The sequence below is a fragment of the Salvia splendens genome, chromosome 3, assembly GCF_004379255.2.
Source record: "Salvia splendens isolate huo1 chromosome 3, SspV2, whole genome shotgun sequence".
Taxonomy (NCBI): Eukaryota; Viridiplantae; Streptophyta; class Magnoliopsida; order Lamiales; family Lamiaceae; genus Salvia; species Salvia splendens.
In genome coordinates this window covers 36,162,767-36,287,885 of record NC_056034.1, presented here as the reverse complement: position 1 = coordinate 36,287,885, position 125,119 = coordinate 36,162,767, and the positions used below count along the sequence as shown (strand labels likewise).

The 125,119-nt window shown below is 38.1% G+C and overlaps 11 protein-coding genes, 2 long non-coding RNA genes and 5 pseudogenes across 18 annotated transcripts; 11 read left to right on the top strand and 7 right to left on the bottom strand.

Annotated features, from left to right (window-relative positions):
- Window positions 1-13,895: 13,895 nt before the first annotated feature.
- LOC121796939 lies at window positions 13,896-14,776 on the bottom strand. The gene is made up of 2 exons (XM_042195697.1): window positions 14,339-14,776; window positions 13,896-14,270 (listed from the first exon to the last, which is right to left on the bottom strand). The coding sequence occupies exons 1-2, from the start codon at window positions 14,774-14,776 to the stop codon at window positions 13,896-13,898; spliced, it is 813 nt and encodes a 270-aa protein (XP_042051631.1).
- A 7,293-nt stretch (window positions 14,777-22,069) lies between these two features.
- On the bottom strand, window positions 22,070-23,878 carry LOC121793785. Of its 2 annotated transcripts, none has more exons than XR_006049164.1 (3): window positions 23,575-23,878; window positions 22,592-22,675; window positions 22,070-22,267 (listed from the first exon to the last, which is right to left on the bottom strand). It is a non-coding gene; the product is annotated as an uncharacterized LOC121793785 (long non-coding RNA). The 2 variants fall into 2 exon arrangements; XR_006049165.1 differs by having other exon boundaries at window positions 23,580-23,878.
- A 14,579-nt stretch (window positions 23,879-38,457) lies between these two features.
- On the top strand, window positions 38,458-41,539 carry LOC121795842 (methionine aminopeptidase 1A-like). 3 transcript variants are annotated; one of them, XM_042194475.1, is made up of 13 exons: window positions 38,458-38,562; window positions 38,682-38,732; window positions 38,844-38,888; window positions 38,989-39,088; window positions 39,199-39,250; window positions 39,339-39,413; window positions 39,934-39,974; window positions 40,059-40,157; window positions 40,421-40,494; window positions 40,570-40,639; window positions 40,882-40,947; window positions 41,037-41,125; window positions 41,210-41,539. In XM_042194475.1, exons 1-13 carry the CDS (start codon window positions 38,539-38,541, stop codon window positions 41,294-41,296), a joined length of 873 nt encoding a protein of 290 aa, XP_042050409.1. In that variant the 5' UTR covers window positions 38,458-38,538; the 3' UTR covers window positions 41,297-41,539. The 3 variants fall into 3 exon arrangements, 1 of the variants encoding a protein (XP_042050409.1); XR_006049645.1 differs by lacking the exons at window positions 38,458-38,562; window positions 41,210-41,539 and having other exon boundaries at window positions 38,582-38,732; window positions 39,344-40,157; window positions 40,444-40,494; window positions 40,865-40,947; window positions 41,037-41,118; XR_006049646.1 differs by lacking the exons at window positions 38,458-38,562; window positions 41,037-41,125; window positions 41,210-41,539 and having other exon boundaries at window positions 38,582-38,732; window positions 39,344-40,157; window positions 40,444-40,494; window positions 40,882-40,902.
- A 488-nt stretch (window positions 41,540-42,027) lies between these two features.
- On the bottom strand, window positions 42,028-43,075 carry LOC121793879. Its single transcript, XR_006049186.1, has 2 exons — window positions 42,641-43,075; window positions 42,028-42,303 (listed from the first exon to the last, which is right to left on the bottom strand). It is a non-coding gene; the product is annotated as an uncharacterized LOC121793879 (long non-coding RNA).
- Window positions 43,076-45,430: 2,355 nt separating this feature from the next.
- On the bottom strand, window positions 45,431-49,280 carry LOC121793777 (histidine kinase CKI1-like). The gene is made up of 7 exons (XM_042191809.1): window positions 49,188-49,280; window positions 48,764-49,000; window positions 48,014-48,688; window positions 47,549-47,936; window positions 46,925-47,463; window positions 46,019-46,858; window positions 45,431-45,883 (listed from the first exon to the last, which is right to left on the bottom strand). The coding sequence occupies exons 1-7, from the start codon at window positions 49,239-49,241 to the stop codon at window positions 45,653-45,655; spliced, it is 2,964 nt and encodes a 987-aa protein (XP_042047743.1). The 5' UTR covers window positions 49,242-49,280; the 3' UTR covers window positions 45,431-45,652.
- Window positions 49,281-59,887: 10,607 nt separating this feature from the next.
- LOC121795841 (methionine aminopeptidase 1A-like) lies at window positions 59,888-64,620 on the top strand. Its single transcript, XM_042194474.1, has 17 exons — window positions 59,888-60,025; window positions 60,122-60,206; window positions 60,478-60,528; window positions 60,974-61,156; window positions 61,264-61,339; window positions 61,542-61,589; window positions 61,697-61,741; window positions 62,031-62,130; window positions 62,246-62,297; window positions 62,387-62,428; window positions 62,975-63,036; window positions 63,133-63,231; window positions 63,472-63,545; window positions 63,643-63,712; window positions 63,947-64,012; window positions 64,086-64,174; window positions 64,332-64,620. The coding sequence occupies exons 2-17, from the start codon at window positions 60,133-60,135 to the stop codon at window positions 64,407-64,409; spliced, it is 1,209 nt and encodes a 402-aa protein (XP_042050408.1). The 5' UTR covers window positions 59,888-60,025; window positions 60,122-60,132; the 3' UTR covers window positions 64,410-64,620.
- A 270-nt stretch (window positions 64,621-64,890) lies between these two features.
- Window positions 64,891-65,517, bottom strand: LOC121796938 (annotated as a pseudogene).
- A 2,716-nt stretch (window positions 65,518-68,233) lies between these two features.
- On the top strand, window positions 68,234-68,968 carry LOC121796937 (agamous-like MADS-box protein AGL80). Its single transcript, XM_042195695.1, has one exon. It carries the CDS (start codon window positions 68,234-68,236, stop codon window positions 68,966-68,968), a length of 735 nt encoding a protein of 244 aa, XP_042051629.1.
- A 1,896-nt stretch (window positions 68,969-70,864) lies between these two features.
- Window positions 70,865-71,548, top strand: LOC121796936 (agamous-like MADS-box protein AGL80). Its single transcript, XM_042195694.1, has one exon. The coding sequence runs from the start codon at window positions 70,865-70,867 to the stop codon at window positions 71,546-71,548; it is 684 nt and encodes a 227-aa protein (XP_042051628.1).
- Window positions 71,549-80,101: 8,553 nt separating this feature from the next.
- Window positions 80,102-81,504, top strand: LOC121793856 (arginase 1, mitochondrial-like). The gene is made up of 4 exons (XM_042191885.1): window positions 80,102-80,404; window positions 80,496-80,629; window positions 80,702-81,022; window positions 81,111-81,504. The coding sequence occupies exons 1-4, from the start codon at window positions 80,104-80,106 to the stop codon at window positions 81,369-81,371; spliced, it is 1,017 nt and encodes a 338-aa protein (XP_042047819.1). The 5' UTR covers window positions 80,102-80,103; the 3' UTR covers window positions 81,372-81,504.
- A 1,766-nt stretch (window positions 81,505-83,270) lies between these two features.
- LOC121796935 lies at window positions 83,271-83,789 on the top strand. The gene has a single exon (XM_042195693.1). It carries the CDS (start codon window positions 83,271-83,273, stop codon window positions 83,787-83,789), a length of 519 nt encoding a protein of 172 aa, XP_042051627.1.
- Window positions 83,790-88,400: 4,611 nt separating this feature from the next.
- LOC121795840 lies at window positions 88,401-93,560 on the top strand (annotated as a pseudogene).
- A 2,975-nt stretch (window positions 93,561-96,535) lies between these two features.
- LOC121796933 lies at window positions 96,536-98,722 on the top strand (annotated as a pseudogene).
- Window positions 98,723-100,040: 1,318 nt separating this feature from the next.
- On the top strand, window positions 100,041-104,297 carry LOC121797395 (annotated as a pseudogene).
- On the top strand, window positions 104,288-105,135 carry LOC121796932 (annotated as a pseudogene).
- Window positions 105,136-106,953: 1,818 nt separating this feature from the next.
- LOC121795838 lies at window positions 106,954-111,701 on the bottom strand. 3 transcript variants are annotated; one of them, XM_042194470.1, is made up of 8 exons: window positions 111,547-111,701; window positions 111,040-111,155; window positions 110,840-110,962; window positions 109,895-110,100; window positions 108,744-108,887; window positions 108,030-108,247; window positions 107,620-107,878; window positions 106,954-107,511 (listed from the first exon to the last, which is right to left on the bottom strand). In XM_042194470.1, the coding sequence occupies exons 2-8, from the start codon at window positions 111,125-111,127 to the stop codon at window positions 107,383-107,385; spliced, it is 1,167 nt and encodes a 388-aa protein (XP_042050404.1). In that variant the 5' UTR covers window positions 111,128-111,155; window positions 111,547-111,701; the 3' UTR covers window positions 106,954-107,382. The 3 variants fall into 3 exon arrangements, with proteins under 3 accessions (XP_042050404.1, XP_042050405.1, XP_042050406.1); XM_042194471.1 differs by having other exon boundaries at window positions 111,040-111,193; window positions 111,547-111,652; XM_042194472.1 differs by lacking the exon at window positions 111,040-111,155 and having other exon boundaries at window positions 111,547-111,652.
- A 122-nt stretch (window positions 111,702-111,823) lies between these two features.
- On the top strand, window positions 111,824-113,686 carry LOC121795839 (40S ribosomal protein S13). Its single transcript, XM_042194473.1, has 5 exons — window positions 111,824-111,982; window positions 112,070-112,142; window positions 112,908-113,046; window positions 113,127-113,313; window positions 113,470-113,686. The coding sequence occupies exons 1-5, from the start codon at window positions 111,960-111,962 to the stop codon at window positions 113,501-113,503; spliced, it is 456 nt and encodes a 151-aa protein (XP_042050407.1). The 5' UTR covers window positions 111,824-111,959; the 3' UTR covers window positions 113,504-113,686.
- Window positions 113,687-116,559: 2,873 nt separating this feature from the next.
- Window positions 116,560-119,884, bottom strand: LOC121797394 (probable protein S-acyltransferase 14). Its single transcript, XM_042196148.1, has 7 exons — window positions 119,455-119,884; window positions 118,492-118,702; window positions 118,304-118,395; window positions 117,869-117,992; window positions 117,710-117,795; window positions 117,298-117,363; window positions 116,560-117,067 (listed from the first exon to the last, which is right to left on the bottom strand). Exons 1-7 carry the CDS (start codon window positions 119,662-119,664, stop codon window positions 116,942-116,944), a joined length of 915 nt encoding a protein of 304 aa, XP_042052082.1. The 5' UTR covers window positions 119,665-119,884; the 3' UTR covers window positions 116,560-116,941.
- Window positions 119,885-125,119: the final 5,235 nt, after the last annotated feature.

The following is a 125,119-nucleotide window of genomic DNA, read 5'->3' as shown; positions in this document are numbered from 1 at the left end:
TTCTTCCAAGAGTTCTTCAGAGAGAGAGAGTGTGTGTTTAGCGGTTGGTATGGAATGCCAAGAATTGACCTAAAAATCGCGTTTGCATTTCAGAAAAACGCCAGAGCGACGCACCCGGCCGGGTGGAATTAATCCACGGTAAAATCACCCGGCCAGGTAAAACTTCTTGGATTTCGCCAAGCATTAGCAGACCAGCCGGCCGGGTATGAGTTCTTCGATCCTTTCTGACTTCTCCAAGGCTTCTGAATTCCACCCGGCCGGGTGGAATTATACACAGAATATCACCCGGTCGGGTGAGCTCTTTTTACCCCAATTTCGCCTATTTTGGCCTAAAACACTCACCAAACAAGTGAACTCCAAAACATATAGTAATTGGCTGGAAATAACCACTTTGAGCACAAAAACTAAACAATTAAGCACATCAATATACCAATCACAACACTAAAATACGAGTTTGTCATGTAGATGAGCACAACATCCCCTGTGCTGTGCATTTTGCCGGGGATCCTTGCCCCCAAATTTATACATAACAGCATAACTGTTATGAATCACTATTTTATCATGTTTTTTATTTTGTCATACCGAAAGGGTTCATTTCATCATATAATAAAAAAAGTCAAACTATTTTCCGATCTCCATTAAATAACTCATGGCGTATTTTCCTATTTGAATGGGTTTCAATAAATAATAAATGTCTCATATGATTTTTCATTATGAATCAAACAATTTTTGGTAATACAAATATGAGACATTTAATAAGGATTAATAATATATAGTGACTCGGGGAGACTTGAGAGCATCCACTACGCGTCCCTTGACCGTCTCGCGTTCCGTTCCGGAGGGACGGAACCGTCGCGGGACGCGTTGCAATAGGGCGTTCCGACCCCAGCCCGTCTCCGTGCCGTCCCTTAGCCCGTCACCATGCGACGCGGGATGCGACGTCTCGCCACTCGCCGAGGCGACGTGGCGAGCTCGCAGGGTATGCGTGACGCCCACTCGCTGGCCCGCGAGTGGGTTTCGTCACGCTGACGCAATAATTCATTTTTTTTTTAAAAAAAATTGAATTTAAATATAAAAAAATTCAAACGGTAATGTTACCGTTTTTTTAGCCGTTTTCAATTTTTTTTTGTTTTTTTTATTTCTTTACTCTATAAATACTCCTATTTTATACTCATTTCACACACGAACACACATCTATTCATCTCAAATCCTTTCTATATCCACTCCAATTTTCATCTCAAATCAACTCAAACTAATAGATCCTTTTGAGCAAATGCGTCAAATAATGGAACAATCACTTGAAGAAGATCGACGCCGGGAGGCGGAGGAAGCCGCGCCGCCCCAACGAATTTAGAGCATCAAATTATACAGAGTTGAATGATCTGACGTGAATTTAGAGCATCAAATTATACAAAGTTAAATTATGTCTTTTTTTATTTATTTTGCCACGAATTTAATTATGTATTTTTTTTAGGATTTTAAGTTGTAATTTTGTTTTAATTAATGAAGTGTGTGTTTTTATTAATTGAATTTGATGGAAATAAAAAAATGAAATTGAATGAATAGTAATTTAAGGGACGGAGCGTTGCAGGTTCCGTCCCTTATTTAAGGGATGAAGTAAAAAAGTACAGTGGGGCCCTCAAATAGTAGTTTAAGGTACGATTAAGGGTCGATATAGAGACATCGTAGTGGATGGCATTAGAGCATCTCCAATGGAGGCGTCGGCACCGGCACGCCGATTTTTTGCGGACGCCGGTGCTGACGCCTAACCACTGCGAGCGGCGTCGTCGAAATCGGCGTCAAAATCGGCGTGCCGACGCCGTTTCTTGGGCTGACACCGATTCTCACGCCGATCCTCACGGAGCCATTGTAGGCCCCAGATCGGCGTCAGACCGGCGTCAGATTTTTAATTTTTTTTTTAAAAAAATTTCGAAACACTATTTATACGCGCTTTGGACGTCATTTTCATTCGTACCGCTTGTTTTAACGATTACTCTCTCTATCTTAATTTCTGTACAAGATCAACAACGATAAATGAGTAATGCCGGTGGTTGTGGTGGTGGTAGTGGTGGGGATGCTGATGAGTATGAGCGTATGATGAACGAAGAGCTAGATGCATATACGAGCCGTGAGGTTGATCGATGGCTGCAGAGTTATATGCAGCCGGCGGTACCTCGCCCACGACCAGTTGTCCACCGTCGAGAAGTGGTTGATCGTGATCATGTAGCTGCACATCAGCGCCTGTTCACAGATTACTTCGCAGAGGAGCCACATTTTAACGCCAACCATTTCAGGCGTCGTTTTAGGATGAGGCATGACTTGTTTATGCGTATTGTTAACGCTTTGGAGCATCGATATCTGTATTTCCGCTGCAGGCACGATGCGGCTGGCAGACCCGGCCACACCCCTATTCAAAAGTGCACTGCGGCAATCAGGCAGTTGGCCTACGGGACTTCGGCAGACATGTGGGACGAATACCTCCACATCGGTGAGACGACTGCCATTGAATGTATGAAGTATTTCTGTCAGGGCGTGATTGAAGTATTCGGTGATCAGTATCTCCGAAAGCCTACCCCGAAGATTGCCGGGATCTGCTGCGGATGCACGGGGATCAGCATGGGTTCCCAGAAATGTTAGGCAGCATAGATTGTATGCATTGGGAGTGGAAGAACTGTCCCGCTGCCTGGAAGGGGTTCTACACGACCGGCTACAAGGGAAAGAATCCCACGATGATCCTCGAGGCCGTAGCTGATTACCGGTTGTGGATTTGGCATGCGTATTTTGGGATAGCCGGTTCGAACAACGACCTAAACGTCCTCAACTCGTCGCCCCTTTTCAACGAGCAGTGCCAGGGTGTCGGTCCGGCCATCAGTTTTGTCGCCAACGACAACCAGCATGATATGGGCTACTACTTGGCAGATGGGATATACCCTAGGTGGCCCGTCTTTGTGAAGACGATCCGGTGCGCATCAGATGCGAAGAAGGCCTACTTTGCGACGCGGCAGGAGTCGGCGCGAAAGGACGTGGAGCGCGCATTTGGTGTGCTTCAGGCTCGATGGGCTGCAGTTAAGGGACCAACGCGTTTGTGGCATGTCGACTGCATTGCTGATATAATGTACGCCTGTATTATCATGCACAACATGATTGTCGAAGATAAAGGTGTACAATTGACTGATTGGGCCAACGACGATAATGAAGCCGGTCCAAGCCACGGCGTCACCGCCGCCAACGTACGAGGTGGGGTACCTCACGATGAAGAAGCCCTCCTCCAAGCAAATGCCGACATGCGTCAGACGGATGCTCATATTCGACTCCAAAAGGATTTAATTGAAGAGTTGTGGGCGCGGAGGATTGCAAGGGGTTAGTTTTTAATTTAATTGCATGTAATTTTCTTAAATGTACATTTTTTAAAATTATTGTACTTTTTTAAACTTTAATAGTATTATTCAATTTTCTTGTATTTGTCTCGTAAATTAAATTCCGTATGTTGCTACAATTGTAAATTAAATTATATAATTGTTAGTGATGTGGAAGGCTATGTGAGAGTTATTGGATGTCCTATGCCATTGGAGATGCTGCGAGGGAGAGTCTCCTCATTTTTTGGTGGTGGGAACAGAAATATGCTGGTGTCACTTTCACAGCAGCCAGTGGCCACAAAACAGGTCCATAGTTGAATTGGTAAAATGATAGCCTCCCCTCCGCCTTTGAATAATATTCTAAACGAGAAATAATAAAAATCAAGCCCAAAATATGAAAATCTCCCATCACCCAATCACACCTCCACAAACACTCCATAATTCCCTTTTCTGTCTCTATTATATAACACGCACGCTCGAATCATTCCGGAATTCGTGGTGTTTTTCTCTTTTTCCTTACCTCGCCTGAGTAGATGAAAAATTACTATGTCGAACATTCCAACCTCTCTCTCTGAAGTCTGTCTCACCCTTTTCCGCCTAGCCATGTCCGTCGCCGATCCTTGGCCCTTCTCCTAGAACTAGAATTCCCCTTTCCCCCAAAAAAAATCTCACCTTTTTTTTTCAATTTCCGTAAATTTCTCAATTCTACTATATGATGGGCAGAATACGAGGTTTCTCGCTCAAACACCGCGTCGCCACAATTTTCCGGCGAGGTTTCCGGCGTGGATACCGCCGCATCGGGGGCAATCCGGGCCGGGTCGAACCGCTCTCGAGGCTGTTCAGGTGGATCAACGCGAAAGCGAAGGCGATATTATGCAAGAATATGGATGGATATAGGCGGGTCGGGCAAGACGAGATACCGAAAGGGCATGTGGCGGTTTACGTTGGCCAAAAAGAGGGCGATTTTGAGAGGATTTTGGTGCCACTTGTGTTTATAAACCATCCGTTGTTTGGGGATTTGCTCAAGGAGGCAGAAAACGAATTCGGGTATAGCCATCCGGGTGGGCTGACTATACCCTGTCGGATCTCGGAGTTTGAGAGTGTCCAGACCCGGATCAAGGCGGGTCAGTGTACCCGGAAGTTGCTGTCGTGGAAAAAATCGCATGCCAGTTTAATGGAGTCTAGACTTTTATAATTACGATTACGAAAATACTTATTGCTAGTTGTTATTATTATTATTTTTACTTTTAGGATCGTTTACCATTCCTGCTGTATAGATGAAATTTGGTAATTAAGTTTTGTTTTGTGACTAGGCAGTTCGTTATATATAAATTATAGATATTCCTTGATGATTTGTGTGACATAATAATCATGAGATTTCAATAATTCTCGACTTCGACTCCGACTGGAGGATATGATTCACAATTAAAAGACGTATACTTTTTTGGTCCACACAATCTATTTTTGGTGTAATTTCCATATTAATTTTACATTTAAATACTATACTAAACTCTATTTCTTAGTCTATACATATGACCATTTTACAATTTTACGCCGATATACCATAATATTTTGTCCTATTAAAAATAAAATGTTTTCTAAAATGAAAACAACATCATCTCCACTTTTTAATCTCTTACTTACTCCTTCTTTATTAAATCATAAAACAATACTGTATAAAATTGAAAATCAAATATTTCATATTTATTATGACATAGCGAGTATTATATTTCCTAGCTTCTGGCTCCATATTGCAAAGAACATACTGATCATCGTCAATTCTACTCCCATCAATTCTTGGAAGTCTGTCCTTATTATTGAGTTTAATATTTGTGTTTTTTTTATTTAAGAATATATTAACTTGTAATTAGAATGATATTTAACTCATTAGTGTGGTCAAAATATTGTTGACAGTGAATTTTTTGATGAAATTGTTGACTATGAACACAAACATAATATAGTTGTTTCAAATAATTGTAGAGGATTAATTTTGAACTTTAGCCATTATTTATAAAAATAATATAGTTGCATATTACCAATTTTAAGACTGTTAATTCTAAATCAAACAATTAAATAGGCTGAAAGTAATAGATTAACTAATGCCATTATTTTAATAGCTGGGCATTCAAATTAAGAACTTGATCATAATCCTAATCAAATTTTCAAACTTCGTTGAGGAATAATTAATTAGTTAACAGATCAACAACTACTTTTCTGACGACATAAATTATTAGCGATCATCACTAGTGGTACACCCGCAACACCCACTCTCCTCCTACTTTCTCTACAATGTGAAATTAATTACATGTGTCTATATTCCTTGCACCTTCAATACTTTATTTATCTGTTACTATTGTTAGAGTGTGTTTCATTATAATCTTAAAATAAAATTTAACTTATTGATATGAAATTAACTCTACATACTTAACAATTAACGCAGATCTATAAAGTTTATTTATTTTAAGCCAATTCAACTCAAATTGCAGGCAAATTAATTAGATAGAAATTTTTAATCAACTCTCTTAAGTTAGCAAGTTATATGAGTCCCTCCACAAATTTGAAGCTGCATTAAGATTTATCATCTTAAATTGGCTCCAGCCAATATATCACCACAGATGTCTCAATCATGAAAATATTGCTTAAATGGTGGAGAATCTACGTTGAGGATAATCAATACCACATCTCATCATACAACAACACACTCGAATATTTGTGGATTCTCTGTTTAGCATTTACTGATAGTATTTCGTACGGTCACAAATTAAAATTGGTTCTAACTTCTACATAATTGGGATACTTTCTCTTCCACTAAATATATTTATAAGGAAAATATTTATCTCAGCCTTCATTAATTCGTCTCCACAACTCCGTCAAACAAGAAAAGCGAGAAACGTGTTTGTTCGGCAAGTTGCTGATCCAATTATGTTCTAAAAATCGTTATTTGTAACACGATTTATTAAATTTATAACAATAAACTATTTTAACTAATTGTCTAAGTGAAATCCATTTAAGCAACAAATTTTGTCTAAAGAGTCGCAGAGTTTTGTTCCATCACATATGTTGATATATTCTGATGGCATGTGTGATTTTACGTGCCACAAAAAACAATACGATAGAAGTTTTATCAAAATTATAAAGTACTAATTTTGATTTTTCTTGTGTATAGAAATATCTTGGTTGGCACGACTTTGATATTGTCATATTTGTGATATTTCCAAGTTAAAGGTCACTATATATGTAAGGCAATACGGAAATATTTCTTGTAAACACAAGAATCTAAAAATCCTATACACCGATTGGAAAAGTATTTTCAAACATTTTGAAAATGTACACTTAATGTGATAATGAAAAAAATTGAAAAGTATATGCAATAAGCTGGCAAGTACTAACTAGTTAACGTCAACCCAACCTTAACTCCACGACAACTAAGTAAAATCGTGGATTATTATTATTATTATTATTAATAACTAGGTTCATATGAAAATATATTTTTATTGTGAGAGTGAAGAATTGATTTAAACCATCGACCATGAGTATATATATCTGTGGTTGGAGAAGATTTCATTTAATCTCATATTTTTCAACTGTAACTAATTTCAATGCGGATGAAGTAGGGGATGTGTTATATTGCTAACTTTTTCTTAAATTGCTAACTATAACTAAATGATAGATAATAATCACTAAATCAAGGTACAAGATTAGGGATGTCAGTATAGCCCGCTAGGGATGTCAATCGGGTCGGCCCGTCGGGTTTCGGGCCAACCCTATTTGGGTTGCGGGTCAATCGGTTGCGGGCTAATCGAGTTGTGATTTCTTTCGGGTTATAAAAGCTCAGCCCTAACCCTAAAAGCTCGGGTTTCGGGCTAGCCCAGCGGGTTAATCGGGTTGCTACCGATAATATTAACATGCGATCAATCCAACAGATAATGATTAAAATTACTAATATTCAAACAATGTAAAACATTTAATTATGATATATTTGAGATATATGCTTACACTCAATCATAAACATGATCAAATACTAATATTTGAGATATTTCGTAGAATTTTAATGCATGTTTTAGAAATTTAAATATTTTTTTGTGAATTTGAAGTTTTTAATTTATTTATCAATTATTATATTAATAAAAATTTAATATATAATTTATATATTTAATATAAAATTAAAAGTTATTTTTTTAGTTAATATTAATCAATGAAATGTCGAATTAGGAGTAAAAAAAAAATAGAATAATAGAAATTTTATCGGGTTTTCGGGTCTGGCCCTAATGGGTTGCGGGTTAATCGGGTGCGGGCTAATCGGGTTGTGATTTTATCGGGCTAGAAATTTCCAGCCCTAACCCTATAAATTTGGCGGGCTATTCGGGTCAGCCCACGGGTTAGGGGCTACATTGACATCTCTATAGCCCGCATAGCCAGCCAAATTTATAGGGTTAGAGCTAGAAATTTCTAGCCCGATAAAATTAAAACCTGATTAGCCCGTACCGATTAACTCGCAACCCGTTAGGGCCAGACCTGAAAACCCGATGGGTTGGCCCGAAAATCCGATAAAATTTCTATTATTCTATTTTTTTACTTATAATTCGACATTTCATTGATTAATTTTATAATATAAGTAGATAACTAAAAAATAACTTTCAATTTTATATTAAATACACAAATTATATATTGAATTTTTACTAATATAATAATTGATAAATAAATTAAAAACTTCAATTTCACTTCAAAATATTTAAATTTCTAAAATATACATTAAAATTTCACGAAATAACTCAAATATCAGTATTTGATCATGTTTATGATTGAGTTTAAGCATATATCTCAAATTATCATAACTAAATATTTTACATTTTATGAATATAACTAATTTTCGTCAATATTTATTGGATTGATCGCTTGTTAATCTTATCGGCTGCAACCCGATGGGCTGGCCCGAAATCCGAGCTTTCAGGGTTAGGGTTGAACTTTCCTAACCCGAAAGAAATCACAACCCGATTAGCTCGCACCCGATTGACCCGTAACCCGAATAGGGCCGGCCCGATTGACATCACTATATAAGATCATTCATCCACGAATATCAATACGACGCAAAAAAATGTCAATTAGGGGTATTAATGTAAATTAACAAAAAGTTAGTTATAACCAACTTTTAAAAAATATCCTAAAACTTTAAATGATTATAACTATCTCAATTTTTATTATTTTTTTACACAAAATATATCAAATTAAAGATAATTTTATAAGAATTCTAACGAGATCTCACTTGCATATCATCTGATGTCAAAATTTAATTTTTTTTTTAAATTTTCATATTTTTACGTATCAGATAAATGTAAATGTAGGTATCAAAATATGTCAATATAATATATATACGATGTCAATGCAAAATTGTGTTGACATATTCAAGGAATCGGATTAATATTTTTATATACTATATTGACTTTTTATCTAGAACCCTAAATTTGGTCATTCTTCTAATCTATTTAAATTTAAATAATAATAAAAGGAAATTACACATAGCAATTTATAGACCACTAAATCTCTAAAAATCATATGGACTTAAATTAATTGTAGTTAGCAATTAAGAGATGAGTTAACAATTAATCACCTCCGGATGAAGTAATTATATACATTTGATGCGGTGTAAAATATTAAATTGGAAGTGAAATTTTTGTGGGGCTTAAAAAAGATGTGGTGCCTTCTGTATAAAGTTATGATTGGAACTACAACTAAAATTAAATATGAAGAATCGTGCAATTAGATCAGTCCCGAAGTCAGAAATTTTATAATGGGGCTCAAATTAATAGTAACAATCATGGGTATTTTAGATGTCGTTGTTGCTAGAAGTAGCTCCGAGTAGGTATTTCCGGTGTCATCATTGTCAGAAATAGCTCCGGCTCAAGAGACAAATGGATTGATACAACCCTTTGTCGTATCCCTTTCTCCAGCGTCCTAGCGTAGGATCGGCGGCGGCGAAGATCTGGCTGTGCGCGGAAGTCCTCTCCGTCGGGCAGTGCAGAATCTAAGTTACAGATAATTCTCCGGCGTCCTGCGACAGGATCGGCGGTAGTTCTAGTTCTGGCTGTGCGCGGAACTCCTCCGTCGGGTAGCGATGGAACTAGGGTTTGATTAATTCACGTTGGTGTGGGCAAATAATATATTTTCATTCATGATCATTCAAATGATTACATTTTGCCCTATTTATAATACTAAGTCCTAACTTACCGAACAAGAAAAACTATGAATCAAAAGATAACTAAATAGAAGATATGGAATATATGGGAAGATATGGGAAGATATCGTATCAACTCCCCCACGGTTGAAATCCGCCTTGTCCTTAAGGTGAAAATTACGAAGCAACGATGATAGTTGGAAGCAAAAGCTTTGGTGAGGTGTCTCCTCCTGGATCGAACACACGCCAAATAGGCAAACGTCTCCTGACATAGTAATCCCCATCAAATTCCTGAACATTCGTGAAGACAACAGGTTTTGCCGGCATGTTTAGCCCGATGCTAAATGTCTTTGTGGCTAGCAAGCCCTTCATCCATCCTCCATGTGGCAGCTCCTTATCATCATCCGATTTCCCCTCCACCAGAGATTTCACAATCTGCTTCCTCAGCTCCTCCTGCTCTTGCGAATAACTCTTCAACTTATTATTCTCTCCATCATTCCCACTTCCATCCTCTCCATCACTTAGCTCTGGACCCGCCTCAATCAATTGCTTCGAAACGACGTCTTTCAAATACATTGGCTTCCCCTTCTTCATACTTGCAGTATCCTCCTCTTCATCACTATCCTCGTCATCGGATTCGAACAATTTCGCATCTCGCTCCCTCAAAATCGGGTCTTGATTTTTCACCTTAATCAACGCCTCAAAAAAATTGGCCTCAGCCTTCTTACTCGGTTTCTTCAACTCCTCATCCCCAGACGACGATTCCTCTGAATCCGAGTCCGACGAGTAGACTCTGCCCTGCTTCTTGAGCGCTTCGTACCTATGCAGTTCCACTCTCTTCTTGTTGTGCTCGTAGTGTTTGGCAAATTCCTGGTTGATTTCAATTTTGGACAGGCCTTCGTCAGAAGAAACGCCGTCGCTGTCGAAAAGCTTCAAACGATCTATTTCTGGGGGATTTCGTGGTGGTACGTCTGACGAATAGGTGGGTTGCCTAATAGTCGAGGTCTTGTATTGCCTCGGCGGTACATATGAGGAATCCATGTTGGTGAAGCGCGGCTGCCACGGCGGTACATATGAGGAGTCCGAATATTCTCGCGATGCACGGCGAGGCGGTGGTTCCCAACAAGGGGGCCTCCGTGACTGTGGTGGGTCGTACAACTGGCAACTCGGCAGTGGTCGATCACCGGGAGGATACCAACAGGTGGGGCGATGGGTTTGGACCGATCCCATGTGGTGATTACTATTCCAATTACGTTTACGACGATAATCCTCATACTCCCATTCATCGTTGTCATCGTAGTCAAGCGGATGGCTGAACACGCGCGGGATTGCAAGTTCCAAATCCTCAAACCGCCGGTCCGTCTCCTTTCTCCAAGCATCTAATTTATCGATCCTATCCATCAAGCGATCCAATTTGTTGCCAATTGAGTCGGCATTGCGTCCATCGTCGGAAGGGCGGCCAATCGGGTCCTCCTCCATGGGAGGGCGCTGAAAGTCTGACCTGCAGCGACGGCCTCCCACATGAGTGCAGCGGGAAGCACCCTCTGGAAAAGTGTCGGGGCAGTGACCCCCCCACAATGATTTCCCGTTGCTATGGAAGCGGAACATGAGTAAACCGATGAAAGCACCAGTTGATACAACCCTTTGTCGTATCCCTTTCTCCGGCGTCCTAGCGTAGGATCGGCGGCGGCGAAGATCTGGCTGTGCGCGGAAGTCCTCTCCGTCGGGCAGCGCAGAATCTAAGTTACAGATAATTCTCCGGCGTCCTGCGACAGGATCGGCGGTAGTTCTAGTTCTGGCTGTGCGCGGAACTCCTCCGTCGGGCAGCGATGGAACTAGGGTTTGATTAATTCACGTTGGGTGTGGGCAAATAATATATTTTCATTCATGATCATTCAAATGATTACATTCTGCCCTATTTATAATACTAAGTCCTAACTTACCGAACGAGAAAATAATATATGAAAAGATACTATGAATCAAAAGATAACTAAATAGAAGATATGGAATATATGGGAAGATATGGGAAGATATCGTATCATGGATAATGAAGGGAAAATATTTATTTCTTTTTTCCACCTATTAAATCATGTACTATAATATTAGTATTTGCTTAGATTTTCAAGTAATCTTTCATCATAGAACTCGGTGATAAAATCCAATATAGATGATAAACAAAAGAATGAAAATATAGTTAGAAATATAAAGAATAGAGTTATTATTATATTTAATGATAGTATAGGATACATTTAAAAGGAGCGACTAGAATGTTGCAAGAAACATTTCGGTTCCATCTGAGCTAATGGAAGCATTAATCAAATTCCTGAATATGTATATTACTATAATAATGGCTGAAATTGATGGGGGGCCTGGCCCACACGTACCTTCGCCACTGAATTAGATGTTTCATAATTGCTAGTTTCGGGCCTTATTAATTGCTTAATTAGGCTTAGGTTGGTCTAGAATTGTACTCCCTCCGTCCCGCACTACTCGCACTTATTTCCTTTTTGGGCGTCCCAAGTTACTTGCACTCTTTCCATTTTTAGTAAAAAATTTCACCTACAGCCGTCATTTTTGACTTTCCTATACACTCATTCCTTAATCTCCGAGCCGAAAAGGAAATGAGGGAGTAGCCCGGGATGGAGGGAGTAATTTGTTAACTTTGAACCAAACTTTCACCAAAACTAAACGTTGATTATAAAGCAACATCAAAATATGGTAGCATGTTAACAGATTCAATATTTGTTCGGTACAGGGATCATAACTGTTTTCCGAATAAAAACATTGATCGCAATCTATTTATTTTTTTAAATTAAATGATTTTTTTTGTGAATTTATGATGGAAAAAATAAAATTACTCTTTTTATTTTCTCTTTGTCTGTAGAAGAATTAATATTTTTCGTATTTCTTTTTTTTCTCACTCCAATTATTTCTTTTTTTTCTCACTCCAATTATGTTGGCTTGAACGAGAAATTGAGGAAGCTTTGAACAAGACTCAAAATAAATGGAAAGTAAAATGATATTATTTTAGAGGAATTTACAGATACACACACTACATATCTTGAATGGAATCTGAGATGGAAAGATTAGAAAAGTGAAGAAGAAAGGGATTTTTACAAAGGTATTTAAACAGCCGTGTAACAAACCAATGACTAGTCTTTACAATGGACGACCACGATTAAAAGATCTTAACTAAAAGATCCAACGGCTGCTGAATCTCTGCAGCTCAAAACAATGAGTTGCTTCCTCTTGAATGCAATCAGAGCTGGCCTTACCATGAGCTGCTTCCTCCGCTTGTTTCTTCTTCCAAGCATAACAGTCACGCTTCAAATGCCCGGGTTTCTTGAACCAATGACAAGATCGGGTCTCCTTTTGATCCTTAGAAACTGCCTTGGGTGTATCACGATCCTTCTTGTAGTTCTTCTTGCCCTTAAACTTCTTTATGTCCAGGCTCTCTGATACCTGTTCTTGACCACGACCACCTCCCTTCTGCAACTCTTTCGCCCTCAAAGCCGATTACACTTCCATCAATGTGATGGTTCCTTCCCTTCCATACATAATCGCATCACGTAGTTGGTCGTATGATCTCGGCAGAGCATTGAGCAATAATATCGCATTATCTTCATCACCAATCGTCACATAGATGTTTTCAAGGTCATCAACGGCCTTATTAAAATCTTCCAACTGCTCAAGGTCAGGGCTGATCCCGACCAAGTCCGACAAAGTCCATCCAATGGCCTTCTGGTTTCTCCTTAGTACTTCCAATAACTCTTCCTCTTGCTTCTCTGTCAACTGGTTGTTGATGATGACTGGAAATGTTTCCTCATCCCCGAGGTAGACATACTTTAATCCTGGGGGTAATAATGTCTTCAACTCTTTCTTAGGCGTGACCGCCTCTTGGGGCAATGGGTTTTTCTCCATATTCTTCGCTGCTAGCTCCCCAAAATCGGGCACCTTTTCCAAACTGCTCAGTTGAACAAAACCAGTTGATCCAGTCGAAGTCAGCTTCTTTCAGAATCCCATGATTGCATCATTGATCTCTTCATTGGTCATATTCTGTGTCAAAAGTGTCTAACACCATCCGGAGACCTCTTCTTCAATCGAGTCGTTCAATTCTGCAGCTGCAAGCTGCTCCTGCAAGAGTTCAGTCTCAAGGAATTCTTGGACTAATGGGTAAATCACATCTAACGAATGTAGGTTTTCAGTATCCAAAGGTTTTTTCATTGCTTCATCAATATTGAAAGTGAATTTCTCCCCATGATAATCCAAGCAAATTGTACCGTCACTCACATCAATTATAGTTTTGGCCGTTCGCAAGAATGGCCTCCCCAACAATACTCCACTGGGCTCACCAGCTTCATAATCATTCATACGGCTTCATAATCATTCATACGGATCACGTGAAAATCTGCAGAGTATAGGAAGTCATGCACCCTCACAATCACATTTTCCAGTACTCCTTCAGGACTAATGCATGATCTGTGCGCAAGCTGGATAACCACCTTTGTATGTACCAAACTGACTCCAGTCAATCTCTTATAAACCGAGAAAGGCATCACATTAATAGACGCTCCTAGGTCACACATAGCATGCTCAATTTTAACATCACCTATAATGATGGGTAGAGTAAACATCCCAGGATCAGTCCTTTTTGGAGGAAGTCTCTTCTTCTGGATTACAACAGACACACTTTCCCCGATCACTATCTTCCCATCGGCCTTAGATTTTCCAGCTATGAAGTCCTTAATAAACATGCTGAATGGGGGTAGTTTCAATGCTTGTAGAAATGGCAGGTTGATCTCAAGCTTACCAAAAATCTCCATGAAATCGGGTAAGGTTTCAGGCACTTGACTGCATTACTCATTCCCTCATCCGGGTCATCCCTCTCATGTTTCTTAACTTCCTCGATCAACTCCTCTGTTTCTGGGTCAAGAGGTTGTGGTTCGGCAAACTGAGGAAATGGCTCTCTTGCCTCCTTGAAGGGTGTATCCTCACTGTCCTCTTTTTCATCTTCCTCCTCTGTTCTGCCCAAAGGCTCGTCATAATCTTTACCCGACCTCAGAGTGATTTTGCTAATGTTAGCCTTGTCCGGCATCTTGACAGTCGCAGGGATCTTACCATCATATCCACGTATTTCATTCAACGTCATGGCCATCTGGGTTAGTTGTTTAGTCAGCATATCCATAGCCGCTTTCTGCTCTTGCTGGGCATCATGTATCTTATGTACCAAGTCATTATTGGCTTGCATGTTTCCTTGAATGTGCTGCTAAGAATTCAGCAAATCCCCTACTACATCATCAATGTGCCTAGGCATTTTGGAATTCGGCTGGCTTGAGACGAAGACCCCTGTCCATGATGGAAATTCCCATGTGATCCTTGATTACCATGCTGCTGCGATTGTGTGTTCTGGTTGTTGTTCTAATATCCTCTCTGATGTGGTGGAACATAGGAAACCATTCTGGTTCCTTTGTCCTCTGTTGTTTTTCCAATTGTTCTGACCATCTTGGTTTTGTTTCTGCCAATGAGGTTGCCCCTCCGATAGTGGTGGATAGCTGATAGCTGGCGGCTGCTGATAACTTACTGTAGGAGTTTGTTGATAGGTAATCGCCAGTGGTGGTTGTTGAGATGTGTTCGGATCTGGCCACCTAAAATAGTGGTGATCCCTCCATGGGGCATCCTTGATCTTTCACGGGTTCCCATTAGGGTTTTGATTCCAACTCCAAGTTGCATTCGCATGCGCTTGGAAATCTTGTTCTCCTGAATGCCCATAACTAGGATACACCTCCTCTTGACTCGACGCAAACTTCACTTTCTCCACAGGAGCAGGTTGTGTATTTTTCTCCATGACAGACAGTATAGCTTTTTCCAACCGATCCATTCGTGCCTCCATCCTATCTTCTGTTGTATCCACATTGGTGTTTGCTGCCACACGTCTCTTTATCAAGGCTCTGGGAGAGTCATACGCTTTCATAGCATTTACCAGCCTCTCCAGCACCCTCTAGGCTTAACTTACCCTTAGTTTCGAGAAATCACCTCCACTGGAAGAATTCATCAGATCCTTGCTCTCGGGTGCCATCCATTCATAGAAATTGTTGAAGATTTTCACCTCCATCATATGGTTGGGTGGTAGCCTCATGAACCAAGTATCAGCTTCTGCTTTTAAAGCGAAATGGATCACCCCAGGCCTGTAGTCGTCCTCGGTCTATCCAGCTCGACGTTTTTGAATCCCACAAATCTTGCAGAAGTCATGTAAGAATTCATATGGGCTCTCCAGGCAAGTGAACGTTGAGAGACCCGATCTCGGGATCGTTATCTACCAGTGCGGCTATCCTGTCTGGTCCTTCTTCTATAACGATCTCATCTTTCAACTCAGCAAACGGGTTCTGATCTTCTTCCCCTTCTGAGCTTGTATTAGATGGCCCTCCCGTGTTCAATCCAGATCTTGTTACGAATAGGTTGGCTGCTTCTCTGATCCTCTAGTTGGATTTCGTATCTTTCCAATTGGTCGTATTATTCCAGTGCCTAATGTTCAGGCCTCGATTCATAAACTAAAAAAGAAAATAAAAGGATTAAAAATATGTACACCAAGTATCTCAAAGACAAGCACATATAACGCCATTCATCCCCGGCAACAGCGCCATTTGAAAAGTCATTTTCGAAACTAAGTACTCAGAGTTCACATGCAAATTAAAACATGCAGAGTTGCTCAACTTGATCAAATCAGACAATAGATGGTTCAAGCTGGCTGACAACTACTGGTCGCTGGGAATGCAAACGGAGAGACTTAGGACCTTCAAGACCTTAACTCACAATACTATTAAACTAGTAAAGGGAAGTAAATGTCAAATCCCTCAGGGACAGATGCGAGTGGAGTTGGGATTGAGACATTTGGAAGGTGGGCTGCGGCCACACTTTTTAGTGGGTTAAGTTTAAACTAAGGAAAAGGGAACTGATCAACTAATTGAACTAAACTGATCAAGCTAGACTAGGGACATCATAACTAGAGAACAAGTAACTTGATCAACTAAGCTGAGAACGGAAAGGTAAAAGCAACTTGGGACCACTAACACAAAATAAGCGCACTATCTAAAAGCTGTAAATATAAAAAAGGTGACAGAGACTGCAGTCCTTACAAACTACTACCTTCTTCTTCGCTAAGCAGCTAAATAAACAACAAAAGCAGAACTAGACATAGCAACAAACATAAAAAATAAAAATCAGATAAAACGAACCCAGATCCATATTAAATCGACATAACGAAAAGCAGATCTAAAGCATCTAACCTATTCTCATGCAAGTTGACAAACTAAAATGTAAATCTACCTACGAGAAAACATAAACAAGGCGGAACTAAAGCAAACGAAAGCAATCAAAACAGAGAACATCAGATCCAACACAACTTGAACTGAAAACTCTATTTCATAAATGATCTTCGATAAACATAGCTAAAACAGAATTCCAAACAAGGATTTAAAGAGCGATCAACGATGGAAAGGTAACTCGAGTAGCAACTAGAAGAAAAATATTAAAAACAACTGAGCTACGGAAATGATGAACTAAAACAGAATAGAAATTGTTTTAACCCCTCGGGGTGTAAGAAAAACTCCAACTATGAAGATTTCTATGCAGATTCAGGTCCCTCCTTCCTTGACGAGGAAGAAGAGATGAAAACAGAGGTGAAAACGGCGATTCCTGCTGCTAACTGCTTACTCCATGCTATGAAATTGAGGGAAAATGAGGTGACTGAAGGTGATGATGGTGTCGAACTCCTTCTTGTGTGCACTCTCTCCATATTTATAGGATGATGTTGGGCCCAAATCCCTATGGTAAGCTCATCATGTCTTGACATTTATGCCCTTGAGATGACATCTTTCCATCTCTCTCCTCTGACTCATCACTTCATGTGGTAAACTCCACTTGATCAACTTGTCGGCTGGGCAAGCTTCACTATTTGTACGCAACTGAGGCTTCTTTTCTGGTTGTTTTTCACTCCTTTCCCGAGTTGATCAAGTTGATCCTGCACTTGCCGCTTTTACACTTTATAGCCCCCTGTACACTCAAATTCACCATTCTTTTTGCACATTATCAGCCATGTTAGTGTAATAAACCCTACAAAACCTTGCTTGTAACGAGCTCTATCATATAGCAACTTTATATTCTCCTTAATAGACCTGAAAATTAAATTAGTTTAGGCAATTCAAGAAAATTCTTAACATTTGTTTCGCATTCGCACGGCACCTTAGGCTTCGTACATTTCTCATTTGTTGACCTTAATGGACATTAATCTAGAAAAGCATGACGCCAATCCTATCCTCTATTCCTACCTTATACATTCAGGCCCGGTTTGGTAGCTATGTTACGATTAGATAAGAGGATTAATCCGGGTTTATTTGTGAATTTGGTAGCTATGTTAATAAACTTAATAGCCCGTGTTCTGTATCCGGCCCGCACAAAGCCCATTAAAAAATCTATGTTTCAGTCACATATGTAACCACTCATTTTGGCATGTTACATATCAAGGATACCTAGTTAATTTTGCAAAATACATTTTTACCCATAATTTAAAAATTTCAAGCCCTAATCCAAAACTAACGCCTCTTCCTCACTTCACAAAAAATACGCCTCACTTCATAAAAATTGCAACAAGAAGTTCTTCCACAATTCTCTCATTCTGCCCCCCTCCCTCCATTCTTTCCGGCGACTCCATTTCTTCCGGCGACTCCATTTATCCCGCGGCTCTATTTCTGATTCAAGGTTAGGTTTTTTGCAACGAACGCAATACAGAAGCAGAACGCCACGAACAATGTAGACGCCATCGGACCCCTCCAGCTCAACAGAGACTGAAATCTCTCCCCCTGCATCGCCAAGTCCCCCACCACACTCTGTATCCTCCCCCTATACTCCTCAGCCTATCATACTTCACCCTTAATCAATGCTTTTGGAAAAATTGATAAAATATGCACATACAAAAAATTGTTCAAAATAATCAAAGCTTAATCAATGCTTATGCTCTGATTATTGTTCAAAATAAATCAAGATTCTGGATTCCTCAACTAATTCAAGAGCGTGCATTTGGTAAAGAGTTTTTTCTTGAGATGATGCTAATTCTAATCCTAATCCTAATCCTAATCCTAAATCAAAAAATTTTAATTTTTTGAGCCAAATGCCTTCAATTCAGAATGAATATCACAAATTTAAAAAATGAATTGGCATGTGTCAATACAAATTGACAATATATGGAGTCAAATTACTATCCAAAGATCAGCAAAATTTTCAAAGGGGCAGGTAAATGCATATGGAGTAGTAGAAGGATAATTAAGTAATTAAATAAAACTAATGAGGATAATTTTGACAATTACAATTTTAATTCTTATTTGTGACTTGTTGAACCAAACACTTAAATAAGATAACTCACAATTATCTTAATCTACCAAACACCCAATATATATTTCTTAACTAATTGAAACTATGATAAGTATCATGAATTGTATCATGCCTAGTCGAAACATGACATAGCTACCAAACGTGCCCTCAGTATCTGTTGCATTATAATAAGTTAGTAATTTTATTTCTTTCTCTGAGAATTCAATACTCTTTTCAATAAAAAAACCGTCTTATTTTTTTTATTTTAATCCATCCATTAAAATTGATCTCATTTTGTATGGAAATTTTGTTACAATTTTTCCTTTTTTTTCTCCTAATTATCCATTTTTTTTCCTCATACGTTACCAGTTACACATTGAATGAAACTATTTTTTTAGGATTGGAAATTTAAGCCTTAGTATAATGTAACAGATTTTAGTATTGTTTGTATCGGTTGTTAAAACAACAGATGTGAAGTTTACCACCAATAGAGCTATCTCTATTGTTAGGCAAGTCGAAATAAATTCTCTCGTTTTGCTTGTAATATTATACTTTCATTGAGAGCAATCGAGTGGTGGGCTACTAAATACGCTCTATCTATCGACGAAATAATGTCTATATTTGTCATTTCGGTTTATCCACGAAATAATGTCAATAATTTTGGTAAGTGAATTTCATTTTTCTACTAACTTATTGCATTCAAATTTTCTTATAAAACTAATACTAGTATATGGAGTATACAAGTAAGGCTCACATTACACTAACTTTTTTCACCCTTTCATTTTGACATTTCTTAAATTCCGCAACAAATTGAAGTGTAATTTTAAATTGTGAATTGATGATATAGCTTGTAAAATGCGCCAAGCATGACCAATTATGAGGTCTAGGAACCAATTCATAGTGGTGATCTAGGAGGAAAACTAATTTCGACAAATATGATCGTGGCTAACCACATTGGTTTGAGAGCCAAGTTAGAATGACAGGTCAGAGAGTACGGAGTAGGAGATCCTTTCCGGGAGTATTGGTATAGGAAATGTAACGACCACACTAACTACATCGATTGTGTAATAGATATTGAATTTAGGGCAAAAGGTCATGAACTTTTTAAAAAGTTTGATTTTTTCCGTAAACTTTAAATGTTACATGAAAAGTCATGAATTTTATCAAACTGTGTAAATTTTCTATCGACCCGACCCGATAGATTTCCGGCACAAACTTATCCTATGTGGCACGCCAGATGTTTGACTTGGAAAATCGTCGTCAGTACATAAAACGACGTCGTTTTATGCGCTTTGAATTAAATTAAAATTAGGATTTTCGATTTCACTCTTATGTGCTGAATACAACTTTCATTCTTATGTGTTGAATATGGATTTCACATCCTTTTCCGTGGCGAAGTTTCTCAAGTGGTAATCCAGAATTTTAAAAAAAATTCCATGTAATCACACACTCAGCATCCACATTATCTTTCATGTCTGCTTAAATACACACGTCAAAATACTACTTAGCCGAAAAACCCTACTAGGGAAATCAGAGCATGGGAGTAAAGTTCATGACTTTTAATGCAACATTTAAAGTTCATGGAGAAAACCAATATTTTTTTTAAAGTTTATAACTTTACAGACAATTTACCCTTGAATTTATAGATCAAATTGACTCTCTTTATTAATAGATTAATATTCTAGAATGAGTTCTGTTATTTAATTTATTATACTATATTTCTAGTGTTTGATGAGTTTTTTTTCTGTTATAAATTGATATAGTTTCTGTTATTTCGCATATATTACTTCAAGATAATGGAGTGAATTTCAAATACATTGCTTTCGCCACTAATATATTAGCATATACTATCTGACTTACCGCATGCCTTCGTTAAAGATGGACAATTCTGACAATAATGAAATCCTTAGTCATAGTGAACATTGAATGCAATATTTAAGTGTGTTAATTAGTCGGTGATATTGATATCTTGGAATTCTTTTACTTCTATATTATCTTCCCAAGTTTGATAATTTCTATCTTGTTCTTATTTCAATTTGGTTTTAGCTGACATCATAGTTATTTAGGATTGAATGAATTAATGTAGTTGGATATAATGTTCTTGCTTGTATTATATACTGTACAATTTCACTTGTAGAGTTACGGTATAGTCTCTAATCAAATAAAAAATCGATCATTGCTCCATTAGCCCTGAGCTCATACATTTATATCACTTTATCTACATATATCAATTTATTAACAATCAAATCTGAATAAATTAATAATCTAACCTTAATGTTTTTCTATTGGTGAATAAATTTAAATCTAAATGTCATGCCACAAAGGACTTCAGTCCGAAACCTTTGGTCTCAGACATTATCTATCTACCGTTTAGCCACCTCATGCACAATAATCTAAGTATCTAACCTTAATTAGTTAAAGCTTAATAGATCCACATATCTTTTACACCCTTAAATAAAAGGGATTTTAGCGTCTAATATTCATGTTGATTTTTTTCATCAGCGACAAAATCCAGCTACATTAAAATGAGATTGATAACCATATCTGGCTTCTAGGACTTTGTAATCACATCACTATCATTTTCAGTAGTAACCATATCTTATGTGATATAATAACAAATGAAATGTAGTAGGATTTTGTTGTTGGTGTGAATATTCAACGACTATAAGTTCTTGATATTATATGTCAAATTTAAAGTTTGTGGCTAACACTACTAAAAAATTGGCGTGATATGACACTAAAAAATGTCAGCACAAAAATGATGTCATGGCACTTTATCTATGATGGCATCCTATGCAAGTGCAACTCAGAGTCACTGTAATGATAGGTGAAATGTAATCATATAACTATCATAACTACACCTAAAATTGCCATAAAACAATATATTTGCTGACATTTGAAAGTGCCAACAAATGTAATATGTGATTACATTGATTAATACAAATGAAAATTACAAACGACCACCTATATATTTTTGCAATTACATTTTGCCTCTTCAAATTTCATAATTCACATTTTTCATCTATAAATAGCATAATTTACAGGTTGCTCCTTCAAATATATAAAAATTATTTTATTACTATTATTTAATTTTTCTGAATTTGAATATTAAACAAGTACATTTCCATTTCCCAACGTACTATCAGTTCCACTTTACAATCACTTTAAATACAAAACATACATTCATATAAAAAACTTATATAATAATTTCCATAAAATCAAAGTATACAATATTAAAATGAAAATACAAAAAAGTTCTACATGACTACACAATTATCTAACGCTTAAGGTTTTTTCTTAGAAGCTCCTTATCACACATTCTCATCCGCATTAGAATACTTAGCTAACTTCATCTTCGCAACAACATCATGTGTTCCTGTTAAGATATTAAAAACGCAAAATATTAATCAACATAAACAAACTCCAACAAAATAATAAAAATTGATGATAAAGAGAAATATTAAGCTAGCAACACTTAACTTTGTTATTGATGCCTATTTTGTGCTAATAAAAAGTTGCCACATTCCATAATTTGACAATATAAGATCAAGAAAATAACTAAGGTAATAAGGTATTACCTGTTCCTCGGGACAAAGAGAACGTATCACACAAAACTCAAATTATTAACGAATTTACCAACACTCTTTTACTTGTCTGTTCCCTATCAAATTTTCAATCATCAATGCAAGAAGAAACAAACCTTCAAATTATTTATCCATATGCACATATAGAACTTGCATATTGGCTTCAATACCCTTCTTATTCTCTCCCACTCCATAAAGTACTGCACAATAAACAAAAAAGATCAAGCTAATAAACATTAGCACCAGCTGTATTTCTCACATAAAGGTTATGTTTTTACTACCTTTTATTATTTGAACATCAGATACATAACATATACTATATCAATATGCATGACAATATGCAATCTCACTAACTCTTAGAAGAAAATGTAAGAAACTATTATAAGCACGTGAAATTCAGATTAGGTACATAGCTACTGATCGTTACCAAGGCAATGCATTATCAACTTACTAGCTTAGATGACTGAAGCAATACAATGTTGAGTCTCTAAATTTGTGAATGGGATAACATTTTTATAGCCATAGACACACATATATCAAGTCTCTTATTATTATTATTATTATTATTAATATAGCTCCAAATATTACTTAACTTATTATTCACATTCACCCATTATCAAGTAAACTTATTATTCACAAATTCACCCATTATCAAGTCTACAAATCAATGAAGTTATAAAACGTAAACGATAATGTGTTATATAATTCCATAGTATGACCAAGCAAAAGAATTACTCTAATAAATGAGTGAAACTTATAAAGTCAAGTGTAAATGACAATAAGGTGCAATGGTGATTCTCCATATGGTTAATTATGTTAATCAACTAATGAATCGACAACCATTAGCATTCAAAACTCTAATTTTCCCAACTTATCCATGTTAACTCCACTTCACAAGAGGAACAAACCATATGCTTCATTTTAGACAGAAGAGTCAAAAAATGAAATTCTTATATATCTACTTCATCCACTATTTTACCCAAATCGTTAACCAAATCATAAGCTAGACAATTATCACAAACTATTTCCCACATAAAAACCTAGAATTGAAAAAATTAGGATTCACAAACAAACAACATTTTAAACTATGTAAATAAACCTCACGTGGAGCAACAAGGGCAGCGACTAGTAGCGTGGGCAACGTCGCCGCCGGGGAAGGGCTTTCGGAGGTGAGCAGTGGCGCCGGTGACTAGTCGCATGGGCAGAGACATGTTTGGGCAGTGGCGCGCCTATGGTACGGAATTAAAAGCTTTGTACGGGGAAAGTTAAGCGGTGACTCTCGCCGGCGATAACGTACGAGGGTGCGGTGACTTTTTATGGAGGGGGGAAGGAGGGTTTGAGAAATCAAGAGAGGAAGGGGGAGTCCGGGAGACGAGGGGGAAACTGAAAAGTTGTGGGTAGTGTGCAACAATTTACCTCTTTTTTAATTTTCTATTATTCAAATTTATAATGACAAAATTTGGTTTTAATAATTAAGAGTTTTTATGACTTTTTAATTTGTTATGTTTAATTATTGGTTTTAAATTTTCTATCTTTTCTGAATGTCATAGTTAAATATTTCTTAATTTAAGTAATTAATTGGTTAATTATCCATTTGCTTCGTAAAATATTAGGTGATGACGCTTGCATTTTTGTGAAAATTTACATTTTTAATTTTTATTACAATATTAAGAATTATTTTTACTTTGAAACCGTAAAACACTTAGAAGTGCCATTAAATGAGTTCCAATATGGCATTTATTCTGAGATGTAGTAATAGTATATGTTATATGTGAGGTGAAAAGCTAGTGTAGTGACTGAATATTTGTACTGACATCTTTTACGATAAATAAAGTGTAGTGAGAAGCTATTTTTCTAGTAGTGTAAAAATAATTTTTTTAAAAAAATTGTGATATTAAGCGCCAATATCCTAAATAAAAATGTAAAGGATAAAATCTGAAGTATTGAACTGATATTAGATTATTATGATGGAGGAAAGGGCTTAGCATCTCACATCGAGATCACTGTTGTTTCAATTGGATCATCAATAACATCAAGACCAACTTGGTGAGCGAGGTGTCCCAGTACGCAACGGCCCGAGATCTCTGGGAAGGTCTGGCCATTACATACGGAAGTTGCGCCGACCCGTGCCAAGTCAGCGACTTACACAGACAGGCATATGGTATGAAGCAAGGCAACTTGTCGCTGGAAGCTCTCTGGGTCAAATTCCAGGATCTTTGGATCTCAATCGATGTAAGGGATCCGAATCCAATGGATACCCCTAGCACAATAGAGAAATACAACATAAATACACAGAGGCATAGGCTGTATCAGTTTTTGTGGGCATTAGATGAAAAATACGATACAGTCAAGAGAGAACTATTGAACAAAGATCCATTACTCACGGTGAGGGAAGACTACGGAGTAGTAAGACTGGAGTCAGCCAACTCGAAAGTCATGAAGACAACCAACGAGTCCAAATAATCTGGAGTCAGAATCGACCTCGGAGCGTTCGATCGAGGTCGCCCACCAGCCACACCACCTTCTCGTTTTCCGACCAACCGAAGGGGAGAGGAAGACAAGAGCAAACTCGTGTGTAGTCACTATGGCGGGAAGAAACATACCCAAGAGACCTGTTTCCTACTCCATGGTTACCCAGAATGGTGGGAAGAGATGAAAAAGGCACGCCAGCAACGGAATCGCGGTGGTGGAGGATGAGCCTCGACAACCGCGATGGTCGAAGACCGAGCTACACCCACACCGGGAAGCATTGGTACCTCAGACACCAACACTATGAGAGATTAGGAGAAGGCAGTAGCTACGGTGGCTAGGGTTTAGAGCTCGGGAACGGAGGTGACGGGCGGCGAGGCAATTGGGTCGGAAACTCAGAGACAATCCGAAATGGGCTGCTAGAGTTTAGGAAGAAGGTAAAGAGGGATTCAATCTGGATCCCTCTATTTCTCTAAATTCACACTTTTTACCCCATTTCATAAATAATTCCGTTTTTAGTCCCCAACCTATTAATAATTCTTTTTTCAGTCCCTCTAATGTTGATGACTCCAAATGTGGTCCCAAGCTTTTCGAAATCTGCCCATCTATAATTGGATATTTGATTGTGGGGCAATGGACACAATGTCTTTTGATTCAGCCGATTTTTTAAGTATGACTAAATCTAAGAAATCGTTTGTTCAAACTGCCAATGGGGAACTAACACCTGTTCAGGGATCGGGTACCATTATTATATCTTTGACTCTCCAACTGTCAAACTGCCTATATGTCCCATACTTGTCTCATAATTTACTATCAGTGAGTCATGCTACTCGAGAGCTTAATTGCAAATTACTGATGCAACCTCACTTTTGTTTATTACAGGATACCCAGACGGGGATGACAGTTGGGCGTGGCACTGAACGACGCGGGTTGTATTATGTGGATGAGGTGGCTCAACAGAATACTGCGCTGGTGTCTCACGGACTGACCGAAAGACAAGCTTGGCTTTGGCATCGTCGGTTAGGGCACCCATCCATAGGATACCTTCACAGGATTTTTCCTAAAATCAATTCATTTTTTACTATGAACTGTGAAACTTGTTTTTTGGCCAAGAGCCACAGACACTCATTTCCTTTAAATAGTACTCGAGTGAAAACTCCTTTCTCTTTGATTCATACTGATGTTTGGGGTCCTGCACCTATTATTGGGGGTTTTGGCTTGCGTTATTTCTTATTATTTGTGGATGATTATCCGTGTATGACTTGGGTTTACTTTTTAAAAACAAAATCAGAAGTTTTTGAAAAAATCACTCAATTTTATACGCTCATACAAACTCAGTACAAACAAACCATCCAAATCCTAAGGTCCGATAATGGGAGGAGTTTGTCAACTCTGCAATGCAAAATTTCTTTAAAGAGAAAGGGCTAGTCCACCAAACTACATGTCCACACACTCCTGAACAAAACGGGGTAGTTGAGAGAAAAAATAGGTATATTCTAGAAATCACTTGAGCCTTTCTCATTGAATCCAAAATTCCCAAATCATTCTGGCCAGAAGCAGTTGCCACCTCCGTCTACCTTATTCACCGTCTCCCAACCAAAATACTTGACTTCAAAACCCCACTTGAAATTCTATCCACTTAAACCACCATACCATCATCAGTTACCCTTGAACCCAAAGTCTTTGGGTGTAACGTGTTTGTCCATATCCCAAAACAAGAACGCTCTAAATTCTCACCATGCGCTATTAAATGTGTCTTCCTAGGGTATGGGAAAAACCAGAAAGGGTATAGATGTTATGACCCTAAGAGCCGAACTCTTTACACCACTATAAATTGTGATTTTATCGAAGGGGAATTCTTTTGTAGCCAATCCGGGAGTCAAGGGGAGAATCAATCGACTAATCTAGAAGGTGACTCACCTGATTGGCTACCCACTATCACACTAAATCACGGTTCGATTAAGGGGGAAAAACCAAAGGGGAGAAGCCTGTCGGGATAGTGAAAACTGCCAACCAAATCTTGGTCCTGTCTCTGACGTCGGTCCACCCGAGGCAGTTAGCGGTACCGCCGAGACACCAAATCCAAGTATACAGAACAAGGAGTTAAGTGACAATCCGGAACTGTCAAACCCGCTCTCGGATCCTGAGGTAAGGCATTCTGACTGTAATACTGTTCCTCAAGATTGTTCAAATATTATGGATAACGTGAGACTGGAGGATAAGATCCTACAGCCAAGTGGAGAAACAAAAGTTGTTGAGGGAAGAGAAGGGAATGGAGATATAGGGCAATATAGGTTGCCACTAAGGAGTACACAGGGCATACCACCGAGAAGATACTCCCCAGACTGGAAATGGAAGAAAACCAGATACTCAATTGCAAACATGGCCCAAGAGCAACTTATAGAGATGGCATGGGCGTTTGAGACTACCATTTACGAGGAAGAAGAAATACCCCAGTCAGTCCAGGAAGCAATGAGACATAAGCATTGGAGAGCAGCCATGAAAAAAGTGATGGATGATGCATTGATTCACAATCAAACTTGGGAAAGGTGTATGTTGCCTGAAGGGAAGAAACCTGTGGGATGTCGTTGGGTGTTTACTATCAAGAGGCGAGCGGATGGTTCAATCGAGAGATACAAGGCAAGATTGGTAGCCAAAGGATACACTCAAGTGTACGGAGTTGACTATGAAGAGACATTCTCTCTAATGGCGAAACTAAGCACAGTCCGAACACTGCTGTCTGTAGCCGCAAGTAGAGATTGACCACTACATCAATTGGATGTTACGAATGCTTTCTTGCACGGAGAACTTGATAAGAAAACGGAGGTCTACATGGAAGCTCCTCCAGGGTATTTCGGCGAGTTTGAAAGTGGTGAGGTCTGTAGACTCAGAAAAACCTTGCACTGGTTAAAACAGTCTCCAAGGGTGTGGTTTGGAAGGTTTTATCAGGCTATGCTCAAACACGACTTCAAGCAGAGTACCTCTGACCATACACTCTTCTTGAAGAAAAGAGAAGGCAAGGTGACATGCCTGATTATCTACGTCGAAGACATGATCATTAACGGAGATGACAGAGAGGAAATCAAGAAGTTAAAGGAGAATCTCTTCAAAGAATTTGAAATGAAGGACCTCGGTGCACTGAAATATTTCTTGGGGATAGAAGTACTCAGATCAGAACGAGGGATCTTCCTACGGCAGAAGAAGTATGTACTAGACCTGTTGGCAGAAACAGGCCTACTGGAGTGCAGGCCTGCAGAAACACCCATGATGACCAACCATGGATTGAGAATTGTGAAGGAGCAAAACTAGCAGATCGAGAACAATATCAAAGGTTGGTAGGGAAGTTGATTTATCTTTCTCACACAAGGCCTGACATAGCCTATGCTGTTGGAGTAATGAGTCAATTTATGCACCAACCGCAAGAGGACCACATGGATGCAGCCTTAAGAATTGTGAGATATCTTAAAGGAACCTTGTGTGTGAATTTAGGCAAGGAGAGTTACTTTACCTTTGTAGGAGGAAACTTGGTCACATGGATGAGCAAAAAGCAGAAAGTTGTTGCACTATCTAGTACAGATGCCGAGTCTGTGGGATGAAGAGTGGTTTGATGAAAATCATGTGGGTAAGAAGACTCCTAACGGAAATAGGCTTTCCTCCTAAACAGAAAAGCAGACTATTCTGTGATAACAAGGCAGCAATTAGTATCTCCGAAAATCCAGTGCAACATGATAGGACGAAATATATAGAGGTAGATCGTCACTTCATCAAAGAAAAACTTGAAGACGGGGTCATTGAGTTTCCATTTGTCCGATCAGAAGAACAACTTGCAGACATACTTACCAAGGCCGTAAATCCTAAGGTGTTCAAAGAAGTTCTGGGCAAGTTGAATATCGGAGATGCCGTTATTCAACTTGAGGGAGAGTGTCAAACTATACAAGGAAGAAAATCATATCAAAACATAGAATCAAAGGAGATTACATGATTGATACACATAATTGATATCACAATGTATAGCCTAGAATAGATTTATTTCTTCCTTACTTAGATACATTCTTCTCCTATAAAAGGAGCTCTACTGTACACAAATTTATACACTGAAAAATAAGAGAACAATATATCATTATCTGGACACAAATATGTCTAGCCATTCTTGCACTACCTCTATCGATTACCATCGTTAAGACCCTCCATCTGCAAAAATCATGGACTTGGAATTGACCTCGGCAATCATACAGCTAAAGGTAATGATCGCAGTGTTTTCATTTTGAAACGCGATGGTTGATTAATGGTATTTGTTTGTAAGTATTTACTATGTATAAACCGGGGAAAATCGCATTTCTAGGCTAGTTTGCCTTAAAATAACGAAAATGTACTCATTTTGTTATCTATTCCACATATGGGAAAAACGCCAATGCCAATGGCGTGTATATAAGTAAAAACGCCAATGGTAATGGCGTGTCTTTAAGTAAAGACGCCAGCGTGGATGGCGTTTTATACTGTCTTCGTATTTCACCCGTATTTTCTGCAAATACAGTTTAAATAAAACACGCCAACCTGGTTAGCGTATTACGTAATAAAACGCCAACAGTTGGCGTTTTTACTAATTATAGACGCATATGGAATTGGCGTGTTTAACATAAACACGCCAACCTCATCAGCGTGTTTCTGTTGAACCATATTCCCCAGCTCTCCCCCAAAATCGTGAACCCTAACCAATATCCCTTCCCAAAAATGCGAAAACACTTTCCCTTGCTCGGGTCGACCCGGTGGTTGATCTAAGCGTGTAGATTTTGATTTTGGCTCATTCTTCCAAACATTAGTCCTCCCAATCGGTTAGTATATCTAATTTTTGACTCATTCTTCCAAACATTAGTCTATCAATATTTGTTAGATTGTTATGATAGTATATATTGTAGTGTAATTTATATAATTATTTGATGGATTGTTATGGTATTATATATTGTAGTGTAATTAATAGAAATATTTTGACAAATTGTTATGGTATTATATGTTGTATTATATCTAATTTTTGACCAATATTTGATAGGTTGTTATGATAGTATATATTGTAGTGTACTTAATAGATATATGTTTTACCAATATTTGAAACGTTTAAGTATAAAACGTTTTTGTTTTTCAAAACACGCCAACATCATTGGCGTTTTTTGTAACACGCCAACCGGAAGGGCGAGTCAATACAGAATGTCTGTTTTTCGTGGCTAAAATCTCCAACGGAATTGTCCAAGTATAACACGCCAATGTAGTTGGCGTCTTTTCATAAAGGCGCCAACAGCATTGGCGTTTTTTATAACACGCCAACCGGAAGGGTGAGTCAATACAGAATGCCTGTTTTTCGTGTCTAAAATCTCGAGCAGAAATCGCCAAGTATAAAACGCCAACACGGTTGGCGTTTTCCAAAAAAGACGCCAACATCATTGGCGGTGTTTATAACACGCCAACCGGAAGGGCGAGTCAATACAGAATGGCTGTCTTTCGTGGATGAAATCTTGAGCAGAATCGCCCCAAGTATAAAATTATGCACAAACTATATGTTCAGTCCAATACTCCACTCCAGTATGTTCAGTCCAATAAATAAGCAAAACTATTTGTTGAAAAGTTACAATGATCAACTGAATAAACAAGCAAAATTATAAATATTACAACGTTCAACTTAATAAATAAACAAAAAATAGCAAAGTAATGTTCACGGGTCTCGCCTTTTCCGCATAAACAGACCACGGATTCCCTTCCCGATTCTGGAGGTAGGGATTCTAGACGGAGGAGTATCTTGAACTACGACATTCTATAAATCAATACCAAAAACGTCGTCTCTCACAGAAGACCGTGGTGGAGATTGGTGGACATCACTGAGACCGATATCTTCACCTGTACCACCAGTGTGGCTGACAGAGTGACGACCCCGAACGGTAGATCTTGGTGGAGGTGGAGCCATAAAATCACCATCGGACTCATCACCCAACTGAGTATCCATCCTTGCCGATGACGACTCTCCACCAGCGTTCTTCTTTCCACGCCGCTTCCCTTTTTGCCGCATGGGCATGTCAATGTCCAGCTCAGAGCGCTGGGAAGGACGGTAGTCCATCGTCTTAACTCTTCCAGATATCTGGAGACCATCTTCAACCATCCTCGAAATGGTGAACAAATCTGACCGTCCTGTCATGTCTTGCTCCCTAAGAAATTACCGTATTTTGTGAAGCGTCCCCACCTACAATTCTCAATGTTAATTACATTTCATCATATGAATTTAAATAATGATTAGTTGTTTCAATTTACCGCATAGTTATGAGAGGACGACGTTTCATGGAAGCCATCCTGAGCATGCACTCTAGGTTTTGTTAGGTACACAACGGTTATCCGGCGAAACCAATCCATGTACTCATCAGTTGCTATAGGCTCCATCGAGTACTCCGAATCGGTCCACACCATGTTGTGTCTATTATCCCAATTTTGTATATGAGCGGCGTGCCACTCAACCCAATTCCGGCCAGCTTTGCCTCGCCGATCCTGTTTCGCAAAATCAGTTCCGTGGAACCGGTCGACAAGCGGGATATACGGTTGGACAATCCCAAATTGTCGCAACACTCGCTGTGGCAAGTGTGGCTCAACCATATTCCAGCAAATAAGTGTTGTGATCGACGTCCATATAGGACGACCGGCAACACAAACTTCCGGCAGAGTTCGCATGACATACGGCCGCAAAATAAACTAAATATGAAACAAATTTAGTCAAAACAAGTTCAATCAAAACAGCAAACAAACAACAATTTAGGTTACGTAAATTACTTGGTTGGCGTGCATTCTAGAGAATTTATCTCTGAAAGTTTCAATGCAATGTCCGGGTGCTTTCACATAAGAGGCCAGACCATTCCATCTACAAAAATTAAATTATGAGTGAATAACACGGAAATTAATAAAAATAATGCTTAAAAACAAATATTTAGTGAACAACTTACGCGATTGCACATGGTACGTAGTCTATGGGCACGAGATTTAGCATCGTCGGTCTAATAATTGGGATTCTCTCCCAAGTCCACAACTGTAACAGAGTAAGAGCTCCTCCGACATCGGACCTCTTTGCAAGTGCAGCTTCACAAAGATTGTGGTACAAGTAGGCAAGAGTCGCACCACCCCAGCTATAGCTACCACAACGTCCTACATCCATGAAAAATTGAAGGTAGAAGAATGGAATTTTATTACCGGAGGCGTTCGGAATTAACAGACCACCAAGTAATAGCAGACAATAAACACGGGCGCGTTGAACGTATATGTACCGGTCGTGGTCATCATTCAACTCAACCCTCAGTTGTTTTGATAAACTCGTCTGCTTCCAAACCAGTTCTTTCAGCTCAACAGTATCTGGTATAAAGCCTAGAAAATCCAGACACGCTTGCGTCCAATAGCCGACATCCTTACTGGGGATATAACCCGTCACAGCTTCCCCGTCAACTTTGAGGCCCCATAAGACCTCCACGTCTTCCAAAGTCACTATCGCTTCACCGACTGGAAAGTGAAACGTGTGAGTCTCTGGCCTCCATTGTTCAATTAATGCGGTGATAAGATGGTGGTCAATGTCTTTCAGTTGACCACACCTCAACATCCCGCCAAACCCCATCTCGTCAATTACAGCCATAACACGCGGATGTATGGGAACATCCCAAATGATTCCTTCGTACCTTCTGCATCGTACATCTTCTGATGGCACTCCTGCCCATATGTTATTCGAGACGTGCTGTCTCTGCAGATATAATACGGAGGGGTCCTCAGGACCACATAAGAGTCTTCGGTGAGCACTTGAAGATGATGCCATAGTTCACCTACACAACATTCACAATTCAAAACATTAACATTTTTAACTATAACAATTTTAACTAAACAACAAATATCAATTCACCTACGTCAATTCATCAATTAACTAAACAACATACATCAATTTAACTACATCAATTCATCAGTTAACTAAACAACATACATCAATTTAACTACAAAACATTAACAATTTTAACTAAACAACATACATCAACCTAAACAATTTCAATAATTTATACCCTAACCAAACTCCAACATCTCAACTATTAATCCACAATAATGCTATTCAAACAAGCCAGTATGCTTAATAATAATTAAACAGATCAAACTAAACAATATACATCAATAATTTGTCACTAGGGTTTAGGTTTATAAGCCAAATAAAACCCAAATAAACCAAAAACCACATAAACCAAATCAATTTGTCCACTTTTTAAGCCATAACAACCCTAGGGTTTAGGTTTATAATCAAATTTAAACTCTAGCTAAACATCAATATCTCAACTATCTCAACAATACACAAATTCACTTAAACCCTAACAATGCAACATCAATTTGAACTCAATTCACAACCCATTACAAACCCTAGCTAACTATCCAACAATTACTCTAATAATGTAAAAGATAAGCATACTAATCGAAAAAAATATACGAATTTGGGGAAAACAAGCACCGATTGATGAATAAAGGGCGAAATCACGGAGAGGAGAGTGAAATTGCGACGAGAGGGGCGCTGCTTTGGATGAGTTTTCGCGAAGCGTGTGGTTGGCGTTTATTCGCGATCTGGATGAGGCGGCTATACGATTCTGTGTAAACACGCCACTCGTGTTGGCGTCTTTACTCTCTAATTATAACACGCCAACCCCGATGGCGTCTTTACCAAAAGACGCAATTCGTTTCGCCGTTTCTTATTTCCTAAACACGCCAACCTTAGAAGCGTTTTTCATTTAAACACGCCAACTTGAGTGGCGTGTTTTATTTAAACTGTATTTGGAGAAAATACGGGTGAAATACGAAGACAGTATAAAACGCCATCCACGCTGACGTCTTTACTTAAAGACACGCCATTACCATTGGCGTTTTACTTATATACACGCCATTGACATTGGCGTTTTTCCCATATGTGGAATAGATAACAAAATGAGTACATTTTCTGTTGGTTTCTGAGATTACAAGAGATAAAAGCCTAGAGTAATACAAACCCAAAGAAGGAATACAAAAGGAGAAACTGAACTAAAAATTACAACTGAAATTGAAACAGTAACCGTGAATAAGTTTAGCCGAGTCGAGGAGGCCTCTTCCCTCAAGACGAGATACGCCCAGGTAGTGCTCTCGGTTTGGCGTGTCGTCCCCAAAGGTAAAACTGCTACGTCTCTGGTGATGCAGCACCGCAATCAACAGAGCTCCGGCGAACTAGATGGAGGAGAGGGCAGAGCTTCGACAGAAAGACAATGCAGAGAGAGGGAGAGAGCTTATGCTTGTGTAATGTGTGTCTAATGCAGTGGAATGGCTAGCCTAGCCATGAAGGCTCATCATGGCAGATTCGTAACCGCCGATGGTTACGAGCGTGTGGCAGGAGTGTGCCTTTCACGTGCGGAGCATGTGCTTTTCTCACGTGGCAGCTCTGACTGTGCCACGCTTGACGACGTGTCAAGCCACTTGGATTCATCGAAGGCTACTTTTATAGATGTTGGTTCTTCATCTATCATAAAAGCAATGTAGTCAGGACCAAATGTTTTTGGTGTTCTGACCCTACTACCACGTTTTAGTACTGTATCATTTGGATCGGGCCTTGCACGCTTGCGCGATTCAGGTTCCTCATCCGCTGATTTAGAACTAGTGGCTTCTTCTTCCACTGGTTTAGAACTAGTGGCTTCTTCAATTCTTGTCTCAGAATTGGTTGAGACTTTTTCCTTGTCTTTGCAAGGAAATGTATTTTCGAGAAATACAGTATTCCTCGACTCAATTGTTGTTCCTACTGTGATAGTCGATATTTCAGACTTGTGAACAACAAATCGATATGCACTACTGTTAAGTGCATATCCAATGAAGATGCAATCAACCGTTTTAGGTCCGATTGTAACTTCTTTGGGCGGAGGAACCATCACCTTTGCCAAACACCCCCACACTTTGAGGTATTTGTAGGATGGCTTCCTTCCCTTCCACAACTCATAAGGAGTAACATCTTTTCCTTTGAGAGGGATTTTATTCAAGATATAGTTGGCTGTCAAAACAGCTTCCCCCCACATGTTATGTGGTAATCCTGAAGTCAGAAGCAGTGCATTCATCATCTCTTTTAGAGTTCGATTTTTGCGTTCTGCAACACCGTTAGATTGTGGTGAATATGGAGTAGTTGTTTGATGAATTATACCACTTGCGTTGCATAACTCCTCAAACGGGGCTACATATTCGCCTCCTCTATCGCTTCGAATCGTTTTGATTTTACAACCAAGTTGATTCTCAATTTCGTTCTTATAATTTTTGAACGCTTCTATTGCTTCATATTTACTTCTTAAAAGATAAATGTAGCAATACCTTGTGCAATCATCTATGAAAGTGATAAAGTACTTTTTACAACCTCTAGTTTGCACCATCTTTAAATCACATACGTCCGTGTGAATTAATTCAATGGGTTTTGTGTTTCGTTCCACCGAGTGAAACGGCAACTTAGTCATTTTTGCTTCAAGACAAATTTCACATTTATCTTGGGTATCCACTTCATTAGCCTTTAGTAAATCTAAATTCACTAATCTTTTAATGGCTTTTGAATTTACATGTCTCAATCTACAATGCCATAAATTTGAAGACTCGGTCAAATAAGAGGAAGTAGATGCTTTATTATTATTAGCCAATAGCTTTGCAACACTGCGAGTTGACACACTAAGCTTGAAAAGCCCATCGGTTACATAACCTTTTCCGAGGGATTTTCCAAACTTATACAAAGCAAACCTATCAGACTCAAATACAAGTTTAAACCCCTTATTAACTAGTATTGATCCTGACACTAGGTTCTTGCGGATGTCCGGGACATGCAGCACATCCTTCAACGTTATTGTGACGCCAGACGTCATCATGAGGATCACATTTCCGATGTCGAGGACTTCGGAGGATGCTTGATTCCCCATGTTGATCTTCCTTCCTTCAACCGCGGTGTAGGAGACAAACTTGCTCCTATCTGAGCAGACATGAGCAGTAGCGCCGGTGTCGATGTTCCAGCCACCCTTGTTATCAACAAGGTTAACCTCTTCAGTGATCACAGCAATGAGGTCGTTATCGTCCCAGTCCTTGAACTCCTTCTCAACGACGTGGGCAGCCGGCTTCTTTTTCTTGCTGCGGCAGTCCTTTGCAAAGTGGCCTGGTTTGCCACATTTGTAGCAGTCGCATTCAAACTTCTTTGAAGGCTGCTTTCCCTTCCCTTTGTCATTTGGACGGTTTGGGCGAGGATGTTTGTTGGAGGGACTGCCGCGCTCCAACCGATTGGCTTTGGCTTCAAGTGGGGTGAAGCCCTTAGCCTTTTGGTCGCTTTTACGCACATCAGCCTCAATGCGCAATTTTACGATCAAGTCTTCAAGGGTCATCTGCTTTCGCTTGTGCTTGAGATAGCTCTTGAAGTCCTTCCAACTAGGAGGAAGCTTGTCAATGATCGTGCACCTTAGGAATTTGTCGGGCAAGGTCATCCCTTCAACCACTAATGCGTGGATGATCATTTGGAGCTCTTGGACTTGCTCCATGATAGGTCGAGAGTCGACCATCTTGTAGTCCATAAACTTGGATGCTACAACTTGTTCAGTACCTGCAGCATTATCTATGTTGTACTTCTTTTCTAGGCTTTCCCACATTTGTTTAGATGTGGTTACATTGGAGTATACATTGTAGAGGTTATCATCTAATGCACTTAAAATAAAAATTTTACATAGATAATCCCCTTTTCTCCAAGCTTCATAGTCCGTCATGACTTCGAGCCTAGTCTCTTGGTCGCTTGGCGCGGGCGGCTCGTTTTCCGTGAGGAAGTTGGCGACGCCCAATTTGTCAAGTAGAACAACATCTTTTGGTACCACCGCTTGAAGTCAGATCCTCCAAACTTTGGTGGCTTCTCGGCAGGTGGCATCATTTTTGGTGCCATTGGTGCCTGATTGACCTCATGGAAGGGGCATATCCCTTTGCCCCCGTAGGAGCCAACAGTTGGGTTGGGCATAGAACCCCCAAGTTCGGGTTGGGCATAGTGCCCCCCACATTCGTGTTGATCCCGAAAGATCCAACACTAGTATTGAGCCAGAAGGCACCAACACTCGATCCATTAAAGGATCCGAAGGAACCACTAAAAGTGGAACCAACCGAACCACCAAAGGTGGAACCAGTGGACACCCCAAAAGGGTTGTCCCAAACCCATGGGACAGTTGATGAGGCGGCTGGGAAGCCAGGGTCGGTATCATGGAGATGGTGTATGCATTGGCAGATGCACCGGTGGATGGAGTGGAAAGAGTGACGGCGGCGTTGGTGGCCGGAACGGTGGATGCGGCAGTGGTCGGAGTGGTGGCAGAGATGGTGTTGACGTTGGTCGACATTTCCAGCAAAGGTTTAAGTTTCGAAAGTTTTTTAATTCGTTTTCTGAAAGTCTAAGGTCTTCTGTAGTGTATATCTCGTCTTGGGATTGTTGGTTTCTGGGATTACAAGAGATAAAAGTCGGGCGTAATACAAACCCAAAGAAGGAATACAAAAGGAGAAACTGAACTAAAAATTACAACTTAAATTGAAACAGTAACCGTGAATAAGTTTAGCCGAGTCGAGGAGGCCTCTTCCCGCAAGACGAGATACGCCCGGGTAGTGCTCTCGGTTTGGCGTGTCGTCCCCAAAGGTAAAACGGCTACGTCTTTGGTGATGCAGCACCGCAATCAACAGAGCTCCGGCGAACTGGATGGAAGAGAGGGCAGAGCTTCGACAGAAAGACAATGCAGAGAGAATAGGCCAAGCCACCATGCAGGGTCAACCAAGCCATGAAGGCTCATCATGGCAGATTCGTAACCGCCGACGGTTACGAGCGTGTGGCAGGAGTGTGCCTTTCGCGTACGGAGCGTGTGCTTTTCTCACGTGGCAGCTCTGACTGTGCCACGCTTGACGACGTGTCAAGCCACTTGGATTGCTGACTCTGCGGTGGTATAAAAAGATTAAGTTTGGGCTAGGGACAAGCCCAAGCACCAAGCCAAAAGACCAATTGCCAAGATCCAAGTCCAAGATCGGGACCGGGCCCGGGCCCGAGGCCCGCGACCGCGAGCACGGGCACGGGCGGCGGCGGCGCGCGTGTGGACTATTTCACCCATCTTGGTCCACTATAATTATTAAGTAGCATAAAGTCACTTAATTTAAACACATTAAAAGATGTGTTACTTCTCCAATGTGGAATAATTAACACTATTTAATTATTCCCTAAGTTCAAACTCCAAGCTTTAATTAAAAGGTAATTATGCCCAACTTTAATCCACTATTTCTCACTCACCGGAAATCGGATTTGAGAAAGTGAATATACTACATTTGTCTACGTAAAATGTAGATCGACGCTATATCATTTAATTTCACAAAATTAAATGTCTCGTCACATTTATTATTTGGTCAAAATCCATTGACCGGACATATTTAATCCATGATTTTTACATTTTCATTATTTTAAAGACAAACTAGCCTAGCGATGCGATTTTCCCGTATAAACCGTGGGTGGAAAAGAGATGGCAGGTGGATCAGGATCAGATGCGGTGGGCTTAGCGTGTGCTAGATGTGCCAAACATGCTCATCTCCAGTATGATCAATATTTCTTCTTCCACTATTTATTTATATATTTAATTTATGGTTAATTTACTGGATTTTGCTATGACTGTGCACTGTTAATGTTGGTGGTTTTTGCTGCTCTGCTGACAGGTGCCCCAAGTGCGTACAACTCAAGCTTCCCCGAGAAGCTGCTTCTTTCTGGTTCGTAATTTGATTACGTTTCTGCAATTGTAATCTATTTTATTTGAAGCTGTATTCGATTTGTATTTGATTACGTTTCTGCACTTGCTTTTCATGATGTAATTTATGAAGATCAAGACTCCAGATCAAATTGAGAGAATGAGAGAAACTTGTCTGGTAAATGTGCAACTGAAACATATTACATCAATTTTTTTCTTGTTATACATCAAATAAACAATATATGGATCCATGCTAAACCTTTCATTATTATCTCCAGATTGCTAGGGAAGTTTTGGATGCTGCTGCTCGGATTATACAACCTGGAATTACTACAGATGAAATTGATGTTGTGGTTCATGAAGCAACAATTGCTGCTGGTATGATAGACATACCTCACATTTCATACTATATTTCGTAGTACTGTGAAGACTTTTATTGTTTTAAATGGTATATATGATTTTCCTATGGTCATTTTTTTTTCCTCCAGGAGGATATCCATCTCCATTGAACTATAATTTCTTTCCAAAGTCTTGCTGCACGTATGTACTTCTTACATTGAATTTTCTTTCATATGCTTACCACTCTTTAGTCCTAAATCATCAAGAATCAAACTCTTACTTGTCTTAGGTCAGTGAATGAAATTATCTGCCATGGGATTCCTGATGCAAGGTATGCCATAAACCCAACCAAGAACTATCATATACCATGATAGCTGATCCTTTAAATCCATTTCTCATTATGCTCTCTCCGTCGCATTCAAAGTAACATGTTTTCCTTTTTGGAATGTCCCACTCTAATTGCACATTTTCTAAAATGGAAACATCAATCTCTCTATTTTATTCTCTCTCTACTTAACTCACAAAACAACACTGCATAAAAGTCATGCCGAACGGGCAATGCTTCACTTAGAATGTGATGGATGTAGTATTTGATTATCCTACTTGCGCTATAGCTAGTGTCTAATGTATATCTCGGGGTTTGTGTCCTATGAACCTTCAGCACATTATTTTCTTCTACTTTTTAACTTGTTTGTTCTTGGCTGAAGAACTTAGATTCATGACCTCAGGAAAAGTAATTTTCCCAGGAACTCAACTCCTTTCTTCTGAATTCAATGTGGGAAGTTTAGACGACATGGTGTTTATCATGCATAATGATAGTGACAGATCTAGGTAATTATCTTTGTAAGAAAATTCCTTCTTACTCAGTTCCAAGTATACTTTTCAGTAAACGTTGATGTGAGTGTGTATTATAAAGGGGTACATGGTAAGGAAACTCATAGCCAACTTTAGGTGATAGCTATAATTTGTTATTGTAACATAAGACACTGAAAATTTCTTGCTTTTGTAGCTGACTTGAATGAAACATTCTTCGTGGGTAATGTTGATGAAGCATCTAAACGGCTGGTTCAGCATACTATTGAATGCCTGGATAATGCAATAGCAGCTGGTAAGTGTTATCATTGTTTTATTATTGTAGATGAACTTAAAAATGTTTTTGTTGTATGAGCAAATAATCACCTTCATCATTTATCCACTTACTTCTCTTATGACTTTCTCCATCTTCATATATACTTTCCCACTGTCACTCAAACAACAATGCATACTCAAATTTTTTTCGCTTTTAGTTACTCTGTGGGTTTGATAAGTTCATTCATTTATCTGGAATCATGTTCCTGGCTGTTTATTGTGTGCTGTTCACAATCTCTGTAGTTAAACCTGGTGTACGTTTTCAGGAAATTGGAGATATTATTAGCCGTCATGCATCTATGTCTGGATTCTCTGTGGTAAATGAGCATTTTCTTATTTCTCTATTTATTAATTTTTGGTTTAAGTTTTGAAAATCTTGATATGTGCTACAGGCGAGATCTTATTGTGGTCATGGTATTGGTGAGCTCTTCCAATGTGCACCAAATATACCCCATTATGCAAGTATCCTCAAAATTAAGTTGGACTGTTACTATTTTTAACATATTTCTTTGTGAAGGTATTTGATAAGGCATGTATATGTCTCACAGAGTTGCTTTCGAAAAATGGTTTGACATGAGATGAACGAATTCTTGATATATTTTTTAATACGACTCTTGATATGAGTGTTTAGGTAGTAATATTATACATCATCATTCTGTATCATCTTGTGACTTCACTCTCCCATAGAGCCTTAACTGGAGCAGGAAATAAGGCTGTTGGAGTTATGAAGGCGGGCCAGACATTTACGATTGAACGTATGATATATTCAGGTAGTTGTCTAGTTGTTAAACTTATGCCGTGGTTGAAGCTCTGTATTTAATATCTTTTCTCATTGCATCCTAAATCACCTCCCTCGTAGGTGTTTGGCGTGATCGAATGTGGCCTGATGGATGGGCCAATGTAACTGCAGATGGGAAACGTAGTGCCCAATTTGAACATACGCTTCTGGTAATATTCTTTTCAGAAAACTTGGTTTACATGATCTTTCTGTTCTTGTGCTAACTAACGCCTGCATGTCTGGTTTTACACAAGCGTGCAGGTTACAGATATACAGGAGTTGAGGTTCTAATGGCGCGGCTACCCTCGTCCCCCAAAGTGCTTCCCTGGCTAAGTCCATGAATGTGGCTTTACACTTTGTTGTATTTGTAACTGTATTTCTGTAAATCTTTGGGTAGATTTTTTTTTTGTTTGATGCCCTGGAATGAAGTTGATATTGTGCAGTTTATACAGAGGAAAGAGATGTAGCTAGCTGCAGATATTATTGACTATTGAGGAACCAAAATTGAACTCTCCTCGAAATATATGATGTACTTTATATGGAAAATTGTTAGTACTAATTTGATTTATGAACACATTTTATAGAAGTACTTATTGTGGCAAGATGTATGCTCCATTAGCATTGGCTATAATTTTGAGATACTAGGAAAAAGGTACTGAAATAAAGGATAAATGGCGATATGAATGATAACATTCACTTTTAACAAAGATTCACATACCTACAACAACATTTAACAAAGTAATTTTTATATACAAGAACATTTTATTAAAACCTATTGTGAATATTATTATGAATTCTTTTCTTATCTTAAATGTGAGCCTCTTTCATATGTATTACACTTAAATGCATAAGGAGACATGCAATGCAGCCACATTTTGGGCCGCGTGGGGTCGGATTGTGGTCTGGTTTGGCCATATTATGGAAGAGGGGAGGCTATCCGGGAGCCAAATTGTAACACCCGTACTTTTTAAGTACTAAATTAATATATATCATGAATAAAAAAAATATAATAATAAAATATTATCGTCATGTTATGCTTCTCGTTAAATGTGCTTTGGAAAGTATGTATTTATTTTGGGCTTTTCAAATTTAATTAGGGTCCAATTGTCTACAAATAGCTTGGACCATAATTATTTTAAATCCACTAAATAATAATAGTAACACCAACTTGGGCTTACAACATTTGAGCCCAACAACATGTAATTAATTTAATTGGAGCCCAATATCTCTCCAAGAAAATGGGGTAAGCCCAAGAACTCTTCTTCCTTCTTTTTCCTTCCCTCTCTGCCGGTTCCTTTGTTCATGGAGACCCTCCGCCTTTTCAAACCTTCCATCTTCCTCATTAATCCTACAAACCAAAGGTCACACAGTACTTATTCATGAAACCTCTTCCCTAACTCTTCCCAATACACATTACAACTTCACACAAAAAAAAATTGAGAGAGAGGGCCGAGAGATAGAGAAGAGCCGAGAGAGAAGAGACCTTGCTACCATTCTTGCTCATCCACCACCAAGTTCAATCTTTGTTTGAGGTATAATCTATATCTAATCCCCAAAGCATGAGTCTTAGCATCTCTATCATACATCATTTCACAATTTTCTTTTCCTTAACCAACTCAACAATTTAGCAATTGAAACAAATCGAATAGTTGCCGTATGAAATCAAAAACACAAAAGAACTTAACTTTATAATGATAACATATATTGCGGGACGTTTCGGGGTGGTTCCGGGCGTGTTCGGGGCTGCGCGGTGCCTGGCCGGCGGCTGGACTCCCGGAGACGGCAGGAGGGTGGCCGCTCCAGCGGCTGGGTTGCCTCCACTCCAGGAGCGACGACCGACGCCGACGGAGCAGCAGCGGTGGCCGACGGCGAGCTGCAGCGGGCGACGGCGGCGTTCCTCCTCGCTGCGGCAGCAGCTTCTCCCGGCGACTCTGCGACGGCGGACGGACAGAGGCGGCGAGGCAGCAGCAGCTGGCGACTTCCTGGCGACCGCCGCGGCAGCTCCGACGGCGGCGTCGAGCCGGAGAGAGAGCGACGGAAGGGGGATGGCTTCTGCGATTGAGGGAGGCGGGTAGAGAGAGAAGAAAGAAGAAAGAAGAAAGAAGATAGGGGGAGAGAGAGTTGACCGATTTGGGGAAAATGGGAGTCAAAATTGGGCAATTGTATTGATAAAAGAATTTGGGCCTTTACCTGTTTTCTTGGGCCTATTAATTAAAATGGGATGGTTGCTAGATTGGGCTCCTTTATTTGTTTAATTGGGGCTTTTAAATTAAATGAGAAGTAAGAGGTGAGGTAAATAATTAAGTATTGGGTTTTTAATTAAATCTTTGGGCCAAACTAATTAAATCCCAGAATTTCGAAAGGCGAATAATTTTATTCTAAGTGCGAAATAAATAAAATTGCGAAGAGAAATAGTTGCGATAATTTAATTATACGCTTAAATAATTTTTGGGAATTTATTCCAACATCGTGGAGGAAAATTATGAGGAGTCAACGAAGGAGTTATAAGCGTAAATGGCCGACCGGCGCCGCAAGCGACGCCTTGGGCGACCGCCGAATAATCGAAAATACACGAAAACCGAGAAAACGAAATAAAAGACTTAAATTAGAGTGCATGCATTCTAAATACCTTCGTTACCGAGATTTGATGTGAACTTTATGTATTTTCTGAAAAGGTGGTTCGCACGCACGCTAAAAGTCGGAACGAGGAACTGTTTACGGAAATCCTAAGCTTTTGAGGTGGGCTTTCTAACTAAGTATTTTGTGAGCATTCGAACTAAATTATTTTCAAGAGCTTGCGATTTATTATATCCGGTTTGAGCATCTTTTAAAGTGATGAATTGCTTTCTAAGTGTGATTGCCAAGTATTATTTCATTCCATGACGATGTGATATATGTGTTTAAGGTGTGAAAGTGATGGTCATATGTTGTGAATTGATTGTGAAAGTGATAGCTTTTGAGTGGTTGTGAATTGCTCAACTTTGTGGATGTGATATGATGATGCTCGACCTTGACAGAAAAATGAGTTATGTTTTAAATATGTTTTTGAGGAAAAATAAAGTTTGCAAAGGGTATGTCATGCCATGTTTTTGTTTTGGAGAAATGCCTATCTGTTTGTTTAGCAAGGGAGTTGTCCCTACTAGACCTATTGAAATCGAATTCGGGTCTGACTGGGGAGTGAGTCCCTACTCAGGCTAGTGTACACCAATGGGGATCGTGAGCCGTCTTTTGGGTCGGCCGGTCTAGTGAACGAGTTTGCAGCCACATTCTCGTTCACAGGACGTTGATGAGATTGATGTTGATGTTGATGATTGCTTAGTGGGGAGTGAGTCCCTACTATGAGTTTAATCGAATTCGGGTCCTAGCAAGGGTGCGTCCCTACTCGGACTAGTGTACACGATGAGGACCGTGAGTCATCGAACGGGTTGGCCGGTTTTCGTGCTCGTGGTAATTGGCCCCTTACACGGCACCCTAAAGAACAGATATGACAGTTTCTTAAGTAAATCAAGGAGAAATGATTGTTTTTGAAATGATGAGGAAATGATTTTAGTGTTTCTCGGCATTTTTAAAGTAAAACCCGAGTTTCACTCAACGGTGGCTTGACATAACTTTATTGATGAAATGTATTTTGGGCATGAGTTCACTGAGTGCATCAAGTACTCAGCCCCTGCATATGTTTTCCATATGTGCAGGTTGAGCGCTGACGAGGACGGAGGATGTTGAGCATTTGGACAAAGACAGTATTCAATAAATGTTCCGGTTGCTATTTTGTCTTCATACATAGTAGTAGCCAACTCTCAAATGCTTCCGCTATGCCAAGTTTTAAAATTCTGATGTTTTCTGTATTCTGTTGAACTATGTCATTCACACTATGTTACTTCGTGATTTGAAACTTTGATTTGATAATGGAATTTCGCCTTTTGATCTACATGTCGTACCCCTTGATCGTTTCCCTCTTCTTCCCCGCTTCTTAATTCCCTCATTAGTCGCGATCAACCGTGTTTTCTATCCTTAGGAAGTGCGATCGTGACACAAATGGCCCCGCAGTTGAGGCGTAAATCTAGGTGTGGGGTCTGATCCCACTTCGGCAGCAGCTCCATCGTCGTGCGTGAAACATTTTATAGTATTTATTTATTCATTTTTCGTTCTATAAATACAACACCAAACAATCAAAATTCAAATAATTGAGTTTATTTTATTTTTAATAGTAATTTTAGATATTTAAATTATGTAGCTTTCAGTATGTTATTAACGTAATTCATAAACTTAAAAGTGCAGGTATTTGAGATACAAACTGTAATATGCATCAACCAAATATTTTCAATAGCAAAAAATATTAGAGAAATATGTGATCAGTACCTAGAACAAATATCATAGATCCCAAAAATATTTCAAGAAGTGAGCATTGATACTACAAAACATGACTATATCACACCTTCATATTTTTCATCAACTGTTGAGGAAAATTGGCCAGAGTAAGATAATACATTTGGTTGGGGAAATAAATTTTTTTCTCCCATTTATGATGTGTGATTCAGATATGAAACATGAACTATAAAAAATTCTCAAGTAATCTAGTGTGGATGAGTGAGAGTTGTATCTCAAAATAAGAAAGGCTAAAAAATAGGAGCATTTGATCTGAATTCAAGCATGTATAAAAACATTTGCAATCCACAATTATGTGTGAAAAACTCAGCTTAGATTGGTGATTCTGACATTCTGGAAGTGGTAAATAGTGGTAACACAGCCCGGAGAAGATTATTGGTATTGAGTGGTTTTGTGATGTAGGCATCCACACCTGCCTCCATCATCCCATTCCTCTCCATCTCGTCTCCGGCGCTCAATGCTACTACCGTTGTTCGAACGTTGTAACTGCCCTCGGCTTCTCTAATCCTCGCAGTCGCCTCACTTCCTTCCATCACTGGCATCTGCCAAACCACAACATTACTCACCACTCATCATAACTCATATTGATCAAATTGCTTTATCTTCACTAGTGTTTATTGAGTTATTTCTCTTTTGAGTTAGAGATATAAAGCTTAGCTTCATTGTAAAAATGGTACCTCGCAGTCCATCAATATGCAATCGAAACGACCCGATTCCCCGCCTTTGAGCCTCTCGCATACAAGCTGCAATGCTGCCGCCCCATTCTCGCAGCATGTAGCAACCGCACCAAGACTACAAGCCACAAATGTAGCTATCTTCCGCCCCACGGGATCATCGTCCACCACCAGTATCTTCTTTCCCGCCAATGGCTTCCCCACCTCCTCCTCTGCACTACCAACCGCAGGTGAACTATCACCCCCTCTCCTCGTACCCATGCCCCCGAACTCCGGTAATAGACCAACTGTCTCATACAAACGTGATCCGTGAAACGGCTTTGAGATGACCAAATCTGGCGGAGCCAGCTCGTCCTGATCAAAATCAGGCGAATCCAACCAAACCACCCTAGTATAGCACCTGATATCCTTTCTGAAATCCCCAATTTCTCTCTTGATATCCAATAGAGGCCCCACGCGCGTGTCCACCACCATCAGCACCATTCCAGACTGATCAACGCCATCGAGGCTGCTCAAAGGGACTGATCTGGAGCTCGAAGAGCTGTTACAGCTATGGTTTGATAGGTTCATCATTTTCTGCTTGATTTTCTTCAAAGTAGGACCAAGTTGCTGGTGCTGCTTCACCGCATGCACCTTGATCCCGAGCCTCTTCATGAAGGCTTGCAACACATTGCTCCTTTGATCGCTCTTCAACAGCAGCACCACTCGCGATTTTGGCGGTTTAGGCTCCCAGAAATCGACTGTGCTCGGGCGTGCTGTCATCAACACGTTGAATCTAAAGCAAGTGCCTCTTTCGCCAACTTCCTTGTCCATGATCCCTATCTCTCCCCCCATTAGGCGCACCTAGGATTCAAACAAGCAAATCAATCGATGAATGGAATAAACTAAAGTCATTTTGATATTTCTTACCAGGGACTGCACAATCCCGAGGCCTAGACCAGTCCCTTGCTGTCCCACCGCGGTTTCCCTCACTTGGATATAGTTATCAAAAACAGATTTTCTCTTCTCCCTTGGAATGCCTTTTCCCGTGTCGTTCACCTCGAATGTGAAATCCATGCAGTTAGGATCTCTGTTTGATTGGTTGTTTGGTCTGTTAATCTTGAACAGGCAGCAGTTGATTTGAGTGGAGCCAAGCATTTCATTTTCGAGGCAAGGTTTTCTTGCCCAAGCTCCAACACTCACATGTCCCTCTGTGGTGAATTTGACAGCATTGCTAAGTAAGTTGCTCAATATTTGCTTCAGCTTGCTCCTGTCACCTCTAGCCCAACAAGATCTTGCGATGGACCCATCGCACGGGTCCAAGATTACGTCTACCCCTTTCTTCATGCCCACAGGATGATATAGATCAACCACGTCTTCTAGAAGCTGCTCCACATCGAACACCTGCTCCTCAAGTTGCATCTTCCCGGCTTCTATCTTGCTCGTATCAAGGATGCAGTTCAATATCCCTTGAACAAATCAATAAAATCAATTGGATGTGATACATGAAAGAAAACACACACATGTTATGGTTGGTTTCAGAAAAAAGCTGACCTAAAAGGTCCCTCGTGCAGGATTCCATCTGCAACAGATTTTCCAGGACTTGTGAGGTGCAAGGGTCCCTTTTAATAAGCTGAGTGCGACACACTTCTACGAGGCCGCTTATGCCTGCTAGAGAGGCACGAATGTCGTGGCTTGCACTTGCAAAAGCGAGGCTCTTGTTCATGCTCTTTCTCTCCGATTGCTGGGTTGATTCCATCTGCTTTATCAACGCGCCACACAGTGACATCTCCCTTCTAGCAGCTTCCACTATCAGTGACACGAAAATGCATATGGTGATCACCACAGCACCAACCATTACAACTATCAGAGCAAAGCACAATCTTATGTTCTTGTGAACTAGGCTCGAGTACTTATCAAGTGCCAGAGCCAACACAAACACCTGACACACCAAAAACCACAAATATATGCATTCAAATTTCTCAAACGAATTAATATTAATTCATAGATGATGCTTACAAATTCAACTCCAGCAATCTTGGCTGGTGAGCAGTTGAGCACATACTTGTTCCCTCCAATGCTCAAAATACGCTCTTCGTTGCAACTGACGTTTCCCACCGTCTGGAGCTGGCCATCATCGGGGTTTGACACCTGAAACAAAACCTGATCTCCATCCAAGATGACACTGACACGACTGCTTGGGAAGCCTTTAATGGTCACGTTCCAATCCTTTGTAAACAAATACAAGCTTCCATCATAAAAGGTCATTTGAGCAACCAAGAAATCAACCAGAGGCTTCACACGAAAGCCTAAAGAAATTAGTCCGTTTCCATCCAAAGGAACAGTGCTAAGTAGCAGAACATTTTGAGAATCTTTCCACCCACTCCCCACTGAGGCGTATCCATTTGTGCTATTCAAGGCTCCTCGTAACCAGCTGCTTTTAACCAGTTCAGGTGCGGGAAACTTAGTCGCCACTCCATATATCTTCCCCGTATTACGATTTGCAGGCTGCAAATACCATGTGTACTTCTTCTCTTCTGCATCTTTTCTTGCAGGAAAGGTTGAGTTCGAGTATAATGCAAAAGGCTCGTCCCCTTCTTTACAATACGCGAAGAATAGGCCATTCAAACCAATGTAAGAAATCTGAGACAGGTATGGAATTGTAGAAAAGGCTTGAAATAGTGCAGGAACCACCTGCATCATTGAAGAACACAAAAAGAAACTATGAAAAACTGTATATTGAACTCATTATGGATATACTACAGCAACCTTTGATTCAATATTTGTCAATTGGGGATCATTATCATCCAAACAGAAACTCAAAATTCGGGCAATGTTGACGGCTGAAGCATTGTTGGGAGAGAAGAATGCAGCTGCATTGTGAATTTGTGATATCAAATCTTGATTGATGTTGTGAGCTATCAACTTCACTTCCTTCTCGATTGGTACAACCTTGTTGAACCATAATGTGACTAACACAGCAGCCAAAGATAACACCACAAGTATCTACACAGAAGTTAATAGTATCATTCAAAAAAGCCCAACAAATTTGTGCAACAAAATACTACAAAATTTCCAATGAATATTTTTTTGAATTGACAAGTCTGTAATCTCACTCCATCAACTTAATAACAAACTAATGGTTTCTTTAAAAAAAACATGGTTTGTGTTTAAGAATTACAGAAATACATACCAGGAAAATGAAGAAACAAACGGGACGCAACACTATCAAAGAATTTTGCTTCATCTCTTAGAGAGCAACAAGTTAAAATGCATTTCGATAAAATGCTAAAAGAGAAACCAAATCAACTAATTAAAACATAAGTATAGAAAGTATAATAATGCATTTCGATAAAAAAAAAAGCTAAAAGAGAAAGCAAATCAAGTAATTAAAACATAAGTTAGAAAGTATAATTGCTAGAAATATATCCACAGAGTAGAATCTTGATATTCATTTATTTTTGGTGTGGGTTCTTTACCTTTTTTGACATTCCATTTACGAGTAAATCTTACATAAATGCAGAAAATCGTCTAATCATATTAATAATGTAACTATTTGCAGGAAAATATGATTGCACATCGTATAATTTTGGGAAGGAGATGAAACATAAGGAAACCAAATGTGCTAATTTGCGGAAGGAAATTAAACATTAAAAGGGATACATACACGGACCTTATCTCTCTCTAGTGAGAGAACAGCTAGTGCTTCTACTTGCTCTATTATCTCTACTGCTTCTCAATTCCTCTTTGCTTTTAGCATTGTATTTGGATCGGTTGTGATCTCGAATCTCGATCGGTATCTCTTGATTCGCGTTGAGTTTTGGAATAGGTTGGTTTGCGCGGTTAGCTTCTGTATTTCGTTGAGGTCGCTTTTTGCCATAACTGCACTACAGAGCAATGCGAGAATTGGCATTTCATTTTTTTTTGTTTAACCTCACGTGTACCGAACCCGGCGGAATCCGACAAATCTTGCTTGACCGAGCTTGCGAATTAAGGCCGAAAGTCTCCTAGCGGGTGGCGGGGTTAATGATGATCGCATGAGTAATTTTGTTGACCGGCATTTAATAAGGGTGGTTCGGTACGATATACCGTAAAGTGGGTGTCATACCGTATACCGTACTGAAAGTTATGGTATGACAAAACATCATACCGATATCGTACCGAATTTTTTGGTATATCAGAAATTCAGTAACGTAGTTTTTGATACCATTATCATACCGTGTTTTCAGTATACCGCACTGTCATACTTTTGCGGTGCGGCACGGCATACCGTTATACTTGTTATACTAAAAAAAATCTATTATACTCAAAATATTAAAAAAAAACTATTCTAGTGTTCAACTACTTCAAAAAATTCCAAAACAATTAAACTTCATCACAATATATATGTAGGATTGATTCTTTTTTATTTTTGTATAATAGAGAATTCTATTTTTAAATTTTAGTATAAATATAACATAAATATTAGGGTTTTAATCTATGTAAAACTAGATTTTAATACAAAAACACATAACAAAATCATACGGAGGGTATGTTTGGGTCATTGTTAACCTATAATTAGGTCATTTTAATAATGAATGACCTAAAATGAACTAAAAATGACATCAAACTCAGATTTTGTAAAATGACCTAAAACTAAATAATAATGACTTTCCGTGTTTTAGGTCAATTATTGACTATTAGATCACTTAATCCTATGGCCAAGATTTGGGCAGCATTTCTGGATCTAGATGCATTCTTGTTTGGATCATCTCTATTTATATATATAATAATTAATTGGTATACTGTGGTATACCAAAGCGTCGGTGCCACAACCACACTTTGCAAAAGATAGCAAAGCAAGGAAACCGTGACTAGGGATGGGAAATTAGAACATAGGAACAGAAAGGGGGGATAAACAATTTTGAAATCTCCACTTAGAAATCAAGGGAAACAAATTCAAAATAACACTTGTCAGCATGACTTTAAATGAAAAACCTTACTTATCAATAGAGATTTATCAAAGAGTATATAACAACAGGCGACGTTGTCCAAGACCTTAGTACGCAGAGGAATTTAATTCGGTTACATGTATATAAGACATGCACCTCAAGAATCTTTACTTGGGTGAAAGAGTAATCATCAAACTCTGCTCAACTAATCATCAATGATCAACCTGCACATTTAGAAATATATGCAGGGCTGAGTACAAAGATACTCAGTGAACACAATGCCGAAATATACATACAAACAATGAAAAATATTGTCATGCCATCACAGTAACACTCGAGAGTTTTCTCTTAAAAGACCCGAGCTTACTAAATTCTTTGTAAGCTAAAGTTCGAATTATCAGTCTAAGTTCTTTCTGTACTTCTGCCATATCTAAACACCAAGTGTCATGGAGATGGTTCTCTTCCACTGTCACCTACATTATTCTCCAGCCGGGGAGGTGGCCACCTCCCAAAGGCCTCCGCTACATCATCTTTGTGCCATGGAAGGTGGCCACCTTCCACAATCATCTATGTACATGGACCAATTACTTAATTAATTTGCCAAAGGGAGTCCAATATAAATAAATTAGTTCATCAAATTTTACATGTCCGTCTTCCCCTTCTCCCACAATTTGAAAACCACATAATAACATATCTGCTTCTCTTCCTCTTTCTCTCAATAACCGCCGCCGACGAGTACAAAAGACTTGACAATAAAACTTGAGGATGCCGGGGTTTGAGGATGCCGGGGTTTGGATCCCCTTGCACAGCGGAAGACTTGTACAAAACAAATAAATCAGACGTAGGATCAATTTGACAGATTATGAGATTAATCTATTCACATGTTAACACATAATTGCATGCTAGAACGCAAATAATTCATGCTTAAAAAATATAAATCCTAAAACATGAATACTACGGTTTAGAATTACCGATTTGATTCTCCAAAGAATCGTCGATTGCTTGCGCCTTCTCCATGATGATCTTCGATACTAGACCACGGATCTTCTAACTGGTTCCCAAACTGTATTCCGACATCAGTGTGGGCTGATCTTATCAAAATACTAGGACTTGAATAAAGAACACAGAAATTCCTCACGGAGGAGCTGAAGATTTCGAATTCCTCAAGGAAAGAGAGGACAAAATTTTCAGATTAAAAATAATAAAAAACTTCTTATGTCTCTCATTTATTCTCCTATTTATATTAAGTTCATATTTGGGCCAAGTCAGGGATCTATGGAGGTTTGGAGGTGGCCTCACCCAATTAGCTTTTCTAATTAAATTGAACTCATAATTTAATACAAGCTTATATTGGAATATTATTATTAGCCACTACAGTAATAATATTGCACTGCCCATCCAAATCCAAAATTACAAGTAATCCGGGTTTTCATTTTATTTAAATGTTTATTTACGTGCTTAAGATATAATTAAAGTCTGCATGTCCATTAATTAATTAAAGTCTGCTATGGACTTAATTAATTAACATCTTATTAATTCCAAGAGTGGACTTAGCAAGAAACACTTATTTATTATTCATTGAATAATTAAATTCCAAATGGCCAGTTTTTCGAATAATAAAACATTGTCCAAGCTCCTCTTGAGGACATTATCAAACGAGACTCACCTCGCGCACGATTCAACATAATGGCAATCCTAGCACCGCTAGATATTAATCACCACTACCTAAGATATCAGGATTATTGGGTTGCGAAAAACCCGCACCATTTGATAAGTCAAAGTAGTGCATAACCAATACCGTATGCTCAATGCTAACGTATGTACATTAAGAAATAGTTATTCCTCAAGACCTAGTCTTTCAATAGATAGCACAAAGACACGTCTTGCTGTTAGATCCATTTAGTGTTATACCACACCAACTTCATCTTATTTCAATAAGGCTTAGAAATAATCGTATTGACATTGCAACATTTCGCGATAGATAGCCAAAGCCTATCTAGATTGTGAAATTCTTCTTTCTCTTTTGCAAAGCATTGCACAGAACCGACTGTAGTTACCTTAAAGTGGACGACGCACACAACCAGTCTACTAACCAAAAGACTTAGGCTTTGTTTGCTTCTTATGCATTTAAATGTTTATAAAACATCTTATAAATGCACAAGCATACACAATGTAATAATATACTGATTATATTCGTGTGTAACTGCTCGAATAATGATGAATCGGGAACATCTTATAAATGCACAAGCATACACAATGTAATAATATACTGATTCTATTCGTGTGTAACTGCTCGAATAATGTTGAATCGGGTTAAAGTGGATTGTAGAGTTTTTCGTATACAAGCAAGATTCTATTTGCGCGAACTTGCTCGAAACATGCTTTTCAGTATACCAAACCTAAGGATTCGAACGGAGGCCTCCCGAATGTAATCCACTCTGCCAACCAATTGAGCTACATAACCTACTGGAAATATCATATGACTATATAATATACACTCACAACTAAAATGGGTGGGGGTCCCATGGAACCCCCAAGCCCCTACATGGGTCCGCCCCTGCGCTTGGCGTCTCAGTGTCGTCTCCAGCCCGTTCCACCTCGCCGATGAAGGTTTCTGGATTTGCAAAGTCTCCGGCTGCGCTTGGCGTCTCAGTGTCGTCTCCAGCCAGTTCCACCTCGCCGATGAAGGTTTCTGGATTTGCAAAGTCTCCGGCCCACCTCCAGCTGCTCGGCCGTTCACAGCGCCAAGTCCATCTCCTCTGCACAGGGCCACGCCGTCTCTCACAATGAGCTCCCCTTTTCCAGCAAGCTCGTCGTCGTCGCCTTCCGTAAAAACTCACTGCCGAGCTGTCATTATCGCGGCTTGTTGCTGCCGGCTCGGATTTGCGCTGCTGTCGGTCAGCCCCTTGACCAGAAGTTACGTCCTTACTCTTGCTCTTTTTGTTTCTTTTACATTTAACTAAGGTTTGGAAATTATCATGTTCAAGTTATGGGACTTCAAGCTTGTTGACAAGCTATGCTTTTGTTGCTGTCAAGTTCAGTAGCTTTGGTGGTGGTGGTTTTGGGACAATTGATGATTTGTTCTTTATAATTTATGTAAGTTATGCTTCATGTAATGATATAGAAAATAAAATTAAATAAAAAGTTGAGACGAAGATTGCCTACTGTAAATTGAAACTTCAGGGGAAAGCTTTATAAACCCTCTTGGAAATTCTCTGCTCATTCGCTCGTTTCTTTGCTTGAATTTTATTTGTGGATTTGGAAGAGAAAATGGAAAGGAGACATGTATAAATCGTGCATATTTGTTGGGAGATTTAATGGGATATTGATCGGTGAATTAAAATATACATGAAATAGAAGTAGGAGGTGGAATGAGGAGGTTGAAGTAACATTTTGTAGGAAGAGAAAACTAACAAGTGGCAGTATAGAAGAATGATGAGATTGAGCCGGGTATAGGAAATCTAATACTGTTACCGTACTGAAAACTATGGTATATCGAAAAATTGATATTTTCAGTATTTTTTCGGTACGGTAAGTCCGGTATTTTGGTATAATTCCCCACTCCTAGTTAGATAATATGTCGTCGTGTATGAGATATTTTTTGAGTGAATATACTCCAATCCTTTCAAGCAGTCAACGAAGACAGTTTCAACATTAAGTTTCTTCAAGGATAGCAGGGTAGACAAATTCTTGAAATTAAAAGAAACAGTTAGAATCACATTATATCAATAAAAACTACTCCACTAAACACTCACCATTTACACTTCTCCATGAGTTAGATAGAGGAAGTGTGTGGGAGACTTTCCACATTCAAAGTTGTATTTAGTGTTGCCCGCGGTTCCAAAACCGGCAGTTCCGGTTCGGAACCGCCAGTTCCGGTTTGGTCGAAGTCGGAACCGGAACCGGACCGTGAGGCTATTTCACGGTTCCGGTTCCGGTTCAAAAACTGCCGGTTCCGATTCCGGTTCGGAACCCACCGGTTTTCCGGCGGTTTACACGGTTCCGGTTCGAAAACCGGCGGTTTCGCGGTTCGATTTTTTTAAAAATTAAAAATTTGGACTTATACAATAAATTGTAACAAGACAATGGATAATTTAAATTGAAATAAGACGAATAAGGTGAAAATGATATCAATTTTATTGAATTTGAGTTGTAACGGACAACGATACATTACAATTTACAATACATATACAAGTATACAACATACAATAATGTAATATAAATTTAAAATTTGGACTTATACAATAAATTGAAACAAGACAATGGGATAATTTAAATTGAAATAAGATGAATAAGATGAAAATGATATCGATTTTATTGAATTTTAGTTATAACGGACAACGATACATTGCAATTTACAATACATATACAAGTATACAACATACAATAATGTAATATAAATTTGAAATTTGGACTTATACAATAAATTGGAACAAGACAATGGATAATTTAAGTTGAAATAAGACGAATAAGGTGAAAATGATATCAATTTTATTGAATTTGAGTTGTAACGGACAACGATACATTACAATTTAAAATACATATACAAGTATACAACATACAATAATGTAATATAAATTTGAAATTTGGACTTATACAATAAATTGGAACAAGACAGTGGATAATTTAAGTTGAAATAAGACGAATAAGATGAAAATGATATCAATTTTATTGAATTTGAGTTGTAACAGACAACGATACATTACAATTTACAATACATATACAAGTATACAACATACAATAATATAATATAAATTTGAAATTTGGACTTATACAATAAATTGGAACAAGACAATGGATAATTTAAATTGAAATAAGACGAATAAGATGAAAATGATATCAATTTTATTGAATTTGAGTTGTAACGGACAACGATGCATTACAATTTACAATATATATACAAGTATACAACATTATATAATAGAAATGTAGAAATATGGAACAATATATATTTTTTTGTTTAAGCAATTGAGAAAGAAAGACAACTTATAGAACTACGGGAACAAGTATAAGTGTATAACAATGCGTAATAAGAGTAGCACTTGAGTAATTAAATTGAAGCACAATAGCACAAATGATAAGTTGGAGACAAAGAGAGAGAATTGAGAGATTGAAGAGAGAAACTCTTATTAACACACGAGTGGGGTGAATGTAAATGAGGATAGATTAGGGTATTTATAGATAAAAATAGGGGGAAAATGGAAAATTTGAAATCTGAAAAAAAATTGAATTTTCGGAAAAACCGGCGGTTTTTGGCGGAAAACCGCCGGATTTCAAAATTAACATGCGGTTAACCGCCGGTTTCCGGTCCAAAAACCACCGGAACCGGCCGGTTTTCACACTCGAAAAGCTGCCCTCCCTGATGCCTTGGTTTCCGCGCCCGAACCGGAGGTTCTGAACCGTCCCGAACCGCCGGTTTGGTGACGGTTCCGGTTCGAAAAATCTTGAACCTGAACCGGACCGCGACCCGAATTGCGACGGTTCCGGTTCGAGGAAATCGCCACGGTTCCGGTTCGCCGGTTAACCGCCGGAACCGGAACCGGTGGGCATCTCTAGTTGTATTGTTTATGAATACGTTTCAACTGTTCAGTGCATGCAAAATCAGGTACAAATTGCTCAACCCAAGCCTTGTAACATCTTAAGATGTTTGGATGATCTTGAAAGGGTGACCTAGTCTCACAATAAACAAAAGACATAATAAGAGAAAAGTTCTTGGATGAACTTGAAAGAGTGGTCTAGTTCAACAATTAACAACAACAAAAAAATAGAATAAGAGAAGAATGAATTTGAAATGATGTCGGTCAACTAAAAAAACAGAATAAGGAAACAACATGTTTCGACAAAACCTGAAAGAGTGACCTAGTTTCATTGTTAACAAAAAAACAAAATACATGCAATGTTAAGATAATTGATGAATTTGAAATAATGTCTACTAATAAGAAAAAATAAATATTGTTAGCATTTTTTTTTCAGAATAAATATTGCGTATGTAAATAAATACAAAAAAAATAAAAAAAAAATGAGAAGAATAAAATACATACGGGAAGATATGTTTTTCACAGAGATTGCATAATGGAACAATCTTGATAGCATAGGATTATCTAGGACTGGGTCGATACGGTATATTGTATCGAAAATTTTATATCGTTATCGTATCGAAAATATCAATATGAAAGAATTTCATATCATTACCGTATCGAAAGTTTCGGTATGGATAATATCTATACCGTTACCGTATCAAAATTTTGGTATATCGTACTGAACTTCGATATACCGTTCTGAACGGTATATCGAAATTAAATGGATATCTATTTATGATTTTAGGGTTTCCAATAAATATTTTTTAAATATATAAATAAATTAAATGAATATCTATTTATGATTTTAAACTTTTAATCTTTAAAAAATAAACTATATTATTATTATTATTATTATTATTATTATTATTATTATTATTATTATTATTATTATTATTATTATTATCAGTATAAACGGTATGTATCGATAATTCAATACGTATTCATTTTTGATATATTTTGGTATACCGATAATACCGATATATATCGTATATTCGATATAAAACGGTATACCGCGGTATAAGAAAATTCATATCGTTATCGTATCAAAAACTTACGATACGGTATTATATCGTGCCGAATTTTTGGTATACCGGAAATTCAATATTTTTCGATATTTTTCGGTACGATACGATCGATATACCGTTTTTTCGGTATATTTACAAGTCCTAACTATAATTGAAGTAATTCTATTAATGAAGGTTTAATTTTCTCAAAATTTAAATTTAAATTAAATTAATTACAAAAATCCAAAATCATAAATTATTTAAATATGTCCTTTTTATTTGTTATGTATAGATTTTAATTGTGTTGATAAATACATTTACATATTATTTTTATTAAAATATTATTATCAATCTGATATATTTATTTTTGGGAATTTTATTAATATATTGAAGAGTGAACTACATAAATAGCATGATCTTTTACTTTCGCACAAAAATGATACATGATCTTGTTTTATATCATTTTTATTATTTAAAAATAACATTTTTAGTACCTGATGCTAATTTTCACCCTAAAAACCCCCTAAAAATCACATTTTCACATTTTTGTCATCGACGACATTTTTGGGCATACACAAAAGAGGAGCTAAAATGATATATATCTTCTCTATCTTTTTTCTTCTATACTACTATTATTATTAATTATTATGAACATCATTATTATGAGGTTATAATTTAATATTTAACTTATGACTCATACTTAATTATAGTTATAGTTTTATTATATTTAATTATTATATTATAATAATAATAACTCATAATTAATAAATATTTATAATATACTTATTTAAATTATGAATCATATAATATTAAATTATAATAAGGATAATAATTAATATTATTATTTTATCTTATTAATAACTAATCAATATAATCAAAATAAAATCTAAAATTATGAATTATATTTATAATGATGTAAATGATTGAATATTTTTAAATAGGTATAAAACAAATTAAAAATATTCAATTGATTTTATTAGTTTAAACAATTTATTTAATTAGGTATTTTTTCCGTAGTTTAAATTATGAATGTCAATTAGGTTCATGTATAAAATACTAAAAAATGAAGAAAAGGAAGAAAAAAGAAAGAAGAGGAAATAGAAACTAAGAAAAAAAGGAAAGAAGAAAGGAAAAAAAAAAGAAATCACATTTTTTTGTATTTAATTGAAATTTCCAAGTATACCCTCTATGACTCAAAAGTCACATGTTTGATATCTAGGGTTATTTTTGTCACGAGGTAAAAAAAAGATATAAAACAAAGATCATATACCAGTTTTTGTGTGAAAGACAAATATCAGGTACTACTATCTATATAGTTCACGAAAAAATTTAAAGATAACTTTTTGGTACAAATCCTATTTATATAGGATTTAATCCAATAATCACTCATGTATTTAAAACATTAGATTCGTAGTTATATAAAATAATATTAACATAATCATATCTTTAATTTACCACAATCAATATTTAAAAATTATTAAATTCAATATGATTTTAAATGTTTTAGAATACATAATAAGAAGAAAAAAAGAATAAGAAAATGATAAAAGAAAAAAATAAGAAAAAAAAGTAAAATGAAAATTGACTGAAACAAAAATCACAAAGAAGGTAACTCGATGAAGTATTTAATATTATTCCAGAAACTCTTTGAATGAAGCATATTAGTGAATTTATAGTTTATAGAAAATTTTGCCCTCAGTTAAAAAATACTTAAGAATATATTTTTATTTTTTGTAATGCATTTTTTTCATACTCTCCCGTCTCCAGAGAGTATGAACTATTTCCTTTTTCGTCCGTCCCTGAAAAGTATGAACTTTCTTATTTTGAAAAAGTCGAACAACATATTACCCTCATATATCATTTTATTTACAACTTATATCATCACTATTAACAACTTATACCATTACAATAATGTGGAACCCACTTTTCACTAATATTATTTCCACTACCCTTTCTCTCTTTCTTACTTTTCTCCTTATTTATTAAAATCCGTGCCAAACCCATTGTTGATACTCTTTGGGGGTGTTCGGTTGGCAAGATTAAATCTCATGATTAAATATGTATCATGTTTGGTTCATAAGATTGAACCCTTGATAATTAGTCATAGCCTCCCCCTCCAACTAAAATAATCCCACAACTTAATCCTAGATGAATAGTCTTATGATATTAGTCATGGCAACCGAACGCCACCTTGGGGGACGGAGGGAGTATAAGATTTTGCAATAAGCACTTAAATAGATGCAATGAAAAATAAAGATTGTCTAATGTAAATTCTTTTACGAAAAACTACATTACAAAAATAATAGTTTTGCTATCTAAAAGGATTACTATGAAATAAATAAATAAATGTTGATTGCAATAATTTTACAAGAAAATACATTATAAAATCAAAATATGTTTTAATATGATGATATGCATCTGTCCCTTCCCTTTGTCCAAAGTGAAACACTCTGTTTTGAGAATTTCGCCCAAAAACCCTAGTCGTCTTATTTTTCTCTAAATCGCACAGTTGCTAAGGTAATAATCTCGGTATACTGTTTGATTTCGATAAGCATTGGATGAGTGGAGGTGGTATCTGTTAATATTTTTCTAATGAATTTGTGGTTGATGCAGTTACAAAAAAGATGGCAGGTGGATCAGATGCTGTAGAAAACACGGGCTTATCTTGTGCTAGATGCGGCGAACCTGCTCATCTGCAGTATGAATTATGAAATTCTTTCTTCATTTTCTCTACTATTTTTAATTTTATCATTTACGGCGTGGATTGAATCTTAATTGCAACCCTTGAATATAATCTCGTTTTGCATGGAAAATGATGTATTGTTTCATTAATTTGCTTTGCTGGTGACTGCTGGTGGGTTTTTCTTTATTAGTTACGGATTTATTACTATCAATGTTTTGGAAATTTGATCAGTGTGTTGGCGTGCTATGGTCTGTGCTCTATTCATGGTGGTTTTTGCCGCTTACAGGTGCCCCAAGTGCGTACAACTAAAGCTTCCTCGTCAAGGTGCCGCTTTCTGGTTCGTTCTTTGGCTCCACTTTTGGAAAGAAGTATTTTTTTGGATGAACCGGACCTAGATTTTCACTAACTACTAGTTGTGTGTTCGCTGAAATTGGATCATATATGTTTTTTGAGCTTAGAAATTGTTCACAGTTAGTATATTACACAAATAAAGTAGGTCAGATGAACCGGACCTAGATTTTCACTAACTACTAGTTGTGTGTTCGCTGAAATTGGATCATACATGTTTTTTGAGCTTAGAAATTGTTCACAGTTAGTATATTACACAAATAAAGTACGTCAGATGATGATAAATGATAATTGAGAGTTTGATGTATTGGAATGGAGTATCTAGTTGGTTTTAGACGTATTAACCTCTAAGAAGACAGTCTGACATTGACTGTATGACGCACTAAAATATTGATGTTAATGCCTATTCTTGATAGAAATCATTGTCCTTCTAGTTCCCAAGACTGTTTCAAGGCATCCTGGAGTTCTCATAAATCTGTTCACTCAAATTCAAATTCTTCCCCTGCATCTGAAAATTCTAGTGAAAGAAATTCGGGCCTGCCCAATGATGGCTGGCTTTACTGCATGCGCAAAGGACAATCTCGGACACCAAAAATTCCGCATTTTGACTGGACTGGGTAATAATTACTTCAACTCCTATCCCACCCCTCTAAAAAGAATGCTCTTCTCCAACTACAAAAATTTAGCTCAAATTTTACTCTGTTTTTTTACTCTTCCTTTTCAGACCATTAAGGCCATATCCAATATCGCAGAAACGTTTTGTACCTGCTCATATTGATCTACCTGACTGGGCTATTGATGTAAGTTTCTTAGTTTATATAATTCAAAATTATTGCTGTGTCTTTGAATTTTTATACTGTATATAGTATTAATGGCTTATGTAGGTATTAGGTTGATTGATGTTCACTAGGACTTTCTCCAGTTAAAGGACATCCTTGCTATTCTGCTAATTCTCCTGCCTATATCAAGTGCATTGACATCTACATTTTCAATCATTTTCAGGGAATTCCAAAAATTGAGCCCAATAGTGATCTGCAACATGTTGTTGAGGTAGTCAGCAGTCTCTGAGTTATGTGCACTTTTGACAGTATGACTTGTTATTTTTGGTGAACTGGATATGACTAATCCATTCACGTTCCATGATATAATTTATGAAGATCAAGACTCCAGAGCAAATTGAGAGAATGAGAGAAACTTGCCGGGTAAGCATCTTGATTGTTCTGTTCCCAATAAAAAAATTATGCATGCATGTTCATCTAACTGAAAATATGGGAGTTGGAGGAGAAACACACACCATGCACACACTAAACCACTAATAAGTTAGTAGAAAAACCTCTCGCTTGGTAAATGTATAGCTGAAAGGCTGGAACAACATTTCACTGCAACTTGTCTTCTCGAGAGTCATTATTATTGCTTTATGCATACAGTATAGAATATATATTCAGCATTCTAGTTTTGACTTCTTGTTAAACCTTGCATTCTTACCTCCAGATTGCAAGGGAAGTTTTGGATGCTGCTGCTCGGATAGTAAGACCTGGAATTACTACTGATGAGATTGATGCTGTTGTTCAAGAAGCAACTATTGCTGCTGGTATGATTTACATCCCTCACATAGTCTCATTTCACACTGTATATCTCTACCTGCTGAATTCTGTTGTTTTTTTTGGAAAATAGTGTTTCTGTGTTCACTTTAATTTTTCATGCAGGAGGATATCCATCTCCTTTAAATTATCATTTCTTTCCAAAGTCTTGCTGCACGTAGGTATTTCTTACTCTGAATTTTCTCTAAATGTTATTCACTTCGCGGTCCCTAAATACATCACAATATGAACTCTTAACTCTCTCAGGTCAGTAAATGAAGTTATCTGCCATGGGATTCCTGATGCAAGGTATGTTGTGAACTCATTCAAGAAAAATATGTATGATAGGTGCTAATGTGTAGCACATAAATATGGTGTCTGATCTGATGCACTTCTCATGACTTGGTCATATGAATCCTCCATACTTTCCTGCTACTCTTTAACTTGTTTCTCCTCGACCCAAGCACTTGGGACCATCCATGAAGCCAACCTTTTGCTTTTGAGATATACTCCCTTCGTCCCCAAAGAGTATGAACTTTGGGTTCGGCACGGGTTTTAACTTTTAATGCATTATTGGTTGGTAAAGTAAGAAAGAGATAGATAGTGAAAGTTTTTTAAATATTGCGAGTGGAGAGTGGGTCCCACCTCATTAGAGAGAAGAGAGTTTCCAAAATTGGAATGTTCATACTCTTTGGGGACGGAAGGAAAAGGAAATAGTGCATACTCTTCAGGGACGAAGGGAGTATGTAAAAACGCCATAGGCCCAGACATTGTGTATAATACTTGTAATGAACATGGGTGATCATTCTATACAGGGAAAGTACATTCTCACTCACATTTGTTTCTGTCGTTCAGGATATTAGAGGATGGTGATATTGTAAATGTAGATGTGACTGTGTATTATAAAGGGGTACATGGTAAGGATATTCATAGCCAACTCAAGATCATAGTTATTATGTATATGTTCATTATGTACAGAGACTAAATATTTTCTTGCTTGCCTGCTTATGCAGGTGACTTGAACGAAACATTCTTTGTGGGTAATGTTGATGAAGCATCTAAACGGCTGGTTCAGTGTACATATGAATGCTTGGATAAAGCAATAGCAGCTGGTAAGTGTTTGCTCCTTTTGTGTCTCGTACATCATTCTTTTATTATTTAGCTCTCTTTCTCTGGATTTCCCAATTTTCGTGTGTACTTCTCAAATTCTCACTCAAACAATCATGTGAACTCTAAATTAATGGTTGCTGCTAGTGTTCATTACTTTCATAAGTTCATTCGTTTCCCTGCTTTAAATATCTGCGGAATCATGCTGCTGACTGTTTATTGTGTCTTATTCATGCTCTCTATAGTTAAACCTGGGGTGCGTTTTCGGGAAATGGGGGAAATCATTAGCCGGCATGCTTCTATGTCTGGTTTCTCTGTGGTAATTGAGCTTCTCTTGTTTGTAAATCTATGAACTTCCATTCTTACTTACTTTTGACATTACTGATATAGAAATGCTATGTTGTCTCATTCTGCAGGTGAAATCTTATTGTGGTCACGGAATTGGCGAGCTCTTCCACTGTGCTCCAAATATACCCCATTATGCAAGTATCCTAAAAATGGAATTGTACTGTTACACTTTTACCATGCTTGTTAAGAGGATATTTCTAATGAGGCATGTTTGTTTTAATGAATTGTCGTTCAAAAATTCAAATGACTGAGATAAATGAACTCATGAGATGTCTTTGCATAAGGATTTTTTCTTGATCCGAGAGTATAGGTATCATATCATCTTTAAGTATCTTGTAACTTCACTTTCCCATGGGGCCTTAACCCGAGCAGGAAATAAAGCTGTTGGAGTGATGAAAGCGGGCCAGACATTTACCATTGAACCTATGATTAATTCTGGTAGATATTTAGTTGCTAAACCTTTGCCCTGTGTTTGAATCTTCTGTGGTCATCTAAATCACTTTCATGGTAGGTGTTTGGCGCGACCGGATGTGGCCTGATGGATGGACTTCTGTAACTGCAGATGGGAAACGCAGTGCCCAATTTGAACATACACTTCTGGTAAAGGCTCAAGTTCTCATTATATTCTTGGAGGAATCTATCACTACATTCACCATAGAAGTTTACATGTTTAATCTTCATTGATCAGTATTGCACCATGTCTAATTTCCTGACCAATATCAAATACTAGAACAATTGGTTTACATGAATCTTGCAGGTTACAGATACAGGATGTGAAGTTCTTACGGCACGCTTGCCATCGTCTCCAAAAGTATTTCCTTGGGCAAGTCCATGATAGATGGATTTATGGTTCAGGGGGTTATTGGTGAGATAATTCAAGCAACATTTTGCAACTGCTTGAGGAATGCCGCTTGTTGAGAGTGGCAAGGTGTTGTATTAGTACTTTGTGTGGTGGTTTTCAAAATTTGAGTTAAATTTTTTCCAAATGTTTGTATAATTTTCCGAAACAGAATGAGATAGCAAACGAAAGAGCTTGAGTTTTCTTATTTATGTGATTTTATAGAATTTATGTGGCATTTCCAAGCTGACAATTTTTCTCAGTTTAGAATTTGATAGTTGGATTTTTATTTAGAATTGTATATGAGGTGACCACCTTTTATGTAAAAATATTAGAAAACCTGAATCAATGTATATATACTTTACATGTTACTTTTTCACATAATTGTAATTTCCATCAGAAAACAAACAAATCAAATTGAGTCAACTGGAAAGCATCTAAGATGCTCAAAAATTTGAAACATGAAAGGGTCATAAATCTAGGGATTTACAACCCTAAATCTTGCAGCAAACCTATTGAACAAGGCCAGCGCAATGCTAGTAACCTGTTGAAGATTAAGAACTCTAGCTTTGATCAAGGCCTTTGTCTTCCCCCCGATGGTCCGTCCTGAAATCCCATCGATGCACATGCTTGCATCTGTCAATGCAGTGCTCATCCATGTCTAGACGTTGCTTGCATGCCATGTGAACTCACTGCTTTCCTCGTCTTCCTTGATGTGTTGTGCCTCTTTGATGCTTTTTGTGAGCTGATCCACCCCATCATTTATCTGATCCAAACACTCCCTAACGGATCGGATCTCTCAGCTCTTGGTCCGGTTCAGTCTTTGAGTTACTTGGGTGATGTAGGCTTGTGTTGTCTCAGCTTTGGCCAGTGTGACTTTTAATGCAGTCCGGGCTAGCTGTCGGTGACTCAACGTTCTGCTGAAGCTAGAAACATAAGCTGATAAGCACCTTACACATAAATTCGAATATAATGTCGTCTCACATTGCGATTCGGTGAATGCCCTTGCCCTAGATCAAGCCCGATGTGGGGAGACTGGGTGCTGGGCTTGAACTAGGGTAAGGGCAACAAGGGAAAATGCTAGGAAGGTGATTGTTTTTGCCATTGTAGATGTGAGTGGGAGGAGATTGAAAACTTTGGGTTTGGAGTTTGACTTCGAATGTACAATGTGTTAATTTGTGTGATAATGAAGTTCTTGTTATGGGGTTTATATAGAGAGTATTTGAATCTATATAGCTAGCTTGCATGAGATTGCATTCAAGAATATAAATATTGTTTTTTTAATGTCATTGACCATGTGTTTGCAGTTTCCTAGAACCAGGTCGGGATTTGATTTTGGAGTAAGCAAAAAACCGTAATTCATGTTGGAAAGTACTAAGTGACTTTGGAGTTACTAAAGCTGGTCTTAGAAATTTTCAAATTCAAGAAGAATGTCTGAAAATTAATCAAATTCTTACTTTAGGAACACTCAAAAACTCTCTTTGGCTTTGGAATTGAGTTTAATGGCTCAAAGATCATGATAATAATTATATTTGTCAATTATATATATAATGACTAAATGTATAGCAATTCATCATGGAAATTGTAAATTTTACATGTAAACTTATCGAGGCGAACGTAAGCTAAACCTCACAACATAATTAATTATAAATTAAAGCAACTATACAGAATATGCAAGGATTTCATTTTAGAAATAAGTCTTGAGGAAAAAATGCAAAAACTAAATAGGATGAAATTAAGTTGATTTGTCCCCGATTAAGATCAAACCTTGCAGTGAATCTACTTTAGTGAGAAAACATGCGTGTAAGATGTAATTTGATTTGATCCGCGATGCATGATCTTATTCAAATTAATTTATTAAAGAAACTTGGAGATACGATGTAATTTTGGCATTGTGAAGATGGGTCAAGATATATTGTTACGGGCCAGGCTTTTGAGAAAAAACAACTGAAAATCTAAACATGACATTTAATCACAACTAAGTCGAACCACGGCTCCTAAAGTTCATAATAATTTTGCAATTTGATCCCAATGTTAGAGCAATATATAATGAATCACATATTTGATCAATTAACAAATAAATATATGTAATACTGTTTATATCGATCTGTAATTTTGTACTCATATATCATAAATTGTACAATATATTGAGTCACCAATCATACATATCAAGTGAATACGGATAACATTGCGTAAATAGCGGACGTAAAACCATAGATCGAAGTATTAGAAAGAAAACCATTTGATAGTAAAAAAAGTTAGAAAAAATTAATAATTGGCAAAATTGTCGGCTTCTGCTCCATCTCTTCACTACAAAAATATTCAACAAGGCTTCCTTCTGACCAGCATGATGCTAAAATAAAGGTGATTAATACACGCAATTATTTAATTTTGAAAATGATAGCACCAAATAACAATCAACAGACTTATGTTAATGTGTGTGTGTTATTGATTAATTAATTAACTCGTAATTAATTAGATCTTCTCATCAATGATCATATACTGGCTGGCCGCGCAGATATTTTCCATATGAAAGTAAATGCTTAAATTAATTTTATGTTTTAGTATTTGCTTTGCTAAGTACATAATTTTTGTATTCCAAATACTAAACAAATGTAATATAATATCTTTAGTTATCATCATAATTTAGTGCATTCTTTCCCTCTTAATTTCCATAATCCGAGATAAAAACATACGTGTAGAGTCACCATTCCCGCACCTTATAAAAATTAGAATGCTACTATATAAAAAGAAAATGAATCGTAATGTTATGCATACAAACTAAAATATTTATATTATCATCAGATTTAAGTGTATCCAGCCAGGCAAGGCTTTACTTAAACCGACCAACAATGCTGGATTAATTAAAATTAATCACGTGGGTTTAACCAATTTTGTTGGCCCATCCCATGCTAATTAAATTTTGCCAGTCAACGATCACCCAATTCAATTCACTACGATCCGGATTTAAGGATTCTATTTACTTTCTTTTTTTTTATATGTTGAACCCTTTTTATTAATTACAACATGCAAATTTTTAGTCCTATAATTGTGATTTCACGCGTGTTTTATTCTTCCTTGATTTGATTCATTTTATAAAAAAAACGCAATCAATTATAGTTCCCTATTCATCAATCTCCGTCAAATTGATGATTCAAGTGTAAGTTCTACAATTAAGCACATATTAATGATCGACTTGGATGCTTTACTAATTATAAACTCTCAAATTAACTGACAGAGCTAGTTTTTCATAAAGCCCGAACCAAATAGATGATACTAGTGCGTTTCGCAATTGATCATAATTACCATCCCATAATCTAACGACTTAGAAATTAATTAGAGGTTTAACCATAGTCGTTATTCACATAAAGAAAAATGATAATATTATGAAAAAAGGTCATGTGACAATGAAATAATTCCTAGGAATGCCAATATGGGTATTAGACTGTCAAAGTCATATTATATGTTAAAGATTTCCCATTTATGATTCTTATCTATTGTAACAAAACAAAGCATATTAATATAATTTCATAACAAAATTCTTCCAGCATTCAAAGTCGTTTTCAATGAATTATAGATCTACTATTCCTGGATCATACTAACTTACATAAATATTACATATGCATAATTCTGAATTCAATGACTAATTCAGAGACTTACCATATCAGCACATTCAAACTTATTTATACATAATACAAGGCTAAAGAAAGGAAAGCGAAATTATTAGTACAATATTATATCAAATGTAGAATTGAACCCCATTTTTACCTATATATACCAATGGAATATACTGGAAAAAAAAATCAGTCAATCCACTAAACATGCCTCGCCAGAAGACAAAGCATACACAAATTTTGAGTGAGAGAGTCAGAAAATCTACTTTCAAAAGAAGGCTTGATAGCTTATTCAAGAAAGCACATGAGCTATCAGTGTTGTGTGGCGTAGAGATAGTTATCATCGTTAATGATCCGAAAGAGTCACATTCAACCCTGTGGCCCTCTCATGATCAGGTTATGAATGGAGTCATGAAGTTCATGGCTCGTTCCAAAGAGCCTGGACCCAAGAAAATGGTTCTGCATGATAAATTCTTGAGTGATAAATTGAAAAGCATGACCGATAGGTTGCTGAAACTTCAAAAGAAGAATGACGAAACAGAAATGGGGTTCCTCATGACTCGACTCTTTGAAGGTGGAATCTTCAATGAGCTTGGTGTGAGGCAGCTAAATGGTTTGGATCAGTTTGTGGAAGAAAAGCTGAAGATGCTCGAAAACAGGTACAACGAACTTGCAGGGGCTCAGGGCCAGCTTATGTGCACTAACAATCTACACCATAGCCAGATGACACCAGCAACGGCAGAAAATAGAATTGGCAATTTTGCAACTAATTCGATCACAGAAGAAGACATAAGGTTTGGCCCTGGCATCCAGAACACTTTTGGCATGTCAAGAGGAATCGACTTAGGATCATCTGAAGTTGCAAGATCCTTTACTAACTGGAATCAGGGTGGAGTTCCTGATGAGTTTGGAAGTGCGTGGCCCACCAATTTCTATCCTTGATTTAGAAACAATCTTATGTTATCTTATGTTATGTTATGTTTTACCACCCTAAATTTGAAATGAATGTTTTTATATCTTTATTGTGTATGTTACATCTTTTTTAATTCATAATAAGGGATGGATGAGTTTCTTGTATTTATATTCAGGAAGGCAAACACTTACTAAGCACATGCAGCTATTGTCATGCTGATTAATATCTTTAAACCACAAGGATATCAAGTATGCATGTAAATGTAATTATATACATCAAGCAAAAACAACCGCAGAATTAATACATGCAAAGGAAAAAGGGGTTTATAATTAATTCTAAGACGGCTATATGTCCAAACTGGATTCAAATTCCCATATCTATATCTCTTTCTCATTCAACCACAAACCAGACCTATAGAAGGCAGCATAAATCCTACACTACCTGTTTTTATATTCTTAATCAAGCTGCAGTTATACAATGATATTTTTGAACTCTGCTTTTCTTATCATTATAAGATTACGAAATGAATGGTGGCGTACCAGGATCATCTAAAAAACAACTACTTCCATAAGCAGAGATCTTGCATTGGAATAGAGAACTTGACCAAGCACTTCAGTTTCCCTAAATAGGCGTGGATGACTGGATGCATCCATGCACTGATCCCCGGCAAAGTTGGCTCAAGATGAGCCACCATACCAAGGCTTAAGCACCAATGTCCAATAAAACTTAGCAATTCAAGCTTGCAAATAAGAAAATATCAATTATGATAGGTTGGTTTTCATACAAATAAATTATACATGGTTGGAGATGGTCATAGATATGAATGACAAGTGTAATAATGTAAATAAAAGTAGACAACAGTTTGGAGAAAGTAACTAATACTGAGAAGGGCCACACACTCAGCTGGTGTGATGTGAGCATCTAGATGGAGGATCTTATTGTTATAGCATATATTCTTTTTTCAATATTGTTAGTATTCGATTACATTAGGTTTAGCTGAAAGTTATCTTCGAGATTGTTCTTTAGTGTAGTATATAAACATGCTTTCTTTCTATAATCAAGATCATCTGATTTTACATTTTCTATCTATTTGAGGACATAATACATAAACTATTTAACTCTTTATCTCATTGAAGAAGTTAAGTTATTTTTTATGGTATTGTAGCAGGATCTTGATCTGGCTCTTTTACTTTTTCCTATACTATCCTCTTGTTTTTTCTAAAATGCTCAAGTCAAAAGCAACTTTTAACTCATCGGCACCAAGTGCTTTCGTTCCTTATCTACTACAAAGCATACCAATCTCCGTGAAACTAGATGATAGGAGTTTTTTGATGTGGCGACATCAAGTAGAAGCCGAGGTTTTAGGATATGGCCTCGAGTCATAATTGATCATAATTACCATCCCAAGGTCTAACAAGTTAGACATTAATGGGGTCAATTTATTTAACAAGAGTGGCAATATGAAGCTAGTCGTAATTCATATAAAGGAAAATGATAAAATACTACTATGAAAAAAAGTCATGTTACATTGAAATAATTCCAATATGAGGATTTGACTGTCAAAGTAAGATTATATGTTAAAGATTTACCATTAATGGTTCTTATCAACTGTAATTAAACAATGCAAATTTTTATCATTTCATAACAAAATTCTTGTTACTAGTACCTGGCATTAAAAGTAGTTTTCAATAATTTAAAGATCTCATCTAATTTACATAACAAAAATACAAATTTCAGTATATTACATATGTTTATATATATAATTCAGAATGCAATGGCTAACTCAGAGATTTACCATATCAGCACATGCAAACCTATTTATACATAATACAAGGTATTAATCATATTAAGTGTAGAATTGAACCCCTTTTTACCGATATAGAGCAGTGGAATTTATTGGAGAAAAAACAGTCAATCTACTAAACATGCCTCGCCAGAAGACAAAGCATACACAAATTTTGAGTGAGAGAGTCCGAAACTCTACTTTCAAAAGAAGGCTTGATAGCTTGTTCAAGAAAGCACATGAGCTATTAGTGTTGTGTGGCGTAGAGATAGTTATCATCGTTAATGGTCCGAAAGAGTCACACTCAACCCTGTGGCCCTCTCATGATCAGGTTATGAATGGAGTCATGAAGTTCATGGCTCGTTCCAAAGAGCCTGGACCCAAGAAAGTGGTTCTGCATGATAAATTCTTGAGTGATAAATTGAAAAGCATGACCGATAGGTTGCTGAAACTTCAAAAGAAGAATGACGAAACAGAAATGGGGTTCCTCATGACTCGACTCTTTGAAGGTGGAATCTTCAATGAGCTTGATGTGAGGCAGCTAAATGGTTTGGATCAGTTTGTGGAAGAAAAGCTTAAGAAGCTCGAAAACAGGTACAACGAACTTGCAGGGGCACTGGCCCAGCATATCCAGATGACGACAGAAAATAGAAGTGGCGATATTGCAGCTACTTCGATCACAGAAGAAGGCATATGGTTTGGCCCTGGCATCCAGAACACTTTTGGCATGTCAAGAGGAATCAACTTAGAATCAACTGCAGTTACAAGATCCTTCGTGGACTGGAATGAGATTGGAAGAGTGTGGCCCACCACTTTCTATCCTTGATTGAGATACAATGTTATGTTATGTTAAGTTTTACCACCCACCCACACAATACAAAGAAAGCCCTCGAAATAACTTAAAGGATATCGTCCTTCTAAATTTTAAATTATTGCGTCTATATCTGTTATCTATCTTTCCTTTGTATGCTACACCATTTTGCATTCATAACAAGGGATGAGTTTCTTGTATTTCTGTTCAGGTAGGCAAACACATACAACTGTGTCTACTTACTAAGTACACACAATTATTGTCATTTAGATTAATATCTTTCAACTACAAGTGATCTTCGATATCAAGTACATATATAACCGCAGACTTGATACATGTCAAGACAAAGTGGGTAAATAATCAATTCTAAGACGTAAAAAATCCAAGCAATATCTCTTTCTCATTCAACCACAAACATATTAATAGCTCAACATTGATGATTTTTATATTCTTTTTCACGAAGAAGACGTATAGAACATAGCATGAATCCTACACTACCTGTTTTAAATTCTTCATCAAGCCGAAGTTATAAAACAATTTTTTTAATGCAGCTTTTCTTATCGTAAATCCCTTCTAGACGTTTGGGTTCCAATAGCAAAATCATTCTACGCCCCTTTCCAAAATATCCAACCCCTATGAGAAATAGTCACATAGCACGTACTTATTATTATATGTTGGTCATTTACGCGTCTCAAGCTAAACCTGTTAGTTCTTTTCCATCAGTTAAAGATTATGAATAAATGGTGGCGTACCAGGATCATCTAAAAACCAAACAATTCTAGAAGCAGCAACCCTGCTTCGAGATAGAGAACTTGAACAAGGAATCCAGTTTCCCAAAAGAGGCGTGGATGCATCCATGCACCGATCCCCTGCAAAGTTGGCTCAAGATGAGCCACCAAACTAAGGCTGAAGCAGCCACCACCAGCAATGTCCAATAAAGATGAGAGGTTCAATATCAGAATAGTATCAAGTTGACAAAAAAAAGAAAATTTCAATCATGATAGGTTTTCATACATATGTAATTATGGTCATGGATATGAATGACAAGCGCAATGTAAATAAAAGTAGACAGCAGCTTGCTAACTTGCCAACAATTGGGTTTTTCAAGCAAAAGGAAGATAGAGTTATAAAGGCGTTAGAGTTGACAAGTGAGAACACTTGATTGTATGAAAAAATGTTATAAACTCAAACACATGAGGCGTTTCAATTCAACCACGTTTCTCACACAGCACTACTAAATGAGTCAATTCAAGAGAGAAGCAATCCAAGTGGCATGGAGATTTGAATATATGTTAAATAGGCATACCTGATAGCATTGAGACAGTTTCAGCTCATTACTAAGCACACTCTGTTTCCCTTTCCATTTCAAGTTTCGCAAATTCCTCAATGCGCATCTCAGTTTCCTGTAAGCAAGCTCGAATTCTCCTAAATCACTGTGAAAAACCAGCAACACTCGATCGAATTGCTGAATTTGGGTAAAACATCCTTCCCGCCAAATTATCCGGTAGTGGGCCAAAGAATTCCTGAACGCGTCCTCCTTGGGCGAGGAAGGAGGAAGTTTACATCTGGAGGAATGACGTAAGCCTCGGTTGGATGCAGATTGTCTCTTTAGAGCGATCACGTGGAATACCCGGTTGTCTTCTACGCAGATTGTGGAACTGGAAGAGGGGAGATTGTTGGAATGAGGAATCAAGCAATAAATATAATCATGAAGAATATACGTTAGAAGATTTCGAGATTGAGTAGCAAAGTATAGTGATGGCAAGTAATCTATGACAATGTTCATCGAAGATCTTCACACGTAAAAAATAATCTCATTTTAAAAAGGGCATAATGCAGCCCGATAAATTTCCAATACAAATTTATCCTATGTGACGGGTCGAAGGCGCGACATAACAACTCCACTAATTCTGATGGTTTCTCTTCTATCTCTGCAATCTCTGACTTAGATACAAACATACAAGGAGCACAAATGAAAATATACTAATTCTGATGGTTTCTCTTCTATCTCTGCAATCTCTGACCTACATACAAACATACAAGGAACACAAATGAAAATATACAAATCTAATTCAGCATACAAATCGACATAAACGTACAAATCGAATTCAACATAAAAGTAGCATTAATTCCACAATTCGAATTGAACCCTAAATTTGTCATTTATCATGTCACGCCTCCGGCACACTACGTAGGATAAGTTTGTGTCGGAGATCTATCGGGCCGGGTCGGATGGAAAATTTACACCGTCCGATAAAATTTATGACTTTTCATGCAACATTTTAAATTCGCAGGAAAATCAAACTATTTCAAAAGTTTATGACTTTAAAGACAATTTGCAATTTTAAAAATGAAACTTATAGCTCAAAAAGAAAATTAACTAATTCTTGGGAACAAACTTAAACGATAAATAGACTATATTTTCAGGACCAAGAGAGTAAAAAATACCATTGATGGGCAATTTAAAAAAGGAAAATTAAAATAACACACACTCGTTCCACATAGTGTTGCCCACGGTTCACGAACCGGCGGTACCGGTTCGGAACCGCCGGTTCCGGTTCGGTCGATGGCGGAACCGGAACCGAACCGTGAGGCTATTTCACGGTTCCGGTTCCGGTTCGAAAACCGACGGTTCCGGTTCCGGTTCGGAACCGCCGGTTTTCTGGCGGTTCCGGTTTTCGAACCGGCGGTTTTGCCGGTTCAATTATTATTTTTTTTTAATTTGAAATTTGGCTTTATACAATAAATCGGAACAAGACAATGCATAATTCAAGCACAAATAATACGAATAAGGAGAAAATAAAATAAATTTTATTGATTTTGAGTTGTAACGGACAACGATACATTACAATTTACAATACATAAGTATACAATACAACAACATACAACAATATAATATAATTTACAAGTGTCGTCGCCTCGTAGGACTCGGAAGGTAAATAAAAAAAACATGAAATGGGGGGGTAAAAGGAAAAATTGAAAAGGGCTTGGGATCAACTTAAACTTTCAAAGTTAAACTTTTCAAATTTAAGTTGAGTTGCCTACGTATCCACAATTTTATTGAGGAATCAAAGCCCACGTAGTTCTCTTACCTTAGGATCAACCCTTTTTTCTTGCAAAATGTTGCCCATTTTCTAAGCAAACACATATCAGCACGCCATATACACATTGATGCATTTCTAATAGGGGCAATTTGATCTTCCAAAGCAATCAATGCATCTCGAACACACATAGTCAGAACATTATTCAAGCATCTAGCATGGAAAAAATCAGAACAAACTATCTATTAGTGCTAATTTTTTCCATGCTTGAATAATATTCTGACTATGTGTGTTCGAGATGCATTGATTGCTTTGGAAGATCAAATTGCCCCTATTAGAAATGCAGCAATGTGTATATGGCGTGCTGATATGTGTTTGCTTAGAAAATGGGCAACATTTTGCAAGAAAAAATGGTTGATTCCGAGAAGAATTGTACTTGAAGATCATTAAAATATATTCCCCATTTGATAAATATCTTATTGGTGAAAAAGTGGGTATCTTTGAGGCAGATGGTACTGGAACACAAATTTATATATGGAATCTGGATGAATGAGGATCAGATTATAGTTTAAAATGGGAAGCTGGGTTCATTGGCGGCCAGTTAACCCAGCTTCCCATTTTAAACTATAATCTGATCCCCATTCATCCAGATTTCATATATAAATTTGTGTTCCAGTACCATCTGCCCCAAAGATATCCACTTTTTCACCAATAAGATACTTATCAAATGGGGAATATATTTTAATGATCTTCAAGTACAACTTAGCCGCAACAACGATACATTACAATTACAAATAAAAAAACATGAAATGGGGGGGAAAAAAAATAATTGAAAAGGGCTTGAGCTCAACTTAAACTTTCGAAGTTAAACTTTTCAAATTTAAGTTGAGGTGCCTACGTATCCACAATTTTATTGAGGAATCAAAGTCCACGTAGTTCTCTTACCTTGTTTACCTTTTTGGTCGGCTGTGCTCGCCGTTCACCGCCCCCCGTCGACTCATTGCTAATGTTGAGTGTTCTCGCTCTCGCTTCTGACCTCGTCATCGCCATCGGAAGAAAATTCTTCACCATCACTCTCTACACGGAAGTCAAAATCCGGCTCTGGTGCTCTCATGTCCGCCTTTGCCCAATCGTCAAGTAACATAGTGGCTTCCATGTTCTTGGCGGAGAGATTGCTCCTTTTGTAGTCTAGGACACAACCGCCGACACTAAAAGCTTGTTCAACGGCGACGGTGGAAGCGGGAACGGCGAATATCTCCTTAGCCATGATGGAGAGTATCGGAAACTCTTTGTCATGTGTTCCCCACCAATTAAGGACGTCAATTTGTTGAGTAGGAGGACCTGCATCTTGAAAAATAGAGCGCGATTCCAAATATATATCTAATTCACTAGTCGCTCTAGTCCTATTGGTTGTAGTACCGTATAGATCTTGCAATTGTGATACTACGTCGGGATCGATCATGATATTGGTAAAATCCCCTCCACCAAAATCAAATGTAGACGGACTAGGAGGAGCACGTACCTGGTGAGCGGTGTTATACCGCATTTCATATTCCGCGTAGAGAGAACGAAGTGCACTATCTAACCTTAGTTTGATTTCATCAACATCCGGAATACTTAGTTCGAAGCATTCTCCTCTTGTCAAGCCCATTTCGCGGAGTTGAGAAAAATCCAAAGCGTGCAAACAACCATAGTACATGTCTAAAATTTTATAAACACCATGCAACTTCCACTTTGGATCCAAGCATTTTGCAATCAAAAACACATTTGGAATACATGAAAAATATTTTAACCATTTTTCAACCATGTAAAACAAAATAGCCTTCAACTCAATGAATTGAGTATTTTTCACACAAGTTTTAAAACCAATTGCCACATACATGCAATGCTCCAAAACGCGCACAGAAGCAGGATAATAAACACCGGATAACTCAACAGTGGCATTTTTGAAAGCGCGGAATAATCGAAATAAATCCATGCTGTGGTCCCAACAAGCGGGTATCAAAATCAAATCAGAAGGAACATGAGGACAACTTCTAAAAAAATCACATAAATACTCAATGTGGTTCAAAGTCGACTCCAACATATCATATGTCGAGTTCCAACGAGTTGAAATATCCAAACGAAAGTTGGTGTACCTGCATTGCTTACTATGACAATATCTCTTCCAAGCTCTACCAATAGGAGCTTTGTTATGAATCAACTTCACAGCAGTTCTAATAGGATCAACATACTTTTGCCACAAATCGATCGCATCTTGAACACACAAATTCAAAATATGGGCAATACATCGCACATGAAAATATTTGCCATCAATAACAGGAGAACATGCACTGATTAGTTCATCTATGCTAGTAGTGTTAGCGCTAGCATTGTCAAAACCAATTGAAAAAATTTTATTGATCAATTGAAATTCATTCAAAACTTGAATGATCAATTGAGCAATTGCTTGTGCAGTGTGTGGTGCGGGAAATTCCCGAAATGCAATCAAACGTTTGTTTAAAGTCCAACTGTGATCAACGAAATGCACAATGATGCCCATATACGAATTTTTACAAAAACAATCAGTCCACACATCAGAACAAATAGAAACTTTATGCCCTAAGTTAATAATAAACGTACCTAATTGCGCCTTCTTTTCCAAGCATTGTCGAACAACGGCCCGAGTCATTGAAGTTCGACTCAATTTTCTTGCAGCGGCATTATAAACTTGCCGCATACTCGACTCAAAAGCATCGTTATCAAAAGCATTGAATGGAAAATGTTTCATAACGGCAAATCTAGACATCACATTAAGAGCATTTTTGTGATCATATTTCAAAAGAGTATTGCTACACGTACCTGATGTTTGGGATGAACCCGTCCCACTCCCGGTCCCGACTCCATGTTGAAAGTTGAGTTGAGTTTGGGTTGGAGCGATACCAAACTCGACCGGATGCGCTTTCTCCATGTGACGGGTAAATGTACCGTATCCTCCACCCCTTCGGAATGTGTATACGTTTTCGCAATAGTTGCAATACACATTATAAGTGTTAGGATCGTTACCATCATGTACCTTCTTGAAATGTTTCACCATGATTTTTGAGGTTAAAGACCTTTCAGCTGGTCTAGGAGGTTGTCCACGACCACGATTACCATGCCGACTCCTTGGTGGTGGTGGGGGTGGCATTTCTTGAACCTCTTCTACCTCCTCCCCCTCCTCCTCGTCGTCATCATCATCATCATCGTCTTCATCAACATTCACAGGGGTTGGACTTTGTTGGGAATAGGCACCGCGACCGGGAGCACCACTACCGGTACCAACATAAGCATCGCCTTGGGATTGAGAGCGAGAGAGAGCAATAGCATGTGCCACATCTTGCTCTTCTCGAGCCTACAAAATAATATTTGTATTGTAAATACAAAATAAAATTATGAACAATAATGTAATGTAATTCAAAATTAATTAAATTAGTAGATAATAAATATTAACCTGCCACTCATCCATGTTCATTTGAGAAATTTCATCAATAACGGATCTCCGAGATGGCCTCTTGGCCTTTCCCTTTCCCTTATCAACACGACCTTCTCGGGATGAAGACATATTGCTATGTAGAAATGTAGAAATATGGAATAATATTTTTTTTTGTTTTAGCAATTGAGAAAGGAAGACAACTTATAGAACTACGGGAACAAGTATAAGTGTATAACAATGCGTAAAGCGTAATAAGAGTAGCACTTGCGTAATTAAATGGAAGCACAATAGCACAAATGAGAAATTGGAGACAAAGAGAGAGAATTGGGAGATTGAAGAGAGAAACTCTTATTAACACAAGAGGGGGGTGAATGTAAATGAGGATAGAGGGGGGTATTTATAGATAAAAATGGGGGGGAAAATAGAAGAATTCGAATTTGAAATTTGAAAAAAAAAAATTGAAAAATCGGCAAAACCGACGGTTTTTGGCGGAAAACCGCCGGAACCGCCGGTTTCCGGGCAAAACCGCCGGTTTCCGGGACGAAACCGCCGGTTCGGTCAACGAAACTGTCTGCAAAAGCTGCGTCATGTCGCCTCGTTTCTCGCGCCGCATCCGGAACCCCCTGAACCGGCGGTTAAACGCCGGTTTTCACGGTTAACCGCCGGTTAACCGGCGGTTCATGACCCAAAAACCGCCTGAACCGGCCGGTTTTTCAGCTGAAAAGCTGCCGCCGGTCTGCCCCATCCACATGCCTTGAAAAACGCGCCCGAACCGGCGGTTCGGCCGGTTAACCACCGGTTCTGAACCGTCCGGAACCGCCGGTGCGTCGTCCGCGCCCGACGTTTAGTCCGCGGACAAAGCGCGGACAATAGGGCATCGTCCGCGTCATCGTCTGCCCACTGTGGGCGACGCGGACGATGGTGCGGGCGATGTAACGCGTTTTAGTTTTTTTTTTTAATTCAAATTTTTTGTTATATATATACCCCAACTTCACTTTTCATTTATAACTTTTCGATTAACTTTTAAACTCTCAAATTACGCTATAAAATGGATTCCGGTGGATACTCAAGTCCTAGCTGTCTGTTGTGTTTTTTAATAAGTTTGTATTTATATATTTGAAAACATTTAAATTAAATAACAAAACAATAGTAAAATGCTTAGGGCGACCCACTGCAGATGGAAGGGCAAGAGGATAAAATGCTGACGTGGCGGTGCATAGGGCAAGCTTTAGGGCTCGCCTTAGGACGCCTCATTATGGATGGCCTTAGATTTGTCTAATGGATGTAGACTCGTATTTCATTCTTATTGGTTATTTAAATTTAAACTTTATACAATAATAAAAATCATATTTTCCATTGAACATGTTTTTAAAATATAAATTTCATAGATATTTTTCTATGAATAGAGATAGATCTTGCTATATTTGGACACATCCTAGATTGTTCTTTTCCTTCCGCTGCATATAACATGTTTTCATTGTAATAAATTTATCATATTTTCTATTTAACATATTTTTAAAATATACTCCCTTCGTTCCTGAGGTGAAACTTTTCGGCTCAGAGTTTAACAAATGAACGTTGAGTGTGTTAAATAAATAGAAAAAAAAGTATAAAAGAGAAAAAGATAGAGAGGATAAAGTAAAAAGTGAATAAAGTAGAGAGAATAAAGTAAGAGAGAGTAAAGTAACAAAGAGAAAAAAATTACTAAATGTAGAAATGATTCAACTATAAGGAAACTTTTTGAAATGGAAAAATGATCCAACTATGAGAGAACAGAGGGAGTACTAAAATTCATAGATATTTTTCTATAAATAGAGATAGATCTTGCCATATTTAATTATTTGGACACATCCTGGATTTTCTTTTCCTTTCTCAGCATATAACGTGCATGTTTTAATTGTTTTAAGCATCATTTTGCGATGAAGAGAAAAGTTAATGCAGAAGGACCACGGTCTTATCTAGAGATGATATCCAATTGGTTGGTAATATTTTGCTTGGATAAGAAAGTAAAATGTTAGATGTGTATAAATAGAGATGTGATTTTACTTATGAAATATAATCCAGTAGTGGAAAAGATGAAGAGTGTAGCAAGGAGGGGAATCCATTATCTGCATAAGCTGAATGCCGAACACATTCCCAAGCACGTGTTAGAGAAAGGCCAGGCTCGTGTTATCGAGGCATCCCTCACACTCATCCGCGAGCGAGCCAAGCTCAAGGGGGAGCTACTACGGTCTCTGGGAGGCGTGGTGGCATCGGCAGCTCTCCTTGGAGTTCCCTTGGGACACAACTCTTCCTATCTCCAGGGCCCTGCCTTTGCACCTCCATTTATAAGAGAAGCCATTTGGTGTGGTAGCACAAACTCCACCACTGAAGAAGGTAGGTTGGTAATTGGTAAATAATGTTATGACTTATGTGTGTGCTTGATTTGGCCCAACATTAATAACATTGGATCAATATATATATGCAGGTAAAGATATTAGTGATCCGAGGGTGATGATAGATGTAGGCGACGTTCCAGTGCAGGACTTGCGCGATTGTTGTGTTGATGATGATAGACTGATGAATATCGTTAGTGATTCTGTTAAGATAGTGATGGAAGAAGTAAGGTTTTATTTGATAAGGTTGTTTTGATTTAGGGATGTGAATATTTAATAGTAGTGGTCCATTTTATAGGAGCCATTGAGGCCTGTGGTGCTAGGAGGTGACCACTCTATCTCGTATCCGGTTGTGAGAGCTGTGTCGGAGAAGCTGGGAGGGCCTGTTGATGTTCTTCACCTGGATGCTCATCCTGATATTTATGATGCCTTTGAGGGGAATAAATACTCTCACGCGTCCTCTTTCGCTAGAATCATGGAGGGCGGTTATGCTCGAAGATTGCTGCAGGTTGGAATAAGGTCTATCAACTGGGAAGGCCGGGAGCAAGGGAAGCGTTTTGGCGTGGAGCAATATGAAATGCGCACGTTTTCAAAGGATCGCAACCAACTCGAGAATCTGGTCTCTCTTTCTCCCCAAACCCAATATTTATGCTACATATTGTCCTTGTCCTCTTATTAATTAAATACTAATACTTGTATTGTTGTAGAAACTTGGTGAAGGTGTAAAAGGGGTGTACATCTCAATAGATGTGGACTGCTTGGATCCAGCATTTGCGCCGGGAGTGTCTCACTTTGAGCCGGGAGGCCTCTCCTTCCGCGATGTTCTCAACATTCTTCATAACCTCAAAGGCGATATTGTTGCTGCGGATGTGGTTGAGTACAATCCGCAGCGAGACACTGCGGATGCCGTCACTGCAATGGTTGCTGCAAAGCTAGTCAGAGAACTCACTGCAAGGATATCAAAATGATACAGTTATCAATAACTTCTACATTCTAGCTACTTACTAAATAAGGTGTACCAAGTCTTGCAATGACTTATCTACTAAATAAAGTTATTACTCTAAAATACTGAGCTTTGCAAAAGAAAATTAACATGATGAACTCAATGATCTCAATGTAGACAAGTAGTACAATGCAAAACCATAACCGAAATGCAATACTACCACAACCACATATTCTCATACTTGATGACAGATACACATATTTTCATTTTGTTTGGTCTACCAAAATTAGTCCATTGTCTATTTATGGAAACTTTCTCACAATTTTTCCTCTTCTGTCTCCTACTTAGCCATCCCATAATATACAAGTTGGAAATTAATTAGAGGTTTAATGGGGTCAATTTTTTTTAACCAGAGTGACTATATGAGGCTAGTCGTAATTCACATAAAGAAAAATACTAGCATGAAAAAGGGTCATGTGGCATTGAAATATTTCCTATGAAGGATTGGACTGATAAAGGCGTATTATATGTTAAAGATTTACCAATAATGATTCTTATCAACTGTAATTAAACACAGCAAATTAATATAATTCATAACAAAATTATTGTTATTAGTGAGTCATATTACCTGGCATTCAAAGTCGTTTCAATATATTACAGATTTACTATTCCTGGATCATCCTAAATTACATAATAAAGACTCATATTACATATGCTTTACATATACAATTCCATAATTCAATAGCCAGTTCAGAGACATACCATATATATCTGACCATTCAAACTTATTCATACATAATACAACATTATATCAAGTGTAGAAGAATTAAACCCCCCCTTTTACCTATATAAACCAACAGAAAAACATAGAAAAAAACCAGTCAATCAGTAAACATGCCTCGCCAGAAAACAAAGCATACACAAATTGTGAGTGAGAGAGTCAGAAAATCCACTTTCAAAAGAAGCAGTGGCGTATCCAGGATTTTCAATTTGGGGTGCAAAAATAATTACGACTTAAAATTTAAAAATGTGACTAATCTTTTTTATTTTCTTTGTTATGCTTTTTCAATTATTATTTTTAAATAAAATCTTTGTCTTATTTTTTTTATCAAAAATTTCATTTTAAATAAAAATAAACTAGTAGTATTATTTAGTATCACATAAATTGTACATTTGAAATACAAGTATCCATGTTTTGTTAATTAGCAATATATAATATAGACATGAATACAATGAGAAGGTTAGATTTATAAATATGGAGTATTTTATAATACTTATTTCAATTTAGCAATTTATATTGAGCTTTTTTTAAATTGCAAAAATATATACTTTATATTAGTCACATAAGTATCTATTAAAAATGATTAATGGAAGTTAAATATGTAAGAATACATAATTAAATTAAAAAAGAGCAAGTTAGTGATTAAACTAATAAACATATTTGTTAAAAACAAAATAACTAATAAAACTTAAATATGAATTGAGAAAAAATAAAATTGAATTAGATATGATATAGATTAAAACAAAGTTAATTTGGAGAAGAGAAAGTGTAAGTAAAAATTAAAAGTTGGAAATGTGCTCATTAATATTCGAACGCAAGCCTCTTGGTTGGAGATTGAGGCAACTTACCACCGGGCTACCAACGAAACTTGCAAAAATAAGACTACATATAGTATTAATACACAAAAGTTTGGGGGTACAGTTGTACCCCTTGTTCCAATGTGTATACGCCAGTGAAAAGAAGGCTTGATAGCTTGATCAAGAAAGCACATGAGCTTTCAGTGTTGTGTTGTGTGGCGTAGAGGTAGTTATCATCGTTCATGATCTGAAAGAGTCACATTCGACCCTGTGGCCCTCTCATGATCAGGTCATGATTAGAGTCATGAAGTTCGTGGCTCGTTCCAAAGAGCCCGGACCAAAAAAAATGGTTCTGCATGATATATTCTTGAGTGACAAACTGAAAAGCATGACCGATAGGTTGCTGAAACTTCAAAAGAAGAACGACGAAACAGAGATGAGGTTCCTCATGACTCGACTCTTTGAAGGTGGAATCTTCAATGAACTTGATTTGAGGCAGCTAAATGGTTTGGATCAGTTCGTGGAAGAAAAGCTGAAGAAACTCGAAAACAGGTACGACGAACTTGCAGGGGCTCAGGGCAAGCTTATGTGCACTAACAATCTACACCATAGCCAGATGACACCAGCAATGTCAGAAAATAGAAGTGGCAATTTTGCAACTAACAATCTAACAATCGTTCATGATCCGAAAGAGTCACATTCGATTGTGGCGACAGAAGACAGATGGTTCGGCCCTGGCATCCCGAACACATTTGGCATGTCAAGAGGAATCAACTTAGGATCAACTGAAGTTGCAAGATCCTTCACTGACTGGAATCAGGGTGATGAGTTTGGAAGAGTGTGGCCTACCAATTTCTATCATTGATTTAGATATAATCTTATGTTATGTTATGGTATGTTTTGTTATGTTTTCCCACCCTAAATTTGAAATTAATGTGGTTATATTTGTTCTCCATCTACTGTGTATGTGATATCCTTTTACATTAGAAGGGCTGAGTTTCTTGTAATTCTGTTGAAGAAGGCAATTAAATGTATTAGCAATTGTATTAGGTGATTCCTATCAACACAATTGCGTCGACTTATTAAGTTAAAAGTGATCTTTGATATAAGTACGTAAGTAAAAATGTCAAGCAAAAAAATCGCAGGCTCAATACATGCAAAGGAAAAAGGGGGTAAATAATCAATTCTAAGATGGTAATAAATCCAAACAATAAAATGGATTCAAATTCCCATACCTATATCTCTTTCTCATCCAACCACAAACAAATTAAATGATTTTCCATATTTTTTTTCATAGACCATATCAATGTTATGAATGGTGTAGGGCCGCTTAATTACGACGGTCGACCCAAAAACTGCCTCAATATTATAGCGATCGGCATGACACAGTCGATAAATAAAGTAAATAAAATACTATTAATGTATACTCTCCTTGTCACATTATAGTTGATTTGTATTTTTTGTCCTTTCCAGTTGAATCATTTTCTTTATTATCTCTCCTATTTTAGTTTCCTTTTAATTCACAATACATTACTAAATTTTATATGTCCAAGACAAATTTATGATTTTTATGATTAAAATTTAATTTTGTAAAAAAATAAAAATTCGACCAGTTATTCTATTAGCAACCAATTATTTATCAAAAATAATCGCGAATCAGTGAGTGAGTGCATCTCAAATGGCGTCCAATTTAACCCCCTTAACTTCCCGCCTAACCCTTCTCGGCAAGGGGTAAATTCTGTGAATGTACGTCATGGGAGATGATATCCGCCATTTGTACCAGGAAAAAAACGTTTCCAGTGATGGGAAAGACGCGTGAGCCTCTCGCGTCTTTTATAAACACGCATGACGCTCTCGCGTCTTTTATAAACACGCGTGACGCTCTCGCGTCTTTGCCTTGGATACATGTTCCAGTCCAGGCGCCAGAAACTTCACTTCCACCTCGCTCACTCTCTCACTCTCAGCGACGCCCAACGTGTCTAGCCGGCGGAAATCGAAGTGAATCCGATATTTTGATGCTCTAATTCCTATTTTAAGTGGTGTTAGGTAATTTTTGACCATTAATTTCAATTATCATTGCTATATGTTAGTTAGGTATAGATTTAGGGTTCATGGTTTGACATTGTGTGACAAGAAAAGCATTGAATTTAGGCCATTGATGTAGTTATATGTATGCATTGTAAACTAAATATATAATCGAAGCATAGAACATGGTATTGAATTTTCGTATTTAATTTTGTGCAATATTTATTTAAGTATGTTGAATTTAGAGTATATGATGTTTTGTCGTACTTATTTTGCAGGTTTGATGGTGTTTGTGAGTTTATATTGGGATGGGAAAATTATTCAGCTCCCAGGTTTGGGTGTTGCTTATGATCCCCTCGTGCAAAATCATTTATTATATTGAATGAAAAGATATCTTATTATCAGCTAGTTTCAATGATATGTGAAAAAATTGGAATTGATTTGGATGCACATACGATTGATTTAACATGGAGGCATCCTGTGATTTTTAGTGGAGTGGTGAATTATATAGCTAGACCAGTGGATGATAATTTGTTGGAGTATATGTTTGTTGAAAATCCACGTCAAATTGAACTTTTTATTGAATATACTCCGGTTACTACTGCGTTGCAATTTGAACCACCTATCACTCATCATGATGTTGGAACGTCTAGGAGAGATGATTATCATAGTTTTGATGTCGGGACATCTAGGAGGGATGATGAATATCATAGCTTTGAATTCAACACATTTTGGAGGGAGGTTGATGAACAACTAGATGTACCAAATGTGACATGTGATGGTTATGATGGTTCAGATGGTTCTGATAATTGTGATGGTTTAGATGGTTCTGATTGTGATGGTTCCGATGGTTCTCAACCAAGTGATCTTGATTATAGTGCAGAATCATGTAAAGATTCTACAGACGACGAGATACTTGATATGATGGTTGAGATTTATGTACAACCATCTGTTCGTGGGGAGCAACCTGTTCCAGACTACGTGCCTGAAGGGTTACCATTTTTTCGATCATTACCATATGAAGGCAGCCGAGGTTACTTTTCAGAAGACCATGGAGTGGGTGAAGAAGATATGTGGTATTGGGATGAGGATAATCCGAGACATATAGATGTGAGAACGAAATTTGATAGCAAATTGCAGTTGAAAACTGCTGTAACATTATGGCATGTGGGAACAAGTCGGATGTATGAGGTTATGGCATGTGGGAACAGGTCGGATGGCAACGATACCCATGTAATTGGGAGGTTAAAGCAACGTTTAAGAAACGCGAAGGTAGCTGGTCTATCAATTCATGGGTTGATCGTCATTGTTGTATGGGAGATCACGATCCAAGTGAACATGTTAATCTTACATCATCCATGATTGCTCTCTGTATTCGAAGTCAAATTGAAAACGATGCTGAATTCAAGCCTTCTGCGGTAGGTACATATTTCAAAGATAAATTTCACGTGAAAATCAGCTACAAGAAAGCATGGTATGCTCGCAGAAAAGCTATTGAGCTTGTATATGGTGGGTGGGAGGGATCATTCAGACAACTCCCCAGCTACCTGACTGAGTTGCAAAGTCAAAATCCTAGGACAATCGTTGAGTGGTTGCATGACCCTATATTGAGTCAAGGTAATACAAAGGTGTTCCGTTACGTATTTTGGGCATTTGGGCCAGCAATAGAGGCGTTCCAACTAGCAAAGCCGGTCTTATCAGTTGATGGGACTCACCTGCATGGAAGACTGAAAGGTAAACTACTTGCTGCAGTAGGTTACGATGCAAATAAGAACTGTTTGCCTGTTGCTTTTGCCATTGTTGATGAAGAAACAAATGAGAGTTGGAGTTGGTTTTTGAATCTTGTCAGAGTGCATATTATAAAGCATGACCAGGAAGTGTGCATAATATCAGACAGACATCAAGGCATTATAAATGCCATGCAGTCTGATGTGTGGAAAGAGGTACCAGTTGGTTATCATCGATACTGTTTAGTTCACGTTAGATCGAATGTGTTACAGAGACACAAAGGCCCCAGAGTGAAGAAATGAGTATGGATAATGGGTGAAGTAATTGAGGAGCGGAGATATTGGACTTCAAGGCGTGAATTAGAAAAGGTGAGTCAAGAAGCTCTGAGGTACCTCGAAACCACCATAGATAGATCGCAGTGGACTATGACACACGATGAATTTCGTCGATGGGGTGAGACATCTACTAACATAGCCGAGTGTTATAACAATGTGTTGTTATCTGCGAGGGAACTCCCAATTAGAGCTATCATTGATAGTACATTCTGGCGGACCATCAACTGGTTTGTTAACCGAACGAATCTAGCCAAACAATGTCAGACGCCTTTGACACCGTGGGCGTGGGAGTTATTTCAGAAGAATGACCGTCGAGGGAGACGTCATCATGTTAGGACTACAAGCATAGCACGTGGAACTTATGAGGTGCTAACCTATCACAGAGGTCCGAGTAGAGGCCATAATATACATGTTGTAGATTATCGTGAAAAGAGATGCTCATGTGGAAAGTGGCAGACCTGGAGAATGCCTTGCTCTCACGCTGTTGCGGTGCTGAGAGAACGCAGTGGTGACATCTTTAGTCATGTTGATTCCCGATACCATACAGATGTTTGGATTCACCAGTACGCAGATATGTTATTTAGATACTTCTTATTCTTACATTATTATCATGTCTTACGGTTGCAAATCTTAGTTTATCAAAATAAATCAATTTTCATTGTTAAGAGAACTAAACAAATCTAAAGTTGACGGTGCTTTCAACTAATTTGCTTTTAACTATTCTAAATCCGATTAAGCAAAGTATACTTTTTGATTGAAACAAATTACAAAATAATAAGATTGATAAACATTGTAAAGTTTAATATGTCTTTTAACATATGTCTTTCATCACAATTCAACACCAAATTCATCACAAATTCACCCCAACACCAAATTCATCACAAATTCACCGCAACACCAAAAATTCGAAACCAATTTCAATAATTCAACAAAAATTCGACTCCAATTTCAATAATTCACAAATTCAATAATTCAACAAAAAATTTCAAACCATGAACCCTAAATCTATAACCAACTAAAATCGAAATTAAGGGTAAAAAGTTACCTAACAACACTTAAAAGAGGAATGGGAGCCGCTAGATGTCGGATTCACTTCGATTTTCGTCGGCTAGATGACGAATTCGGCGCCGTCTCGTCGTTGGGCGTGCAGAGAGGGAGCTGCTGGGAGTGAAGGAAGAGGGGAGAATCGTCGATTTTTCATTCATTCAAACACGCATGAGCTTGATGCGTGTTTAATTAAAACACGCATGAGAGTAACGCGGGTCTTGTATACACGCAAGAGACTATCGCGTGTTTGGTTAAAACAAGCAAGAGGCTCACACGTCTTTCCCATCACGGGAAACGTTTTTTTTTCCGGGTACAAATGACGGATCTCCCATGACGTACATTCGTGAAATTTTGCTTGATGCCCTCAATCCGCTTTTCCACTAAAGCTGTCCAAAATTTGCAATTCATACCCAAATTGAGCAGACCCCTAACGCCTTTTCTCCATCGGACAACTGATTTTGTTTCGGTCCATTATTCGTCTTGCCGGAAGGCGCGAGCCATTAATGCGTCAAGCCAAGATGAGGAGTTGGTTGTTCTTGGTATTGAAACTAGTTGTGACGACACTGCGGCTGCAGTAGTAAGTTCTGCCTGCGTCTGTCTTGAAATTGTTTTGTGAAGTACTAAACAACAAGAAGTTTCGTTATCTTTTAAAATGATTTATAAAAATCGTTTCTTTTTATATGACGGCGTGATGGTAGGTTCGGAGCAATGGCGAAATCTTAGCCAAGTCGTGTCTTCACAGGTATGTATAAATGAGTGTCTTTGCTTGTATGATTCCTTGAGCTATTTAATCCAATTCTTTCCTTTTTCCCGACTTTGTTTGTGTTGCTATTTGATTTGTTCGTGTATTTTAAAATAGTATGTGTTGCATGATGACCATGATTATGATCCCTTCATTCTTGTCTGGGCTGTCTTTTATGTGAGGCACTGAAATATTACTGATATTCTTTCTCATTCATAATATTTTGGAGCTTGAATACTCTGTTGATAATGATATTCGATGTGCAGCTTGTTTTGAAGCAGCACATATGATCAAACATATTCATGTCATGTTGGTATTGGGAGATGTAGTCCTTGTCCTTTAGTGCTCCTTGGTCTAGTTCATATATTTACTGATGTAACATGTTTGTTACTACTCAACTATCCAACATTATCATACTCCCTCCGTCCCACAAGAATATGCACTCTTTCCTTTTAAGTCTGTCCCATAAGAATATGCACTTTTGAATTTTGGAAATTCTTTTCTCTCTAATGAGGTGAGACTCATTCTCCACTAACAAGTCTTTAACTACTTTTTCTTTTTACACCTCTCTTACTTTACCAATTGTGAATTAAAACCCGTGCCCAACATAATATGCATATTCTTGTGGGACGGAGGGAGTAATACTGAACTCATGTCATCACTATTGGCCTGGTCCTTAATGACAGTAGAAGAAGTGCTTGGAAAATTTAAGGGATATATAGTAAGGTTGGAGGAAAATCAAGGAAGGATTATATGCAGCATTTTGACTTAGTTCTGAGATTGATGCCCCATTCTCATAGAGGAGGGTAGAAAGCTGTTTGATCTAGTGTTGTTGGGATCTTGTGCAAGTGTTCGGTTTGCCTCCTTAGTCCTTATTCAACGTACTCATTTACTGCTTAATGTCTGACGATAAGTTGTTCAAACTTCAGTTCTGTGCATAAAAGAATCGACTAGTTGAGATAGATTCCAACAGGCACATCCATAGGTTAGGTTTTATAGTTCTCATGCTCAGAGACAAGTAGGTTGCCTTAATAAACTGAATGGAGAAAGGAAATAGGCTAATATCTAAATGTTAACATTGCATGAAAGTAGGAGACACCAATTAGTGCTACCTAAGTTGGGATTCAAAACCATTTAATGGTTAAAAAACATTAAAATCAACTGTTAATAATTTGAGCATCCTCAAATAAGGACTCCAGTCATTTGGTTTGGTTGGAATTTTGAGAGCAACGGTTTAAACTGCTGCTAACCGACTGAAGCAGCATTGTCTAAGTTTCCTCTAGATATGCATGGTCATATAGATGGTTCATTTCAGCTGCTAATAGGTTCTAGATATTCTTGCTAATGAGTCCCTTAGCAGCGTTCCATGACATAATCTTATTCTCTTCATCCAAAAGAGACAACATGGTTGTTCAGACAATTGATTTTGGTACTTGGTAGAGAGAAGTAGTCTGAGATCTCTCTCCGAACATGTGAAGGTTAGAATACTATCTTTGGTCTGGTTTCTATGGAACTGTTTGTATATGTTGCAAAATGCTATATGCTGAAGCTGAACGCATATTTCCAAGTGTAATGGGTTGAAAAGCACACCACTTGTCTTAGTTTCAAGTGTCCTTGGTTACTAGAATATCAGCATAAGGATTTTACAACAGTTGAAGAGTTGGAATCTTGCTGGCCCTATACACTTTATCTAGTTTTGACTTATGTGCTTATTAGAGTCAGTGAACAATTGTGTTATACTTCCCTTTGACTGTTTTTCTCTTGTTTTGTACTAAGCACAGAACAATACACAAATATTTTCATGTAATTTGCTAAATTTGTCCTCACCTACATCAAGGCTGATCTGCTTGTTCGTTATGGGGGAGTTGCTCCTAAGATGGCAGAAGAAGCACATTCATTGGTGATTGATCAGGTACTGTCCTACTATCTTGGTATTAACTGTTCTATTTGCGATTATTTTCAGCATTGTTTTCTTTTACTTTTTCTTCTTAATAACTTGCAAACATCAAGTACACACTTAAAGATATTTCGAGGAGGAGACTCTTCTCCTTTTTCTTCCTATGCTCTCGCTCTCCCTTTCTCTGTGGGGAATCTGGGGATAGGAAGTCCTACTTGTCTTAGTTCCAACTTCCAAATCTATACGTTTATATAGTATATACCTTCCTCTCTGACATATTTGGTGCTATCTCTGCACAGGTAGTGCAGGAAGCTCTTGATAAAGCAAAATTGACTGAGGAAGACCTTTCTGCAGTTGCTGTTATAATTGGTCCGGGTTTAAGCCTTTGCCTGCGTGGTAATTTGCTACATTTATGTCACCTTCATCTTTCTTTCTTCTTTATATTGTCCCACTCAGTCACTCTCTCTCATCTTAGTGACTTAGTCTCATTCCTGGATTATCTCTTTCTTCCTTTTCCATCAAGTTGGTAGTGGTGACAAAATTTATTATTTTCATTTGTGATTTCGTGTTACTGTTCTAATCTATTCTTGATTTGGTAATCAGAATCTCAGATCACAAGATTTTGGTAGTGTAATTGGATAGACATAAAGAACTTATATATGTTGAGGAGTTCTTACAATCTGTTATTACATTTTGAGCAGTTGGTGTTAGGAAAGCTCGGAAACTTGCTGGGGCTTATGCTCTACCCATTATTGGCGTTCATCGAGGAAGCCCATGCCTTGGTTGCAAGGTAACTACGACAATCTACGAAAGAATTTGTCATTTAAACAAACATGCTGAATATATAACCTATTTCTTGATATTAACGTTTTACGTCATGTGTCACAATTCATCATTGCCCTATATCTTTATTTGGATTTAGTAAACATTCTAGTTCGTCTCAATATGGAACGAGAATTTAGAAATGGTTTGTAAAATATGTAAGTTATATCATGTTACAGGTCACGTGCTTGATGCTTATGACATATTGAAGACATGACATTTTGTTTTCGTCTAGGTTAGTTCAAAGCGATTTACAGTTCCCTTTCATGGCCTTCCTCATCTCAGGTATGATCATAACTATGTACTTTTTCACTTCAATTTTGCACAATTTACTAAGCATGCATAATCTCAAGTAAGAGACATACAAAGATTTCCGGCAAGATAACTGATCGTTACTGGGATCTATGTGTTCACTTAGGCAGTCATAATCTTCTTGTTCTTGCGCGTGATCTTGGCCATTACATACAACTTGGGACCGCGATAGATGATGCAATTGGAGAGGCATATGATAAGACGGCCAAATGGCTGGGTCTTCATATGAGGAAGAGTGGAGGCCCTGCTGTAGTGGAGCTGGCTCGAGAAGGTGATGAAAAATCTATTAAATTCAAGGCTAGCTGTCCTCCAAAACCTCAACTGGATTCTTACCCTGATTCAAACCTTTACGACTGCAATATTAATGTTTTGATTTTCTGCAGGTTCCCATGAAACAGCACAAACACTGCAATTTCTCATATGCAGGTCTGAAGACTCAAGTCAGATTGGCAATTGAATCCAAAAATATGTAATTTCTTTTAACCATTAGTTTCTTCTACGTTGGTCTTCCCAATAGCTAAACATTTATTTGTTGGTGCAGTGATGCTGCAATACATGTTGCTGAAGCTAGTGAGGAAGACAGAAAGGCTCGGGCTGATATTGCAGCCTCTTTTCAGGTGATCTACTCCAAGACTTCTCTCCCCGTTTCCTTCCTTCTTTCTGGTGTATTCTGCTGGTAAACCTGCACCAATGCTATCTAATCTTTGCTCTTGAACTTCACAAATACGTGTGATTGCAGCGGGTTGCGGTGCTGCATTTGGAAGAAAAATGTGAAAGAGCGATTGAATGGGCAATGGAGATCGAGCCATCTGTGAAGCATCTGGTTAGAAAAATACAGTATTACTGGTGTCTTACTTCTGTGGCCCTTATTTCTTGTATCCTGAATATTTTCACCCATGACACGTGAGCTGTATCATTCCTTGGACAGGTGGTCTCAGGAGGCGTTGCATCCAACCAATATGTCAGGTCTCACCTCAATAAGATTGTTGAGAAGAAAGGCCTGCAACTTGTCTGCCCTCCTCCCAGTCTTTGTACTGACAATGGTAGTAGTCTAACTCTCCCCCATGTCGTCTCGTTCTACGCCACCAGCAGATTTGATTCCTCATTTTTGGCTTACATAGATCTGAAAATAGCTGACACGCAGTTTGTGTTCCCTTTTGTTTGTGATAGGCACAATGATTGCTTGGGCCGGCATCGAGCATTTCTGCATGGGAAGATACGATCCTCCGCCGCCTGCATGTGAACCGGAGGATGCTGTGGTTCGTCTCTTTTACTTTGTTAAGAATTTGTATTATTTCATAAGCTGATTTTCTTGCTTTGTGTGTATGTATATCAGCTTGATCTCCGGCCAAGGTGGCCGTTGGGCGAGGAATTAGCTCAGGGAAGAAGTGAAGCGCGGTCGATGAAAACAGCACGGATTCATCCCTCTCTCACCTCTCTGATTCAAGCATCTATGCAGCAGCAGCAGCCTTGAGCTCAAGAATATTTGTATGGGTTGGATTTTTATATTTTTGTATATTACCTTAAATTATTTTTATATTTTTGTATATTCCCTTGTATTCTAGTGTAGTTTGATTTTTGTGTAAGTTGCAAAGGTGAATTGCTTAAAAGTGTAGCTTTCATGAGTTTTGAGATTGATTCTTCGCAACTCATGGCGTGTCTGGCTAAAAATTGAAATTGGCATTCTTGCCTCAAAAGGAATAAAGGTGTTATGTTTGTTTGAATAAATAGAAAATTGTGTAGATATATTTCACTTGATCTTCACTATCTCATTGCTTAAAACTTTACTCCCTCCGTCCCAATAAATATATAATATTTGGTTTAATAAACGGTAAAATACGAAGAAGATGAATAACATACATTTTTCTCGAAATCGAACGGTGAAACTAATAGAAAAGCACTTCAAAGGTTCTTGATTCTTTAACTCCAAAGGAATGCAAAAGATGATGAATTATTGAAGAATAATGGAAGACAAAAATTGAGAGAGAGTGTGTGTGTGTTACATTCGGCATTCCGGCGAGTCGCCAAAAACTCTCTGGTTCATCGTGCAGTTCTAGTGAGTTGCTGGGACTTCCAGTTGGAAAGAAACGTCCCGAGATCCACTTATTCGTCCATTTTTCACCAATTAAGCTCATTTTATTCTATACATCTCGCACAAAAACGGTCAACATACCAAAATAATGGAGAACAAGACATAATCATGCCACTTCTTGGCCATATATGTACTAAATTGAGCAATATCTAGTCTCCAAACACTTGCATTATATTATAAAACAAATATATAAAAATGAGTCTTACATTACATTATCTTTTCTCAACCACTTTCCTTTATATTTCTTAAAATCTATGTTAAACTTAAATGAGACTCCTAGTGACCGACGGAGTATTATTTTAAGAATAGATAGATTTGAAAATAGAGATTTAAGCAATTGTACTTCCATTTCTATTACTTTACAATCAACTTAATAATTAATAGTCCAAACTCAAACTCAACAATCGGATAAAAGTAATGTGCAATATAATTCAATACTAAGATGCGTATTAGAGAGTATAATTATTTATTTATAATATTTGATAATGCCTTGCTCATCACTCTTTTTTTTATTGTTAAAAAATTCTATATTGCAAATTTGGTTGAGATATTTGCAATATCCTTTTTTTTATTAAGAATACATTATGGAGGTATATTTTGATTTCTAGTATATTCTGATTTCAAAACTTGTAAACTATTAAATTTAAAGAAATAGAGTAGTACTACTAATTAATTTAATAATATTGCTCTGTAAAAAGTTAATATAGCTTACCGTGCGTCAAAAATCATTTCCAAATTTCAATAAGCTTTCTCTTTCTTGGTCTCTATCTATTCTATCTCTATTTCACACAGTGACTCTTCATTTCTTCTCCTCATCTCTCTGAAAATCATACAATAAGAAAAATATTACGGGCACTCTATTCAATTTCCGCCCCAAGCACAGAATAATTATACAGTGTCTGGCACCGGCAAGCCCCCGCTGGAGCGGGGGCTTGTCCTTACTAGTTCCGTCACTGCACGTGCATATATTAGTTTTAAATGAAATGTGAGTGGAATGAGTTAATGGAAGGTGAGACACTATTACCATTTATGGTAAAAATGAACCGAGACTCCTATTCGCGGACGACTAAAATAAAAAAACGGGACTCCTATTCGCGGACGGAAGGAGTAATTGTTATGTTAAAAAATACTAACTTCATTCATAAAAATAGACTATTTTCAATATTTTAGGTTGGCCATTGAAACTAGATATTTATAAATATGGATAGTTTTAATCTAGGTTTAATGAAGCACGTATTCCAATTTCTGAAACTAAGAAATATAATTAAAATATTATGCGCCTTCTTGAATTAAAATCAAGCCCGTTACATTTTATAATACTACCTCCGTCGATAAAAAAAAAGACTAATTTACTATTTTAGGTCTCCATTAGAATTAGACTAATTAAAAATATAAAAAGTTTTAAATAAATATTAACACTATATATCATTCTAAATATAGAATTCATAATTCACTAACACTACTTTCACTATATTTTCCATCCTTCTCTATTACTATACTACGTAATTCATGTTATTTACAATTTTATCTTTTTTTAGACGGTAGTAGCAATTAAAATAGTGAGCATTTAAAACAGCCTGCAACATTATATAATAAATAATAGTAATGTTATACAGTCGTCTTTGGCAACAAAAAGAGAGCCTGCACCATTTTATAATAATAATAATAATAATAATAATAATAATAATAATAATAATAATAATAATAATAATAAATAAAAAGAGAGCCTGCACCATTTTTTTTAAAAAAATAACTTTTAGGAGGGGCTTGAGCCCCTTTCTCTTTAATTTACTGTATCCACATCTGAAGCATATTCGCGGCCATCATTGTATTCATAATTTTTTATATGAAGGTGAAAATTGTACAACAAATAATTACATAAAATAATAAAAATAAAATAATACTTATTTAAAATAAGAACAATTAAAAATAGCAAGGAATTTTTTTAACTGAGTCACGTAAAACAATAAAAATAGTAGAGCATAATATTAAAATCAATTATATTCAGTAAACCACCTAAAATAATAATATTAAAAATCAAAATAATTAAGAAATAGTAAATCACCTAATAACTGCAAAACAAATCACGAGCGCAAATTTACTACTCCTACAAAACTAAAAAAATTAGTCACATAACTAAAAACTAAACGCAAATATTTACAAAACTGAAAATAATAGTTACTTCACTACATAACTAAAACCTAATGAGACTACATAACTAAAGCGAAAATAACTACAAAACTGAATAATAATTACATAACTAAAAACTAAAAAGACTACATAACTAAAAAGAAACATGAAAGGAAATGTGTGCAAGACAATAGCTTATTATTAATGTAAATATGAACTAAATATATCGGTCAGCTCACTATATATATGCATGATACCATATACAAATACTGAATTGGTACTGAATTATTGTCAGATTACAAATATAAATTATACAATGACAGATTCTATCTAAGGTAAATTACAATGGTATAAAAACAATGATCAATTACGATAAATACAAAATCAACACATTAATAAGGAAATGATTACTTTCCTCTAATACCTCCTGTTTAACTCTATTTAAATCCAGCAATTTCATCTTCTCTTGTACACCAAAAAAATGTATACCCTCACAACATTTCTCCTTCTTCTTGGCATTGTACTACTTCAATGGCCTCAAATCAATGCTACCAATCATATCGATTCTCTCTCTCGCCTTTACAAGGAGAAGTTTCATACAAACAGCATTGATAGAAGCTATTTCAATGCAAGCCATCACTCCCACAACGTCGAAATTCTCTCCCAAAGAGGGTTGAAAGAGAATGACCTAATCGAGAAACTACCCGGCCAGCCCCCAATCCCGGCCAAACAGTACGGTGGGTACGTGACCGTGAAGCAGCCCACTGGTCGAGCATTCTACTACTACTTTGTCGAGGCTCAACCTCAACGCGCTCATCACAAAAAAATGCCTCTTCTTCTATGGCTCAATGGAGGTGATCAATTTCTTCACTTTTTTTCTTTCTCATTGCTTTGGTAAGTTTGAAATTTAAATATTATTGAAATTTGAACAGAGCTGGCTGCTCATCTCTTGCATACGGATCAATGCAAGAGCTTGGGCCATTCCATGTCCACAGTGATGGCAAAACCCCCTACAAAAATCCATGGTCATGGGCATCATGGTATCTAATTACGCGTTCGAATGTATATTTAATTACTTTTTGAACAAAATTTGTTGTTTTTTGAAGCTGCAAATCTGTTGTTTTTGGAGTCTCCTACTGGCGTTGGGTTATTGTACTCAAACACGACGTCGGATTTTAGAAGTGGAGGCGACGCGAAGACGGCCATCGACAACTATGCATTCTTGGTGAACTGGTTGGAGAGGTTTCCTGAGTACAAAGGGAGAGAATTTTTTATCTCTGGGGAGAGTTATGCAGGCCATTATGTGCCTCAGTTGGCACACACAATTCTCCATCATAATAAAAAGGCTGGCAAGACAATTATAAATCTAAAGGGAATTCTTGGAAGTTTTTTTTTAAATTTATTTGTGCATTGATTATGAGTGGATTTTCATTTTTAGATGAGCATGGGGAAATTATATAGTAATGTCCATTTAAAGGGCAATTCCACAATTATAAACCCTAATTAAACCCTAGTAACATTTATCTTAGTATGGCTATTTATTCACAAATAAAATTTGAAATTGAAAAATGAGACATTTATATTTGGCGTGGTTATGAATGCAGATTGGAAATGCTGTGATAAACGACGAGACAGATGCAATAGTGATGTACGAGTACTTTGGAAGCCATGCTATCGTATAGGATGAAATCACGAAACAAGTATTGAGATATTGCGATTTTTCCCCTAAGGCGACCGAGCAATCGGATAAATGCAACGAAGCTCAGCAACAAGTTGATAAAAACACTAATAAAATTGATATCTACAGACTCCCCTCTGCCACGCACAACTCTGATCTCACTCAAAAACCAATCAGGGCTTCGGTAACATATACTTTCTCCTTTCTTATCACTTATTTATATTTTATTTTATACAATCATAATAATAATACTCATATATATTGAATAATTCAGGTGTCGCACATGGATCCTTGCAGTGATTATTATGTGTATGCATATTTGAATAGGAAAGATGCTCAGAAAGCACTTCATGCCAATGTTACCAAAATCCCTTATGACTGGGAACCATGCAGGTAATTATTTTTTGTAATTACATAATTTTACTAATATGTATATATATGATTGAATTATAGTAGTACTAATATCTAATTTTCCACTAAAATTTCTGCAAAATGGGTTTATAGGTAAATTTATGCTGAGCCCAGTTTTGTTCAATATTTGTAGCGAGGTGCTCGAAAAATGGACGCGACTATTCTTCCACTTCTGCAAGAGTTTATGGCTAACGGGCTTCGAGTTTGGGTATTTAGGTAAATTTAACAACTTCTCTCTCACATATATGTTTTAATTCAGGCTGTGTTATTGAGTTTATGATTGATTGATACTATTTGAAATCATAACAAGTTTTTGTTGTATATTGCAGCGGAGACACAGATGGAAGAGTACCAGTTACTTCAACAAAGAATTCCCTTAACAAATTGAAACTTCCTATTAAAACTGTGTGGTTCCTTGGTGGAGAGGTATGCGCAAATCTAAAAATTGATTTCAACAACTTTGATCTATTTTTCTATAAAGGAGAGATAACATTTGCTACAGTAAGAGGGGCAGGGCATCAAGTGCCTAGTTATCAACCGGCTCGAGCTCTTTCCCTTGTTCTGCACTTAACTCCCTAATTCTTCAAGACTTTAGCTCTTGTCTTTATTAATTCTTCAACTCATTAGTAATTCTTTAAAATTGGACAAACAAGTGAATTGGCAACATTATCGGTTTGTAATTTAATTAACGGACCATAGATGTTTAAGATCTTCCACCAAACGGCCCTTATATAGGCAAATGAAATCATAACATAAGTTATGAAATCTTGGAAGAGAGAATGGTTCGTCCTTGTTGAAGCTCTTGAAGTTGCAATATATTCCCATTACCCATGTTGAAGGCACAAGAGTCGTTCGTGACACTGACCTTGCTTAGTTGAACTTCAACCTAACCCCCCTTCGCTCATCTTTAGAGCATCCACAATCGTACTCTTGCCAGCGAGTACGGTTGTTGGCCCGACGCCACTATTCCTGCATGCTCTCTGGCAAGAGCACAACACCCACAACTGTGCTCTTCCGAAGGACGATCACAATTCAATTTAAAATTCAATTAAATAAAAACATTTCCATAATATTAAAATTCATTAAAAAACCACAATAAATATTACAAATTACAAATAAAATAAAAAAAACATAATTAAAATCCGAAAAATTAAAAATTACATAATTAAAATACTAAAAATTAAAAATTACATAATTAAACTCCTAAAAATTAAAATTACATAATTATTGGCTAATATTACCCGTAGAAGACTACTGATCCGGCGGCACTAACCCCAATTGTTTTTGGAGACCCAATATCATGGTCTCGTGCGTTTGAAGTTGCGTGGGGTCATAGTTGACCTAGGAAACGGTTGTGAACCGAACCATTCGGGGTTCCAACCGTGAGAGGGCGGGTGGTCATCGCCTTGGCCGGACATTGTTATGTTGTAGGGTGGAAGAAAGACTGAGAATGGATATGGAAGAATGAATATGAGAATTGTGTAGTTTGATGTGAATTTTTGGGTGTGAAAGTGGGGGTATTTATAGATGAAAATGTGTATTTTTGGGGGAAAAAATTTTAAAAAAATTAAAAAGTGGTAAAAAAACGGATATTTTTTTTTTGAAGTGATTTTTTTTAATTTTTAATCGGTTTTTTTAATTAAAAACCAATTTTTAATAAAAAAAAATATTCAAAGGCAACGGCTATGCCGTTGCCCAATCGCCGTTCGCCACGTGTCCTGCTCGCTGGCACGGCACTGCTCGATGCATCGAGCAGCGCCGTGCCAGCGGCGCGAGCGCAGTGGCGGCAAGCCTCGTCCTTGCCAGCGGCTCGGACGGACGCGAGGCCGGTGCCATCGTTGTGCATGCTCTTACATCTATACCAATTCATATCTCAGATTCTGGGAAAGGGATCAACAATCATCACATTCTCCTCTCACTTGCTCAAAAACACCTCTTCATAATTAATGGCGCACAATATCGCCCCGCCCAAATTCTCAATTCCTAATGCTAAATCTCCGGCTTCTACTTCCTCTTCTTTGTTTTTCGCCCCCAAGACTCTCAACAATTCGTCGAAAGGATCGTGGGGTTTGTCTAAAAGTTCCATCTTGACGGTTAAAAAGACAAACCAATTGAGAGTTGTGGCTTCGATCGCGACGGCGGAGAAGCCGTCGACGATGCCGGAGATCGTGCTACAACCCATCAAAGAAATCTCCGGCACTGTTAAGTTGCCGGGCTCTAAATCACTCTCCAACCGAATTTTGCTTCTTGCTGCTCTGTCTGATGTATATTACTTACACACTTGATTGTCCATTTTTTTCCTTTTTCTTAAATTGCCCAAATGCATGTTATATTAAAGGGTTTATTTTTATGGCTATTGGTCTTGAAGGTGGCACATTTTTGATCTATTGTTATAAACGCAATGTTTATTTATGTGTTCTGCACACTTGTTTTAATACTGAATGTGAGTGAGATCATAAAATTGATTTTAGTATTTCAGTATTCGTGGTATCATTTGTTTTGTGTAGAGCATTATGTTACTCTTGCGAGTTTGAGACAAGACTAGATCTATTTCAGTAAAACCTGGCAGTTAAGGCCTCACATACTAGTAGTTATATTTTCATTATTAAGCTGCCAAGAAATCTCCCCCTTTGGTTATGTGGTTGGCATAGAGATGATGAATTTCTATGGGACGGAGGGAGTAATAGTTTAGTAATTGGTGAATCTATCTCCAATACTTATGCTGGAATATCTTTCTTTAGGATTACTTGTTTGAAACACTTGTTCGTCTGTAGCTGAAGATGAGAGTATGAGAAGAAAAGTATCACATAAATTTTCTGTTCTTTTATATATATTATCACATTTTGAACCTTTCACATCAACCTCAAATTTTCATTTGATTAATGTTAGAAATACTTTAGGAGTCCCTAGGCTCTTATCACAGGTCAATTTCAAGTATATTTTACTTTTTTATCTGTAAATTTATAAGTTAGTCAGTCACAAGATGCAACAAACTTCTGGTGGATCTTGAACGCGCTCCACAGTTATCTATTAATTTTTGAATTTATGTCTTCTTTTAAGAATGTTCCTGAAATAACGTTACATGTTTTCCAGGGAACAACTGTTGTGGACAACTTACTAAGCAATGATGATATTCATTATATGCTTGGTGCCTTAAGGACTCTTTGGCTAGATGTGGAAGAAGACAAAGCTAATCAACGTGCGGTTGTGGGAGGCTCGGGTGGTTTATTTCCAGCTTCTAAAGAAGCTAAGGAAGAAATTCAACTTTTCTTGGGAAATGCAGGAACAGCGATGCGCCCATTTACTGCTGCAGTTGTTGCTGCTGGCGGGAATGCAAGGTATATTATTTACACACTTTTCCACTTGTATTATATTTATGCCTGATCCTTGAGAGCGTTTCTTGTGATTCTGTTTGAGTTTTTAGACAAATGCTGTATCTGCAAGGGGCACTTAATACAATAAAATATTTCGATTGATTTGTTTGCATGCTAAGCGGCTACTAAATCCTTAGTGTGATCGAGTTTCTTACTGTCTGGCATATATACTCTGCTATTACTTTCAGCTATGTGCTGGATGGAGTTCCTCGCATGAGAGAGAGACCTATTGGTGATTTAGTCACTGGACTTCAGCAGCTTGGTGCTGAAGTTGATTGTTTCCTGGGCACTGATTGTCCCCCTGTTCGTGTTACTGGAAAAGGAGGTCTTCCTGGCAGGAAGGTGGGTCTTCGTTTCATATGAAATTTAGTTGCGTTTGTGGTAATTATTCAGGCATGCTTGCATGACTATGTCACGTACAGTAACGTCATATGCAAGCTTCAAACTGATATCTATCTTGTCAATTCTCTCTAAGACGAAACGATACAACTTTCTGCTTATAAATGAGACTTGGGAGAAGCTAATAAATGTTGAATTTTCTGCCTTATTACTCTTCTTACATATTGGAACTGGATAGATGGATTCATTCAAAGTACCGAATGTGCTATTGTGAGTGTTGTTTTCGGTGCCAAGATATTTGACATGTACTTGATCTGGATAAGAGTACTGAATGAACTTCTCCCTCCCTCTGAGCTTTTCTTCCTCATTTGGGAAGGAAAACAGCACTTTTCCGTTAGAAGACCGAGAAGTTATGATTTATCTTCTCTCTGTTCTTTCCTTATGTTTGCAGGTGAAACTATCTGGATCCATAAGCAGCCAATACCTGACTGCTCTGCTCATGGCCGCACCCCTGGCTTTAGGAGATGTTGAGATTGAAATCATTGACAAACTCATTTCCGTGCCTTATGTGGAGATGACACTTGATGGAACGCTTTGGCGTCTCAGTAGAGCACAGTGACAGCTGGGACCGGTTCTTGGTCCGAGGAGGTCAAAAGTACAAGTAAGTTCTCTCCACTAATCTGTAAGCAGCTAAGAGTAACTCGATTTTGTCGAAGCTTTGACTTGATGCATTCATCAGGTCTCCTGGGAAAGGCTATGTGGAAGGCGATGCCTCGAGCGCCAGTTACTTCTTGGCCGGTGCTGCTGTTACTGGTGGAACCGTTACTGTTGAAGGGTGTGGAACAAGCAGTTTGCCGGTATTTGGACCCCATACGATGTTGTGATCTTCCTGAGGTTTTCAATTTCTAATATCTTCTTCTCCTGTGTTTTGAAGGGTGATGTTAAATTTGCCGAGGTTCTTGAAAAAATGGGTGCTGAAGTCACCTGGACCGAGAACAGTGTGACTGTTAAAGGACCTCCTCGTGATGCATTTGGGAGGAAACATTTGCGACCTGTTGACATAAACATGAACAAAATGCCCGATGTGGCCATGACTCTCGCTGTTGTGGCACTTTTCGCAGATGGACCCACTGCTATAAGAGATGGTATGGCCGCCTTAATTCAAGTAGTATAACAAGCTTTTGGCAACCTCTTTTCAATGTCTTCTGTAATTTTGTTTAATTAGTGAATAGTAATGGGTGAAATAGTTGGACACAGGGGGTTTCGATATAGTTAAAAATGAAAACGAAAGCAACATAAATGATACCTTACTTTTAATCCTTTATCCTATCTTGAAACAATGGACCTGAACTAGGAACATCTATTCTCAATTTCTTTGATCAACTTTTGCTCACTTTGTTTCCTTTTCCTCAGATTCTTCTACTTTCGATACTAATTAAGCTGACTTCTTTTCCCTCATTTGTTTGCAGTGGCTAGCTGGAGGGTTAAAGAAACCGAAAGAATGATTGCCATATGCACTGAACTTAGAAAGGTTTGTTGCTCTTTAGGCGTGCCTCCTCGATAGATAGAATGGATATCTATCGTGTTGTGTGATCTTATATCATTGCTCTACTCGTATCTATGTTTCAGTTGGGAGCAACGGTTGAGGAAGGGGCTGATTACTGTGTGATCACACCACCCGAGAAATTGAATGTGACGGCCATTGACACGTATGATGATCACAGGATGGCGATGGCCTTCTCTCTCGCTGCATGTGCTGAGGTTCCAGTGACCATCAAGGACCCCGGATGCATCCGTAAGACCTTCCCCAACTATTTTGATGTGCTTGCTACGTTTTCCAAGCACTGAAAGACGAGGAAGCGAATGAACGATGAATCGCAGATTACAGTGAGAATTGTTTTAACAGTAAAAAAAACACGTTTAATACTGGGAATTATGTTTGTTGTAGACATAGATTGAATTGTTGTGAGCATTTCTTGAAAAATAATTAGTGTTTTGTGTGATGTATTCTTGTCAACTTGGCCAGCCATGCCATGCCATGCCATGTGAAGAGCAATAATATATCCTAGATTATAACTACATGCGTGTCTATATAATTTCTCACTGCAATAACTGTAAAGGCAGTGGAACAGGGAGAGAGAGAGAGAGAACTTTGTGTCACCTTATAACATTTTAAATGGTTGAGTTTGATGTATAATACCAACATTTTGGAATTTTGAATTAGGGTATTCCACTGTTACGTAGTAATTAACTTGGTATCTCTTTCTGTTTCTAAGTTAGGAATGTCCCTTTTTTATTATAGAAAAAGTCACAAAATCTGTCTAGTGAAGTGAACTAAGTAACTGGTAAAGAAACTGTTGGAAGATAAACCCTATAAACTCTTAATTGCAGTTAAACTCTCATAGATATTGTTACTATTTACTAATGACTCTTTGTGCATAGCAACATCGCTGGATTAGTCAGCTTGCTTGAGGTTTGCAAAGGTTGCAAACCTCAGCCTTCCGTTGCGTGGGCTTCGAGTAGCTCGGTGTATGGATTGAACACCAAGGTGCCGTCATCGGAGAGGGATAGGACTGATCAGCATGCTAGTTTGTATGCTGCAACTAAGAAGGCTGGTGAGGAGATTGCACATACTTACAAGCACATCAACGGGCTTTCCCTCACCGGATTGAGATTGTTCACGGTTTATGGGGCGTGGGGGAGGCTGGATATGGCGTATTTCTTCTTCACTAGGGATATGTTCCCATCTTCGAGGCTGGTGATCATGGGACTGTGGCGAGAGATTTCACCTACATTGATGATATAGTGAAGGGTTGTTTGGCTGCATTGGATACTGCTGAGAAGAGCACCGGCAGCGGTGGGAAGAAGAAAGGGTTTGGGGAACAGTTCGGCCGTGCCTGTCTCGGATCTTGTGAAGATTGGTGAAGGTGAAAGCGAAGAGGTTGGTTATGAAGGTGCCTAGGAATGGGGATGTTCAGTTTACACATGCCAATATAAGTTTTGCTCAGAGGGAGCTCTCGGGTATAAGCCTATCAGACGTACGGGGCTGAAGAAGTTTGCACGGTGGGAGTGGCAAGAAGAGCACACAATGATAGTGGAACTACTCATTCTTTTATTACCATTTTGATTCTTATAATTGTTTCGTAATCTATATCATGATCTCACATTGAAGTTCTTGTGGCCGGTGTGTTTGTGATGTGCATCAAACGAAACGGCCCCACACACAAGATTTTGTGATTCATGGGATTGATTGTATTTGTTGTGGAATTCGTAATCCAATTTGCCGATAAAATGAACTTTGGTTGCTTGGTTACCAATACCTGCACATTTTGGAGTCCTTTACATGAAAAAGTGACCAAATTCTGTTTTATTCCCTTATTTGCCGCTCTGGCCATGCTTACAAGGAACTTAGCTGTTTTCCATGTTTAGGGACTCACTAATTTTGGTAATGAATCTTAGTGGGTTCTTTTACGTGTTCACCTTGTCATTTTAGAAATGCCCGGTTTTAATTCTTGCAAGATTTGGGATACTGTTTAAATGGGTAATGGAAGGAGTTATAGCATGTTTAGTATCCAAGAATAAGACTCCAGATATGCATATGAAGTTATTGTATCCATACACTGTTCACGAGGAAATGTCTACTATGTCCCTCTTGAATTCACAAATTTAGTTCTTGCTGCTCTAATTCCTTCCTCCACGAAGATATTGCAACAGAGATATTCTCAAATTTACCATAATCAACACCAAACTAATAACCACAATCAATGACCTATTCTCAATTGTTTAATCAACTCGACACCAATCTCCTCATCAAGCTCACCTCCCTCCACCGGAACCTTGAATCTGTCTTGGATGAAGAGTTTTCCGGCATCTCAAAATTCTGGATGAATCTTACAAGGAATTTTGTCGAGGATCGCCTGTTATAAGTGGAGAGGTGACACCGCCTTCAATTCTTTAACACAACCAACGACAAAAATCAAAACCAAAAAAGGAGGAAAAAAACAAACACACATGGAGTTTAACATCATCAACGCGGAGAGATCATAAGCTACAACAGGATGCTCGGGAAGGAATTCCACGTGTCCCTGGGGAAATAGATGACAGGGCTCCCTCTCTTCGGCAGCGAAATCAGCGGCCCCGCACACCATGCCACAGCTCCATAGACATCGACGGCGCTGCCGCCGTAGCCAATTCCGAATTCCCCGATGCCGCCGCCGACGGCGGCGAGCCACCAACAAAATCGGAACTCATAATGAAGATGATAGATAGAGAGAGGAGAGAGTCCTTGATTTAATTGTAGAAGACTAGCCTTGAATTGGGGGAATTGAAAGTGATGGGGTATAACGGTAATCTTTTATCCATTTCTTGGTTCAAAAATCGATGCATGGTTTATAAACCACCTAATTCGGCAGAATTCATTTCAGTGTATTACACTAGTGAACAGTGCATTTTTTCTAGGGCCAGTAAGAAATGTATCTCACATACTGAACAGCCTTAAATGCCAAGAATTAACCTCATATCTTGGCATATCCAATAAGGTGAACGGGTCTTAGAATCTAGTGACTAGTTAGGGTTAGGGGGTTGTTTTCATGTCTTGTATCTTTATTGAATGCGAACCTATAAATAACCAAATACTATATGAACAGGATAATCATTATGGGGAAATAAAGATAGTATGGATAGGGGTTACTTTTTTAAGCAAAACAAGCCTAAAGATTTTTATTAGGAAAACTTAGGTTTCTCTTTAAGGACGAAGAGTATATAGTATATGCCAATAAATTACGGGAGGATAAATAAAGAAAATTGGCTTTTTGAAAAATCTAGTTCTATTTTGAATATGAAACCAAGAAAGTGAGATTACTTATACTAGTACTCCACCCGTCCCAAGGAAGATGACTCTTATCTTAGACCGCACGAGATTTTATATAGTTTTATTTTGTTTTGTGTGTTATGTGGAGAGAGTAAAGTAAGAGAAAGGAAATAAATAAGAGAAAGGAAAAAAAGTAGAGATAGAGGGTTTCTATTTTTAATAATCTAGTTCTAATTGGTTTCAGCGGTAGCTGTTAAAATTCAAATTGGTGAAAACTGAAAACCAAATTTGTTTCAGCAGTTTAAAGGAAGTGATATTATTTTAAGTCAATGACATTACTGCAAACACTGTGTCGAGGATATAGTAGCAAACGGACATTTCTTTTCCTCTTCAAGAAAAAAAAATACTAGCAATAACGAATTCATAGTCTCCTGAAAAGTGAAAACTTGACTTCATAGGTAATCTGTTGCATCTAATCAAACTATTTTTGGACCCATGGCTCCAAAACACACACACGCACACATCTGAAGACTGAGAAAGGGAGACGATTACACTTGGTGCAAGACGTGGCGGTCTCGGGTGGCAAAACACACACACATCCATCTGAAGATTGTTGGCGTCTTGGGTGGAAGTAGAAACGATGTCAGCTCAAAATGAAGGGATCAAATCATGCAACCTGACAATGATGATGATGGTTGCAACGGCAAAAGAAGCCTTCAGAAATCATATTTTGTTCTTCCACTTCTCAAGATAAGGCAGAGCATATCAGGGAGGTTTGAATGAGACGACAGGAAGTTCCACGCCTCGAGCATCAGTCGCTTTCTTGATCCTTTGAAATGAACTACCTATGTCCAGAAATTAGGCAGGTTTTGAGAGAAAAATGTTGTTCAAAAACCTGAGCCAGTAAATGAATAACAAATCAATTTTCAGCAGTCCATAACCATATATTTTACCTTCACATCCAATGGCATTCCATGAAATTGGCCTGCACCTTCGGGTGGTGTCCAGTTATAAAGAGAGCATGGTAGGAAAAGCACTGAAGCACCGCCAATCATCTCTTGGAAAGCTTCTCCTCTGGAGAACCTTTTCATGTTAAAGTTTGGTTTAGATTTAACAACCCATGCAAGAGCTAATTGGTCTCCAAGCATTCGAGAAGCTTGCATAAATTTTGAACTGTAAACTGCTAGTACTTCTTGCAAGAAAGCCACACCCCTGTAGACAAAAAGAGAGTATTATTCATTCATTCTATTCACTCATATCAAGCACCAAAGTTCATCATATGGAATTGGCTCAGAAACTCAAAAGCTTCTTGCAACTTGCAATCAAATCATAAAAATAGATCAAAGAGGGGAAAAAAATGTACCTCTGAATTCCATCAGCAGTACCCCTTACAGCAATGAATCCTGAATTTAGAGGTTGATCTTTGTTGTTTCGAAATGTAAGAGCCAGATCAAAATTAGGATAGTCGGAAAATATTTCTCCAAGGTCCCCTATTACTGCTATGTCAGAATCCGTGAAAATGAAATGAGTTACTTGTTCCTGCTTTTGTTTCAGCTTCTCAAGTTTTGTTTGTAGAAACATCTGCAGAAACAACAGTATTGCAAATGAGTGTGGGAAAGTCTTGCTACTAAACTGTAAATCAACTTTTAAAGAAAATCTGCCAAAAGTTCTTACATGCATGATAGAACGTAAGCTCTGACTTAAATAAATAAAGACGTCCATTAGTAGAAGTGAAGTACAATATGAAGAGAATTTACACGAAGAACTTTAACATATAAGTACTATAATTTGCTTATATCCATCAGATGCTAACTATAGGTAAAATACCACTATTCTAGTCCATGGGCAAACAAGAAAGTTTAAAGGTTCGCCAAGAAAGTCAACTCAAGATGCTTGCATTTAATATCAGATGAGCATGTAAAGACAAAAATAAGGCTAGTTTAATCAGCTCTTGTAACACGTAGTAGTTGATTACCACCTTTATATCCTTCATATAAAGTATCTATACATAATAAGAGTCATCAAACTTAGTTAGGAAAAAGAATGTCCTAATTCCCAAAATGCCCTGCGCTCTTACAATGTAAGACCTGATTCTTTGAAGCATCAACTTGTCTCTCGAATATTCACCTTGTATTGGTTGAATGGTGACGATATCTCTATGCAGTGGAAGATCAAAGGCGGGATCAGTGAGAATGATAACATGACTTTCAGGCATAGTTACCTAGATCATAATAGACCAACAAATTAGTAGATTCAACTGAGAAAATTTAATGACATTCAGACATTGCACATACAGCATCCAGATAGTGTGATTACTATGACCCAGTCAGGACAAGTGAAAATATATTGGGAAAGATGGTGCCATATATATAATTCAACCCCACATTACTAAAGTTCATTATGGATGTATAGTTTTTCATAAACTGCTGGCAGTTATGGTATTAAAATTGTTGTTTCAGGAAACTTATAGCAAACAGCAAATTCCTACCAATTGGTAGTGCATACACAGAGACTACAAGAATTGCAACCCCCTTCCTAGGGACTAAGCCTTATGATAAATGAAAGGTGTAACGAATCAAAAACTAAGACAGACTTAAAACTATTGACTATGGATATCTGGCCCGCTGACTTCAGAAATGCTTTCCATGATATTTATTCTATTAGTACTCACAGATAATCCACATCCAATTTTTAAATAGAGATAACAGTAGCTTATATTGTAAAATGGACAGTTTCTGCAAAGCAAGTCAAATCTATTTCACAAAACAAATTGTCAACATGTTGCTTAAGCTATAATACGTAATTCAGCTTAATCTTATAGAAGCATGAAGAAAATTTATTTTAGCATAGATATCCAATGATAATTATGATATCTAAACAGCTCTTAAGTTATGTGAAAATGCCTGAAGAGTCATTTTCATATTTCACCATATAAAGAGGAAGGAGGAGACAAGAGTGCTATGAAGGAGGAAACAAGAGTGCTACTTCCCATTTACCTTTCTAAGATGACAAATTACTCGCATGTGGATAGGAATAGAATTTCCAGATATCATTACTTGTACATAAGATTAATTTGAATTATAATTTTACAACAACTGATTATTCATAAAACTTACAACTGTAAATATCCTATGCATACTAATATTTCTACTTACGTTTGGTCATAACTCTATGCAGTCAAACTCATTTCAATAATTGTAGCTTTGAAAGTGAATGATAAAAAAATACCTGAACAAAATTTAAGAAAACATTCAAAATGGCCATCGACCTCTCCACTTTGTTGTATGACATGTTCCCAACAGTAACCAATTCATTTCGTCTGCTGTCAGCAGTGGAGTTGTAAGTAGTGAACACAGTGACTAAAGCTACATGGACCGATGGGAGGGAGTTATTACGAAACTTCAGAATTTGTGTTCGATTAAGAGCCCTTGTTCCTGAAAATATTGCAATGTTATCAATCTCGTATGGCGGCTTATGGCGGTTCGCCTAAAAACCGCCACAGGGATATGGCGTATTAGTATGGCGGATATGGCGGTCAATAATTAAATAAATAAAATAATACTTATATATTTATATATAATTCAAAAATTAGAAAATAATAAAAATATAACATCTAAAACTATTAAAACAATTAAAAAGCATAAAATACAACACTAATCTCCATGTTTCTTGCATAATGCCCCATTCCTAAATGCAGTACACACGCAATGTTGTCAAATGGCAGATATGGCGGTGCTATGGCAGCGCCATGGTACTATGGCGTTTCCATCACCGAATGCCATGCCATAGCGCCATGGCACTGCCATATCTGCTATTTGATAACATTGAAATATTGTAGGTTAGAACTCAGATAATGAATGATATGTTTATCATAGTCATGAATTCTTACTGGACATTGAAATATACAACGACAAATAGTAGGGAAATATAGGTTTAAAACTGTATATGGATAAAACTGGTAAGGAATCATCAATGCGCTCAATGCCTGTGGCCTGAATTAGATAGCAAGGAACGTAATATGCAGTTCCAGATCCAGCAAGAATGGAAACCCTTTATCTTTAAGAAATTGATGAGCCAATAAAACCAGTGTACAAATATTTATATTTAAAGAAACTGGGGAACCGTGAAGAGAGAAGCTAAATTTTTTTCCCAGAGGGACTGAATTTGTCCAACCTTGGCATTGCAAACGATTGTGAAGTCCCTCCCCAGCAGCAGGTCCTTGAATAAGATGATCGGGCTTCTTTGGCTTCTCCTTAGGTACATCCCGAGAATCCATTTGTTGATGGAGCTCCTTGACTGGAAGAAACATCTTAATCCCATTTGTTAAACATAAAAACAGCATAAAATCCTAAAGGAAAGATGAAATGATCTACCTGATAGAAAGTGGGGGATTAAAATAACAATGGGAAGAAGTAAAAGCAACCGATTCCATCCAACACATATTCTCTTTCCCAGCACCATACTATATACTCCCTCAAACAGCTTACCACTACATTCAAGTTCAACTGCAGTTTCTGAATTCCAGCTCTTTTTGCACGATTTGAACCGCAATAACAATGAGAACAGGAATAACAATAACAATAGCAATGTATGCAACTTTCTAGTTGTACGCACAAATTAGCAAACGAACTTGCCCTCCACACACACACTCACACATTCCCCATGAAAAGTGACAAACAATACAAATTAGCTTATCCCAAAACATAGCCCTATATTTCAGAGGATATTTAACATTGAGTATTAGGGTTTATCCCGTAAAGGCATTAATCAGTTCCACGCTTGCAACTTAGTGAAACACACAAATGCACAATTCTAAGCATGGAATAAGAAATAAAGGATGATTTCCTCGATTTCCAGATAATGAGATCAGATCAACTTACGTTAGTTAACAGCTTTTAGCAGAAGCTGAGGATCAAAGAAATCTCATTTGCAGCAACGCTTCTCTGATAAGATATCTTCTATTCCTAATTTCTTATTGCTGCTTCTAACAAGATAAGCGCGCATCATTCGGGTCGGGTGGGTCTCTCATAATTTAGCCCGTTTCAGTAGGATCGGGCTTCTATCTGGGCTGAAATATAACGAGACGAGATAGCCTAATATTCAATTCCAGGGTCATAATGTAAGGTAAGAAAATGTTAAGGACTGAACTGCAAATATGTTTGTGACATATAAAAACCCTTTCACTGCCCAATTTTTCGATCTCCACTCTAGGGTTTGGTACAGCATCTCCCCACACCAGATTATCAGCTACCGGCCGCCGCACTCCGCCGGGCCGCGAACTTCAGCCGCCACCATGGGACGTATGCACAGCAGAGGGTGAGCTTTTTTTTGTTCTTTGCTTTCTTTCGTTTATCTATGTCTCTATTTCTAATTATTGAAACTGCATTTTATCAATGATTACAGTAAGGGTATTTCAGCGTCGGCACTTCCGTACAAGAGGACGCCCCCGAGCTGGCTCAAAATCTCTTCCCAGGATGTACGTGATTAATGTTTCTTTTATCCTGTTTTTTTCTCTTCGGCGGATTTTCTCGTTAGCTGTACATCTGATTGATATTATACATGGTGTCTCTTGTGTTTTGTTGAACAATGTGATGCTTTATTGTTTTGTGCTTTGTTATCATTTTTTTGAGTAATCACTACCGGTGCTGAGGTTTCTTCGCTTTCTCATTGGGTGAACTGCACAATCTGGTCATTCTCTACCGTTTGTTGATTAATACAGGCCTTTTTGGTATACAAATGTCCTTAATTTGGATGTGTTTCCTCTAGTCATACTACATGATTGGTTTTGTCTTATGTTCAAACATTCAGTTTAGTGCTGATAGTGAAAAACTGAAGATAAGATTATGGCTTGATAAACTTAATTATCTGGATTATCAGTTCAAGAATTTTCAATAAAAGTTTTGTCTTAGATTTTGAATTTATAGGATTTAAAGTATATATCTAAGTAATAATTCTCATTTCAATAAAAGTTCATAATTCTCATCCACCAGTGATTGTAGAGTAATTACTCTCTTCAATGTTGATTTACATGGCAATTCATATGTTTGTGTTTGTTAGCCTCCAGCCTACTAAGAAAGAACTCATAGAAGAAACTTTGTTTCTAGAATACCCATACATTGATGTAGTTAGAAATTGCAGTTGTAAACTCTCTTTGCCTGCTTACTTGCTATTCTTGTTATAAACTTTTGAAATTTCATGAACAATAGATTATTCGGGTATTTATTGTTCAACTCCGATTTAGGTTGAAGAAAACATTTGTAAGTTTGCCAAAAAGGGTTTGACACCATCCCAAATTGGTGTTATTCTTCGTGATTCTCATGGCATTGCCCAGGTGAAGAGTGTCACTGGAAGCAAGATCTTGAGGATTCTCAAGGGACATGGTATTTCTGTTCAGCGACCATCCTTTGTTCTGATCATAATCCGTGACTGCTGCAAGTTTCTAAATTTTACCTGTACACAGGGCTTGCTCCTGAGATTCCTGAGGATTTGTACCACCTCATTAAGAAAGCTGTTGCCATCAGAAAGCATCTAGAGAGGAACAGGAAGGACAAAGATTCCAAGTTCAGGCTCATTCTTGTTGAGAGCAGAATCCACAGACTTGCTCGCTACTATAAGAAGACCAAGAAGCTTCCACCTGTCTGGAAGTAGTAAGTTCATATTGACTTTGATAACTAAGCCGTTTCTGACTTTCTGTAGTATTCATAAACTGCCATCTTTGTTTGCTGACTTCAAAAACAAGCTCATGATTTTGTCCTTACCATGTTAAGTGGGGTATTTTATAACTTGGCTCTGTTTCTCTGCAGTGAATCTACCACCGCCAGCACTCTCGTGGCCTAGAAGAAAGAATTTAACCGAGACTGAGGATTTGTTAATCAAGTCATATATCAATATAGAAGTCCTACTAGAGTCTCTGTATCCAAGACACTTTTCCTTAGCTGTTGTTGAGGCATGTTTTGATATCAGACGAGTTTTTCTTTTGACTTGTGAAAGATGAATTAAATTTATATGGTCTTCGTGGCATGCTGATCTTTGGGCGTTTGTCTTATAATTTATGTTGCTTGAGATGTTTGTATGCTGTACCAACTTGAGCTCGGGTATTCTTAAATTTATGCTCTGATGGAAATGATATTTGAGGGTTATTATACGAAAAAGTATCTTTACACCTCTCCTTCGTACAAAAGGTAAAAAATTAATTATTTTTGTTTGTTTTTTTAGCTTACCTTATTTTCTTGGAGCCTTATATTTTTAAAGGAGCCTTATATTTTTAAAGAAGGTATAGTATAATTTAGCTTTTTAAGAAGGTAAATCAGAAATATATTTTTGCAATTTACCTTTCTCTGTTATAGGTGCAAGCGTGTCTCGCAACTCTTAGGCTATCCGCAACGCTGTCACTTATCCGTCCCTTAAATTACTATTCATGGGCCTCACTGTACTTTTTTACTTCATCTCTTAACTAAGGGACGGAACCTGCAACCCTCCGTCCCTTAAATTACTATTCATTCAATTTCATTTTTTATTTTTATTTTCAACCAAATTCAATTAAAAAAAACACACTTTCATTAAAAATAAAATTACAACTTAAAATTTAAAAAAATAAAAAAACACATAATTAAAATCTTAAAAAAATAAAAATGACATAATTTAAAATACAATTTTATAGAAAATAAAAAAAACTACTCCGCCGGTGAATCATCCCCTGAAGGCGGTGGAGGTGTACTAAAGCCGTGAGGAGGCGGAATGCCAAGTTGTGCTGCCATAAACGCAATTCCGTTAAGATAGGCTTGGTATTGGCGAGGTGTCATGCGGGAAGTGTTCGTCATTGTGGCGGTCATGTACATGGACATAAGGGAGTTTGAGGGTCCCCCCCGAGCCTGAGCCCCAGCCCGAGCCCGCCTGGCTTGATTTGGCTCCGCCCCTCCTCCCTCTAGTCGCCTTCGCCGCATTTCTCCTTTGCGGCCGACGGCGCCCACGGGAGGACCCCTCCGGCATCGTCTGTCGTGCCTCCAACCTCATGCGAGGCAAACTCGCCTGCGGCGCTACCCGAACCGCCCTCACTAGACGAGTATTGGCCACCTGCCATGTGCTTCGTGCGCTTCGAGGTCGAGCCCGAGCTGGACCTCACACCGTCGGCCCACCTTTCCTCGCCTTTGACGACCTCCCAAACATCGACATATTTGAATTGTTTTGCCGGTGTCATCGAAGTAGACTCGCAAAACCGACCTCAGAATGTAGGCTCCCGTGGCCCCGCTTTCGTAATGGGCCGCTTCATTCTAGTAGATGGCGCATAATTTTTTGACCTCTCTGTCGACTCGGTCAAAGTGAGCGCGGAGCATCTTATATGTGCGGCGGCGGGAGCCCTTCAGCTTAATCTCGTGGTAGGCCTCGGTGACCTTTTCCCAGAAGCACTTCCGGGGTTGTTGATTCCCGACGATGGGATCGTACGAGACGCTGATCCAGGCGTTGTACACCACCAGCATTTCTTTGGGGCCGTACGGATGCCGGCCTAGATCCTCCTCGTCCGCCTCCGCCCTGGAGCTTCCACCACCTCGGCCTCCTCCCAGCCTCGACCTTCTTCCGGAGTGGGTTCAACGGAATAATCCTCCCGAATCTGGGATAATCTCTGCGAATACCTCGGGGCGGAGGGACGGGCGTATGCATCCACATCAAAATGGGGTGGTTGGTACCCCCCGGCGTCGACGAACCCTGGGTGCCCGGCGTCGACGAACCGGAACCACCACCGAGGACATTGTACATGCCCCCCAGTCGCCGAACGCGTTGATGTCGAACCCGCCGGAGCCGCCACCGCCAGAGTTCCCGTCGCCGGACATTTTGTGATGAGAGGTTAGATGAAATTGGAGATGAAATGGATATGATTTGAGAAGAATAGATGTGTAGTTGTGTGTGAAATGAGGATGGATTAGGAGTATTTATAGAGTAAAAAAATAAAAAATAAATAAAAATTTTTTTTATTTAATTTAATTTTTTTAAAAAAAATGATTTATTGCGTCAGCATGACGATGCCCACTCATCACACGGCGGGACGAGACGTCTCGTCATTTGTAACGGCGGGACGAAACACGGAACGGGCTGGGGACGAGACGGGGCGCTGCAACGCGTCACACCGCCGTCTCGTCCCTTAGTGACGGAATACGGGCCACCCGCGTGACGCGTTGCGGGTGGCCTTAACATGCTCTTTTGAATGATAAGATAAATACTATTGGCCAATTACTCTTCACGTCTCCATTTATGTGTTCAATACATGTGCTATTCAGAATTTACTAAATATGGAACTATACAACACCTTTCTTATTCCATTAACTTATATAAAAATGCTATCATAAAAAAGATTAAAAATCCATTAGTTACATCCTAAAGTCTGATCCACCCATCTAAGTTCACTCAACCCATTGGTGCATCCACAATAAGGGCTAAAAACTAGCTCTAAAATTCATCATGATCCATTTTTTCTTTGTCAGGTCAGCATTTTTTCTTTGTACATATTATGTATGCAAGTTTGATTAACTCAACTTTTAGAGGGAAAATGGAAAATAAGATATATTTATTTTAATATTAAAAATTGTATAAAATTATATATAATTATTAAAATATAATTATATAAACTAATATTGCATCATTATATTTAACCACACTAATTATGGGTAGCGGATCCTTGGATGACATACGACCTCACTAATGAAATCACAGATACATAGCTATTATAACGGTATTATCTCTACTAACTAAAAATAAAAACACAGTCCACTATATGGTTAGGTATTTTGACACATTTTTAAGGTAAAAATGTAGGGCAACTACCGGAAAATTCAAGCACCAGACATTTGTACGAGACCAAAGTTTTCAAGAATCGAAAGTATAAATACTTGAGAGCAAGATTGAAAAAGTGGAATTTCACTATAATACAGGGATTAGGTGTCAATACAGAGGAATCGTAAGACTAATCTACATTTGGAAAGAACAAGGCCTAAGAGTTACAACAAATTTGGGTCGGCCTGCCACATCACCATAGTCAGCATCTTGTATCATAGAATAATAGCTTTTTCTTCTCTAACACACATGCACCATATATCATATCATCATCTAATCACAGCTCCCACCCATAAACTTTCCTTCTGCGCCATTCTCAGCTGATATCTCTGAACAAGGCAGCCGCTACAAAAATATTATATGGAAAAAAAAAACAGAATTCCTAGCTCACAGCACCCATTTTTAAACAAGATGTGATAATCTATCATGTGTTTGTCGCTATCATCAATCTCATAACTCTTGGGCATCTAGGTCGGGTTTTGAAGGGTATTCAAGGCCATGGAGAGCAGGCATACGTCTCAGATCTTCTTCTGAATAGCCAGGTATAAACCAGAACTTCCTATCCATCCCAAATACCTATCGTAGAACATGCAGTCATATAAGATATGTGCAAACCAAAGGCGATGTGTATTATACTCCATCGATATATGTTACTGGATTAATACAAAACAAACAAATGAAGGATGTTGAAGAATTGAAATCCACTATTTTAGTGGTCAGTTTAACTGCATGTATCAAAGAGATATCAAAATACAGTTGGAATTATTACTCCAGAGGACACTGAAGTTGAAATTTTATAGCCTTACCTGCTCGAAGTTCCTTTTTCTCCCAAGATCATAATGCCATTTTGGAGAAGACTTTTTCTCATAAGCCTAGGATAGAAAATCAACAAAACATCATCCCATCACCTCTACATAAACCCCAATTATGAATAAAGAAAGAAAAGAAAATTCAAGTTAGGTGATTCAGAAAAAAATATTATCAGATGACAGTAACAACTGCATGCTTCGGAGGAATATAACCAAAGGGCCAAGATGGAAGGACTAAAAAAGGAGTTCTAGGAAGTAGCTCTGGAAAATATAGCACTGGAGTAAAGATAGACATTCAACATATCCTGAAAGTTATATCAAAAACTTTGGTTTATCAGCGCTATCCCATAAGGTTGAGACCTTACTCATTCTTAATCTTGATTATGAGAACAAAGAGTAAGTGAAATACCTCAATAGTTGTTGTGTTGGCACACACCAATGATATGTGCAGAATCAGGAATCCCATCACACTCAGCGCAAATGCCAAATTCAGGACTGCAAACATTACATATATCACAGCAGAATATATAAAACTCAGGAAAGGGGAAAAAGGGAGAGGTCGCCATACCAAATGCAAGAAAAGTGGTTGCAAGAGTTCCAGGAGTTCCAGGGATCTCTCCATCACTAAAGAATTGAATGAAGTGTGTCAGTAATGATAAAGTCACAACGCTGGTCTCAAGGAACGTGTAGAACTGCACCGAAAAAAGAAAATAATGTAATCAATGTCATTAATCTAATGAAGTATAGATGCAATCACTAATCAATGCCTTCACAAAACCACTAAGTGCCAGATCATATTCATTTCCATGCCTGAAACGAAAAAAATCCTTGGGAGACAATACTAATTATAATAAGAGAAACGCAATGAACAAAAATTGCTGTGCCAAAGATATCTTATGGCAAACAGCATTTGTAAACCATAATAATCAATTAAAGATTCACATCATCATCTAGATTGGTGAATGCCAGCCAGTATCACATTCAGCAAGTTAAAATATCATACCAGGAAGAGAAGGAAATTTTTGTAGTTTAAAGCCCCCACACAATTGACAACCCAAACACAATGATGGTCCATCTTCAGTACACACCTCCCACCTAAGATGGTAATTCAACACAAACTCATCAATCACAGAAAAACCAATATTGAAATCTAACAATCTCCTACTCCGTATTTATGCAAGAAGCACTAACAAACAGCGCAGTGATGGCAGCGAGGTGGCTTCAACTGGTTACACTTTCTACAAAAGCGAACTCTACCATTCTCTGTGTCAGATGGAAATTTTGAAGCAGTTAATGGGTCATTATCTCCCCTTTCTTCATCTGCTGCTGGCCGCCAATTCGGAGGCACAGTGCCTGGGTCCGTAAAGACAACCGAAAAGTAACTCCATAATAGCATCACCAACTGCAGAACAAGTAATTTTATTAGTAATTTTGTTTCATAGCATGTGTCACGCAGCAACATGTTACTCTCCCATTCTATAAGAAAACTCAAAGATGATAGCCAAACAGAAGACAGTATTCCACAGTTACAAAATATAAATCAGTCCTTCAAATTGGACAGCAAACAGCTAAACCAAAATAATCCCTAGTCCTTTTTCTAGTTCATATGATTCTGGACCCCCTGATTCAAGACAGTGAATGAACAATCTCACAAAGATTCCACAATTTACTACGCCTGATGCAAATGAAGAAAAAAGAAAATATATATGAATACATCTCGATAGCTTTCGATGAGACAAATAGAACACTAACTTCAACTTACAGGATGACTAGTTCAATATCCAATAATCATCAATGTAGTAGACATTCCTGTAATCCTAAACTTGCTGATCAAGCTTCGAGAATACAAGTTTTAACACACATCACACTGTTCTTCCTGATTAAAAAGATCTTAACCACATGAAATCAAAAAAATAAAAAATCATTTTTTCCATGATCACATTAATTCAAAAACAAAATGGTCATTCTCGAACATTCTATTTCACTTATCAAGTCCAAAGAAAGATTCATAGAAAAATCCCCTAAATTTCCCAATGGAGTCAAATTGAAGAAACGGACGGATCAAACTCCTCAAATCATTGAATTCAAAATTTCACAAACAGGATAGCATCATATTTTGAAACAAATAAAAACGAAAATCCTGTATTTGAATACCAGAGAATGGAATAGCGCGAGGACGAAGAAAGCGATGAGTGAATCGAGGCCACCAGCAGCGAGTCCAGGGCCGTAATTGGTGATGACGACCGCGTAATAGCTAACGCCGACGACGCCGAGAACCAGTAAGATCATGATCGAGCCGAGCCCCCGCAGCGCCGTACAGAACTTGAAGACGTTCCAGGCCATAACGGCACCAGATCTATACATGATAATTGATCGATTACACAATCTAAATTAGCTACAGGAAAGAGAAGTCGGGATTACAATTAGGTGATTTGAATTGTGGTTAGGGTTTATGGATTCCGATTCCGATTCCGGTTCCGCCTGATGAGTATGAGTCCAGGTACGGTGGACATGGAATCCAATCGTGAAATATAGAGACAATCAGACCAGTAATATAAGCTCCATTTGTATATCAAAAATATAGAGTATGATTATTAGACAAAAGCTAAATTTAAAAGGATATAGGTAGATAAAATTATAAACTTTGTCAAAATTTTAGTATTTTCTACTAATTTCAAAATTGGCTAAAAAATATCACTAATTTTATATTTTTTTTCATAGCTGATCAATTATTATATCTTATTCTTAGAAGTCTTTTTTATCCTAATTGACACTCCTAAATTAATATGATATTTTATGTGGTTTTTATTCTCCTTGCTACGAAATTAAAAAGTGGTTTACAGTATTATAAACATTTCACGGTTGTCCACATGGAATAAATTTTTTATTGAATATATCTTGTTTGAGATGGATTGAGAAATAACAAATACTATAATATAAAATTTGTGATATTTTATAGTACAAATTTAAATTTTGTTGAACCCAACAAATTTGTCCTGAGTTCATGATTTTAAAGATCTAATCCCATTTTGAAATAGGGAAAATATCATGCTGAAAAGTAATATTTTATATTTAATGGGACGGATAGTGAGTATTAATGATCTATTATGCAATAATATAATTTATTTTTTCAAAATATATTATAAAAAGTAACTTATTATGGTACTTGATGGGGTACGTACTAAACAAGCCCAATAGCAGTGACGGCCCATCAGCCCAAAGCCCAAGGAAGAGTATCAGTTCGGCATTACCAAAGAGTTCGGCCCCAGCCTACAGCTCGGTAAAAGCCGACCAATCAAGCTCTACTCTCAGATCGGCAAAAGCTGCTCGGCAATAGTTCAGCAGTTTGGTCTCAGTATTCGACCGAACTGGGAGATAGTGGACTCATGCAGAACCTCCACGACCTCCACTACACGATCTATTTAGTGGTGTCAACTCATGCAGGATCTCATGCAGGATAGCGGACCAAACAAAGAGATAGTGGACCCATGCAGGATCTCATGACCTCCACGACATCCACTACCTAGTTAGTGGTGATGCAAGCCACGACCTAGTTAGTGGTGATGCAAGCCACGATCTTAGTTCAATGTATAAATAGAACTTAGATCAGATAGACCAAAAGAGGGAGAGCTCTCTAGACATCAAATATCATATAGCAAGTCTGTATTTGTAAGCTGTAAACCAGATCAAGCAATACAATCTTGCCCTCCTTTCTTCCCGTGGACGTAGATTTACCTCAGTAAATCGAACCACGTAATTCCTTGTGTCGTGATCTATATTTTGTTTTACCCGCATTTATTACTATCAAAAATTCGCCCAACCATCACTGGCGCCGTCTGTGGGAAACAGAGAACCAAATCTGTGATAAAAGCGAGTTTTTGATCCTCTTCCACCAAAAAAATGCATACCAGATCACATAATACCCGTGCTTCCGTCCGTGATAACCATGAGGAAGCTAGTCCAGCCCGCAGGTCTGGAAAACAGCCTCGGGAGAAATCTACTTCCAGTTCTCACGGAGAAGGAACAAGCCGCTCAAAGACTCATCGCACCGAGTCTTCCCAGCAGCCCGATTTGAACGAGGCTGTCAAGTTGTTTTTGGCCGAGAAGCAGGAAGAGTTCTTAATTTTCCTGCAAAAGGGCCAAAAGCCGGAGACGAAAACGGTGGATTCTCCCTCCTCATCCAGACATGAAAGTCACTACCGCAGTAGTGTCGTGTCTTCCAGGAAGAAGAATCCTCAACCCCGACATGTTCCTGTTCCTCCTCGGTACCGGAATCACAGGAGAACTCCATCTCCTCCATACCGAAGAGATGTCGGGTTCGCCATGTACGGAGCATTGAAGACTCCGTTCTCGGACGATATCACCCGAACTCCCTTGCCACAGAACTACCGAACTCCGTCAATGACTTATGACGGGTTAGTGAATCCTCATGACTTCCTGGGACGCTATCAGTATAACATGGCGAACCAGGGTCTCAATGAGGTCCATATGTGCAAGCTGTTTCCCGAGCTGCTTATCGGGAACGCAAGAAGGTGGTTCGATAGCCTCCCCCAAGGCAGCATTAGATCTTACCGAGATCTAATGGATGCTTTCCACAGGAGGTTCTTTCAGAAAGCGGAAGCCCGAATCACTTCGGCTCAGCTGCTTTCTATACGTCAAGGTCGCGACGAAAAGATCAGCGACTTTATGACGAGGTTCCACAAGGAATGCCTACAAGTAGATGATCTCAATGATCTACTTGTCATTTCGGCATTCCAAAATGGAATCCTGCCCGGAGCTCTCTACAGAAAGCTCGTGGAATGCAGTCCGCAAACAGCTCAAGAGATGTGGGACATTGCGGACCAGTTCTCCCGTGCCGATGAGGCAGACCGTCGCAAACGGTCTTTAGACAGCTCATCCCGAGGAGACAGGAGGAAGCCCGATCATAGCGATCAGGGACATCCTCGCCGAACTCCTTTTGGCGATCAGGGACATCCTCGCCGAACTCCTTTTGAAAGGATTCAAAGGACTCCAGTGCAAGACCGATTGGGGCCACGTCTCAATCCTGAGAAGCCGCCCGCTCAGTTCGTACCATTGAACAAGCCAAAGGACAATGGGTAGAAAATCTCCCTCAAGTCCTATGGTCCTACCGAACTACACCCAAAACCTCCAACGGTGAAACTCCGTACAGTCTGGTGTACGGCACTGAAGCCGTGATTCCGGTTGAGATCGGCGTACCCAGTCCCCGAACTCTAAATTTCTCCTCAGAAATGAATGATGACGGACTGAGAGCCGAACTAGATCTTGCCGAAGAAAGAAGAGAATTGGCCTGCATAAAAGCAGCCAAGTACAAGGAGCAAGTAGCCCGGTATTATAACCAAAGGGTGAAAAAGCTACAATTTCAAGTGGGAGATCTCGTCTTGAGAAACAACGAAGTAAGCCGAGCAGAAAAGCTGGGCAAACTCGAACCCACATGGGAAGGTCCATATCGGGTGTCAGAAGTCCTCGGCAAAGGGTCTTACAAATTGACTCACATGTCAGGAGAACAAGTACCCCGAACATGGTACATTTCCAACCTCAAGAAGTTCCATTTGTAAGAGACAGTCCGGTCAGTCAGTCTTGTGTCTAGTTCGGTCCTAGGGGTATGTGCTTTCTTTGTTTTTTACTTGTTTTTCGTCTTTTTTATTTGTCTTTATGTGCGTTTTGTCTGTCTATGTGCGTGTCGTCTCTTACAAATGTTACTGAGGTATCTTGTTCTTCGAAGGCTGATCCCCTTTTTAGAACATATGTAAGCCAACGATTGTGAGTCCAAGCTTCTAAGGAGGATACAAGACCACAATTCAGCTTAAGAAACAAGCAGTTCGTCTGAAACGAACTGCAACAAAGGGAAAGTCCGATCCACGCGATAAAACTCGCCGAATTAGGACAAGGGAAAGTCCGATCCACGCGATAAAACTCGCCGAATTAGGACAAGGGAAAGTCCGATCCCCAAATTAGGACAAGGGAAAGTCCGATCCGAGCGATAAAACTCGCCAAATTAGGACACAAGCTTAGTCCGGTCAAAGAAATTTACTTCATAAGACCAAAGACGAGTCCGGTCAAAGAAGTTTACTTCATAAGACCAAAGACGAGTCCGGTCAAAGAAGTTTATTTCATAAGACCGAGGACCAAGTCCGGTCAAAGAAATTTACTTCATAAGACCAAAGACGAGTCCGGTCAAAGAAGTTTACTTCATAAGACCAAAGACGAGTCCGGTCAAAGAAGTTTATTTCATAAGACCGAGGACCAAGTCCGGTCAAAGAAGTTTACTTCATAAGACTCAAGACGAGTCCGGTCAAAGAAGCTTACTTCATAAGACCGAGGACGAGTCCGGTCAAAGAAGTTTACTTCATAAGACCGAGGACGAGCACGATGAAATTTTTTCGCTGAGCTGTAAATACGCAGTGATAGAAGCGAAATGAAAATTTCATTTATTAAATCTTGTTCGGCATATAATTCTGCTGCCCTACGAGAAGGCGTTACGCCATTACAAAGGACTATTCTACTGTCCATGGTTGCTAAAGTTGAGCCATCTATTCACAAAATCCTCGTGAAGCCGAGTTCGGTCATTCCGGGCAGCTGAAGAATAAGCAGGTCGACGAGATGCTCTAATCGACCTACCGCCTCTTCCCTGAGCCCGGGAAGCTCTAGCACCTCGGCGGCGAAGAGTCTCTTCACGAATCATTTGCCGATCTTGCTCACTCATAGTCACCGCTCCTCTGCGAACTTCAGTCCGTCCTCGTCTTGACGTCTCCGGTTGTTCCTGAGTTCGTTGCTGACTTGAAGTAGGGTTTTGAGCAAGTGAATCAGAGGTTGGAGCTGGAGTGCGAGCATCTGTTGGCGGGAAATGCCTAAGGAATCTCTCAATTGAGGGACGCCGGGAAAGAATGATGTCGTACCGAGAAGCCCAGCGCCGCAATGATTTCACGACTTGTTGGCAAGCCGAGCTCTCCAGCGCATTGTTCCTCCGGAGTACATGATATTCCTCCCACAGTTCGTCAACTCGTTCCTGAACTTCAGAGATGGTCATTCCCCCGCGCCTGCAGATGAAATCCTCATACGCAGTCCTCTCAGCGACGGCAGTATTCAGCTCGGCCTCCAGATCTTTCTTTTCGGACTCTAAGTCCTTATTGTCTGCCTCCAGCTTCACTAAACAAGCCAAGAGTTCGTCATTCTTCATCTGGTCAGCTATGGCTTTTTTCTCAGCTTCGTCTAAAGCGGAAGAGTACAGCCGCTTCCAGTGAAGTACCTCCAGCTCCTTAAGAGTTAAGAATACAAAGCAGCTATGTCAGTTCGGCATTTCAGTTTACTGAGCAGGTAGTAAACCACAACAGGAGTAAAAGAGAGTACGAAAAGCTATACGAAGACACAAGGGTAGAAAGAAGAATTTTTTCATTCATAAGAAAAAAAATTTTTTACACAAGGAGGGCTTCAAGGCCATTTTACAACAAGGAAGAAACTAAACTAAGAGAAGGGAGACGAAATCATACTCCGCCAGCTTCGTCTCCGGCTCCTCGGTGAGGTTCAGCTTCCTTCTCCTTGTCTGCCTCAGCTTCAGCCTCGGCCTCCCTGCTCCCCCCAGCCTGCTCGGTGCCCCCATCACCGATCTGCAGCACCTCTCGCTCGGCATGCCCGTCTCCGGTCTGCTGATCAAGCTGCTCGGTCCCACCCTCTCCGTGGAAAATTGGAGCGGGTGAAACTGGCCCTAAGGAGGCAAAGATAGCCTCCATATTCTCGTCCCGGTCAGCTCGGCAACTACGAACTCGGTCAGCAGAAAGCAGGACCGAGGACGAAGCGAGCT

Bases quoted from the DNA above. Each gene is read 5' to 3' on its own strand.
- LOC121796935 (XM_042195693.1), top strand. From the start codon at position 83,271: ATGGTTCTGCATGATATATTCTTGAGTGACAAACTGAAAAGCATGACC.
- LOC121795839 (XM_042194473.1), top strand. From the start codon at position 111,960: ATGGGACGTATGCACAGCAGAGG. The intron at 112,143-112,907 runs GTACGTGATTAA...ACTCCGATTTAG, and splicing joins TCAAAATCTCTTCCCAGGAT to GTTGAAGAAAACATTTGTAA. The intron at 113,047-113,126 runs GTATTTCTGTTC...ACCTGTACACAG, and splicing joins GAGGATTCTCAAGGGACATG to GGCTTGCTCCTGAGATTCCT.
- LOC121793777 (XM_042191809.1), bottom strand. From the start codon at position 49,241: ATGAAGCAAAATTCTTTGATAGTGTTGCGTCCCGTTTGTTTCTTCATT. The intron at 47,937-48,013 runs GTAAGCATCATC...TTGGTGTGTCAG, and splicing joins AGATTGCTGGAGTTGAATTT to GTGTTTGTGTTGGCTCTGGC. The intron at 47,464-47,548 runs GTCAGCTTTTTT...GATTTGTTCAAG, and splicing joins CTGCACGAGGGACCTTTTAG to GGATATTGAACTGCATCCTT.
- LOC121797394 (XM_042196148.1), bottom strand. From the start codon at position 119,664: ATGTATAGATCTGGTGCCGTTATGGCCTGGAACGTCTTCAAGTTCTGT. The intron at 118,703-119,454 runs GTATTCAAATAC...CTTGTTCTGCAG, and splicing joins TCGCGCTATTCCATTCTCTG to TTGGTGATGCTATTATGGAG. The intron at 117,993-118,303 runs GTATGATATTTT...TTTTCGGTGCAG, and splicing joins AAAATTTCCTTCTCTTCCTG to TTCTACACGTTCCTTGAGAC.
- LOC121796937 (XM_042195695.1), top strand. From the start codon at position 68,234: ATGCCTCGCCAGAAGACAAAGCATACACAAATTTTGAGTGAGAGAGTC.
- LOC121796939 (XM_042195697.1), bottom strand. From the start codon at position 14,776: ATGCAAGCCAATAATGACTTGGTACATAAGATACATGATGCCCAGCAA. The intron at 14,271-14,338 runs GTAAGCTTGAGA...ATGTTTATTAAG, and splicing joins CGATTTCATGGAGATTTTTG to GACTTCATAGCTGGAAAATC.
- LOC121795841 (XM_042194474.1), top strand. From the start codon at position 60,133: ATGGCAGGTGGATCAGATGCTGTAGAAAACACGGGCTTATCTTGTGCT. The intron at 60,529-60,973 runs GTTCGTTCTTTG...TTGTCCTTCTAG, and splicing joins CGTCAAGGTGCCGCTTTCTG to TTCCCAAGACTGTTTCAAGG. The intron at 62,298-62,386 runs GTAGGTATTTCT...TAACTCTCTCAG, and splicing joins TTTCCAAAGTCTTGCTGCAC to GTCAGTAAATGAAGTTATCT.
- LOC121796936 (XM_042195694.1), top strand. From the start codon at position 70,865: ATGCCTCGCCAGAAGACAAAGCATACACAAATTTTGAGTGAGAGAGTC.
- LOC121795838 (XM_042194470.1), bottom strand. From the start codon at position 111,127: ATGGTGCTGGGAAAGAGAATATGTGTTGGATGGAATCGGTTGCTTTTA. The intron at 108,888-109,894 runs GTATTTTTTTAT...ATTATGATCTAG, and splicing joins TTTTCTTAAATTTTGTTCAG to GTAACTATGCCTGAAAGTCA. The intron at 107,512-107,619 runs GTAAAATATATG...TTCTGGACATAG, and splicing joins GAATGCCATTGGATGTGAAG to GTAGTTCATTTCAAAGGATC.
- LOC121795842 (XM_042194475.1), top strand. From the start codon at position 38,539: ATGTGCCAAACATGCTCATCTCCA. The intron at 38,889-38,988 runs GTAAATGTGCAA...TATTATCTCCAG, and splicing joins GAATGAGAGAAACTTGTCTG to ATTGCTAGGGAAGTTTTGGA. The intron at 40,495-40,569 runs GTAAATGAGCAT...TATGTGCTACAG, and splicing joins CTATGTCTGGATTCTCTGTG to GCGAGATCTTATTGTGGTCA.
- LOC121793856 (XM_042191885.1), top strand. From the start codon at position 80,104: ATGAAGAGTGTAGCAAGGAGGGGAATCCATTATCTGCATAAGCTGAAT. The intron at 80,405-80,495 runs GTAGGTTGGTAA...ATATATATGCAG, and splicing joins AAACTCCACCACTGAAGAAG to GTAAAGATATTAGTGATCCG. The intron at 81,023-81,110 runs GTCTCTCTTTCT...GTATTGTTGTAG, and splicing joins GCAACCAACTCGAGAATCTG to AAACTTGGTGAAGGTGTAAA.